Source organism: Salmo trutta, chromosome 40, assembly GCF_901001165.1.
Source record: "Salmo trutta chromosome 40, fSalTru1.1, whole genome shotgun sequence".
Classification (NCBI taxonomy): Eukaryota; Metazoa; Chordata; class Actinopteri; order Salmoniformes; family Salmonidae; genus Salmo; species Salmo trutta.
Genome location: NC_042996.1, coordinates 1730115 through 1874293, shown reverse-complemented (window position 1 = coordinate 1874293; position 144179 = coordinate 1730115). Strand labels below are relative to the sequence as shown.

The window sequence follows — 144179 nt, the reverse complement described above, 5'->3', positions numbered from 1 at the left end:
AGGTCTATATGGTTAATCATTAACCATATAGCCTACTGTAGGTCTATATGGTTAATCATTAACCATATAGCCTACTGTAGGTCTATATGGTTAATCATTAACCATATAGCCTACTGTAGGTCTATATGGTTAATCATTAACCATATAGCCTACTGTAGGTCTATATGGTTAATCATTAACCATATAGCCTACTGTAGGTCTATATGGTTAATCATTAACCATATAGCCTACTGTAGGTCTATATGGTTAATCATTAACCAAGTGTCCATATAGCCTACTGTAGGTCTATATGGTTAATCATTAACCAAGTGTCCATATAGCCTACTGTAGGTCTATATGGTTAATCATTAACCAAGTGTCCATATAGCCTACTGTAGGTCTATATGGTTAATCATTAACCAAGTGTCCATATAGCCTGCTGGAGGTCTATATGGTTAATCATTAACCAAGTGTCCATATAGCCTGCTGGAGGTCTATATGGTTAATCATTAACCAAGTGTCCATATAGCCTGCTGGAGGTCTACATCATTAACCCAGTATCCTTATAGCCTGCTGGAGGTCTATATGGTTAATCATTAACCAAGTGTCCATATAGCCTGCTGGAGGTCTATATCATTAACCCAGTATCCTTGTAGCCTGCTGGAGGTCTATATCATTAACCCAGTATCCTTGTAGCCTGCTGGAGGTCTATATCATTAACCCAGTATCCTTATAGCCTGCTGGAGGTCTATATCATTAACCCAGTATCCTTATAGCCTGCTGGAGGTCTATATCATTAACCCAGTATCCTTATAGCCTACTGTAGGTCTATATGGTTAATCATTAACCAAGTGTCCATATAGCCTGCTGGAGGTCAATATCATTAACCCAGTATCCTTATAGCCTGCTGGAGGTCTGTATCATTAACCCAGTATCCTTATAGCCTGCTGGAGGTCTATATCATTAACCCAGTATCCTTATAGCCTGCTGGAGGTCTATATCATTAACCCAGTATCCTTATAGCCTGCTGGAGGTCTATATCATTAACCCAGTATCCTTGTAGCCTGCTGGAGGTCTATATCATTAACCCAGTATCCTTGTAGCCTGCTGGAGGTCTATATCATTAACCCAGTATCCTTATAGCCTGCTGGAGATCTATATCATTAACCCAGTATCCTTATAGCCTGCTGGAGGTCTATATCATTAACCCAGTATCCTTATAGCCTGCTGGAGGTTTGTATGTACATTAGTATTGAAGGAATGTGTAGGTCCTATGGCTGTTAGATATGGAATGGCTGTCGGGCTGTAAAATTATACCTCACATTCTGTAGGAAGTGAGCCTTGGACAAGTGAGCCTTGGACAAGTGAGCCTTGGACAAGTGAGCCTTGGACAAGTGAGCCTTGGACAAGTGAGCCTTGGACAAGTGAGCCTTGGACAAGTGAGCCTTGGACAGGTGAGCCTTGGACAGGTGGGCCTTGGACAGGTGAGCCTTGGACAGGTGAGCCTTGGACAATCCATAGTGGCCAATAGGGCAGGAGCCCATATCCTGAGTCTGTAGCGTGGGGCAGCTTGACGTACAAGCACACCCCCTGGACAGGATGCTAGTCTGTCACAGGTCCTTTCATAGGAAAATAGATTTAGTAGGAATCTATATATTGGCCTGTTATGGTTGTTTTACAGTCAGTACTGTACATGTGAACCAAGTTTCATGCTTTTCTGAAAACCCAAACTGCATTCTCCTGGACCAATAGTGTTGTTCAGTAAAGGTTATAGAGACTGAGCGAGAACTGGGGTGTGATTTGTATTTACCAGTCACCAAGGCAGCAGTACAGCAGTCCTACCGGGGTGAGGGGGGAGGTTAAATGACGTTGCCATGGCGTTGCCATGGAGGCTAATAGAATGTGAAGGGCCTATGTGGGCGGCCCCGGCTCACTGTTGCCCACCATCAGAACACGACACAGCCTCCTCCAACTCTCTGTCGCTCATTCAATTGCTCTCGTGAGATGGCGCTGTGCCGTCTGGGCAGGCCCACTGGGTCCAGGCAAGGCATGGATTGATGAAACTCATGGCTGTTTTTTTTTTCTCTCCCAACAGGAACTCAAGCCCCAGAGTCACTATAACCATGGCTACAGTGAGAATGTGGGGCGCAAGAGCCACGTGGATGACTACAGTACCTGGGACATCGTGAAAGCCACGCAGTGAGTACCCACGTACCGCCGGGCTCGCGTGCATGCATGCGTGTGTGTGTGCGTGTGTGTGTCTGCGCGCAAAGCTTGGCCAGTGTGGTTAAAGGTATACAAGCAATGTGAGCTGGAGAGACTTTTTCCTCGTTCTGTAACTGGTTTTAACTGTACCGCAACAGGAAGTGTTTTTATCTTACTTGTGTAGCAGGGAAAAGGTTATTTGCAGGCTCCACGTTGTTCTCCAGCATATAGGCCTAACTGCTTGAAAAAGTACTGCAGCAACCAAGCAGCTCCCCAGACATGTGTGACCAAGCAGCTCCCCAGACATGTGCGTCCAAGCAGCTCCCCAGACATGTGCGTCCAAGCAGCTCCCCAGACATGTGCGTCCAAGCAGCTCCCCAGACATGTGCGTCCAAGCAGCTCCCCAGACATGTGCGTCCAAGCAGCTCCCCAGACATGTGCGTCCAAGCAGCTCCCCAGACATGTGGCTAAGAGAAGCTGGCATTTCATCAATCTACACACACTACCTCATAATAAAGGGAAAAACAGCTTTTTCGGAATGTTTGCACATTTATAAAAAAACAGAACCTATTTATTCAGACCCTTTGCTATGAGTCTCGAAATTGAGTTCAGGTGAATCCTGTTTCCATTGATCATCCTTGATGTTTCTACAACTTGTTTGGAGTCCACCTTTGTTAAATTCAATTGATTGGACATAATTTGGAAAGGCACACACCTGTCTACAAGGTCCCACAGATGACAGTGCATGTCAGAGCAAAAACCAAGCCATGAAGTCGAAGGAATTGTCCGTAGATCTCCGAGACAGTATTATGTCGAGGCACAGATCTGGAGAAGGGTACCAAAAGATGTCTGCAGAATTGAAGGTCCCCTAGAACGTCTTAAATGGAAGAAGTTTGGAACCACCAAGACTCTTCCTAGTGCTGGCTGCCTGCCTAATGGAGCAATCAGGGGAGAAGGGCCTTGGTCAGGGAGGTGACCAAGAACCTGATGGTCACTCTGACAGAGCTCCAGAGTTTCTCTGTGGAGATGGGAGAACCTGTAGACTAGTGTCTATCGATCCCTGCTCCAGGTCATACCACTGCTCTAGACTAGTGGCTAACGATCCCTGCTACGGGGTGAATCTGTACCCCTAGGTACAGATCTAGGATCAGTTACCCCTCCCCCAGTCTTAACCTTTAGTGGGGAAAATGCAAAACTGGCTCAAGATCAGTATCTAGGAGCAACTTCACACTACACCGCTATCGATACCTCCTCTAGTTCGTTTTCATATAGGGTAACAGACAGGCCCCTAGTATGGAAGCTAGCAGGAAACCACTAACAGAACATTTATTTCCTGTGTGATTTACTACTAGCCTCCATGGACTTGTTTCCTTGTTCTGGCATCGTCAGGACCAGATATGTATCAGCTAGTCTGCATTACCTGTGATTTCCCTTCCCCCATGAATGTGTTCACATGGTATTATGAAACGATCCAGACCAGTGGTGTATGAACATAGTGCCTTCAAAGTATTCACACCCCTTGACTTTTTACACATGTTGTTACAGCCTGAATTTAAAATTGATTCAATTGAGTTTTGTCACGCACAATACCCCATAATGTCAAAGTGGAATTTTGTTATCAGACATTTTACAAACTAGTAAAAAATGAAAATCTGAATTGTCTTGAACCAATTTGTTATGGCAAGCCTAAATAGGTTCAGGAGTCAACATGTGCTCAACAAGTCCCATAATAAGTTGCATGGACTCACTCTGGGGACAATAATAGTGTTTAACCTACTTTTTAAATGACTACCTCCTCACTGTACCCCACACACAATTATCTATAAGGTTCCTCAGTCGAGCAGTGAATATCAAAAATCGATTCAAACACAAAGACCGGGGAGGTTTTACAATACTTGGCAAAGAAGGGCACCTAAAACGCAGGCATTGAATATCCCTTTGAGCATGGTGAAGTTATTACACTTTGGATGGGGTATCTACACCCAGTCACCTCAAAGGTACAGGCGTCCTTCCTAACTCAGTTGCCGGAGAAGAAAACCGCTCAGGGATTTCACGATGACACCGTACCCAAACCGGCCATCGTGCGCCAATTGATTTTGTCCCCCCCACACCAAACGCGATCACGACACGCAGGTTAAAATATCAAAAACTCTGAACCAATTATTTTAATTCGGGGACAGGTCGAAAAGCATTAAACATTTATGGCAATTTAGCTAGCTAGCTTGCTGTTGCTAGCTAATTTGTCCTGGGATATAAACATTGAGTTGTTACTTTACCTGAAATGCACAAGGTCCTCTTCTCCGACAATTAATCCACACATAAAACAGTCAACCGAATCGTTTCTAAATCAAATTTTATTGGTCACATACACATGGTTTGCAGATGTTAATGCGAGTGTAGCGAAATGCTTGTGCTTCTAGTTCTGACCGTGCAGTAATATCTAACAAGTAATCTAACAATTTCACAACAACTACCTTATACACACAAGTGTAAAGGAATTAATAAGAATATATACATATAAATCTATGGATGAGCGATGGCTGATCGACATAGGCAAGATGCAGTATATACATATGAGATGAGTAATGTAGGGTATGTAAGTTTTATATAAAGTGGCATTGTTTAAAGTGACTAGTGATACATTTTTTTACATCCAATTTTTCATTATTAAAGTGGCTAGAGATTTGAGTCAGTATGTTGGCAGCAGCCACTCAATGTTAGTGATGGCTGTTTAACAGTCTGATGGCCTTGAGATGGAAGCTGTTTTTCAGTCTCTCAGTCCCAGCTTTGATGCACCTGTTCTGACCTCGCCTTCTGGATGATAGCGGGGTGACCAGGCAGTGGCTCGGGTGGTTGTTGTCCTTGATGATCTTTTTGGCCTTCCTGTGACATCGGGTGGTGGAGCACCCCCTTATCCACATCGACGGGACAGTAGTGAAGGTGGAAAGTTTTAAGTTCCTCTTCTAGTCATCTCTCCTCCTTCCGGCTTTTTCTTCTTTGGACTTTATATGGCGATCGGCATCTAAATTTTCATAGTTTTACCACGACGACCGACGAACTCAGTTGTCTTTCAATCGCCCACGTGGGTATAACCAATGAGGAGATGGCACGTGGGTATCTGCTTCTATAAACCGATGAGAGAGGCAGGACTTGCACCCCGATCAGTATCACAAATAGAACTGACTTGAAAGGAATTTTATCATATCTGTACATTATAGGAACACCTGTAATTACAAAGTACAATGATTCATGTTTTGCTTTAGCTTGAGATTTATAGTCAGTGGTAGAGACTTTGTAAGTGCATGAAGAGGTCAACTGTACATAAGTCATATGCCTGTTTTGTTGAAGCTATACTTTCAGTTCCTATTGATACTATGTTCCAGTCTTACTTCTGCTAGCACATGATAGCAATAGGAGGAAGAAGGATTGGGAAACTAACTGCAAATAACAATAAGCTGATCTCCTTCTAGCAGAAACATCTTTGTATTAGCAACTATTAATTATGAGCTTATTTGGTATTGAAGTTAAGGGACATCACCATGGGCGGGGTGAACCTCATTAGGGGATAAAAAGGGAAAACACCATATTTTGTACTGAGTGTGTTACTTGCAAATTACTAAGTGTATACTCCGGGTTGCTATCCTTATTAAACAAACTAACCTCTGATCAAAGAAGTTTCCTGTGGTCACTTGTATAACAGGGCAGAATTCTCTTCCAATGCTCATTGGCACCTGCAAGCAGTGTGGGTGCAATAATTGAATAACACATATGTTTATGTCCTGAGGTGCTGACCTGTTGCACCCTCTACAACCACTGTGATTATTATTATTTGACCATGCTGGTCATTTATGAACCTTTGAACATCTTGGCCATGTTCTGTCATAATCTCCACCCGGCACAGCCAGAAGAGGACTGGTCACCCCTCATAGCCTGGTTCCTCTCTAGGTTTCTTCCTAGGTTTTGGCCTTTCTAGGGAGTTTTTCCAAGCCACTGTGCTTCTACACCTGCATTGCTTGCTGTTTGGGGTTTTAGGCTGGGTTTCTGTACAGCACTTTGAGATATCAGCTGATGTAAGAAGGGCTATATAAATACATTTGATTTACATTTATTTTGCAGTGTAGTCAGCATGTGAGGCCAATGGTGACTTTATAACAGAGTTTAATGGCTGTGATAAGAGAACTGAGGATGGATCAACAACATTGTAGTTAATCTACAATACTAACCTAATTGACAGAGTAAAAAGAAGGAAGCCTGTACAGAATAACAATATTCCAAAACATGCGTCCTGTTTTGCAACAAGGCACTAAAGTAATACTGCAACAACAAAAAAATGACAAAGGAATTAACTTTTTGGCCTGAAATATAAAGTGTTGTGTTTGGGGCAAATCCAATACAACACATTACAAAGTACAACTCTCCACATGTTCAAGCATAGTGGTGGCTGCATCATGTTATGGGTATGCTTCTAATCGTTAAGGACTGGGGAGTTTTTCAGGATAAAAAAATAAATGGAATGGAGCTAAGCACAGGAAAAATCCTAGACGAAAACCTGGTCTGCTTTCACACCAGACACTGAGAGATGAATTCACCTTTCAGCAGGACAATAACCTAGAACATAAGGCCAAATCTACACTGGAGTTGTTTACCAAGAAGACCGTGGATGTTCCTGAGATGTCGAGTTACAGTTTTGACTTAAATTTACTTGAAAATTGATGGCAAGACCTGAAAATGGTTGTCTAGTAATGATCAACAACCAATTTGACAGAGCTTGAACAATTTTTTTTAAAGAATAATATGTAAATGTTGCAAATGTAGGTGTGGAAAGCTCTTAGGGACTTACCCAGAAGACTCACCGCTGTAATCGCTGTCAAATGTAATTCTAACATGTATTGACTCGGGTGTGAATACTTATGTAAATGAGATATTTCTGTATTTCATATCTAATAAATTTGCATGCATTTATAAAAACATGTTTTCACTTTGTGTTAATGTGTGAGAAATCTATTTAATCCATTTTGAATTGTCTAACACAAGTCAAGGAATATGAATACTTTCTGAAGGCACTGTATAAATATGTTGTCATGAATGTGAATATAGTGCAAGGTGCAGACATAGGTCTAGGTTTCCCTCTGGAGTAGAATAGTCTGACAAAGGCCTTGTGTTTCTTTTATTGAAGAAGAACCTAAATCCAGATGCTTCATCCTCCTGATATGAGGGTTCATTTATGTGCTCTGTTAAGGACAGAAAGGGCTTTTGGCAAGGGATACTGTTATGGGGTGGGTGTAGGGTGTGTGTTCACCCTATTCTAACCTTGTCTACCTACATTCTCCAGGTATGGGATCATTGAGCGCTGCAGAGAGCTGGTGGAGGCAGGCTATGACGTTCAGCAGCCGGACAAAGAGAACGTCACACTCCTGCACTGGGCCGCCATCAACAATAGAATAGACTTGGTCAAGTGAGTGACACACACACCTCACACACTCACATTCACACACAGACCTCACACACCTCACACACACACACACACACACACACACACGCCTCACACCGAATAACCCAACACCTCCTCTCGCTATTCAGCTGTCTTACATGTGATTTGTGAGTTGCAGTAAGCCTACATGTACACGTGAAATGCTACTCCCAACACCCTCCTGTGGAATGTTTCTTATCAGAGGGATTTCCCAGTCAGACTGGAACTCATGCAAGAATCCTGTCCTAGAACCCTGAACTCACATACTCACACAGGACGTAGTCCTAGAACCCTGAACTCACATACTCACACAGGACGCAGTCCTAGAACCCTAAACACACACACACTCACACAGGACGCAGTCCTAGAACCCTAAACACACACACACTCACACAGGACGCAGTCCTAGAACCCTAAACACACACACACTCACACAGGACGCAGTCCTAGAACCCTAAACACACACACTCACACAGGACGCAGTCCTCGAACCCTGAACTGACATACTCACACAGGACGTAGTCCTCGAATCCTGAACTCACATACTCACACAGGACGTAGTCCTCAAACCCTGAACTCACATACTCACACAGGACGTAGTCCTAGAACCCTGAACTCACATACTCACACAGGACGTAGTCCTAGAACCCTGAACTCACATACTCACACAGGACGCAGTCCTAGAACCCTAAACACACACACACTCACACAGGACGCAGTCCTAGAACCCTAAACACACACACTCACACAGGACGCAGTCCTCGAACCCTGAACTGACATACTCACACAGGACGTAGTCCTCGAATCCTGAACTCACATACTCACACAGGACGTAGTCCTCGAACCCTGAACTCACATACTCACACAGGACGTAGTCCTAGAACCCTGAACTCACATACTCACACAGGACATAGTCCTAGAACCCTGAACTCACATACTCACACAGGACGTAGTCCTAGAACCCTGAACTCACATACTCACACAGGACGTAGTCCTAGAACCCTGAACTCACATACTCACACAGGACGTAGTCCTAGAACCCTGAACTCACATACTCACACAGGACGTAGTCCTAGAACCCTGAACTCACATACTCACACAGGACGTAGTCCTAGAACCCTGAACTCACATACTCACACAGGACGTAGTCCTAGAACCCTGAACTCACATACTCACACAGGACGTAGTCCTAGAACCCTGAACTCACATACTCACACAGGACGTAGTCCTAGAACCCTGAACTCACATACTCACACAGGACGTAGTCCTAGAACCCTGAACTCACATACTCACACAGGACGTAGTCCTCGAACCCGGAACTCACATACTCACACAGGACGTAGTCCTCGAACCCGGAACTCACATACTCACACAGGACGTAGTCCTCGTACCCTGAACTCACATACTCACACAGGACGTAGTCCTAGAACCCTGAACTCACATACTCACACAGGACGTAGTCCTAGAACCCTGAACTCACATACTCACACAGGACGTAGTCCTAGAACCCTGAACTCACACACTCACACGGGACGTAGTCCTAGAACCCTGAACTCACACACTCACACGGGACGTAGTCCTAGAACCCTGAACTCACACACTCACACGGGACGTAGTCCTAGAACCCTGAACTCACACACTCACACGGGACGTAGTCCTAGAACCCTAAACACACACACTCACACGGGACGTAGTCCTAGAACCCTGAACTCACACACTCACACGGGACGTAGTCCTAGAACCCTGAACTCACACACTCACACGGGACGTAGTCCTAGAACCCTGAACTCACACACTCACACGGGACGTAGTCCTAGAACCCTGAACTCACACACTCACACGGGACGTAGTCCTAGAACCCTGAACTCACACACTCACACGGGACGTAGTCCTAGAACCCTGAACTCACACACTCACACGGGACGTAGTCCTAGAACCCTGAACTCACACACTCACACGGGACGTAGTCCTAGAACCCTGAACTCACACACTCACACGGGACGTAGTCCTAGAACCCTGAACTCACACACTCACACGGGACGTAGTCCTAGAACCCTGAACTCACACACTCACACGGGACGTAGTCCTAGAACCCTGAACTCACACACTCACACGGGACGCAGTCCTAGAACCCTGAACTCACACACTCACACGGGACGCAGTCCTGGAACCCTAATCACACTCACACGGGACGCAGTCCTGGAACCCTACACACACACACACTCACACTCACACAGGACGCAGTCCTGGAACCCTAAACACACACACACTCACACAGGACGCAGTCCTGGAACCCTAAACACACACTCACACGGGACGCAGTCCTGGAACCCTAAACACACACTCACACGGGACGCAGTCCTGGAACCCTAAACACACACACACTCACACTCACACAGGACGCAGTCCTGGAACCCTAAACACACACACACTCACACTCACACAGGACGCAGTCCTGGAACCCTAAACACACACACACTCACACAGGACGCAGTCCTGGAACCCTAAACACACACACACACAGGACGCAGTCCTGGAACCCTAAACACACTCACACACACACAGGACGCAGTCCTGGAACCCTAAACACACACACACACACACACACACACACACAGGACGCAGTCCTGGAACCCTAAACACACACACACACTCACACAGGACACAGTCCTGGAACCCTAAACACACACACTCACACAGGACACAGTCCTGGAACCCTAAACACACACACTCACACAGAACGCAGTCCTGGAACCCTAAACACACACACACTCACACAGGACGCAGTCCTGGAACCCTAAACACACACACACACACACAGGACGCAGTCCTGGAACCCTAAACACACACACACACACAGGACGCAGTCCTGGAACCCTAAACACACACACACACACAGGACGCAGTCCTGGAACCCTAAACACACACACACACACAGGACGCAGTCCTGGAACCCTAAACACACACACACTCACACACAGGACGCAGTCCTGGAACCCTAAACACACACACTCACACAGAACGCAGTCCTGGAACCCTAAACACACACACACACACACACACACACACAGGACGCAGTCCTGGAACCCTAAACACACACACACTCACACAGGACACAGTCCTGGAACCCTAAACACACACACACTCACACAGGACGCAGTCCTGGAACCCTAAACACACACACACTCACACAGGACGCAGTCCTGGAACCCTAAACACACACACACACACACACACAGGACGCAGTCCTGGAACCCTAAACACACACACACACACACACACAGGACGCAGTCCTGGAACCCTAAACACACACACACACACAGGACGCAGTCCTGGAACCCTAAACACACACACACTCACACACAGGACGCAGTCCTGGAACCCTAAACACACACACACTCACACACAGGACGCAGTCCTGGAACCCTAAACACACACACACTCACACACAGGACGCAGTCCTGGAACCCTAAACACACACACACACTCACACAGGACGCAGTCCTGGAACCCTAAACACACACACACACACACACACTCACACAGGACGCAGTCCTGGAACCCTAAACACACACACACACAGGACGCAGTCCTGGAACCCTAAACACACTCACACACACACAGGACGCAGTCCTGGAACCCTAAACACACACACACACACACACAGGACGCAGTCCTGGAACCCTAAACACACACACACAGGACGCAGTCCTGGAACCCTAAACACACTCACACAGGACGCAGTCCTGGAACCCTAAACACACTCACACAGGACGCAGTCCTGGAACCCTAAACACACTCACACAGGACGCAGTCCTGGAACCCTAAACACACACACACTCACACAGGACGCAGTCCTGGAACCCTAAACACACACACTCACACAGAACGCAGTCCTGGAACCCTAAACACACACACACTCACACAGAACGCAGTCCTGGAACCCTAAACACACACACACACTCACACAGGACGCAGTCCTGGAACCCTAAACACACACACACACTCACACAGGACGCAGTCCTGGAACCCTAAACACACACACACACTCACACAGGACGCAGTCCTGGAACCCTAAACACACACACTCACACAGGACGCAGTCCTGGAACCCTAAACACACACACACTCACACAGGACGCAGTCCTGGAACCCTAAACACACACTCACACAGGACGCAGTCCTGGAACCCTAAACACACACACACTCACACAGGACGCTGTCCTGGAACCCTAAACACACACACACACTCACACAAGACGCAGTCCTGGAACCCTAAACACACACACACACTCACACAGGACGCAGTCCTGGAACCCTAAACACACACACACACTCACACAGGACGCAGTCCTGGAACCCTAAACACACACACACTCACACAGGACGCAGTCCTGGAACCCTAAACACACACACACTCACACAGGACGCAGTCCTGGAACCCTAAACACACACACACACTCACACAGGACGCAGTCCTGGAACCCTAAACACACACACACACTCACACAGGACGCAGTCCTGGAACCCTAAACACACACACACACTCACACAGGACGCAGTCCTGGAACCCTAAACACACACGCACTCACACAGGACGCAGTCCTAAAACCCTAAACACACACGCACTCACACAGGACGCAGTCCTAAAACCCTAAACACACTCGCACTCACACAGGACGCAGTCCTAAAACCCTAAACACACGCGCACTCACACAGGACGCAGTCCTGGAACCCTAAACACACTCACACAGGACGCAGTCCTGGAACCCTAAACACACTCACACAGGACGCAGTCCTGGAACCCTAAACACACTCACACAGGATGCAGTCCTAGAACCCTAAACACACTCACACAGGACGCAGTCCTAGAACCCTAAACACACTCACACAGGACGCAGTCCTAGAACCCTAAACACACACACAGGACGCAGTCCTAGAACCCTAACCCTGCGGTTGCAGTGTGTTCTGTGTGGTGCATACGTTGGATTTCTAAAGGTATGGATCACATTGTATGTGTAGAGACGGCGTGACAGAAACGGTAGCAGAAGGTGAATGTTGAACCTTTGTTGCACACACATCCATATGATGCTGTGTACCATTTTGCGCCATGACACTGTCGGTGTGATGGAGACTCTCATACTCACACAGGACAAAGGCTGGCATTGGTCCTATACATTAGTGCACACCTACCGTGCTGTCTTTACCATTGTGGTGCAGAGGGATGTTCTGCTGCAGACTGATGTCCTGCAGTACACACACTGTACAGTACAGAAACACTGCCAGAACCTTGGTCCCTCTGTATAAGAATATAATCTCAAACCATTCTAATACAGCATAGCAGGAGGGGAGAGAACAAGTTCCTGGATGTCTACTAAGGTCTGAGCCATCGGTTCCATTGGAAGGGCAGACACCCTCTTAATACATCATATTCCTGGAGATCCGGAGGCAACAGAACTGAATGAGTTCATCTGTTTTATCTCACTGCATTAACAATCTAACCTTTTCACCACCTGTAGTGGAGTGAGTGCTAAATGTATTTCTGACTCTGTCGCTGTGTGTAGGTACTACATATCAAAGGGGGCGATGGTGGACCAGTTGGGAGGTGACCTCAACTCCACACCACTGCATTGGGCCACAAGGTAAGAGTGACAACTATAGATGAGGCATTAACAGACTCTGGTTCAGTCTGCTTTCCAGGACCAAGCTTGTCCAGCAGTCCCAAAACATTAGGTCCAGTTGGATATGTTTATCTGTGGACATGACCATCTAGAGAGATAGGTGAAAGGTTATATACTGTATGCAGTAGTGGTATTATTTCCAGTGGACTCTCCTTTCCCCTGTGTGGGTGTCATAGGGCGTGTTTCTGCTAAAGTCCTTTTCCCCCCCGAGTCACACGAGACCTTCAGAGTTGTATGAAGACCCAGTACTGCCTGTCCTCCTCACCCCTGTCAGAGAGCTCTCTACTGCATTATTCATATGATCAGCAGGGGGCCACCATTCCTAGCCGGGGGCCCCATACCTAGCCAGGCCTCACGGCTTTGTCAGCAGCCCTCCCCTCCCTGCTAGTAACCTTTCACAGTAGATAGGAGTGTAGCCCATCTGTCGCATCACTGACACTTTCTATATGCGGTTTATGTGTAGTATTATGAATATAAGGACTTAATTACAATGTTGAGGATTGTGTTTGGTTAAGTATCTAGTGCATCAATATTCTTATTAAACCATCTCTCAATTGGATGTGGTGTCTACGTTTCATTTATATTATGTCATTTAACAGACACTCTTATCCAGAGCGACTTACAGGCGCATTTAGGGTTAAGTGCCTTGCTCAAGGGCACATCGACAGACTTCACCTAGTCAGCTCGGGGATTCAAACCATTTCCTATCTACAAAACCCCCAGAGACTTTACATTTAGTTATTATTGGTGCAATCTGTCATGTCTGTTCCTGCTGTTAATAATGGAGTGTTATTAAGGGGGTTGGCTAGTTTCTTCTGTGCTGCAGATGAATGTTACAGATTGATCCTTTAAACAAAACAAAACCCAGAAACATGTCTAAATGCTAATATCACGCAATACCAGTTAGTTCTTGTGCTCATCAACATAATCATATTGTGTGTGTCCACAGACAGGGCCACCTCACCATGGTGGTGCAGCTGCTGAAATATGGGTCCGACCCCTCGCTCATCGACGGAGAGGGCTGCAGCTGTGTCCACCTGGCTGCCCAGTTCGGACACACCTCCATCGTGGCCTACCTCATCGCCAAGGGACAGGTACGTCCCAATTGCAAATTAGCCCCTAACCCCTACTTCCTGTGTACTTGTGTAGATCTGAGAGGCTTTGATAAGTGTAAGCAATATTGTGAAAATTCTGCTTAGCCTATTAGAGGGCATTGTGGAGATATTACCATATTTCTTAAACCTCTGAAATCCTCTTAGATCTCCACAAGTGGTTAGGGGTTATGCAGCGTGCGTCAGTTAGATTTACTGTGACGTCACCCCTGTGTTATATTTATTCTGATCGCAGCAGAACTGAAACAGTTTTTTACTTTAAAGCTTTTCTCGCTTATTCAAATCACAGGAGTTGTTGTTGTCGGCCACCAGGGGGCGTTGTTTCATTAGTTTTCCACCGCCTGCATTCCGCATTGTCAGCCCTGCAAGGTTTTTCCTGGATCTGTTCAGTAGCTCAAACATCTTCAAAGAAGCACAGTGTCTGTCTTCTCTGTGTTTATTGGGGGTTTGTGACCATGTTCTCTTTCTCCCTCTCCTCCTATAGGATGTGGACATGATGGATCAGAATGGAATGACTCCCTTGATGTGGGCAGCTTACAGGACACACAGGTGTGTGTGTGTGTGTGTGTGTGTGTGTGTGTGTGTGTGTGTGTGTGTGTGTGTGTGTGTGTGTGTGTGTGTGTGTGTGTGTGTGTGTGTGTGTCTGTCTGTCTGTGTGCGCCATGCGTTCACCCATATCCTACTTACGTCCTAGCCTTGCCCCATCTAGCACTAATACACCAAGTTAATTTAAACACGCACAGCAGTCACACAAACTGAAATCCATGCCGATTTAGAAATGGAATGCCCATCTAGATGCTCAACATTTAGAAATGGAATGCCCATCTAGATGCTCAACATTTAGAAATGGAATGCCCATCTAGATGCTCAACATTTAGAAATGGAATGCCCATCTAGATGCTCAACATTTAGAAATAGAATGCCCATCTAGATACGCAACATTTAGAAATGGAATGCCCATCTAGATGCTCAACATTTAGAAATAGAATGCCCATCTAGATGCTCAACATTTAGAAATGGAATGCCCATCTAGATGATCAACATTTAGAAATGGAATGCCCATCTAGATACGCAACATTTAGAAATGGAATGCCCATCTAGATACGCAACATTTAGAAATGGAATGCCCATCTAGATACGCAACATTTAGAAATGGAATGCCCATCTAGATACGCAACATTTAGAAATGGAATGCCCATCTAGATACGCAACATTTAGAAATGGAATGCCCATCTAGATACGCAACATTTAGAAATGGAATGCCCATCTAGATACGCAACATTTAGAAATGGAATGCCCATCTAGATGATCAACATTTAGAAATGGAATGCCCATCTAGATGCTCAACATTTAGAAATGGAATGCCCATCTAGATACGCAACATTTAGAAATGGAATGCCCATCTAGATACGCAACATTTAGAAATAGAATGCCCATCTAGATGATCAACATTTAGAAATGGAATGCCCATCTAGATGCTCAACATTTAGAAATGGAATGCCCATCTAGATGCTCAACATTTAGAAATGGATAAAAGGCATAAGAGACTGAAACTAAAAGCACAAAGAAGAATATTACTTAAATAGCCACTTAACTTCAACTGTGTCGTTAATTAAAGCACATTAAACTATGACCCGGTGACTTTCATAAATAGACCATAAAGGCTTTGCACATGAACTTTGAACTTTGTCCCGTCCTAACAGCGTGGACCCCACCCGGCTACTGCTGACCTTCAACGTGTCGGTCAACCTGGGTGACAAGTACCACAAAAACACGGCTCTGCACTGGGCCGTGCTGGCCGGTAACACTACAGTCATCACCCTGCTGCTGGACTCCAACTCCAATGTGGATGCACAGAACATCAAGGTAAAGGGGCTGTGCAGCTGATCTTGGGCCAGCTTTGTATCTCCCCCCTAATGGTTAAGGTTAGGATTGAGGGAGGAGAAGCTGATCCTAGATCTGTACCTACTAGGAAATGTCCCTCTCGAGCCAGGCTATGTTACGGAAGGCCCAAATGTCTCCTACTAACCTCTGACCTGTAGAACATGCTTGTATCTGGTTACCCTTTTAATAGCTGTCCTGTATCTGGTTACCCTTTTTTTTAATAGCTGTCCTGTAACTGGTTACCCTTTTTTTTAATAGCTGTCCTGTAACTGGTTACCCTTTTTTTTAATAGCTGTCCTGTAACTGGTTACCCTTTTTTTTAATAGCTGTCCTGTATCTGGTTACCCTTTTTTTTAATAGCTGTCCTGTAACTGGTTACCCTTTTTTTAATAGTATTGCAAAGTTTGATTTCCCAGTAAGGTTATTTTTAAATCTGGCAAGTCGATTGCGTTCAAGAGATGTAAATCTATAATTCTTTGAATGACAATATAATATTTTACCAATGTTTTCTAATATTAATTAATTATTTTGTTGTGATGACTTGACTGCCGGTATTGGAGGGAAACGATTTCCTGAACATCAACGCCATAGTAAAACGCTGTTTTTAGATATAAATATGAACTTGATAGAACTAAAAATGCATGCATTGTCTAACATAATGTCCCAGGAGTGTCATCTGATGGCGATTGTAAAAGGTTAGTGCATAATTTTAGCTGATTTTTATGGTTTTGGTGACGCCTGTCTTTGAATTGACAATACAATACACACAGCTATTGTCAATGTACTCTCCTAACATAACCTAACTTTATGCTTTCGCCGTAAAACCTATTTGAAATCGGAAAATGTGGTTAGATTAAGGAGATGTTTATCTTTCAAAGGGTGTCAGATAGTTGTATGTTTGAAAAACTTGAATTTTGACATTTATTTGGTTTCAAATTTGCCGCTCTTGAAATGCACCTGCTGTTGATAGGGTGCGCCACGGGTGGCACGCTAACGTCCCACATAGACCAAAGAAGTTAATAGCTGTCCTGTAACTGGTTACCCTTTTAATGGCTGTCCTGTATCTGGTTACCCTTTTTTTTAATAGCTGTCCTGTAACTGGTTAGCCTTTTTTTTAATAGCTGTCCTGTAACTGGTTACCCTTTTAATAGCTGTCCTGTATCTGGTTAGCCTTTTAATAGCTGTCCTGTAACTGGTTACCCTTTTAATAGCTGTCCTGTATCTGGTTACCCTTTTTTTTAATAGCTGTCCTGTAACTGGTTAGCCTTTTTTTAATAGCTGTCCTGTAACTGGTTACCCTTTTAATAGCTGTCCTGTAACTGGTTAGCCTTTTAATAGCTGTCCTGTAACTGGTTAGCCTTTTAATAGCTGTCCTGTAACTGGTTACCCTTTTAATAGCTGTCCTGTATCTGGTTACCCTTTTAATAGCTGTCCTGTAACTGGTTAGCCTTTTAATAGCTGTCCTGTAACTGGTTAGCCTTTTAATAGCTGTCCTGTAACTGGTTAGCCTTTTAATAGCTGTCCTGTAACTGGTTAGCCTTTTAATAGCTGTCCTGTAACTGGTTAGCCTTTTAATAGCTGTCCTGTAACTGGTTAGCCTTTTAATAGCTGTCCTGTAACTGGTTAGCCTTTTAATAGCTGTCCTGTATCTGGTTACCCTTTTAATAGCTGTCCTGTATCTGGTTACCCTTTTAATAGCTGTCCTGTAACTGGTTAGCCTTTTAATAGCTGTCCTGTAACTGGTTACCCTTTTAATAGCTGTCCTGTATCTGGTTACCCTTTTAATAGCTGTCCTGTAACTAGTTAGCCTTTTAATAGCTGTCCTGTAACTGGTTAGCCTTTTAATAGCTGTCCTGTAACTGGTTACCCTTTTTAATAGCTGTCCTGTATCTGGTTACCCTTTTAATAGCTGTCCTGTAACTGGTTAGCCTTTTAATAGCTGTCCTGTATCTGGTTAGCCTTTTAATAGCTGTCCTGTAACTGGTTAGCCTTTTAATAGCTGTCCTGTAACTGGTTAGCCTTTTAATAGCTGTCCTGTAACTGGTTAGCCTTTTAATAGCTGTCCTGTATCTGGTTACCCTTTTAATAGCTGTCCTGTATCTGGTTAGCCTTTTAATAGCTGTCCTGTATCTGGTTAGCCTTTTAATAGCTGTCCTGTAACTGGTTAGCCTTTTAATAGCTGTCCTGTATCTGGTTAGCCTTTTAATAGCTGTCCTGTATCTGGTTAGCCTTTTAATAGCTGTCCTGTAACTGGTTAGCCTTTTAATAGCTGTCCTGTATCTGGTTAGCCTTTTAATAGCTGTCCTGTATCTGGTTAGCCTTTTAATAGCTGTCCTGTATCTGGTTAGCCTTTTAATAGCTGTCCTGTATCTGGTTACCCTTTTAATAGCTGTCCTGTATCTGGTTACCCTTTTAATAGCTGTCCTGTATCTGGTTACCCTTTTAATAGCTGTCCTGTATCTGGTTAGCCTTTTAATAGCTGTCCTGTATCTGGTTAGCCTTTTAATAGCTGTCCTGTATCTGGTTACCCTTTTAATAGCTGTCCTGTATCTGGTTACCCTTTTAATAGCTGTCCTGTATCTGGTTAGCCTTTTAATAGCTGTCCTGTATCTGGTTAGCCTTTTAATAGCTGTCCTGTATCTGGTTACCCTTTTTAATAGCTGTCCTGTATCTGGTTACCCTTTTAATAGCTGTCCTGTAACTGGTTACCCTTTTAATAGCTGTCCTGGATCTGGTTACCCTTTTAATAGCTGTCCTGTATCTGGTTAGCCTTTTAATAGCTGTCCTGTATCTGGTTAGCCTTTTAATAGCTGTCCTGTATCTGGTTACCCTTTTAATAGCTGTCCTGTATCTGGTTACCCTTTTAATAGCTGTCCTGTATCTGGTTACCCTTTTAATAGCTGTCCTGTATCTGGTTACCCTTTTAATAGCTGTCCTGTATCTGGTTAGCCTTTTAATAGCTGTCCTGTATCTGGTTAGCCTTTTAATAGCTGTCCTGTATCTGGTTAGCCTTTTAATAGCTGTCCTGTATCTGGTTAGCCTTTTAATAGCTGTCCTGTATCTGGTTAGCCTTTTAATAGCTGTCCTGTATCTGGTTAGCCTTTTAATAGCTGTCCTGTATCTGGTTAGCCTTTTAATAGCTGTCCTGTATCTGGTTAGCCTTTTAATAGCTGTCCTGTATCTGGTTAGCCTTTAATAGCTGTCCTGTATCTGGTTAGCCTTTTAATAGCTGTCCTGTAACTGGTTAGCCTTTTAATAGCTGTCCTGTATCTGGTTAGCCTTTTAATAGCTGTCCTGTATCTGGTTAGCCTTTTAATAGCTGTCCTGTATCTGGTTAGCCTTTTAATAGCTGTCCTGTATCTGGTTAGCCTTTTAATAGCTGTCCTGTATCTGGTTAGCCTTTTAATAGCTGTCCTGTAACTGGTTAGCCTTTTAATAGCTGTCCTGTATCTGGTTAGCCTTTTAATAGCTGTCCTGTATCTGGTTAGCCTTTAATAGCTGTCCTGTATCTGGTTAGCCTTTTAATAGCTGTCCTGTATCTGGTTAGCCTTTTAATAGCTGTCCTGTATCTGGTTAGCCTTTTAATAGCTGTCCTGTATCTGGTTAGCCTTTTAATAGCTGTCCTGTATCTGGTTAGCCCTTTTAATAGCTGTCCTGTATCTGGTTAGCCTTTTAATAGCTGTCCTGTATCTGGTTAGCCTTTTAATAGCTGTCCTGTATCTGGTTAGCCTTTTAATAGCTGTCCTGTATCTGGTTAGCCTTTTAATAGCTGTCCTGTATCTGGTTAGCCTTTTAATAGCTGTCCTGTATCTGGTTACCCTTTTTAATAGCTGTCCTGTATCTGGTTACCCTTTTAATAGCTGTCCTGTATCTGGTTAGCCTTTTAATAGCTGTCCTGTATCTGGTTAGCCTTTTAATAGCTGTCCTGTATCTGGTTACCCTTTTTAATAGCTGTCCTGTATCTGGTTAGCCTTTTAATAGCTGTCCTGTATCTGGTTAGCCTTTTAATAGCTGTCCTGTATCTGGTTAGCCTTTTAATAGCTGTCCTGTATCTGGTTAGCCTTTTAATAGCTGTCCTGTATCTGGTTACCCTTTTAATAGCTGTCCTGTATCTGGTTAGCCTTTTAATAGCTGTCCTGTAACTGGTTACCCTTTTAATAGCTGTCCTGTATCTGGTTACCCTTTTAATAGCTGTCCTGTATCTGGTTACCCTTTTAATAGCTGTCCTGACATAACTTGAAAGGTGGAGCATTATAATCCAGTGTGGCCAATTAGAATACCTGGAGCACCACCAGTGTTTAGTGTCCATCCTATGGTCTTTCTCCTATCCTACTGTTTAGTGTCCATCCTATGGTCTTTCTCCTATCCTACTGTTTAGTGTCCATCCTTTGTTCCTGTGTCCTCAGACGTCCTATGATCTGGTACTACCTATCTGTCTGTGAATCAGGCTCTCTCTGTGAATCAGGCTCTCTCTGTGAATCAGGCTCTCTCTGTGAATCAGGCTCTCTCTGTGAATCAGGCTCTCTCTGTGAATCAGGCTCTCTCTGTGAATCAGGCTCTCTCTGTGAATCAGGCTCTCTCTGTGAATCAGGCTCTCTCTGTGAATCAGGCTCTCTCTGTGAATCAGGCTCTCTCTGTGAATCAGGCTCTCTCTGTGAATCAGGCTCTCTCTGTGTTGGATTGTTACCGTGGTGATCCTCTGGATGTATTCCTCTGTGTTCCTCCAGGGTGAGACGCCGCTGGACCTGGCCAAGCAGAGGAAAAACGTCTGGATGGTCAACCATTTACAGGAGGCTCGGCAGGCCAAGGGTTACGACAGTCCTGGCTACCTGAAGAAGCTGAAGATGGACAAGGTAGAGACCATGGAGGAGACTGAGTGGACATACACAAGCATGCAGGCTCACAAACACACTCAGGCTCATACACGTATTCGCGTAAGCATGCAAGGCTATGTGTAACGCCACCATTGTCCCTCTGTGTCTAAAAACCTTCCGCCACCTGTCTTTCTGGCCAGCAATCCCAGACCCTAAGAAGAGCACCTTCAGGCCTAGTTGCTGCCCTCTTGTTGACGTGAGACAGACAGACCAAAGCTAACACTCTATTCAGACCTTCCCTGGCCTCTCTGTCTTGAAGTAATTGCCCATCCAAGGTAGTGATTTCTTGGAGTCTGAGGAATCCAGCTGTTTGTCTGCATGGACAGATCTGAGGATTGTGTCAAGGCCCTAATCAAGGCGGAAGGTGAATTTGCCCCAAGACGTTGATCTTGGGTCAGATCAGTTTTTTCTCCACTAATAGTTAAGGTTGGGTTTGGGGGAATGGTCCTAGATCTGTACTTCACCTCAGAGCCATTACATTACATTTTTACATTTTAGTCATTTAGCAGATGCTCTTATCCAGAGCGACTTACAGTGGTGAATGCATACATTTCATACAATTTCATACATTTTTTTTTTTTTTTCCTGTGCTGGCCCCCCGTGGGAATCGAACCCACAACCCTGGTGTTGCAAACACCATGCTCTACCAACTGAGCTACAGGGAAGAGCCCTAATCAGTCTCTCCAAGTCAAGTGATCCAACCACCCCTGCTCGTTGGGACAGGAATAGCACATAGCACCAATTAGTTACGCTTGCATCTTGTCTTTTTCAAAGTTTTGCTTCTTGACTTTGCATTTCTGTTGTCTTTCAAATTCATACGCTGTCGCACTGGATGATGTAGGTTGTCAAGGTACATCTTTAGATAGCACTCCATAGGGAGGCCCCATTAGCTACTGTCACGCTATGACGCTAGTCGCCCAGCCGAGCTATGACGCTAGTCGCCCAGCCGAGCTATGACGCTAGTCGCCCAGCCGAGCTATGACGCTAGTCGCCCAGCCGAGCTATGACGCTAGTCGCCGAGCTATGACGCTAGTCGCCCAGCCGAGTTATGACGCTAGTCGCCCAGCCGAGCTATACTAGCTGCCACCGATCTGTGTTTCAGTGTCTGTTAGTTATGTCTGTTTTTTGATTGCACCTGTTTTGTGTTTGTCATTAGTGGGGGGGTATTTAGTCTGTCTCTGTTTAGCTAGGATTTGTGCGGGATTGTTCTTTGTTACGTGTGGTGTTACTTCTATTGTATAGGCATTAGGGTTGCCGGGCTGCGCCCCGTCTGCCTTTTGAGCGGAGCTTCTTTTAGTAATTTTTGACTGTTATGCTCCCAGCCGTATATGGATCTTGCCCGTGGATTTATTAAATTAAGTTTGTTCCAACGGACCTCAGTCTCCTGCACTTGACTCACTCCGTAAACTGTTCATTCCACTCGTGACACAAATAAATAATGAAACATGTTCAATTTGGTTTAAATAATGCAAAAACAAAGTGTTGGAGAAGAAAGTAAAAGTGCAATATGTGCCATGTAAGAAAGCTAACGTTTAAGTTCCTTGCTCAGAACATGGGAACATATGAAAGCTGGTGGTTCCTTTTAACATGAGTCTTCCATATTCCCAGGTAAGAAGTTTTAGGTTGTAGTTATTATAGGAATTATAGGATTATTTCTCTCTCTACCGTTTGTATTTCATATACCTTTGACTATTGGATGTTCTTATAGGTACTTTAGTATTGCCAGTGTAACAGTATAGCTTCCGACCCTCTCCTCGCTCCTACCTGGGCTCAAACCAGGAACACATCGACAACAGCCACCCTCGAAGCAGCGTTACCCATGTAGAGCAAGGGGAACAACTACTCCAAGTCTCAGAGCGAGTGACGTTTGAAACGCTATTAGCGCGCACCCCGCTAACTAGCTAGCCATTTCACATCGGTTACACCAGCCTAATCTTGGGAGTTGATGGGCTTGAAGTCATAAACAGCTCAATGCTTGAAGCACAGTGAACAGCTGCTGGCAAACGCACGAAAGTGCTGTTTGAATGAATGCTTACGAGCCTGCTGCTTCCTACCACCGCTCAGTCAGACTGCTCTATCAAATATCAAATCATAGACTTAATTATAGCATAATAACACACAGATATACGAGCCTTTGGTCATTAATATGGTCGAATCCGGAAACTATCATTTCAAAAACAAAACGTTTATTCTTTCAGTGAAATACGGAACCGTTCCGCATTTTATCTAACGGGTGGCATCCCTAAGTGTAAATATTGCTGTTACATTGCACAACCTTCACTGTTATGTCATAATTATGTACAATTCTGGCAAATTAATTACATTCTTTGTTAGGAATAAATGGACTTCACACAGTTCGCAACGAGCCAGGCGGCCCAAACTGCTGCATATACCCTGACAGCTTGCACGGAACGCAAGAGAAGTGACACAATTTCCCTAGTTATAAGAAATTCATGTTAGCAGGCAATATTAACTAAATATGCAGGTCACCCGTTTGGCGAAGTAGGCTGTGATTCAATGAGAAATTAACAGGCACCGCATCAATTATATGCAACGCAGGACACACTAGATAAACTAGTAATATCATCAACCATGTGTAGTTAACTAGTGATTATGTTAAGATTGATTGTTTTTTATAAGATAAGTTAAATGCTAGCTAGCAACTTACCTTGGCTTCTAGTCAGCCTGCCACGCAGGCTCCTCGTGGAGTGCAATGTTAGGCAGGTGGTTAGAGCGTTGGACTAGTAACCGGAAGGTTGCAAAAACGAATCCCCGAGCTGACAAGGTAAAAATCTGTCGTTCTGCCCCTGAACAAGGCAGTTAATCCACCGTTCCTAGGCCGTCATTGAAAATAAGAATGTGTTCTTAACTGACTTGCCTAGTTAAATAAAGGTGTAAAAAAATATATATATATATATTCGGTGTCCAAAAATACCGATTGTTATGAAAACTTGAAATCGGCCCTAATTAATCAGCCATTCCGATTAATCGGTCGACCTCTTCTAGTTACCTGTTGTATTCGGCACGTGACAAATAAAATGTGATTTGAGTTGACACTATCGTTTATGTAGTAAGGTTACACAGTCTACAGTGCATCCCTGCCTTCCTGTTTAACCTCTCCTCCTTCCCTCCCTCTATCTCTTGTCCTCTCCCAGGAGTTCAGACAGAAGATCATGTTGGGGACCCCCTTCCTGGTGATCTGGCTGGTGGGCTTCATCGCAGACCTGGACATCGACTCCTGGCTCCTCAAGGGCCTCATGTACTGTGGCGTGTGGGTCACTGTGCAGTTCCTCTCCAAGTACGTCACACACACACACACCTTTGACAGTATCTGTTGCTGTCAATGTAGCCCTGTTGAGCTGTCAGCCGGTTAGAGCTGGGTTTATTTCTCTCTAAACCTGAGATATGTCAGCAGGTTAGAGCTGGGTTTATTTCTCTCTAAACCTGAGACATCCCAGCCGGTTAGAGCTGGGTTTATTTCTCTCTAAACCTGAGACATGTCAGCAGGTTAGAGCTGGGTTTATTTCTCTCTAAACCTGAGACATCCCAGCCGGTTAGAGCTGGGTTTATTTCTCTCTAAACCTGAGACATCCCAGCAGGTTAGGGCTGGGTTTATTTCTCTCTAAACCTGAGACATCCCAGCAGGTTAGGGCTGGGTTTATTTATCTCTAAACCTGAGACATCCCAGCAGGTTAGGGCTGGGTTTATTGATCTCTAAACCTGAGACATCCCAGCAGGTTAGAGCTGGGTTTATTTCTCTCTAAACCTGAGACATCCCAGCAGGTTAGGGCTGGGTTTATCTCTCTATGTGGTTGACTTTGATATGTAGTTCTAAGGGTTTTGTGGACTGTGAGATTTGAGTTTTTTTACCGCTGAGTTCTAACAGTGATTGCCCCTCCCTCTTTCTTTCTCCCCTCCCCCCTCTCTCCTTTCTTCTCCCTCCTCCTCAGGTCTTTCTTTGACCACTCCATGCACAGCGCCCTGCCCCTGGGAATCTACCTGGCAACCAAGTTCTGGATGTACGTGACCTGGTTCTACTGGTTCTGGATTGATATCCTTTACAATAAGAGTCTCCTGGTTTCCTCTGACTTTTCTCCTTCCAACCATGATACATCAGTAAGCTGCTGTGCTGTACAAGGGCCTTTCGTTCACAGCGCCACCTGGCAAGACAGCTGTGTGTGTGTCAATATTCACCTCCTAACAATCAATTCTTTCATCAAGGAGGGAGGTGACTTCTGGGAATTGATGGGTTTTGACTGAGAGCAAAAGTGTATGAATATCTCCCCTGCGGCTATTGGTCCATTAGAGTGTCAGTCAAACTGCAGCTTATTCCAAACAGACAGATGAGCTTTCCCTTCTTCCATCTGGAACCCCTCTCGTCATGATTACCCACAGTGCACTGGAGTGTGAGGCCAGCTAAAGTGCTTTGGCCTGCCTCTCAGTCTACAGTGCAGAGAGCATCATAACACCCTCAAGGGCTCTTTACTATTGCGTAAACATTTGGCCCACAAGACATGTTTCAGTTGGCGGCAGACTCATTATTTCTATATGCTACCCACCATTGCATTTGCGTCACAGTTTACATCAGAGGCACTTGTGATGCAACCATACTGGTTGATTTGAGTTTGTTGATTATGACAAGAGGCCGGACAATTTCTGTAGTAACTTCGTATAAAGTCGTATAATCCCCCCCCCCCCGGATCCTTTTCAGAGGCTTGTGAAGTAACATTGCGGTCTAATTTCTCAGACAAGACACGAGCTCCTCTAGAACTATTCCCATATAGTTCACTTCCCCTGCAAACCGCACTGAATCTCTCACGGACGGACGGACGGACGGTGAGAGGCGAGGGAAACTATTGTCCTAGGTGTTCTGGGTTGCTGAAGTTTCAAGCATCCTGTATAAAGCTAGGCTCGCTCTTTGCCATATGAATAGTCCCGTGTCCAGATAAGAACTCGGTGTGCTTTCAGCTCTGTGTGGATACAGTCTTTAATGAATACTGTGTGTTAAGATGTGCTAAACACTGTATTGAGTGTGCAACACAGCTGACTGGGTCAGACCCGATGAAGCGACTCGTGGGCTCAATGTGTTTCTGTAGCTCCAAGATGGCTCCTCCAGTTGCTTTTTGGTAATGGAAAATTCCCTTACTGGTTCTGAAACTGCTAAATGCCCAATTGAAAGTCAGGAGAATAAAAGAATATCCAAAGAATATCTACGTCCACATAGTCACTGTTAACAGTAGCCTGTACCTCATCGTGTAGTGAAAACTGGCAGTTCAGAACAGTAGACGGCTACAGCAAGGGATGACTGGATTCCTAAACGGAGTAGGGTGAAGTTGACGCTAGACGCTGATCTTGGGTCAGTTTAGCATTTTCCCCACTAATGGTTAAGGTTGGGGGAGGGGGAGCTGATCCTACCTAGTTGATCATCTGTACCTAGGGGAAACTACACCCCGGAGCGTTCACAAACTCCAGCAGTCCCTCCTCACTCCATTCCAACTGTGCCTCTTTGGGAAGTGGATGTTATGTGACTGAGGGGGTAACCTTGCCTGAGACCTGAAGACTCGCGTTAGCTCCCCGAGTTAACCTCTCTGGGCCAGTGGGACGCTTGCCTACTCAACAGCCAGTGTAATCCCGTGGCGCGATATTCAAATACCTTAGAAATGCTATTACTTCACTTTCTCAAACATGTGACTATTTTACACCATTTTAAAGACAAGACTCTCGTTAATCTAACCACACTGTCCGATTTCAAAAAGGCTTTACAACGAAAGCAAAACATTAGATTATGTCAGCAGAGTACCCAGCCAGAAATAATCTGACACCCATTTTTCAAGCTAGCATATAATGTCACATAAACCCAAACCACAGCTAAATGCAGCACTAACCTTTGATCTTCATCAGATGACAATCCTAGGACATTATGTTATATAATACATGCATGTTTTGTTCAATCAAGTTCATATTTATATCAAAAACCAGCTTTTTACATGTGACTAGCATTCCCACCGAACACTTCCGGTGAATTTACTAAATTACTCACAATAAACGTTCACAAAAAACATAATTATTTTAAGAATTATAGATACAGAACTCCTTTATGCACTCGCTATGTCCGATTTTAAAATAGCTTTTCGGTGAAAGCACATTTTGCAATATTCTAAGTAGATAGCCCGGCCATCACGGCTAGCTATTTTGACACCCACCAAGTGTGGTACTCACCAAACTCCGATTTACTATTAGAGAAGTTTGATTACCTTTGCTGTTCTTCGTCAGAATGCACTCCCAGGACTTCTACTTCAATAACAAATGTTGGTTTGGTTCAAAATAATCCATAGTTATATCCAAATAGCGGTGTTTTGTTCGTGCGTTCAAGACAATATCCGATGGGTAAACAAGGGTGACGCGCCCGACGCGTTTCGTGACAAAAAAAATCAAAATATTCCATTACCGTACTTCGAAGCATGTCAACCGCTGTTTAAAATCAATTTTTATGCTATTTTTCTCGTAAAAAAGCGATAATATTCCGACCGGGAGTCGTTGTTTTCGTTCAAAGAGAGAGAAAGTAAACATGGTGTCGGCTCATGCACGCGCCTCCAGTCTCATTGTCCTCAGATCGACCACTTACAAAATGCGCTAATGTTTTTCAGCCATGGCCTGCAAAGCCACCATTCATCTTTCTGGCGCCTTCTGAGAGCCTATGGGAGCGTTTAGAAAATGTCACGTCATGCCAGAGATCCCCTGTTTTGGTTAGAGATGATCAAGAAGGCCATGAAATGGTCAGAGAGAGCGCTTCCAAAATCTTCTCAGGTTTTGGCCTGCCAAATGAGTTCTGTTATACTCAGACACCATTCAAACAGTTTTAGAAACTTTAGGGTGTTTTCTATCCATATCAAACAATTATATGCATATTCTAGTTACTGGGCAGGAGTAGTAACCAGATTAAATCGGGTACGTTTTTTATCCGGCCGTGCAAATACTGCCCCCTATCCCCAACAGGTTAATGCCTTGGCTGTAGCTCAGCGGGCTAACACAGTCTTGGCTCGCGCAGTAGACCGAGGTCCGTACCCAGTTGGTCACATGTAGTCTATGATTGTTGTGATCTGGGTTGAATCTGATACAGCCACGGTTGTACGGTAGCTTTGTGGTGGTTGTACGGTAGCTTTGTGGTGGTTGTACGGTAGCTTTGTGGTGGTTGTACGGTAGCTTTGTGGTGGTTGTACGGTAGCTTTGTGGTGGTTGTACGGTAGCTTTGTGGTGGTTGTACGGTGGTTGTGACCAGCCATGTAATGTCTCTGCAATAGTAATCAGTGGAGGCGGCTTGGCCTTTGTCTAGGCTTTGTGTCTGCATTGACTTCCAGTTGTGGGCTTGGTATCTCTGGCTCTGTCTCTGCCTGGTTTTCAAAGTCTGCTACTGCAGACTGGTTATCCTTTAAAGCCTGCAGTTGAAATCAGATCAAGTGTCATTGGCGGAGCCCCAAGCGGTTGCCTTTTCATCCCCAGCAAGCATTTTATTCTACATGGGACTCAAAGGAGAAAGCTTTTCTCCTTAAAGTAGTTACAAGTACTGGGTCACCTCCACAGTTTTATTGTTACTGAAATGGTAGGAGACTGGGGGAGGAGGAGAGAGTAGAAGTCTCTATTAGTAGGAGACTGGGGGAGGAGGAGAGAGTAGAAGTCTCTATTAGTAGGAGACTGGGGGAGGAGGAGAGAGTAGAAGTCTCTATTAGTAGGAGACTGGGGGAGGAGGAGAGAGTAGATGTCTCTATTAGTAGGAGACTGGGGGAGGGGGAGAGACTAGAAGTCTCTATTAGTAGGAGACTGGGGAGGAGGAGAGAGTAGATGTCTATTAGTAGGAGACTGGGGGAGGGGAGAGAGTAGAAGTCTCTATTAGTAGGAGACTGGGGGAGGGGGAGAGAGTAGAAGTCTCTATTAGTAGGAGACTGGGGGAGGGGGAGAGAGTAGAAGTCTCTATTAGTAGGAGACTGGGGGAGGGGGAGAGACTAGAAGTCTCTATTAGTAGGAGACTGGGGGAGGGGGAGAGACTAGAAGTCTCTATTAGTAGGAGACTGGGGGAGGGGAGAGAGTAGAAGTCTCTATTAGTAGGAGACTGGGGGAGGAGGAGAGAGTAGATGTCTCTATTAGTAGGAGACTGGGGGAGGAGGAGAGAGTAGAAGTCTCTATTAGTAGGAGACTGGGGGAGGAGGAGAGAGTAGAAGTCTCTATTAGTAGGAGACTGGGGGAGGAGGAGAGAGTAGAAGTCTCTATTAGTAGGAGACTGGGGGAGGAGGAGAGAGTAGAAGTCTCTATTAGTAGGAGACTGGGGGAGGAGGAGAGAGTAGAAGTCTCTATTAGTAGGAGACTGGGGGAGGAGGAGAGAGTAGAAGTCTCTATTAGTAGGAGACTGGGGGAGGAGGAGAGAGTAGAAGTCTCTATTAGTAGGAGACTGGGGGAGGAGGAGAGAGTAGAAGTCAAGCATGAATCTAGTCATTGTTGTCTCTAGTGGTCTGACAAGATGGATTCCTCCAATGAGCTGGTCCTGTAATGTGCTCTTTTAGGGGGACATTCAGTCTTCAGGCAGACCAGGATGACTTGCAGTCAGAGGAGAGGCGGTGAGGAAAAACAGACATTTCAGTGACACCCTGACTACCCCACCCTGCACCACACTGTATAGAGGTGTAGGGGGAAGTTGCCACTAGATGCTGATCTCGAGTCAGTTTTGAATTTTCCCTATTAATTGTTAAGATTAGGATTGTGGGAGGGACAGCTGATCCTAGATCTGTACCTAGGAGAAATTTCACCCCGGAGCTGTATGGACACTGTCAACACCATTAATCTCCTTAAATCAGCATGCTTCATAAATGCTTGGCCCTTTTGTTTGACCCATCTTGTGTAATACCCCTTCTCCTAAGCCATTCCAAAGACTAATAGCTGCTACGGGGAGGGCCTACACAGCAAGGCCTCAAGGGAAACATTGAAGCGTCGTCCATATGAGAATCTCCATCGATCACTGTAACAATTACCGGCTCCATGCCGACAGTATCACGGCCCATTGATTTAGTGAGACGATAAGGACTTCCATGCATGGATCCCAAGTGTCACCCTGGTCCCTTTGTTGTGCACTACTTTATATGGAAATTCACTATGTTCCTCTACACTATATGGGGAATAATAGGGTTCCATTTGGGATGCAGCCCCACGTAGTTAATTTGGAGTGTTTATCTTATGAAGTAGCTAGATAGACCTACAGAGGAAGAGGTAATTAAAGCGCCCAGACTTCTTTTGGTGATAATTATACAGATTTATGACCTCATTCAGCCTGTAGCGACTGAAAGCGCTGTGGAGTATGGCCGAGAACCAAATGGCACCCTACTTCCTATGTAGGGCTCTGGGGGGACATATGGCTCTGGGGGGGGCCATATGGCTCTGAGTTCTCTTCCTGGAATCTAGTTGTTTGTCATGCTGTGACTTCACTCCACCCCCACTATAATTGAGGAAATCCTTCTTTATGTTACCAGCCCACAGATGTCCTTGTGTCCCACAAACTCCCGTCGACCCCCCCCCCCCCCCCCCCCACGGACTATTAAGCGCACCTGAATATAAGCCGCACCCACTGAATTTTGAAAAAAATTATTATTTTGAACATAAGCCGCACATGTCTATAAGCCGCAGGTGCCTACTGGTACATTGAAACAAATTAACTTTACACAGGCTTTAACGAAACACGGCTTGTAACAAAAATAAATAGTAGGGTGACCATATTTTAGTTTTCAAAAAAGAGGTCCGGGAAAAAGAGGACGTATGGTCACCCTAGTATCAGCTGTCTCATTTGGAGTGTTTTTAACTTCGACTAATTTACTTTGCACGCCACCATTCTTCCAATCAAAATACTGAATAAGCAGAGGGAATATTTTCACAGCACCGTGATTGCTCCCATCGGTAGAAACACCACAGTAAGGTGTGTCTTCTAGTGCTTTCTGAGCTATGTCGACAGAATGGGGTTCTGTCACAGCTTCGGTCTTAGTACGAGTGCTTGAAACTTTTCGCGCAGTCTCGGAATCAGGGAAAGCCTTTTTTAACAAGGCAGACGTGCAGTCCGTTGATCTGTAGCTATTGTGATGCTTTGTGTTGTGGAATGCAAAAACTCCCTCCGCAGCAGTAACAGCATCTTCTGTTTTACCTGCTCTCACAAAATAGTCAGTTAATTTACCTGAGGAACTCTCTCCTTTAGCTGCAATTTTGTGTTTTGCGGAGCTTATGTGGGCTTGTAGGTCGCTGGCACCTTTATTTGACACTGACACGTACGTGCCAGCTTTGCAGGTCATGCATTCTGCTTCACACGGATCCCGACCAAGACGAAAACACAGGAATTTTCTCTGTAAATCGTCTGTGAATTTACATTTGCGTTTGGGCATTTTTACGCTGTTCTGGAGCCATGTGCCACTGTTGACAAGCAAGCTGCTGCTCTCTCTCTTGGCTGTTGCCATGGTGAGGGTAATGATGATTGAGATGCAGTTTGACCAATGTTTGCGTAGGCCTACATGACCCACCAATGGTGGCGTGTGACAAGGCGGGACCTGAAGAGAACGGTCAAAGCAATGCAAAACCCCAAAAACGCACACAATGAATGGGACTGTAGAAAGCAAAAGCCGAATCCCGGACATTTTGGGCGATTTAGAAATCCCAGCCGGACGCATTTTTTTAGGTCCAAAAAGAGGACATGTCCGGGAAAAAGAGGACGTATGGTCACCCTATAAATGGGCTTTAACGAAACACGGCTTGTAACAAAAATAAATAGGCTTTAACGAAACACGGCTTGTAACAAAAAATTAAAAATTAGCAGTAAACAGTAGCCTACCAAGAAAGTCATTGGTCACTATCTTCCTCCTCCTGTGCACTGAAACCATCTCCTTCGGTGTCGGAGTTGAATAGCCTCAGAATTGCTTCATCCGATATTGGATCGTTTTCATTGTCGCTCTCGTCACTTTCATCCGGAGGCAAATCCCCCGCTGAGCCCTCTTCAACACGCAGCAGTCCAGCCTTTCGAAACCCGTTGATGATAGTGGATTTTTTGACAATGCTCCACGCTGTCAGGACCCACTGGCAGACTTGACCATAAGTTGCTCTTCGCATGCGGCCCGTTTTAGTGAAGGATTTTTTTTTAAAGGATTTAAAAATAAATAAATTTGAAAGCGGGAAAAATCCATATATTAGCCGCGTCATTGTTTAAGCCGCGAGGTTCAAAGCGTGGGAAAAAGTTGCGGCTTATAGTCCGGAAATTACGGTACATGGCCATACAGACTTGAAACAGCTCTTGTGGACACTAATTAATGACGTCAAGCGAACTCCATAATCTAAAGTTTATTTAGTCAGTCAATCAGATATGTTTCTCTCATGTATGGAATCAACATTCTAACTCCACACTGTGGGAGTTGTGTTAATGTGTGGTTAAAATGCACAAAGAAATGCCAGTATACCTTGGGTGTAGGCATTTCCTAAATACAGGAATACATTCTATGCAATTACAATTCTGAAGCTGTAATTCCTAAGTAGGTTTATGGGATTTTTTTCATTTGTAGTTCCTAATTAAATGACTACAGGCCCTGTGAAAACTAAACTTGGGTTCTAGATACAAGAGATTGTATGGATCAACATTGGCATTTTAGGGTTAAGCCTAACCACTCCCTTTGGTTAGACTCACTCCGTTGCTTCTGTTGTATTTCCTGTGCAAATGATGACGCGTGTGTGAGAGACTCGGGACTCTGGTTGGGTGAGAGTATGAGTCAAGCTTCCACTGAGCTGCTTTCCTCATAGGCTGGAGTGGGCGGAGGGCGAGTCTTATTGCGTCCCTAATGGCACCCTATTCCCTTTTATAGTGCACTACTTTAGACCAGGACCCATAGGACTCCTATAGGACTCTGGTTGAAGTAGTGCACTACATAGAGAATAGGGTGCCATTTGGGGGACACCCTCTGTCTGGATGATGTCACTATGGCTAGTCAGAGCCGGCACATCCGTCTAGGTCCAATGCAGCTGTTTTTAACTTTGTATCAAATCATTTCTGTGTAACAATGAAGTACCTTACTGTGATTGTTTTTCCCCAAAAAAAATCCAAAAGAATGGACAGCATCATAACAAATAGTAATTTCTCAAGCAAGAATTTTGTTAGGACTGTCTGGGAGCAATCTGAGTAGGGAAAACTGAAAACTAGCTGTTATTGGCAGAGAGGTGTGGAACTCTTTTTCTTATTGGTCTATTGCCCAAGTTACCACCTTTTGATGTTACCAGGCAGGCCAAAACGCCATCCCACCAAAGCAGGCTGAAGTTTCAGGCGGTCTTTTCATACAGCTCTTACACTATAAGGGCATTATCATAATTTTTACAATTTCACAGTATTATTCAACCTCATAGTGTGGAAGTATATAAAAAGCATTTTCTGTCTGACCTTGTCCAGACTCCTGACAGGATGTGAAACCAATATATCATTGTGTTATTTGGGTGAACTATCCCTTAACTCCTCTGTACATCTCCCGTTTGCCACCGTCCACCTGCCTTTCCTCCTAAACAGTGTCTGTCTGTTCTACAACTTCGGCAAGTCCTGGAAATCAGACCCCGGGATCATCAAAGCCTCAGAGGAGCAGAAGAAAAAGGTAAACGCTGGCACTACCCATGACGCTGGCACTACCCATGACGCTGGCACTACCCATGACGCTGGCACTACCCATGACGCTGGCACTACCCATCATGCCGATACTACTACCCAACACACCACCATTTTGTTTTGAAATGGCAAGTAGAGTAGGGTGAGGTGTTGCCCATAGACACTGATCTTGGGTCAGTTTAACCTTTTTCCAACTGATGGTTGATGTTAGGGTTGGAGAAGCTGATCCTAGATCTGTACCTAAGGGAAACTTCACCCCTGGAGCATGGAAGTGCATGAGTTGAGAATTTGATTAGAGAGCTAGGCACATTGCACCATAATTTCTTTTTACGAATCAAAAGTAGTACACTATATAGGGAATAGGATGCAATTTGTGACTCTCAATGTTCAGCTAGAGGCATCCAATCTCTCTCCCCACAGCTCTGGGAGTTGTCTCTCATTTGCACACACTAATGGAGTATAGTAGGGTCTCCAGCTCTTTTCTGACCTCAGCTCAATCCTCATTGTGTGGGATTGATGAGAGGGCTAAAAATAGCCCCCATCGTTAGTGCTCTGTAGTGTTAACCAGAGCCTGGTCCACTGGTCTGGGCATTGACCCCATCGTTAGTGCTCTGTAGTGTTAACCAGAGCCTGGTCCACTGGGCTGGGCATTGCCCCCATCGTTAGTGCTCTGTAGTGTTAACCAGAGCCTGGTCCACTGGTCTGGGCATTGACCCCATTGTTAGTGCTCTGTAGTGTTAACCAGAGCCTGGTCCACTGGGCTGGGCATTGCCCCCATCGTTAGTGCTCTGTAGTGTTAACCAGAGCCTGGTCCACTGGTCTGGGCATTGACCCCATCGTTAGTGCTCTGTAGTGTTAACCAGAGCCTGGTCCACTGGGCTGGGCATTGACCCCATCGTTAGTGCTCTGTAGTGTTAACCAGAGCCTGGTCCACTGGGCTGGGCATTGACCCCATCGTTAGTGCTCTGTAGTGTTAACCAGAGCCTGGTCCACTGGTCTGGGCTGGGCTGCCGCCTCAGAAGCCTGCTGGTTCACTCGTAGTTCATACAGCCAGCTCTCCTTCCTTGCTCTCAAGAGGGTAGCTAGCTAGTCGTGTTCCCTCTGCAGTCTTCTCATTCCCTCTGCATCCATGGCTCAGCAAGGTTCCTTCTGCTCCCATGACCCCACTCTCTATCAGATACACATTTCAAAGTGAAACGTTTTTTTGCCAATCTCAATTTCGCTCACAGATAGCATTCGCCTGGTTCCAGATCCGTTTGTTCTCTTGCCAATTCCATTGCTGTCCTTGTTTGGCATGACAATGAATGACAGGGAGTTATAGCACAAACCGAGACTGGCACTCGGGCTAAGATGCTCTTGTTCTTTAACTGGCCCTTGCGCTGCAGCTGCCATACAAATAGAATTTGATTTGATATATTGCAAATCCAATTCTTTCTTTCCACCTCTCTCTCCTCTCTCTCTCTCACCTCTCTCTCTCACCTCTCTCTCTCTCACCTCTCTCTCTCACCTCTCTCTCTCACCTCTCTCTCTCACCTCTCTCTCTCACCTCTCTCTCTCACCTCTCTCTCTCACCTCTCTCTCTCACCTCTCTCTCACCTCTCTCTCTCACGTCTCTCTCTCACGTCTCCAGACTATTGTTGAACTGGCGGAGACGGGCAGCCTGGATCTCAGCATATTCTGCAGTACTTGTTTGGTAAAGAAATTACTTAATTGTATTATGTCCTGAAGTGTTTTGCATGATTTGGGTTTGACATTGTCATTCTCTCAAGCCTCAATACATTTGTATTCGTCCACACAGATACGGAAGCCCATCCGGTCCAAACACTGTGCCGTGTGCAACCGCTGTATCGCCAAGTTCGACCACCACTGCCCTTGGGTGGGCAACTGTGTCGGTATGTGTAACACCAGCGGCAATATTTAGCTTAGCAACAACCCATTGCCCAGCAACCGGAGTTAGTGCAGTTGATTGTCATTTATGTCCACAGAATTCCAGCCTAAGAAGCAGCACATGGTTCTGTAAGAAAAATAAACAAGCTGACACCCATATGAATTCATTAGCTGTTCTGGCAGAGTATAGAAAGGCTGGAGGTGGGAGGTGTGTGTGTGTGTGTGTGTGTGTGTGTGTGTGTGTGTGTGTGTGTGTGTGTGTGCGCGCACGCTGCCCAGCTCTGTTAGCCGTGAAGCAGCAGCTGCCTGTTTTTCCCTCGACTGTTTGAACTTCCAGACAGATGGGCTCATGAACAGCTGACAGGTGCCCAGACATGTCTGCCTGTAAACTTTGAGATGGAAGGAAGGGGGGGTAGGAGGAAAGGAAGGGGGTCCTAAAGCATCCATGCTGTCCCCTAAGAGCCAGACAGGATGGAGCTTGCCTTTTAGACAGGCAGCGACGTAGACACGCTACAAGTTACTCCCTAGAGGTCCTCAGTGTGTTGGCCAGGTCCCCCCCCCCCCTTCACATCCTTTAGTCCAAACAGTGACTGGCAGCAGCCCCACACACCTGCTCATGTATCTGAGTATGACCCAACGAGCTGACTGACAGATCTGACAACTACTTGGCCTCCTTCAATCCTACTGTACTCTTTCTGTCTTTCTCCTTCTCTCTCTCTACGTCTCTCATTTGTCTTGACCTGGAGAGGAGCCAGGAGGACAGTTAGGGAGCCAGGAGGACAGTTAGGGAGCCAGGAGGACAGTGCGGGAGGGACGAGGAGAATGAGGGACCAGACAGATGAGGCTTAACTCCCCCTCTCACTTTTCTGTGTGCTGTCAACAGGAAGTGGGAATCACCGCTACTTCATGGGTTACCTGTTCTTCCTGCTCTGCATGATCAGCTGGATGATCTACGGCTGTATCTGCTGTGAGTGGAACACCCCAACCCACCACACCTCATTCTATTACCCCAACCCACCACACCTCGTTCTATTACACCACCCCACCACACCTCGTTCTATTACCCCAACCCACCACACCTCATTCTATTACCCCAACCCACCACACCTCATTCTATTACCCCAACCCACCACACCTCGTTCTATTACCCCAACCCACCACACCTCGTTCTATTAAATAAATTTGATTTGATTTGATATTACACCACCCCACCACACCTCGTTCTATTACCCCAACCCACCACACCTCGTTCTATTACCCCAACCCACCACACCTCGTTCTATTACACCACCCCACCACACCTCGTTCTATTACCCCAACCCACCACACCTCGTTCTATTACACCACCCCACCACACCTCCTTCTATTACCCCACCCCACCACACCTCCTTCTATTACCCCACCCCACCACACCTCCTTCTATTACCCCACCCCACCACACCTCCTTCTATTACCCCACCCCACCACACCTCCTTCTATTACCCCACCCCACCACACCTCCTTCTATTACACCACCCCACCACACCTCGTTCTATTACACCACCCCACCACACCTCGTTCTATTACACCACCCCACCACACCTCCTTCTATTACCCCAACCCACCACACCTCGTTCTATTACACCACCCCACCACACCTCGTTCTATTACCCCAACCCACCACACCTCGTTCTATTACACCACCCCACCACACCTCCTTCTATTACCCCAACCCACCACACCTCCTTCTATTACACCACCCCACCACACCTCGTTCTATTACACCACCCCACCACACCTCTCGTTCTAGTTACACCACCCCACCACACCTCGTTCTATTACACCACCCCACCACACCTCTCGTTCTAGTTACACCACCCCACCACACCTCTCGTTCTAGTTACACCACCCCACCACACCTCTCGTTCTAGTTACACCACCCACCACACCTCGTTCTATTACACCACCCCACCACACCTCGTTCTATTACACCACCCCACCACACCTCCTATTACCCCAACCCACCACACCTCCTTCTATTACCCCACCCCACCACACCTCCTTCTATTACCCCACCACACCTCCTTCTATTACCCCACCCCACCACACCTCCTTCTATTACACCACCCCACCACACCTCCTTCTATTACACCACCCCACCACACCTCGTTCTATTACACCACCCCACCACACCTCCTTCTATTACCCCAACCCACCACACCTCGTTCTATTACCCCAACCCACCACACCTCGTTCTATTACACCACCCCACCACACCTCGTTCTATTACCCCAACCCACCACACCTCGTTCTATTACACCACCCCACCACACCTCCTTCTATTACCCCACCCCACCACACCTCCTTCTATTACCCCAACCCACCACACCTCGTTCTATTACCCCACCCCACCACACCTCCTTCTATTACACCACCCCACCACACCTCCTTCTATTACACCACCCCACCACACCTCGTTCTATTACACCACCCCACCACACCTCCTTCTATTACCCCAACCCACCACACCTCGTTCTATTACCCCAACCCACCACACCTCCTTCTATTACCCCAACCCACCACACCTCCTTCTATTACCCCAACCCACCACACCTCGTTCTATTACACCACCCCACCACACCTCGTTCTATTACACCACCCCACCACACCTCCTTCTATTACACCACCCCACCACACCTCCTTCTATTACACCACCCCACCACACCTCTCGTTCTAGTTACACCACCCCACCACACCTCGTTCTATTACACCACCCCACCACACCTCCTATTACCCCAACCCACCACACCTCCTTCTATTACCCCAACCCACCACACCTCCTTCTATTACCCCACCCCACCACACCTCCTTCTATTACCCCACCCCACCACACCTCGTTCTATTACCCCAACCCACCACACCTCCTTCTATTACCCCAACCCACCACACCTCCTTCTATTACCCCAACCCACCACACCTCCTTCTATTACCCCACCCCACCACACCTCCTTCTATTACCCCACCCCACCACACCTCCTTCTATTACACCCCCCCACCACACCTCGTTCTATTACCCCACCCCACCACACCTCCTTCTATTACACCCCCCCACCACACCTCCTTCTATTACACCACCCCACCACACCTCCTTCTATTACCCCACCCCACCACACCTCGTTCTATTACACCACCCCACCACACCTCGTTCTATTACACCACCCCACCACACCTCGTTCTATTACACCACCCCACCACACCTCGTTCTATTACACCACCCCACCACACCTCGTTCTATTACACCACCCCACCACACCTCGTTCTATTACACCACCCCACCACACCTCGTTCTATTACACCACCCCACCACACCTCGTTCTATTACACCACCCCACCACACCTCGTTCTATTACACCACCCCACCACACCTCGTTCTATTACACCACCCCACCACACCTCCTTCTATTACACCACCCCACCACACCTCGTTCTATTACCCCAACCCACCACACCTCGTTCTATTACACCACCCCACCACACCTCCTTCTATTACCCCACCCCACCACACCTCCTTCTATTACCCCAACCCACCACACCTCGTTCTATTACACCACCCCACCACACCTCTCGTTCTAGTTACACCACCCCACCACACCTCGTTCTATTACACCACCCCACCACACCTCTCGTTCTAGTTACACCACCCCACCACACCTCGTTCTATTACACCACCCCACCACACCTCTCGTTCTAGTTACACCACCCCACCACACCTCGTTCTATTACACCACCCCACCACACCTCTCGTTCTAGTTACACCACCCCACCACACCTCTCGTTCTAGTTACACCACCCCACCACACCTCGTTCTATTACACCACCCCACCACAGCTCTCGTTCTAGTTACACCACCTCACCACAGCTCTCGTTCTAGTTACACACCATGATTTCTTTATGCAATTCTACAGCTGTAAACAACCTAGCTTTATACAGGATGTTTGGCTGCACCCCTGCCCAGTCATGTGAAATCCATAGATTAGGCCTTTAATGAATTTATTTCAATTGACTGATTTGCTTCTCTGAACTGTAACTCAGTAAAATCTTAGATATTATTTTGCTATCTAACAATTTCAATCTCTCTATTGGTTATGGTACACCACATTTTGGTTAATACTTTAATTTGTCCATTAATCCAATTATTTGTGCTGTTATTTCATTTCTATAAACTTGTAATATAACCCTTTCAATCATAGACAACCTATGTAATCACTCATACACTTGGCAATCATAGACTGCAGGATCAGGTTTAGCTAGATGGTTTAATCGTCAGTCCTACTCGATCACCCTAGGGTTGTTCCCTAACCTCTCTGCCTCTCTACCCAGACTGGAGGATCCACTGCGCCACCAACTACACCAAGGATGGTTTCTGGCTGTACCTGACGCAGATCGCCTCCTGCTCTCCCTGGATGTTCTGGATGTTCCTCAACAGTGTGTTCCACTTCATGTGGGTGGCTGTGCTGATCATGTGCCAGCTCTACCAGGTTAGAGACCATTGGTTGGTTGTATGTTTAACCTGCATTTAGCCAGGTGAGATAAGTAAAGTAAGCCTGGTCTCAGCTGGAACCACCCATAGGACAGGAGCCTATATCCTGTTTAGAATCAGAATTGTCCATGGGATGCATTTACATCCTTGACCCTCATCTTGACCCTTCGTTGTGATGCCATAGACAGGTCCATTTTTATTACATTTATTTTGTACAACTATTTGTGACATTGTGTTCTACGTGTGTCCGCCCCTCTTCCAGATTGCTGGTCTGGGAATCACCACAAACGAGAGGATGAACGCCAGGAGATACAAGCACTTTAAAGTAACGGCCACTTCCATCGAGAGCCCCTTCAAGTGAGTACCAGCCCTCCCTTCAGGGGCCTCTGCCAATCTGTGTCCTCCTACCCAGAAATACTGACCTGATCCTGGGTCAGTACGGGACAATGTTGCCTTTTAATGGTTTTTATTCCCTCAATTTTGACTGTTTCAGTAATGGTAACAATGGGTACATTCTGGTGCTTACTTAAAGGGATAGTTCATCCAATCTACGGGCCTGTTTCCCAGGCACAGATGAAGCCTAGTCCAGCACTAGGCCTAATTTGTGTCTGGGAAACGGGCCCTATATAACGGGTCCTAAACGACATCGTAACCGCCATCGATAAGAAACATTACTGTGCTGCCGTATTCATTGACCTGGCCAAAGCTTTTGACTCTGTTAATCACCACTTCCTCATCGGCAGACTTAGTAGCCTTGGTTTCTCAAACGATTGCGTCACCTGGTTCACCAACTACTTCTCTGACAGAGTTCAGTGTGTCAAATCGGAGGGCCTACTGTCTGGACCTCTGGCAGTCTCTATGGGGGTACCACAGGGTTCAATTCTTGGGCCAACTCTTTTCTCTGTATACATAAATGATGTCGCTCTTGCTGCTGGTGAATCTCTGATCCACCTCTACGCAGACGACACCATTCTGTATACTTCTGGCCCTTCTTTGGACACTGTGTTAACAACCCTCCAGACGAGCTTCAATGCCATTCAACTCTCCTTCCGTGGTCTCCAACTGCTCCTAAACACAAGTAAAACTAAATGCATGCTCTTCAACCGATCGCTGCCTGCACCTGCCCGCCCATCCAGCATAACTTCTCTGGACGGTTCTAACTTAGAATTTGTGGACAACTACAAATACCTAGGTGTCTGGTTAGACTGTAAACTCTCCTTCCAGACTCACATCAATCATCTCCAATCCAAAGTGAAATCTAGAATTGGCTTCCTATTTCGCAACAAAGCATCCTTCACTCATGCTGCCAAACATACCCTCGTAAAACTGACCATCCTACCAATCCTCGACTTCGGCGATGTCATTTACAAAATAGCCTCCAATACCCTACTCAACAAGCTGGATGCAGTCTATCACAGTGCCATCCGTTTTGTCACCAAAGCCCCATATACAACCCACCACTGCGACCTGTATGCTCTCATTGGCTGGCCTTCACTTCATAATCGTCGCCAAACACATTGGCTCCAGGTCATCTACAAGACCCTGCTAGGTAAAGTCCCCCCTTATCTCCGCTCACTGGTCACCATAGCAGCACCCACCTGTAGCACGCGCTCCAGCAGGTATATCTCTCTGGTCACCCCTAAAGCCAACTCCTCCTTTGGTCGTCTCTCCTTCCAGTTCTCAGCTGCCAATGACTGGAATGAACTACAAAAATCTCTAAAACTGGAAACACTTATCTCCCTCACTAGCTTTAAGCACCAGCTGTCAGAGCAGCTCACAGATCTCTGCACCTGTACATAGCCCATCTTTAATTGAGCCCAAACTACTACCTTTTCAACCTACTGTATTTATTTATTTTATTTATTTTGCTCCTTTGCACCATATTATTTATATTTTAACTTTTAACTTTCTTCAAACTACAAATCTACCATTCCAGTGTTTTTCTTGCCATACTTTATTTACTTTGCCACCATGGCATTTTTTTGCCTTTACCTCCCTTATCTCACATCATTTGCTCACATTGTATATAGTCTTATTTTTTTCTACTGCATCATTGATTGTATGTTGTTTTACTCCATGTGTAACTCTGTGTTTTTGTATGTTGTCGAACTGCTTTGCTTTATCTTGGCCAGGTCGCAATTGTAAATGAGAACTTGTTCTCAACTTGCCTACCTGGTTAAATAAAGGTGAAATAAATAAAAAAAATAAAAAATGTTTGGGTGAAATGAATGTTACCTTGAGTTGTCTATGTAGGCCAGTACTGACATAATCCACGATAATCCGTTGTTTACTTTTGCTACAGGCAGTAGCTAGCATGATTTAGCATCGTCCCCCGAATTCCTGTTTGCTAATATTCCCCTGATATTAGCAAAGCTGCACTACCTACCAAAACTTAACCTGATACACAATGTGTAGTACTTGTATCAGTGGATCCGATCCCTAACACATGTAGAAGTAGTTATTAGGTCAAGATGTCAACATTTTAATTTCTCTCCCTCTCTGCAGTCACGGGTGTGTACGGAACCTCATAGACTTCTTTGAGATTCGCTGCTGTGGCCTGATCCGGCCCAAGGCGATAGACTGGACCACACAGTACACAATCGAGTACGACCAGACGTCCGGGTCGGGCTACCAGCTGGTGTAGAGGAGAGGTGGAGCGACGGTGTCTAGAGGGGGAGGGGGTTCCCCAGGGTTCAATATCGGAGCCAGGCTGTTCTCTGGAGCACTCCCCTCAGACCTCCTTCCTCACCGATTCAGACTGAGAGAACCAGCCAGGAACTAGCATGCTGTTACGGGACACCACCATAAGACCAACACCTACTACTAGTCTATATGAAACCACCTCCATTACTGTACCCACCATGACCTCCGAGCCCCTCCTGGGGGGGCCTTCTCCTCTGCTGGTCCCCCCTCGTCTCTCCTGCCCATGGACGGTGCACCGCTGCCAGACGCGGCAGGGAGAGAGGCAGAGGAGAATATAAAAATAAGGAATATTTGTTTGCTGTACTAGTCATTAAGCTGTGGTGAAGGCAGTACGGTTGACGGCAGTATCATTTTTCTCCCTTTTTGGTTTATTTTCCCATTTCATTTTTAGATACATTTTTCACATCAATTTTTTTTTATCAGCCATCTTATTGCCCTGCAGATTTTTCTTTTGTCTTTCAGTTTTTTATTGTTGCTCAAAACTCTATTGTTCCTTTTAGAACTGTGGTGGCTAGGGAGACTGAGGAAGGAAGGCCTTTTAAGGAAGAAGTTGGTTCTTAATAAGCAGGATTTGATAAGAGATGGTTACTATTGCATGGTCATGTACTGTCGTTCAAGTCTTTGAGCAAGTTACCCTAAGGATTGCTTAGAATTGCCAAAGTTGTTAAACTTGTCAGTATGTCATAAAATGGCATTTGCAATCATTGGGGGGGTCTATTCCCAGTGGTCTCTTTCACAAGGTATTGAAGGTGCAGACAGGAGCGACATCCTACTTATAATGTGATGCAAGCATATTTATTTTAACTCTATTTATAGATCAAATGATGTTATTGTACCATCTTATTTTAAATTTGTTTTTTTTATCAAGAAAACATTAGCTAATAAATCGTATATGGATGTCTGACATGGTGCCCTGAGACCTTCACTAGAAAAGTAGGCACACACACACACTAATATAAGAGTAGTGTTAATGAGAGATCAACTAGAGTCAGGGGAAGATGAGGCCATTCCATCCCAGACTGAATGGATGGTTCTGGGAGTTTACAACAAAGGTTCATTCCATGTGTGTATTCTTATTTTATTTTTGGAGGGGGGTCCTTTTGTTTGTTTGCCTGCCTATGGCAATGCACTGATCACCTTTTTTGTTTCCGGTCTCGCCGTTACTGAAGAAATACAGGCGTACTCCCCCCGCACACTTCAATGTTTACCGATTGAAGGAGCTTGGGCCCAATGAGAAAAAGGTGTATATAGCCCGAGACCTGCCCCTTCCTCTGGGTTCTCATCTGTTATTGGTCATTACATTTCCCGCTAGTTGTCTCTACGCAGCACAAGGACGGACTGAAATGTAAAATATGTCCATCTGTACATAAACCATGTAGTTTTCTTGGTGAGTGATTTTATTTTGTCAGTTGAAGCTGCTCCTTTTAAAACGTTGATTTCATCCAATCAGATGGAAGAGAGAACTCCCCGATCATAATCCAATTGTATGACTGTAGCTTTTAGTGATGTCCGACACTGCTGTCTAAAGGCATTTTAACCCTGCAAACTACACTGCATGTGTGGTGCTTGGACATTGGGATGTCGCCATACTGTTGCCTCACACACACACCCCCCCCCTCGCCATCCAAGCTGCCCAGTGATAGCCATGTGTCTGTATATAGTGAATGTTCAGTATTTACAAGTACTTTCTTCGGTATGTTCGCTTTTGTTTTTTAAATCCAGTGTGTTTATCTTTAGTGCAAGTCCTCTTTCTCGGTCTGCAGGCACCAGATATCAAGTCTGGTCCAGCCTGCTGAAGTGTAATATTTTAATGTTCCATGCTGGCGGTTGGATTATACTCGAAGTAAAGGTTTTTTCTATGTCATAATGCTGGGTTTGTTACACCACTGGATGTACAAGCTGTAAAGCAAGAGAAATAATGACAGTATTTTTTTCTAAACTGAAATCCAGCATAACATTGAGAGGTATGAAGCATGGATTTAGACATCACATCGTTGTTTGTATCCCCTTATGACGTCAGAGCACGGGACGCACCATTGAGGCAATCTCAATTTTTGAAGTACATTTTCTATTTTAACAGTTGGCAAACTGCCACCTGGAGTGTGTTGTTTGAATAGGTACAGTATAAACGCCACGGTTGGCGATTTACCACCACCTGCAGGTATGGGGTGTTTGCCCACGAGTATAATTCATTGGTGGTGACCTGGATGGAATTATGCGACCCTTCCTTAAACTATAGGAAGTCACACCCAGTTGACTACTTCAAAATGGTGAAAGTCCTCAATGGCGCTGCCTGTGCTAAAACAGGCTTTTGGTCACTAGAGTCCTCTATGGTATTAAAAGGTCTACCATCTTGTGGGGTCATGTCAACATCAGTGAGGGACACAGTGGGTCATTTTGCAGGCTCACCTACTGCTGCGTATATCTAAAAGGAGCTCAGCGATCATCATAAACAACCTACAGGTGTAGAGCTCATCCAGGTTCTGTTCCAGAGAAATATTCACACTAGCCTGAGTGCCACTGTTTGTACACATGCCAATTCCTTGTCACTCATTGTCATGCCAAACATGTTTGACTTGACAATGAGGAATGGAGTTGTCAAGAGCACAGATGGATCTGGGATCAGGCTTTTCACACCGGCTCTTCCAACAAATGTCATTTTCCCCCAGCTGCCACCATGTGAAAAGCACATGATCATCTACAGTGCCTCTCCGCCTTCTTCAGGACATCACCGTAACCCTGCTTCAGATGTTAATATATTGGGCATGGTTCAATTTTAATGGCTTTAATAATAAAATACATTCAAATGTGAAAATACACATTTGTGTTGCTCTCCTGTGTTTTCTTTTAAGGCTAAATGTGTTCTGATTATAGCTATCAAAACATGTCGGTTTTGAAGTTCAGCTCTTCCCCCATGTATCTGCAAGGAATATTTCATACTAAAGTTGTTTTTTGGAATAGCTTTTTATTTATTATATAATGTATATTTGTAAATCCTCTCTTATGGCCCTCCCCCCAGCCTTTAAACAACGAAGCATAGGCACAGCGGTTTTCACTGTCAGAAATGCATCGTCTTGAGGGTGGTCATCATTGGGCATGCACCAGAGCTCCAGCTCCCTGGCCATAACCAAATCCTTTGGGACCAAAGTTCTTTGCGTAACATTCTGGGGACAAAGAAAACAATGAGTATGGAAATGCTGATGCATCCTAAAACATGTCACTTTACGTCGGTCAAAGGGTGATTGCAATGGAGAAAGCTGTGTTAAATACAACACTGGTGAAAAGTAACCTTGCAATGGACTATGTTTCCCTGTGAGCTCTCTTTCTGATCCAATGAGGAGTGAATACTTAAGTTATCAAACGGCACAAAACGAGCCTGATCTCAATGCTGCGTGGGCGCTACATTAAAAGCCAACTGATCAATCTGCCAGTTGGCTCTGGGTCCCTGTACATACTCGGGTTTGACAAAACGTTTGTGATACAAGTTGATCTGCACTCATGATTACACAGCTGTTGTGGATATAACGGCTCAATGGTTTTGTATGACAGTTCTTACATGGTATTACAACTGAGTCAGATTAGCTGGATAAGTTGGGTGTTTACAGGGTCTAAGATTTCCCCTTTAAGCTTCAATAAAAGAAACCCTAAGTGCTGTGTGTGTGTGTGTGTGTGTGTGTGTGTGTGTGTATGGGACTGTGTGCGTGGTGGATTTGGAATGTTTAGGGCATCGTGACTTGAATTCTAGCGGTCAGATTTCCAGGTGACATGGAAAGGGTAACAAACACTTAAACAGGCTTAAAGTCCGGAGCCTTCTATCCTAACCCCAGGCACACAAACACAGCTAGAATACATGGCCTCCAATACCCTCTGCTAATAGTATAATGCTCCTGGTTTTGTTTTGCAGTGCTTTTATGTAACATCTAGTTCTTGTGCCTCAGGTATAATCATGTAATCTGCCTATGGTGGGTGGGGTTCCTTCGCTCTGGTGACTGCCCCGGGGTGAAGTGTCATCTAGGTACAGATCTACGGTCAGCTTTCCCTCCCCCAATCCTAAACCTGAACCAAGATCAGCTTCACCCTACACTGGTGACCATGCAGGCCCAAGCCTGAAAGGGAATCTAGAAACCCGATGTCTCACCTTTGCAGTAGATCTCTCCATCTTTCTCTGTCTGGGTGGTAGACTCCAGGCTCTTCCCACACTTGGCACACCGAAAGCAGTTCTTATGCCATGGCTGTTAAGATGAGATAATACTTTATTCATTACTGGGGAATGATATAATTGACAGGAATGTGTGCATTGAGGACAGATTCCAAAGCTTTTCATTCTCCAGCAGTATACTACACATGTACAAATCATTCAGGCATTGTTCTAACATCTGGACACCAGATCTGATTATCAAAGGATTCCTATTGTGTTGCCATAATCCTTCACATACTGTACATTTCCTCTCACTGTGAGCCGCAGAATGCAGCGTAACACTAGTTAAAGTCAAGCTAAAATTACATCAGCCTGCCATGACGTGATGGCCTACATCTGCCTGAATTCCCCCCAGTCAGTCAGTCAGCACTGCAGACTTCTACACCAGCTGCCTGGAAACCAGGCCTCCAAATCCAGAGTTTATGAAAAAGCTTAAGCCAGAAACATTTCTGATTTCTGTCTTATGAATTTCCTGCCGTGAATCCATCCAATTGGCCCCTTGCAATAGTAAACTCACCTGTTTTCAATCAATGGTGGTCACTACAGTTGGCTCAACCTTAACTCCCTGCTCCACTTACTCTACGTCCCCCCCCCGCTCACCTTGCCTGCCCCCACGATCTTCTCCGCAGCGTACACGGACTCCCCACACCGGCCACACTTATCCGAGCCCCCGAACTTCTGGGCGAATTTGGAGGGGTTGGTGTTGGGTTTGTGACACTGGGTCCTGAAGGTGTACACAAACAAACAGCATTAGAGAAGTTAGGGGAACAGATCCCCTCTGGTTCTTTATAGAACGCACCAGGCCCCTCTCGTCCCCAGGACCAAGGAGTCAGGCTTGGGTAGGCGCTGGGTAAACTCTGGGACCCTGGAGCGCTCCCTAACGAAGGGGAACCGCCTGCCCCAAAGTCCCTGAATAGGAGGCTTTGTGTCGGGGACAGTGTGGAGAGAAGAGGGTCAGCAGGGCTGCCCAGGAGCCGGTGGTTAGGTTACATAAATGGGGCCCTTTCATAACAACAACCACCTGACGCCAGACTGGGTAAACAGCCCTGTGTGTACAGTAGATGAGTTTACTGGCCATTACCACGGCTCTGACTGACTGACTGACTGGGAGGTTACTGGCCATTACCACGGCTCTGACTGACTGACTGGGAGAATACTGGCCATTACCACGGCTCTGACTGACTGGGAGGTTACTGGCCATTACCACGGCTCTGACTGACTGACTGGGAGGTTACTGGCCATTACCATGGCTCTGACTGACTGACTGGGAGGTTACTGGCCATTACCACGGCTCTGACTGACTGGGAGGTTACTGGCCATTACCACGGCTCTGACTGACTGACTGGGAGGTTACTGGCCATTACCACGGCTCTGACTGACTGGGAGGTTACTGGCCATTACCACGACTCTGACTGACTGACTGGGAGGTTACTGGCCATTACCACGGCTCTGACTGACTGACTGGGAGGTTACTGGCCATTACCACGGCTCTGACTGACTGACTGGGAGGTTACTGGCCATTACCACGACTCTGACTGACTGACTGGGAGGCTACTGGCCATTACCACGGCTCTGACTGACTTACTGACTGGGAGGTTACTGGCCATTACCACGGCTCTGACTGACTGGGAGGTTACTGGCCATTACCACGACTCTGACTGACTGACTGGGAGGTTACTGGCCATTACCACGGCTCTGACTGACTGACTGGGAGGTTATTGGCCATTACCACGGCTCTGACTGACTGACTGGGAGGTTATTGGCCATTACCACGGCTCTGACTGACTGACTGGGAGGTTACTGGCCATTACCACGGCTCTGACTGACTGGGAGGTTATTGGCCATTACCACGGCTCTGACTGACTGACTGGGAGGTTATTGGCCATTACCACGGCTCTGACTGACTGACTGGGAGGTTACTGGCCATTACCACGACTCTGACTGACTGACTGGGAGGTTACTGGCCATTACCACGGCTCTGACTGACTGACTGGGAGGTTACTGGCCATTACCACGGCTCTGACTGACTGGGAGGTTACTGGCCATTACCACGACTCTGACTGACTGACTGGGAGGCTACTGGCCATTACCACGGCTCTGACTGACTTACTGACTGGGAGGTTACTGGCCATTACCACGGCTCTGACTGACTGGGAGGTTACTGGCCATTACCACGACTCTGACTGACTGACTGGGAGGTTACTGGCCATTACCACGGCTCTGACTGACTGACTGGGAGGTTATTGGCCATTACCACGGCTCTGACTGACTGACTGGGAGGTTACTGGCCATTACCACGGCTCTGACTGGGAGGTTACTGGCCATTACCACGGCTCTGACTGACTGACTGGGAGGTTACCGGCCATTACCACGGCTCTGACTGACTGACTGGGAGGTTACCGGCCATTACCACGGCTCTGACTGACTGACTGGGAGGTTACCGGCCATTACCACGGCTCTGACTGACTGACTGGTAGGTTACCGGCCATTACCACGGCTCTGACTGACTGACTGGTAGGTTACCGGCCATTACCACGGCTCTGACTGACTGGTAGGTTACTGGCCATTACCACGACTCTGACTGACTGACTGGGAGGATACTGGCCATTACCACGGCTCTGACTGACTGGGAGGTTACTGGCCATTACCACAGCTCTGACTGACTGACTGGTAGGTTACTGGCCATTACCATGGCTCTGACTGACTGACTGGGAGGTTACCGGCCATTACCACGGCTCTGACTGACTGACTGGGAGGTTACTGGCCATTACCACGGCTCTGACTGACTGACTGGGAGTTTACTGGCCATTACCACGGCTCTGACTATCAGGTTATTCCCAGGTCTCGTAGAAAGAGTGTCATGCTGCAATATGAGTCTGGGCCCATATTCAAAAAGCATTTCAGATTAGGAGTGCTGATCTAGGATCACGTCCTCTCTGTCCATGTCATCTTGTTCATTATGATCTAAAAGGGAAATCTGATCCTAGCTCAGTACACCTATGTTTATGTGTTCTAAATACAAACCCTGATTACAGTACTCTAAGTGTCTATATACGTTTATAGTTGTTTGTTTATAGTTTATTTTGACAGATGTGTATGCGCTCTAGTCTAATGTATCCTAGGCTGAACTCTGGAAGTTTACACAGTATTCCTCAGATGATCAGGGAACCATTTGGATAACTGTTGAGCAATTGTGTGTCAGTGAAAATGCACATCAGAACCAATGATTAATAATAAAAGAACAATCGCATCAGGTCTAATCCGACGGCTGGGTTTCCCTTTGTAGTCATTTAGCAGATGCTCTTAGCCAGAGCGACTTACAGGAGCAATTAGGGTTAAGTGCCTTGCTCAAGGACACATTTACCTAGTCGGCTCGGGTATTTGAACCAGCAACCTTTCGGTTAATGGCCCAGTGCTCTTAACCGCTAGGCTTTCGCCGCCCACATAATCCGTGACAGAATACAATTTCATTGTAACTTGATTTACCATACAACCACACAGTAACCAATAAACAGAAGAGAGGAATATGGTGTAGGGCGAAGTTGCCCCTAGATGCTGATCTTGGGTCAGTTTTGCATTTCCCCCACTAATGGTTAAGGTTAGGATTGGGGGAGGGGAAGCTGATCCTAGATCTGTACCAAGGGGAAACTCCACCCCCAGAGCTTTGTATATACTACACACGTACTCCTCTGGTTTGATCCCCAGTCTCTCTCCACGGTCCATGCTGAGTGTCCCAGCTCCCTGACCGTAGCCGTAGCCCTTGGGGCCGTACTTCTTGCCATAGCAGGACTTGCAGTAGATCTCAGTGTCGTGGATGGCCACATTGTTGCTGTCTAAACCCTTTCTGCAGACCACTGGATAGGAAGGAAAAATAAAGCTGTCTGAACAACACATTGCATTGTAACTGGAGGGATACTGAATTGTCACAAGTTTCCCTAAAAATATGTTAATTCCTCAATGGTGGATTTAGTTTCTAAATGGGATATTATCCCTCATTCCAGGAAGGAGGAGGGGGAGAAAAGAGAGCGCCACAGTGTGCATCACAGCAGCAAGATCAGTGACCTGTTGCCACAACAAAATGCAACCAGTGAAGAACAAACACCATTGTAAATACAACCCATATTTTTTATTTTGCACTTTGTGCAAATAGTTCTAGTTACATCATGTGACATCTGAAATGTCTATTCATATGGAACTTTGAGTAATGTTTACTATTTGATTATTTCACTTTTGTTTATCTAACTTGGTTTAGTAATGTAAACATGTTTCTCATCCCAATAAAGCCTGTTGAATTGAAATGAAATAAGAGAGAGTGAGAAAGGGACAGAGAGCATTTTAACTAAGAGCATTCATTCAGATTGTGTCCTACTTTAATCCAATTAACTGCATCAGGTGCAATCTGAATCAACACAGTCCTTTTGTCCCCACTACCATCCCCCTCAGGCCAGGGTCAGGGTTCTCAAAGCATCCTGTATGAATTGACTACAGGTGAAATAGTATGGGGGCTTCCGGTTTGAGTATGTAGGAGAAAGGTGTTCCCGCACACATTTACCTGAAACTACAATTCACCTTTAACTCCAGATTAAATCATTTTCATTTACAATGTTTAAGACAGTATATTATTTTATCTCTCACAACTTAGACTTCCTGTACAAGCAAGAGCAATGTATAACTACCATTGCTACCTAAACTACCACTGTATAACTACCATTGCTACCTAAACTACCACTGTATAACTACCATTGCTACCTAAACTACCACTGTATAACTACCATTGCTACCTAAACTACCACTGTATAACTACCATTGCTACCTAAACTACCACTGTATAACTACCATTGCTACCTAAATTACCACTGTATAACTACCATTACTACCTAAACTACCACTGTATAACTACCATTTGATAAATGGCATCTAAATAGTGTGGTTCATTTACTATGATAAGGAGTTCAGCAAAACTGGAGGTAGGTGCATTATTAATGCATATATAGTGCACTACCCTATGACCCCTGGTCAGAAGTAATGCACTATGTAGGGAATATGGTGCCATTTGGGACACACATATTGGCTCCCACTGCTCATTAACTCATCTATAGGTCTGCCTGCTCTAAACAAAGCCAGTTTTGTAAGGACCCCACAAAAATACTTCATTTCTGGGACAGATTGTTTTTGCGCTTGCTTTGATGGCAGAGTGCTCATCCACAGCATGCGCTCTGTGTGTACACTCCAGTTAAGGTCCCCAAAACGTCTTCTTTACTGAGAAGGAGGGGCACACACACCATCTCAGATGGCTAGCAGGACCATGTCCACTTACTATTTACTGAGCTATGGGATGAGATGAGAAACACAATGCATTGTGCATGATACATTGCATAGATTGGTGAACTTCAGTTTGACCCCTATCATAACTTCCTCAAAGTATAGTTCCTTTCTCATGGTTCCCATTCATATTAAAGTGACAGAAAAGACCATTCAAGATGGAGGTTGACTCCGTGGGTTCACATGCCCTGTCCAGACACCATCTAGTCCCTTCAAATTCTAATCTGGACCTCGAAGCCAGTTCCACTACTTTTGTTCATTATTTCCTCTAATCAAGGACTGATTTAGACCTGGGAAAGCAGGGCTGTGTTCACACAGGCACTCCAATTCTATTTTTTTTTACCAATCAGATCAGCTCAGAAAAATAACTGATGCGATTGGTCAAAAGACCAATTACTGGAAAAAACATCAGAATTGAGCTGCCTGTGTAAACGCAGCCCAGGTGGGCGCAATTCATTGTCAGGTAGAACAGAAAAGCAGCAGGAGTCTGGACCTCGTAGGGTCAGATTGTAATACCCCTGCTCTAGTCTAACCACTACACACTTGTAGATCTGATCTGAAATTATTGATTGGGATAGGTTTAAGCAATAAGGTGAAACTTCCACCTGGCCTATCTGGAAGAAAGGTAGAATGACAACCATATTTCTGCGGCTGCTTAAATCTGTCCAATCCTTTCAGAGCTCCACAATTGTCTGGGGCTTGTTTCTTGACAGGGACAAAGTGGACTAACAGGGCCACCACGTTCAGTAGCCAAACATTGTCGAATATTGCAGATAGAACGTTCCAAAATGTTGCATCCTACTGAACGCACCCCAGTTAGGCTGATCCAACACTGAGGAGAGAAAATGAGGTCGCACTCACTGCACAGGAAGCAGCATTTGTGGAAGCTCTTCCCATCACACTGCACCTCCTCGGCATGGTACACCGTCCCCTGGCATGCACCACACTTGTTACCTCCTCCCCAGTTTGGCATGTTGGTGCTGTTGGAGAGAAACATGTGCAGAGGGGATGAGAGACATGATGTGAGACTTAAAAGAAGTTTCCCCTAGGTACAGAACTAGGATCAGTTTCCCCTCCCCCAATCCTAACCTTAACCATTAGTGGGGAAATTGACCCAAGATCACAGTCTAGGGGCAACTTCAGCCTACTCCGAAAGGAGAAACAGAGGAAAACAAACATAAGCAAGGTTTGAAATGTTTTAGTCAAATGTTATCCGTTTGGGCTTCTAGCGGTCAATTTGCTGTCTACAAATGATTTGTAATTATGTTCCGGCTCCCTGACCATCTGCTCAAGAAAATAAATTGGACCGCGACTGAATTTAGTTGAATATCCCTGGCCTACAGGGAGAAGGTCTGTGACCTGGCAGTGTGGTACCAGGACAACAACCTCTCCCTCAATATCAGCAAGACAAAGTAGCTGATCGTGGACTACAGGAAATGGAGGGCGAGCACGCCCCCATCCACAGGGCTGTAGTGGAGCGGGTCGACACAGGACAACACACCTCTTCCCCCCAGGAGGCTGAAAAGATTCGTCATGGGCCCTCAGATACTCAAAAGGTTCTACAGCTGCACCATTTAGAGCATCTTGACTGGCTGCATCACCGCTCCGTATGGCAACGGCTTAGCATCCGACTGCAAGGCGCTACAGAGGGTAGTGCGTTCGAGCTGCCTGCCACCCAGGACATCTATACCAGGCGGTGTCAGTGGAAGGCCCTAAAGATTGTCAAAGAGTCCAGCCACCCAAGTCATAGAATGTTCTCTTTTCTACCGCACAGCAAGCGGTACCAATGCACCAATTCTGGAACCAACAGGACCCTGAACAGCTTCTACCCCAAAGCCATAGAACTGCTATATAGTTAGTCCGGGTGGGTATTAGTTAACTATTTAACTATCTGCATTGACCCATTTGCACCAACTGTTTTGACTAATCACATACGCTGCTGTTATTGTTTATTATCTACCCTATAGTCACTTTATCTCACCTATATGAACATATCTACCTCAATTACCTCATACCCCTGCACATCGACTCGGTACTGGTACCGCGTGTAACGTTATATAGCCAAGTTATCGTTACTCATTGTGTATTTATTCCTTATTATTTAGTTATTCATTCTCTTTTCTCTCTGCATTGTTGGGGAAGGCCCGTAAGTAAACATTTCACTGTTAGTCTACACATGTTTACGAAGCATGTGGCAAATACTATTTCATTTGATTTAACCATTTGTATTTCTGTTGATAAATCTCATCAGATGTTGCCTAACCCAAGATCCTGAAAGACAGACAGTACAGGAAACTGCTACAGTATAGATCATTTACCAGGCTAAACAGGTGTCAATTTATTTGGAAAAGTTTAATCAATGGTCCAACTGAAATATGCACCAGCCACTTGTCTGAGCCAAGACTATAGTAAAACTCTATGCAACAAACTAGTTATTTCACCTGATCGACATATCGTCGACCCAATCTATCTGGAGAATCCAACTGTTTCACCTAAATAAATCCCCCTCGTGCCACCAATATGGATTCAGCTCTGCTGTATAGATAAACAATGTACCGACCTGTATTTGTTGTGGGAGAATCCTTCAATTTTATCCCAGCGTATCGACGTCGTGTCCTTTGCGGACTCAACAAACTACTCTGTTCAGTTGTTTTGGAGGGGGGAGTGGTTTAGCCAGGCAGTGGAGGAGAGTTTTACTCTTTCATTGCTTTTAACAAAACATGTCAGAAATATAGCATATAAAGAATACCAGTCATTAGACCTGTCTGAGTTAAGCCAGATATATGTTTTAATTGGAATGCATGCAGGAAACCATAAGGGTTAGAGGTGGTGTGTTGCAGTGTCCTAGTCATAGTCTGCAGAAATTACAGCTCTAATTAAGTATACCACGGGTATGAAAAAACATGTCTTTTACTGCAATAATCACCTTGCTAACCAGTTTATAACAGCAATAAGGCACCTCGGGGTTTTGTGGTTTATCCAGGCACTCAGCGTTGGCCTTAAGAACATCCCTTAGCCATGGTATATTGGCCATATATCACACCCCGTCGAGTCTTATTGCTATTATAAACTGGTTAGCAACGTAATTATTGCAGTAAAAATGAATGTTTTGTCATATCTGTGGTATATGGCTCTCACATAAAAAACACCATATTCAGTGACATAGCCTCATCAGTTTCATTTGGAAATGGTGTCCTATGATTGGTTGAAAATGTCATCCAATAGAATAGTAAGTCACATGAGTAGATCATGCATTGTAAAGATGTGATCATCTGCATAGACCTGTGCAGAATGTATATATCTGCAATATACCACTACACTGTTGTGTACTGTAGCTGAGTTTGAATGGACGGGAAACTGTCAGAATCCTACATGGATATCTATGGTGGCAAGGCTGAATGTCGGAATGTTAGAAGCCACCGATGTTCAAATATCAAGTTTCCCACATCATTATGGAAGCTTCATCATGGGAACAGAAAAGTGACAGGCACAGAGGCATCTCACAGGGAGTATGCTCTTCAGATAAGGAGGATCCTACAGACAGCCTAGATAGAAACACACAGGCCTTTCAAACAGATACCAGTCTGCACACACTCACAGGCAGACAGTCCCTCCCTCTCTGCACCCACAACAAGGCTATAACTCAACTTTTGTTTTAGGGACTCTGTACTTTAAATGTTCCTGCAGCAACCAAGTAGTACTGGGTCGTGCCTCTGTGGATGAGTTCACATGGTATTGGGTGAAGTTGCCTGTAGACACTGATCTTTGTTCAGTGTGTAATTTCCCATAAACTTCACCCTACTCCATTAGTTAACACTGTTGTGTAAAAATTAACCATAATGCTGAGCAAAGCCTTTTCTGAGATTTTCCACTTCATCAAGATGTGGGTTGGCTTGGTGTGGGTGATATTTAACTTGTCTCAGGGGTTACGTCCATTATGTAATCCCCCGCTCGGTGATTGTGACACACACACACACATTCGCTGCTAATGTTATGCCCTGACCGTGCAGAGCTCTCGGGGTTCTCTCTGGTGTTTTAGGTCAGGGCGTGACTAGGGGAATTTCTAGTTAGTTTATTTCTATGTTATTTATTTCTAATCACCACATCCTCATCGGCAGACTCAATAGCCTTGGTTTCTCAAATGATTGCCTCGCCTGGTTCACCAACTACTTCTCTGATAGAGTTCAGTGTGTCAAATCGGCGGCCTGTTGTCCGGACCCCTGACAGTCTCTATGGGGGTGCCACAGGGTTCAATTCTTGGGCCGACTCTCTTCTCTGTATACATCAATGATGTCGCTCTTGCTGCTGGTGATTCTCTGGTCCACCTCATCGCAGACGACACCATTCTGTATACTTCTGGCCCCTCTTTGGACACTGTGTTAACTACCCTCCAGACAAGCTTCAATGCCATACAACTCTCCTTCCGTGGCCTCCAACTGCTCTTAAATACAAGTAAAACTAAATGCATGCTCTTCAACCGATCGCTGCCTGCACCTGCCTGCCCATCCAGCATCACTACTCTGGACGGTTCTGACTTAGAATATGTGGACAACTACAAATACCTAGGTGTCTGGTTAGACTGTAAACTCTCCTTCCAGACTCACATCAAACATCTCCAATCCAAAGTTAAATCTAGAATTGGCTTCATACCCTCGTAAAACTGACCATCCTACCGATCCTCGACGTCGGCGACGTCATTTACAAAATAGCCTCCAATACCCTACTCAATAAATTGGATGCAGTCTATCACAGTGCCATCCGTTTTGTCACCAAAGCCCCATATACTACCCACCACTGCGACCTGTACGCTCTCGTTGGCTGGCCCTCGCTTCATACTCGTCGCCAAACCCACTGGCTCCAGGTCATCTACAAAACCCTGCTAGGTAAAGTTCCCCCTTATCTCAGCTCGCTGGTCACCATAGCAGCACTCCCTTCAGCAGGTATATCTCTCTGGTCACCCCCAAAGCGAATTCCTCCTTCAGCCGCCTCTCCTTCCAGTTCTCTGCTGCCAATGACTGGAACGAACTACAAAATTCCCTAAAACTGGAAACACTTATCTCCCTCACTAGCTTTAAGCACCAGCTGTCAGAGCAGCTCCCAGATTACTGCACCTGTACATAGCCCATCTATAATTTAGCCCAAACAACTACCTCTTCCCCTACTGTATTTATTTATTTATTTATTTATTTATTTTGCTCCTTTGCACCCCATTACTTCTATTTCTACTTTGCACTTTCTTCCACTGCAAATCTACCATTCCAGTGTTTTACTTGCTATATTGTATTTACTTTGCCACCATGGCCTTTTTTGCCTTTACCTCCCTTATCTCACCTCATTTGCTCGCTTTGTATATAGACTTATTTTTCTACTATATTATTGATTGACTGTAGGTTTGTTTTACTCCATGTGTAACTCTGTGTTGTTGTATGTTTCAAACTGCTTTGCTTTATCTTGGCCAGGTCGCAATTGTAAATGAGAACTTGTTCTCAACTTGCCTACCTGGTTAAATAAAGGTGAAGTTATGGTGTTCACTCACATATAACAAAAATATTTACCCCTCTGTCTGTCTCAGTTGTCCCAAACCTCAGTGTCCTGGATGATAGATTTCTGCGTCCTAAATTTGCACCCTATCCCCAATATAGTGCACTACTTTTGACCAGTGCCCATAGGGAAAAAGTAGTGGACTATGTAAGAAATAGGGTGCCATTTGGAGCACAAACCATTGTGTTATGGTTGGAATGTGCCACGTATCTGAGGTAGCGCCCAAGGTCTGTCATGTTGCTGTGTGAAGACCACAGCTGGCTGGGATTTGCATGGGTTGTGCACTTCGTTTTCTCAGCTGGCACTGAGACTATGCTAGACAGCGTATGGAAAAAGGAGTGCAGTATAGAAAGGACCAGAGGAAATGAGTTTAGGAAACACACATGTCAAGGCTGTTTGATGGCGGATATGTGGAGATTGGGAGCCATATGAGTTAGTGCAACCTGCGTTCTTGTTTTTCTTCACTCCAACCATCTGGCTCAGACTCTGTCGTGCAGTACTTGGTCAATGTATTATCAGAGATGGAAAACTTTGAATTCGAAGGCAAACCAAATCTACAGAAAGATAAGACGTTTAGTCAGAGGGACAGTTCACGTCAAGGGTTTTCTTGGAATTATTTATATATATATACACCACCGGCCAAAACTTTTAGAACACCTACTCATTAAAGGGTTTTTCTTTCTTTTTGCTATTTTCTACATTGTAGAATAATAGTGAAGACATAAACAATGAAATAACACATATGGAATCAAAATATATTTTATATTTGAGATTCTTCAAATAGCCACCCTTTGCCTTGATGACAGATTTGCACACTTTTGGTATTCTCTTAACCAGCTTCACCTAGAATGCTTTTCCAACAGTCTTGAAGGAGTTCCCACATATGCTGAGCACTTGTTGGCTGCTTTTCCTTCACTCTGCAGTCCGACTCATCCAAAACCATCTCAATTTGGTTGAGGTCGGGGGATTGTGAAGGCCAGGTCATCTGATGCAGCATTCAATCACTCTCCTTCTTGGTAAAATAGCGTTTACATAGCCAGATTATTATTATTTGACCCTGCTGGTCATCTATGAACATTTGAACATCAGGGCTTTATAAATAAATTTGATTTGATTGATTGGAGGTATGTTGGGTCATTGTCCTGTTGAAAAACAAATTATAGTCCCACTAAGCCCAAACCAGATGGTCGCTGCAGAATGCTGTGGTAGCCATGCTGGTTAAGTGTGCCTTGAATTCTAAATAAGTCACAGATAGTGTTACCAGCAAAGCACCCCGACACCATAACTCCTCCTCCTCCATGCTTCACGGTGGGAAATACACATGAGGAGATCATCCGTTCACCCACAAAACGTGTCTCACAAAGACATGGCGGTTGGAACCAAAAATCTCAAATTTGGACCTCAGACCAAAGGACAAATTTCCACCGGTCTAATGTCCATTGCTCGTGTTTCTTGGTCCAAGCAAGTCTCTTCTTCTTATTGGTGTCCTTTAGTAGTGGTTTCTTTGCAGCAATACAACCATGAAGGCCTGATTCACAGTCTCCTCTGACCAGTTGATGTGTCTGTTACTTATTTATTTGGGCTGCAATTCCTGAGGCTGGTAACTATAATGAACTTATCAACTGCAGTAGAGGTAACTCTGGGTCTTCCATTCCTGTGGCGGTCCTCATGGGAGCCAGTTTCATCATAGCGCTTGATGGTTTTTGAGACTGCACTTGAAGAAACTACACTTTAAGTTCTTGAAATGTTCTGTATTGACTGTCTTAAAGTAACGATGGACTGTATTTTCTCTTTGCTTATTTGAGCTGTTCTTGCCATAATATGGACTTGGTCTTTTACCAAATAGAGCTATCTTCTGTAACCCCCCTACCTTGTCACAACACAACTGATTGTCTCAAACGCATGAAGAAGGAAAGAAATTCCACAAATTAACTTTTAAGAAGGCACACCTGTTTATTTAAATGCATTCCAGGTGACTACCTCATGAAGCTGGTTGAGAGAATGCCAAGAGCTGTCATCAAGGCAAAGGGTGGCTACTTTGAAGAAAGTCAAATCTAAAATATGTTTTGATTTGTTGAACACTTTTTTTGGTTACTAGAGGATTCCATATGTGTTATTTCGTAGTTATGATGTCTTCACTATTATTCTACAATGTAGAAAATAGTAAAAATTAAGAAAAAACGTTGAATGAGTAGGTGTTCTAAAACTTTTGACCGGTAGTGTATATATTTTTTAAAATGTGTTTTTTATTTATTTCTCTCTCTCCTCTCTGCTGACTGAGAAAGGACATCAGAGTTCTGAACGGCTCTCCATGAAAGTCGTCACTGAACGCCAAGGACACCAACTGGTAACACAATACTGTAATGAACAGGTGAAAACCTCACAGACTATAACGTTGAATGGGTCTGTTACCATAGTGAAGCACAAGCTAGGAATGGTCCAGGGCAATGCTTGGCGAATTGTCCTGTTCACTGCTATGGTTGAACTGCAATGAATTCTCAACTGAAGGGTAGAACCAATGAAGATACATGTGTTGTTGCGGGTGTAAGTAAGCTTGAGGAATAGGAGATCAAAGCCTCTGAGAAGCAGTAATGTGTTTCCGTTGAATACACCTCTGAGAAGCAGTAACGTGTTTCCATTGAAAACACCTCTGAGAAGCAGTAACGTGTTTCCATTGAATACACCTCTGAGAAGCAGTAACGTGTTTCCATTGAAAACACCTCTGAGAAGCAGTAATGTGTTTCCATTGAAAACACCTCTGAGAAGCAGTAACGTGTTTCCATTGAATACACCTCTGAGAAGCAGTAACGTGTTTCCATTGAATACACCTCTGAGAAGCAGTAACGTGTTTCCATTGAATACACCTCTGAGAAGCATTAATGTGTTTCCATTGAAAACACCTCTGAGAAGCAGTAACGTGTTTCCATTGAATACACCTCTGAGAAGCAGTAACGTGTATTCCTCTGAGGAGCAGTAACGTGTTTCCATTGAATACACTTCTGAGAAGCAGTAACGTGTTTCCATTGAATACACCTCTGAGAAGCAGTAACGTGTTTCCATTGAATACACCTCTGAGAAGCAGTAACATGTATTCCTCTGAGAAGCAGTAACGTGTTTCCATTGAATACACCTCTGAGAAGCAGTAACATGTTTCCATTGAATACACCTCTGAGAAGCAGTAATGTGTTACCATTGAATACACCTCTGACAGCTATAGATCATATCTTAAACTCTCTTTGTTCTATGTATTGAATGTTTACATCCTCTGTTCACTTTAAATACAATTAATTAATTAATGAAATGTGAGGTACTGTATGAAGACATGTCCCAAAAACACACACTTATTATAGCTCACCTGAAATTCAAGTGCAGTATCACGCCCAGCCTGAACCAGATGTAATGTCCAGTATCATGCCCGAACCAGATGTAATGTCCAGTATCATGCCCAGCCCGAACCAGATGTAATGTCCAGTATCATGCCCAGCATGAACCAGATGTAATGTCCAGTATCACGCCCAGCCTGAACCAGATGTAATGTCCAGTATCATGCCCGAACCAGATGTAATGTCCAGTATCATGCCCAGCCCGAACCAGATGTAATGTCCAGTATCATGCCCAGCATGAACCAGATGTAATGTCCAGTATCATGCCCGAACCAGATGTAATGTTCAGTATCATGCCCGGCCCGAACCAGATGTAATGTTCAGTATCATGCCCAGCCCGAACCAGATGTAATGTCCAGTATCATGCCCAGCCCGAACCAGATGTAATGTCCAGTATCATGCCTGAACCAGATGTAATGTCCAGTATCATGCCCAGCCCGAACCAGATGTAATGTCCAGTATCATGCCTGAACCAGATGTAATGTCCAGTATCATGCCCAGCCTGAACCAGATGTAATGTCCAGTATCATGCCCGAACCAGATGTAATGTCCAATATCATGCCTGAACCAGATGTAATGTTCAGTATCATGCCCAGCCCGAACCAGATGTAATGTTCAGTATCATGCCCAGCCTGAACCAGATGTAATGTCCAGTGTCATGCCCAGCCTGAACCAGATGTAATGTCCAGTATCATGCCCAGCCTGAACCAGATGTAATGTCCAGTATCATGCCCAGCCTGAACCAGATGTAATGTCCAGTATCATGCCCAGCCCGAACCAGATGTAATGTCCAGTATCATGCCCAGCCTGAACCAGATGTAATGTCCAGTATCATGCCCAGCCCGAACCAGATGTAATGTCCAGTATCATGCCCAGCCCGAACCAGATGTAATGTCCAGTATCATGCCCAGCCCGAACCAGATGTAATGTCCAGTATCATGCCCAGCCTGAACCAGATGTAATGTCCAGTATCATGCCCGAACCAGATGTAATGTCCAGTATCATGCCCAGCCCGAACCAGATGTAATGTCCAGTATCATGCCTGAACCAGATGTAATGTCCAGTATCATGCCCAGCCTGAACCAGATGTAATTTCCAGTATCATGCCCAGCCCGAACCAGATGTAATGTCCAGTATCATGCCTGAACCAGATGTAATGTCCAGTATCATGCCCAGCCTGAACCAGATGTAATGTCCAGTATCATGCCCGAACCAGATGTAATGTTCAGTATCATGCCCAGCCCGAACCAGATGTAATGTTCAGTATCATGCCCAGCATGAACCAGATGTAATGTTCAGTGTCATGCCCAGCCTGAACCAGATGTAATGTCCAGTGTCATGCCCAGCCTGAACCAGATGTAATGTCCAGTATCATGCCCAGCATGAACCAGATGTAATGTCCAGTGTCATGCCTGAACCAGATGTAATGTCCAGTATCATGCCCAGCCCGAACCAGATGTAATGTCCAGTATCATGCCCAGCCCGAACCAGATGTAATGTTCAGTATCATGCCCAGCCCGAACCAGATGTAATGTTCAGTATCATGCCCAGCCCGAACCAGATGTAATGTCCAGTATCATGCCCAGCCCGAACCAGATTAAATGTCCAGTATCATGCCCAGCCCGAACCAGATGTAATGTTCAGTATCATGCCCAGCCTGAACCAGATGTAATGTCCAGTATCATGCCCAGCCTGAACCAGATGTAATGTCCAGTATCATGCCCAGCCTGAACCAGATGTAATGTCCAGTATCATGCCAAGCCAGAACCAGATGTAATGTCCAGTGTCATGCCCAGCCCGAACCAGATGTAATGTCCAGTGTCATGCCCAGCCCGAACCAGATGTAATGTCCAGTATCATGCCCAGCCTGAACCAGATGTAATGTCCAGTATCATGTCCAGCATGAACCAGATGTAATGTCCAGTGTCATGCCTGAACCAGATGTAATGTCCAGTATCATGCCCAGCCCGAACCAGATGTAATGTCCAGTATCATGCCTGAACCAGATGTAATGTCCAGTATCATGCCCAGCCTGAACCAGATGTAATGTCCAGTATCATGCCCAGCCCGAACCAGATGTAATGTCCAGTATCATGCCTGAACCAGATGTAATGTCCAGTATCATGCCCGAACCAGATGTAATGTTCAGTATCATGCCCAGCCCGAACCAGATGTAATGTTCAGTATCATGCCCAGCATGAACCAGATGTAATGTCCAGTGTCATGCCCAGCCTGAACCAGATGTAATGTCCAGTATCATGCCCAGCCCGAACCAGATTAAATGTCCAGTATCATGCCCAGCCCGAACCAGATGTAATGTTCAGTATCATGCCCAGCCTGAACCAGATGTAATGTCCAGAATCATGCCCGAACCAGATGTAATGTTCAGTATCATGCCCAGCCCGAACCAGATGTAATGTTCAGTATCATGCCCAGCATGAACCAGATGTAATGTTCAGTGTCATGCCCAGCCTGAACCAGATGTAATGTCCAGTGTCATGCCCAGCCTGAACCAGATGTAATGTCCAGTATCATGCCCAGCATGAACCAGATGTAATGTCCAGTGTCATGCCTGAACCAGATGTAATGTCCAGTATCATGCCCAGCCCGAACCAGATGTAATGTCCAGTATCATGCCCAGCCCGAACCAGATGTAATGTTCAGTATCATGCCCAGCCCGAACCAGATGTAATGTTCAGTATCATGCCCAGCCCGAACCAGATGTAATGTCCAGTATCATGCCCAGCCCGAACCAGATTAAATGTCCAGTATCATGCCCAGCCCGAACCAGATGTAATGTTCAGTATCATGCCCAGCCTGAACCAGATGTAATGTCCAGTATCATGCCCAGCCTGAACCAGATGTAATGTCCAGTATCATGCCCAGCCTGAACCAGATGTAATGTCCAGTGTCATGCCCAGCCCGAACCAGATGTAATGTCCAGTGTCATGCCCAGCCCGAACCAGATGTAATGTCCAGTATCATGTCCAGCATGAACCAGATGTAATGTCCAGTGTCATGCCTGAACCAGATGTAATGTCCAGTATCATGCCCAGCCCGAACCAGATGTAATGTCCAGTATCATGCCTGAACCAGATGTAATGTCCAGTATCATGCCCAGCCTGAACCAGATGTAATGTCCAGTATCATGCCCAGCCTGAACCAGATGTAATGTCCAGTATCATGCCCAGCCCGAACCAGATGTAATGTCCAGTATCATGCCTGAACCAGATGTAATGTCCAGTATCATGCCCGAACCAGATGTAATGTTCAGTATCATGCCCAGCCCGAACCAGATGTAATGTTCAGTATCATGCCCAGCATGAACCAGATGTAATGTCCAGTGTCATGCCCAGCCCGAACCAGATGTAATGTCCAGTATCCTGCCCAGCCCGAACCAGATGTAATGTCCAGTATCATGCCCAGCCCGAACCAGATTAAATGTCCAGTATCATGCCCAGCCCGAACCAGATGTAATGTTCAGTATCATGCCCGGCCTGAACCAGATGTAATGTCCAGTGTCATGCCCAGCCTGAACCAGATGTAATGTCCAGTATCATGCCCAGCCTGAACCAGATGTAATGTCCAGTATCATGCCTGAACCAGATGTAATGTCCAGTATCATGCCCGAACCAGATGTAATGTCCAGTATCATGTCCAGCCCGAACCACATGTAATGTCCAGTATCATGCCCAGCATGAACCAGATGTAATGTCCAGTATCATGCCCGAACCAGATGTAATGTTCAGTATCATGCCCGGCCCGAACCAGATGTAATGTTCAGTATCATGCCCAGCCCGAACCAGATGTAATGTCCAGTATCATGCCCAGCCCGAACCAGATGTAATGTCCAGTATCATGCCTGAACCAGATGTAATGTCCAGTATCATGCCCAGCCCGAACCAGATGTAATGTCCAGTATCATGCCTGAACCAGATGTAATGTCCAGTATCATGCCCAGCCTGAACCAGATGTAATGTCCAGTATCATGCCCGAACCAGATGTAATGTCCAATATCATGCCTGAACCAGATGTAATGTTCAGTATCATGCCCAGCCCGAACCAGATGTAATGTTCAGTATCATGCCCAGCCTGAACCAGATGTAATGTCCAGTGTCATGCCCAGCCTGAACCAGATGTAATGTCCAGTATCATGCCCAGCCTGAACCAGATGTAATGTCCAGTATCATGCCCAGCCTGAACCAGATGTAATGTCCAGTATCATGCCCAGCCCGAACCAGATGTAATGTCCAGTATCATGCCCAGCCTGAACCAGATGTAATGTCCAGTATCATGCCCAGCCCGAACCAGATGTAATGTCCAGTATCATGCCCAGCCCGAACCAGATGTAATGTCCAGTATCATGCCCAGCCCGAACCAGATGTAATGTCCAGTATCATGCCCAGCCTGAACCAGATGTAATGTCCAGTATCATGCCCGAACCAGATGTAATGTCCAGTATCATGCCCAGCCCGAACCAGATGTAATGTCCAGTATCATGCCTGAACCAGATGTAATGTCCAGTATCATGCCCAGCCTGAACCAGATGTAATGTCCAGTATCATGCCCAGCCCGAACCAGATGTAATGTCCAGTATCATGCCTGAACCAGATGTAATGTCCAGTATCATGCCCAGCCTGAACCAGATGTAATGTCCAGTATCATGCCCGAACCAGATGTAATGTTCAGTATCATGCCCAGCCCGAACCAGATGTAATGTTCAGTATCATGCCCAGCATGAACCAGATGTAATGTTCAGTGTCATGCCCAGCCTGAACCAGATGTAATGTCCAGTGTCATGCCCAGCCTGAACCAGATGTAATGTCCAGTATCATGCCCAGCATGAACCAGATGTAATGTCCAGTGTCATGCCTGAACCAGATGTAATGTCCAGTATCATGCCCAGCCCGAACCAGATGTAATGTCCAGTATCATGCCCAGCCCGAACCAGATGTAATGTTCAGTATCATGCCCAGCCCGAACCAGATGTAATGTTCAGTATCATGCCCAGCCCGAACCAGATGTAATGTCCAGTATCATGCCCAGCCCGAACCAGATGAAATGTCCAGTATCATGCCCAGCCCGAACCAGATGTAATGTTCAGTATCATGCCCAGCCTGAACCAGATGTAATGTCCAGTATCATGCCCAGCCTGAACCAGATGTAATGTCCAGTATCATGCCCAGCCTGAACCAGATGTAATGTCCAGTATCATGCCAAGCCAGAACCAGATGTAATGTCCAGTGTCATGCCCAGCCCGAACCAGATGTAATGTCCAGTGTCATGCCCAGCCCGAACCAGATGTAATGTCCAGTATCATGCCCAGCCTGAACCAGATGTAATGTCCAGTATCATGTCCAGCATGAACCAGATGTAATGTCCAGTGTCATGCCTGAACCAGATGTAATGTCCAGTATCATGCCCAGCCCGAACCAGATGTAATGTCCAGTATCATGCCTGAACCAGATGTAATGTCCAGTATCATGCCCAGCCTGAACCAGATGTAATGTCCAGTATCATGCCCAGCCCGAACCAGATGTAATGTCCAGTATCATGCCTGAACCAGATGTAATGTCCAGTATCATGCCCGAACCAGATGTAATGTTCAGTATCATGCCCAGCCCGAACCAGATGTAATGTTCAGTATCATGCCCAGCATGAACCAGATGTAATGTCCAGTGTCATGCCCAGCCTGAACCAGATGTAATGTTCAGTATCATGCCCAGCATGAACCAGATGTAATGTTCAGTGTCATGCCCAGCCTGAACCAGATGTAATGTCCAGTGTCATGCCCAGCCTGAACCAGATGTAATGTCCAGTATCATGCCCAGCATGAACCAGATGTAATGTCCAGTGTCATGCCTGAACCAGATGTAATGTCCAGTATCATGCCCAGCCCGAACCAGATGTAATGTCCAGTATCATGCCCAGCCCGAACCAGATGTAATGTTCAGTATCATGCCCAGCCCGAACCAGATGTAATGTTCAGTATCATGCCCAGCCCGAACCAGATGTAATGTCCAGTATCATGCCCAGCCCGAACCAGATTAAATGTCCAGTATCATGCCCAGCCCGAACCAGATGTAATGTTCAGTATCATGCCCAGCCTGAACCAGATGTAATGTCCAGTATCATGCCCAGCCTGAACCAGATGTAATGTCCAGTATCATGCCCAGCCTGAACCAGATGTAATGTCCAGTGTCATGCCCAGCCCGAACCAGATGTAATGTCCAGTGTCATGCCCAGCCCGAACCAGATGTAATGTCCAGTATCATGTCCAGCATGAACCAGATGTAATGTCCAGTGTCATGCCTGAACCAGATGTAATGTCCAGTGTCATGCCTGAACCAGATGTAATGTCCAGTATCATGCCCAGCCCGAACCAGATGTAATGTCCAGTATCATGCCTGAACCAGATGTAATGTCCAGTATCATGCCCAGCCTGAACCAGATGTAATGTCCAGTATCATGCCCAGCCTGAACCAGATGTAATGTCCAGTATCATGCCCAGCCCGAACCAGATGTAATGTCCAGTATCATGCCTGAACCAGATGTAATGTCCAGTATCATGCCCGAACCAGATGTAATGTTCAGTATCATGCCCAGCCCGAACCAGATGTAATGTTCAGTATCATGCCCAGCATGAACCAGATGTAATGTCCAGTGTCATGCCCAGCCCGAACCAGATGTAATGTCCAGTATCCTGCCCAGCCCGAACCAGATGTAATGTCCAGTATCATGCCCGGCCTGAACCAGATGTAATGTCCAGTGTCATGCCCAGCCTGAACCAGATGTAATGTCCAGTATCATGCCCAGCCTGAACCAGATGTAATGTCCAGTATCATGCCCGAACCAGATGTAATGTCCAGTATCATGCCTGAACCAGATGTAATGTTCAGTATCATGCCCAGCCCGAACCAGATGTAATGTCCAGTATCATGCCCAGCCCAAACCAGATGTAATGTCCAGTATCATGCCTGAACCAGATGTAATGTTCAGTATCATGCCCAGCCCAAACCAGATGTAATGTCCAGTATCATGCCTGAACCAGATGTAATGTCCAGTATCATGCCCAGCCCAAACCAGATGTAATGTCCATTATCATGCCTGAACAAGATGTAATGTCCAGTATCATGCCCGAACCAGATGTAATGTTTTGTATCATGCCCGAACCAGATGTAATGTCCAGTATCATGCCCATTACAGGCCAGAGGTGGATGAACGCAGTGCCCTTCTTTGGGTGTAGGGACTGATCAGAGCCTGAAGGTACGGAGGTGCCGTTCCCCTCACAGCTCCGTAGGCAAGCACCATGGTCTTGTAGCAGATGCGAGCTTCAACTGGAAGCCAGCGGAGTGTGCGGAGGAGCGGGGTGATGTGAGAGAACTTGGGAAGGTTGAACACCAGACGGGCTGCGGCATTCTGGATGAGTTATAGGGGTTTAATGGCACAGGCAGGGAGCCCCGCCAACAGCGAGTTGCAGTAATCCAGACGGGAGATGACAAGTGCCTGCATTAGGACCTGCACCGCTTCCTGTGTGAGGCAGGGTCGTACTCTGTGAATGTTGTAGAGCATGAACCTACAGGATCGGGTCACCGCCTTGATGTTAACGGAGAACGACAGGGTGTTGTACAGGGTCACGCCAAGGCTCTTAGCACTCTGGGAGGAGGACACAATGGAGTTGTCAACCGTGATGGCGAGATCATGGAACAGGCAGTCCTTCCCCGGGAGGAAGAGCAGCTCCGTCTTGCCGAGGTTCAGCTTGAGGTGGTGATCCGTCATCCACACTGATATGTCTGCCAGACATGCAGAGAGGCGATTCGCCACCTGGTTATCAGAAGGGGGAAAGGAGAAGATTAATTGTGTGTCGTCTGCGTAGCAATGATAGAAGAGACCATGTGAGGATATGACAGAGCCAAGTGACTTGGTGTATAGCGAGAATAGGAGAGGGCCTAGAACTGAGCCCTGGGGGACACCAGTGGTGAGAGCACGTGGTGCGGAGACGGATTCTCGCCACGCCACCTGGTAGGAGCGACCTGTCAGGTAGGACGCAATCCAAGAGTGAGCCGCGCCGGAGATGCCCAACTCGGAGAGGGTGGAGAGGAGGATCTGATCTTACTGTCCAGTATCATGCCCGAACCAGATGTAATGTCTATGGCACACCATTTGGTAAGCCCTCTGGTGGTGCTTTCTAGTGAATTAGTAGAAGAGTTTCACAAATCATTATGTGTAATGTGTATCATGTTAACCTATTGAATGGAACATAATGGAGCCTACAGTAGAGTCACATCACATCTGGGGCCATATGCATCAAACGTAGGAGTGCTGATTTAGGATCAGTTTTGCCTTTGAGATCATAATATTTAAAAGAACATCCTAGATTTTAACTTTTTTATTTTATTTCACCTTTATTTAACCAGGTAGGCAAGTTGAGGACAAGTTCTCATTTACAATTACGACCTGGCCAAGATAAAGCAAAGCAGTTCGACAACATACAAAAACACAGAGTTACACATGGAGTAAAACAACATACAATCAATGATACAGTAGAAAAAAAATAAGACTATATACAATGTGAGCAAATAATGTGAGATAAGGGAGGTAAAGGCAAAAAAGGCCATGGTGGCAAAGTAAATAAAGTATAGCAAGTAAAACACTGGAATGGTAGATTTGTTATTTGAAGAAAGTTCAAAGTTAAAATATAAATAAGATGGTGCAAAGGAGCAAAATAAATAAAATAAATAAATACAGTAGGGGAAGAGGTAGTAGTTTGGGCTAAATTATAGATGGGCTATGTACAGGTGCAGTGATCTGGGAGCTGCTCTGATAGCTGGTGCTTAAAGCTAGTGAGGGAGATAAGTGGTCTAAATTCAGAAATCGCACTCTAGCGATTTCTTGTGGCGGGCCTGGGCACATGCACACTGACTTCGGTGGCTAGCTGGACGGTGTTTCAACCGACACATTGGTGCGGCTGGCTTCCGGGTTAAGCGAGCATTGTGTCAAGAAGCAGTGCAGCTTGGCGGGGTCGTGTTGTGGAGGACGCATGGTTCTCGACCTTCACCTTAGACCGCTGACCCACTCGGGATTCCTGTCTGTAGGTGTTTTTGACCTCTCCCAAGGTAACCGTTGAGAAAAACAACACACTCACATGATTGGCATTAGTGTGCAATTATAATGACCCCCGGAGCTCTACTCATGTTTCTTACTGTCCACAGGGAGTCCTGCTTGTTTAACGTCTATGATGTTAACAACAGGTGATGTTGGGGAGCCTAAGTGGTGTTCAGCTGCAGCAGCTGCTTTGATGAGGAAACACCTGTTATCACCAGTAACACCTGCAGCCGCTAGCAGCCCACACCATAGAACTAGAATCCCATTACATCACCATAGAACTAGAATCCCATTACATCACCATAGAACTAGAATCCCATTACATCACCATAGAACTAGAATCACATTACATCACCATAGAACTAGAATCCCATTACATCACCATAGAACTAGAATCACATTACATCACCATAGAACTAGAATCCCATTACATCACCATAGAACTAGAATCACATTACATCACCATAGAACTAGAATCCCATTACATCACCATAGAACTAGAATCACATTACATCACCATAGAACTAGAATCCCATTACATCACCATAGATCTAGAATCCCATTACATCACCATAGAACTAGAATCCCATTACATCACCATAGAACTAGAATCCCATTACATCACCATAGAACTAGAATCCAATTACATCACCATAGAACTAGAATCACATTACATCACCATAGAACTAGAATCACATTACATCACCATAGAACTAGAATCCAATTACATCACCATAGAACTAGAATCCCATTACATCACCATAGAACTAGAATCACATTACATCACCATAGAACTAGAATCACATTACATCACCATAGAACTAGAATCCCATTACATCACCATAGAACTAGAATCCCATTACATCACCATAGAACTAGAATCCCATTACATCACCATAGAACTATAATCACATTACATCACCATAGAACTAGAATCCAATTACATCACCATAGAACTAGAATCCCATTACATCACCATAGAACTAGAATCCCATTACATCACCATAGAACTAGAATCCCATTACATCACCATAGAACTAGAATCCCATTACATCACCATAGAACTAGAATCCCATTACATCACCATAGAACTAGAATCCCATTACATCACCATAGAACTAGAATCCCATTACCATAGAACTAGAATCCCATTACCATAGAACTAGAATCCCATTACATCACCATAGAACTAGAATCCCATTACATCACCATAGAACTAGAATCACATTACATCACCATAGAACTAGAATCACATTACATCACCATAGAACTGGAATCACATTACATCACCATAGAACTAGAATCACATTACATCACCATGGAACTATAATCACATTACATCACCATGGAACTATAATCACATTACATCACCATAGAACTAGAATCACATTACATCACCATGGAACTATAATCACATTACATCACCATGGAACTATAATCACATTACATCACCATAGAACTAGAATCACATTACATCGCCATAGAACTAGAATCACATTACATCGCCATAGAACTAGAATCACATTACATCGCCATAGAACTAGAATCACATTACATCACCATAGAACTAGAATCACATTACATCACCATAGAACTAGAATCACATTACATCACCATAGAACTAGAATCACATTACATCACCATAGAACTAGAATCCCATTACATCACCATAGAACTAGAATCACATTACATCACCATAGAACTAGAATCACATTACATCACCATAGAACTAGAATCACATTACATCACCATAGAACTAGAATCACATCACCATAGAACTAGAATCCCATTACATCGCCATAGAACTAGAATCACATTACATCGCCATGGAACTAGAATCACATTACATCACCATAGAACTAGAATCACATTACATCACCATAGAACTAGATTCACATTACATCACCATAGAACTAGAATCACATTACATCACCATAGAACTAGAATCACATTACATCACCATAGAACTAGAATCACATTACATCACCATAGAACTAGAATCACATTACATCACCATAGAACTAGAATCCCATTACATCACCATAGAACTAGAATCACATTACATCACCATAGAACTAGAATCCCATTACATCACCATAGAACTAGAATCCCATTACATCACCATAGAACTAGAATCACATTACATCACCATAGAACTAGAATCACATTACATCACCATAGAACTAGAATCACATTACATCACCATAGAACTAGAATCCCATTACATCACCATAGAACTAGAATCCATTACATCACCATAGAACTAGAATCACATTACATCACCATAGAACTAGAATCCCATTACATCACCATAGAACTAGAATCCCATTACATCACCATAGAACTAGAATCCAATTACATCACCATAGAACTAGAATCACATTACATCACCATAGAACTAGAATCCCATTACATCACCATAGAACTAGAATCCCATTACATCACCATAGAACTAGAATCACATTACATCACCATAGAACTAGAATCCCATTACATCACCATAGAACTAGAATCCCATTACATCACCATAGAACTAGAATCCCATTACATCACCATAGAACTAGAATCCCATTACATCACCATAGAACTAGAATCCCATTACATCACCATAGAACTAGAATCCCATTACATCACCATAGAACTAGAATCCCATTACATCACATAGAACTAGAATCCCATTACATCACCATAGAACTAGAATCCCATTACATCACCATAGAACTAGAATCCCATTACATCACCATAGAACTAGAATCCCATTACATCACCATAGAACTAGAATCCCATTACATCACCATAGAACTAGAATCCCATTACATCACATAGAACTAGAATCCCATTACATCACCATAGAACTAGAATCCCATTACATCACCATAGAACTAGAATCCCATTACATCACCATAGAACTAGAATCCCATTACATCACCATAGAACTAGAATCCCATTACATCACCATAGAACTAGAATCCCATTACATCCACCATAGACCTAGATCCCATTACATCACCATAGAACTAGAATCCCATTACATCACCATAGAACTAGAATCCCATTACATCACCATAGAACTAGAATCACATTACATCACCATAGAACTAGAATCACATTACATCACCATAGAACTAGAATCCCATTACATCACCATAGAACTAGAATCCCATTACATCACCATAGAACTAGAATCCCATTACATCACCATAGAACTAGAATCCCATTACATCACCATAGAACTAGAATCACATTACATCACCATAGATCTAGAATCCCATTACATCACCATAGAACTAGAATCCCATTACATCACCATAGAACTAGAATCCCATTACATCACCATAGAACTAGAATCCCATTACATCACCATAGAACTAGAATCCCATTACATCACCATAGAACTAGAATCCCATTACATCACCATAGAATCTAGAATCCCATTACATCACCATAGAACTAGAATCCCATTACATCACCATAGAACTAGAATCCCATTACATCACCATAGAACTAGAATCACATTACATCACCATAGAACTAGAATCCCATTACATCACCATAGAACTAGAATCACATTACATCACCATAGAACTAGAATCCCATTACATCACCATAGAACTAGAATCCCATTACATCACCATAGAACTAGAATCCAATTACATCACCATAGAACTAGAATCCCATTACATCACCATAGAACTAGAATCCCATTACATCACCATAGATCTAGAATCCCATTACATCACCATAGAACTAGAATCACATTACATCACCATAGAACTAGAATCACATTACATCACCATAGAACTAGAATCCCATTACATCACCATAGAACTAGAATCACATTACATCACCATAGAACTAGAATCCCATTACATCACCATAGAACTAGAATCACATTACATCACCATGGAACTATAATCACATTACATCACCATAGAACTAGAATCCCATTACATCACCATAGAACTAGAATCCCATTACATCACCATAGAACTAGAATCCCATTACATCACCATAGAACTAGAATCACATTACATCACCATAGAAACTAGAATCCCATTACATCACCATAGAACTAGAATCCCATTACATCACCATAGAACTAGAATCCCATTACATCACCATAGAACTAGAATCCCATTACATCACCATAGAACTAGAATCACATTACATCACCATAGAACTAGAATCCCATTACATCACCATGGAACTAGAATCACATTACATCACCATAGAACTAGAATCACATTACATCACCATAGAACTAGAATCCCATTACATCACCATAGATCTAGAATCACATTACATCACCATAGAACTAGAATCCCATTACATCACCATAGAACTAGAATCCCATTACATCACCATAGAACTAGAATCACATTACATCACCATAGAACTAGAATCCCATTACATCACCATAGAACTAGAATCACATTACATCACCATAGAACTAGAATCCCATTACATCACCATAGAACTAGAATCCCATTACATCACCATAGAACTAGAATCACATTACATCACCATAGAACTAGAATCACATTACATCACCATAGAACTAGAATCACATTACATCACCATAGAACTAGAATCCCATTACCATAGAACTAGAATCCCATTACATCACCATGGAACTATAATCCCATTACATCACCATAGAACTAGAATCCCATTACCATAGAACTAGAATCACATTACATCACCATAGAACTAGAATCACATTACATCACCATAGAACTAGAATCCCATTACATCACCATAGAACTAGAATCCCATTACATCACCATAGAACTAGAATCACATTACATCACCATAGAACTAGAATCACATTACATCACCATAGAACTAGAATCCCATTACATCACCATAGAACTAGAATCCCATTACATCACCATAGAACTAGAATCACATTACATCACCATAGAACTAGAATCACATTACATCACCATAGAACTAGAATCCCATTACATCACCATAGAACTAGAATCCCATTACATCACCATAGAACTAGAATCACATTACATCACCATAGAACTAGAATCCCATTACATCACCATAGAACTAGAATCCCATTACATCACCATAGAACTAGAATCCCATTACATCACCATAGAACTAGAATCACATTACATCACCATAGAACTAGAATCCCATTACATCACCATAGAACTAGAATCACATTACATCACCATAGAACTAGAATCACATTACATCACCATAGAACTAGAATCACATTACATCACCATAGAACTAGAATCCAATTACATCACCATAGAACTAGAATCCCATTACATCACCATAGAACTAGAATCACATTACATCACCATAGAACTAGAATCCCATTACATCACCATAGAACTAGAATCACATTACATCACCATAGAACTAGAATCCCATTACATCACCATAGAACTAGAATCACATTACATCACCATAGAACTAGAATCCCATTACATCACCATGGAACTAGAATCCCATTACATCACCATAGAACTAGAATCACATTACATCACCATAGAACTAGAATCCCATTACATCACCATAGAACTAGAATCACATTACATCACCATAGAACTAGAATCCCATTACATCACCATAGAACTAGAATCCCATTACATCACCATAGAACTAGAATCCCATTACATCACCATAGAACTAGAATCACATTACATCACCATAGAACTAGAATCCCATTACATCACCATAGAACTAGAATCACATTACATCACCATAGAACTAGAATCCCATTACATCACCATAGAACTAGAATCACATTACATCACCATAGAACTAGAATCACATTACATCACCATAGAACTAGAATCCCATTACATCACCATAGAACTAGAATCACATTACATCACCATAGAACTAGAATCACATTACATCACCATAGAACTAGAATCACATTACATCACCATAGAACTAGAATCACATTACATCACCATAGAACTAGAATCCCATTACATCCCCATAGAACTAGAATCCCATTACATTACCATAGAACTAGAATCCCATTACATCACCATAGAACTAGAATCACATTACATCACCATAGAACTAGAATCCCATTACATCACCATGGAACTATAATCACTGATTCTTGTTTTTGTTCTTTGTTTCTTGTACAAGTTAACAAAATCAATGAAAACAAAATCAATAGTGCTCTTCCTTTTATATATCACAATCACCATTGTACCGTTTCTATTTTTACATTGCAAACAAAACAGAGAAAAAAAACAATTCTGTCCACAATCACTAGAACAAATTCATTCTTCTTGTCTTCCAAAGAACTGCATAATTGTTGGCCATGTAGTTGAAAATGTCCCAGTATGACTAAATAAAGTGTTAGCTGAGGCCCATGTAACTTGGCTAGAAGTCATGTATGTTGCTTGTTTCCTCCAGACAGATGCTGGCCTGCTACTCTTTTGCAGCTATTCCAACTATAGCAGAACACGTCATTGTGACGCAACCATGATCTTCTTGGATGGAGAAAGATGACTTCAGGACTGATATTGTAATACATTTTTCATATCAAACACCACAGATATCAATATGCTTATCTGAAGTCTAAACAGAGACTTTTGTTTCCTGTTTGTCTAAGGCTGAGCAATTCACTCAGCATTCTCTAATATCAATTCTGAATGAAATAAGAGCCCAGACATGACAGTCTACTCTGTTCTCCTAGTTGAAGAATTGTGTATTTGTGTATGGTTTAGTACCTTCAGGGGGAGAATACCAGTACGTTATACTTAACTGGACGTCATTGGCTGTTAAATATTTATTTTTGAATGCCTGGCCACTACCAGCTTATGCCGTTGATTCATCTACAGATGTTTGTGATGTCGTAAATACGTACAAGGCCTAAGCCCGAACCGAGCCCATGGGCAGCAACACACCAGGTTTATTACACCTGTAATAAAATACCGGATTGGTCTGCAGTCACACTGACAGCATGTGTTTGCCTGACCTCTGACCTCTATTATTAGGACTGCTTTGATTGGATTTAGAGAGGTCGTTGGCCCTGTTTGAATACTGTTAGAATAATTAACGTGATCTGATAGATGACCAGTCCAGGCATGTCCATGTCAGACTAGTGAATACTTCAGAGAAAGGAAGAAGGAAGGATGCAGGTATTCATTCAGGGCCTTTATAAGATACGGTAGCCCGCCATTTCTTTGAGTAATCTACTGCCATCTATTGGTCAGTTCCTTCAATGGCAGCCAAGTGCCAATGCCTTATTCACTATATTGTGTAGTACAACTACCTGTGGCTAAATATGATGTAATATGACAGAACGAAGTGTCATTGCTCAGAGCTAGATATACAATGCTAGATTTACCTGTGCAAAATCTATTTGTGAGAAATACAACGAGTTGCTCATATGACTTGCATTTCTATGAAGAAACACGAAACGCAGCTGAACATGTTCACTTTTTTATTACAAAGGTTGTGGATGTCTAGAGAAAGAAACTGTTTGTCCCATAACATACATACAGCTAGTAGTAAGCACCGTGAAAATAACAACGTGTTGTAATGTTACAAAAGGTTTCCTACAAAGCAGCGGACGCATAACTACAGAAACTAGCAGTGCAATTATTATTTTATGATAAGAAGCAGCATTAAATTAAACATTTCAAGGTTTTGAAGTAATAATTAAAAACATATGAATACAATATACAAAAATAATTACTGGTTAAAAAAAAGAAAGATTTCTGTACATGAACAACATCTACAGCAGCGGAGGCTGCTGAGGGGAGGACAGCTCATAATAATGGCCAGAACGGAGCAAAAGGAATGGCAACAAACACATGGAAACCATGTGTGATGTATTTGATACCATTCCACTGATTCCATTCGTCATTACCATGAGCCCGTCCTCCTTAATTAAGGTGCCACCAACCTCCGGTGTTCTACAGTTCAAGTAGATGATCAGCACCCTTTGGTGTAATGTAACTTTTCCTCAATTACTCCCCCCAAAATATTCCAGAGGCCAAACTCTAATGCACGTCATTTAATGCATTAAATACAGTACTTTGATATTTCACTCTAGTCTCCAGTATATACCGCTGGATAACTAAGTAATTCAAGTATCTCGTAACATCATCAAATCATTTCACATTTCGTTTTCACCTTGCATGCGGTGGCGTAAGCACATTGACAGAGAGCTATGCTGGTATTTGGTGTCATCCTTAAAGCCCAACAATTGGAAACCTGTAAACCACATTAGTGTTGTAAAAATACATAACCCTTTGGAGTGGCCAAGACGCCAGTCTTTGTACCAAAAACCCTGGCAGCCATTTTGTAGGCCTTAAGCTCACCAATGTGTTGCTGTGACTGCTTAAAGGAAAACTCCACCCAAAACATTTTTGGACTACATCAACAATGGACTAATGAAACACATAGCAAAAGATAGTTTTTGGGTGGAGTTTCCTTTAAGTTAAGACCTAATTTGCACAGTGAAAACCAGTGTTTTTTAAACCTCTCAGAGCCAGGTCAGTTACACGCTAGAAGTGCAACCGAGAAGCCGTAAACATATCGATATCTCTTCCACATCGTGACTTATTACCAACACCAGTTTCTGAAATGTGTCATCATGGGAAACCTTTCCACAGATATCATTCACCTGATCAACTGCTTTCCCTTTTCCTACGGATCCCTACGGAGCCAGCGAAACTCTCAAAAATCAGACGTATATCCTTAAATACTTAGTGCTAAAAGTAGAGTATCATCATCAGAATTGTTACTCAACAGTCCCAATACTCAACAGATATATTAACTAATATATAAATAACGTTGGGATATGATAAAGTCATGGGTGGAGCGATTACCAAGTAGCTCAATCTTTCTATGGAAGATGGACTACAAATATAAATATGAGTGGTACGTAACTCCCACCACAGGAGGGCACTAAAACAAAACAACACTGCTTCCCTGAGTCCTCTGATACTTATCGGTGTCCTACAGTCCAATCATGAGGAACTCGAGGGTGAAGTTTCCCCTACGATCAGCTTCCCCCAATCCTAACCTTAACCATTAGTGGGGAAAATGCAAACTGGCCCAAAATCAGAGTCTAGGGGCAACTTCACCCTACATGATGAGGCACTTAAAGGAGGTATCGTATAGACTAGCATTCATTCACTAGTAATAAGGCGAAGCACCAGTGGTATGAAAGCAACAGTTAGGTCATACAGAAAAGACACCCTGAGAGTCAATGCGTGGGGAGTAAAGCCAAAGCTAGCGCAGTCAGAGCACGTTTAGCCGGAGAGCAACATTTGTCCATTCCTCTCGGGCCACTAGGCAGCCTTTCAGGTTATAACTAACAGCTACGCCCACTTTAAAAGGTCCCCAGACTTCTAATTGGTCAGTGGTTGGCCGATGTCCAGCCTCCTCTGGGCGGAGCCTCGTCGGCGGGCCACGGGTTTTGTGGTGGCTGTTCCCAGGGTCCCCGGCGTCTGGAAGAAGGCCTTGGAGCCACCGCCAGCTGTCGCCTCCTTGGGAGTCTGTGGTGTCTGTGGAGGAGAGACAAGAGAGTGAGGCCCTGAAACCACACAGTTTAAGGAACGCTGCATCTGCCGAGCATCTCACTCCAGATGAATAATCAACTCTGGCAGTAGAGTATCACTGTGACAGTATTCCATCTACCCCTCACCCCTCTTCCAAATACCAGCCTTATAAAATACCACTCAATTCAATTCTAAGAAACAACGTTTTCCAGTGAAGGATACACTACAGCTTGAACGGGGCCACTGCGAAACACAGCTATGCATTTCTAAGCAGAGCAAGAGAACAACCTCAATTTGGAAACGGACCACTTGTATCAGTCTTCATTCCATCAATGTTAGGAGAGGGAGTGCATAGCAGGAATGGGAGACCGTGTACATGGCTGATTCATTTGTTACGGATGTACACGTTGGCTCGTCCAATGTCCCTTCATTTGGCCCCGAAAGTCTAAGGAGGGAGTCTGTGTCCCAAATGGTACCCTATTCCCTAGATAATGCACTACTTTAGACAACAGTCCTATGGGCTCTGGTCAAAAGTAGTGAGTTATAGTTATAGGGAATAGAGTCCAATTTGGGATACACCCGAAGTCTGAGAAGTGTCTTCTCGAGGCACAGAGTGACGACGTCATCAGAGCGACGACGTCATCAGAGCTATGTTGGGGAGTTTAATTGTCTTTTAACGACCAAAAGATTCATGAACTCTACCGAGGTGGAAAAAGCTATATTTTCATTTTCGGGGATAATCTTTTTAAAGCAAACAAAAGCTGAACTACTGTGGAGTAGTTAAACAGGATAAACGGAGCTTGACGGTGGCATTTCCAGTGTTTGTCTGCTACACAAAAGTTCATACATCATGTGACTGGATTTAACTGCTTTCCAACTATAATCTGATCCATGTGAAATGGTTAAGGCACTGTCTGTCTGTCTGTCTTCCTATCATCCTGCCCGTCTTCCTGCCTGTCTCACCTGTTTCTCTGTCTGGATGAAGGTCAGAGGCGGTCTGGACTCCAAGGGAAAATGTGGAGGTATGGGTCCCGACCCGAACAGCCTGTGCTGCTCTGGACATGAGAGGGCCGGCGCCACTGCCACCCCATTGAACTCCGGGGCTCCAGCCACTGCGTAGGGCCCGGCGGATCCCACCACGAAGCAGGCAGGGGACATCATGGCGGACATGTTGAAATTGAGATTGGCATCGCCCCTGTTGGCCATGAGCGGGTAGGGGGAGAGGGTGGAGGAGGACATGAGGACATAGGGCAGGGTGCCAGCAGGTAGAGTCAGGCCGCCTGTTGTCTGACCAGCAGAGAGGAGGAAGTTGAGACTGTTGAGACCTGGAGGGGAGAGGGGTGAGTGAGGACGAGTCATCTGTGAAAAATGGCACCCTATTCCCTATTTAGTGCACTACTTTGACCAGCACCCTATGGAACCATGAGGGGGAGTGGACATCACTTCAACCAACAGGAGACGAGGTGCAGCCAAAAATCACAAGAACATCTAGAAAAATAGGTGTGATCATCACTCACAATGCTTTTATCCTCGAAAGACTACAAATCCCTACATTAAGGACACTGCTCCTAAGTAGACTTTACAACAAGTCTATCAGCACTACCTGTACAGTCCAATATCCATCCTGGCACAGAGTCGAAGGTCATGTTTCAGACACGCATACAACAAAATGATGCTAGTGTGGATAATGAGAGACATTAACTGAGCAACACTGACTGACTGGCACCGAGTTGTTTTTAACATAGCATACCTGCAGAGTTAGGCACATAGAGGTAGTGTGAAGGCTGGACCAGGTTGTTGTGGGGGCTCTGTCTGCCCACCTCCCCGTCTCTGAGGACTCTCAATGGGGCCTCTTCCCTGGCTAGTCCCCCTGGGTGCCCTAGGGAGCTGGTCCTTAGGCTGGTGGTCATCTGCAAGCTGTTTCCCTCCATACTCCTTCCCTCCACACTCCTCTAGGAAAAGAAAAACAAGGGACATGTTGAGAGGTGTAGGGTGAAGTTTCCCCTAGACGCTGATCTTGGGTCAGTTTTGTATTTTCCCCACTAATAATTAAGGTTAGGATTGAGGGAGGGGAAGCTGATCCTAGAAATGTACCTACACTCGTAGAAAAAAGGGTTCCAAAAGGGTTCTTCAGCTGTCCCCATAGGAGAACCCTGTTTTGTTCCCGGTAGAACTCTCTGTACGGGTATAGCCCGAAGAACCCTATAAGGTTCTAGATGGCACCTTTTTTTCCTAAGAGTAGGGAAACTTCCCCCTGGAGCGTGTGAAAAGGAAGATCAAATCAAACTTTATTTGTCACATGCGTCGAGTACAACAAGTGTAGACCTTACTGTCAAATGCTTACTTACAAGCCCTTAACCAACAGTGCAGTTCAAGAAGAAGAATAAAATAACAATAACGAGGCTATATACAGGGGGTCCCGGTTCCCTAGTCAATGTCCGGGGGTACAGGTTAGTCCAGGTCATTTGTACATGTAGGTGGGGGTGAAGTGACTATGCATAGATAACAAACAGCAAGTAGCAGCAAGTAGCAGCAAGGGGGGGGGAGGGTAAATGTAAATAGTCCGGTGGCAATTTTATTAATTGTTGAGCAGTCTTATGGCTTGGGGGTAGAAGCTGTTAAGGAGCCTTTTGGTCCTATACTTGGTGCTGCGGTACCGCTTGCCGTGCGGTAGCAGAGAAAACAGTCTATGACTTGGTGACTGGAGTCTGACAATTTTTTGGGCCTTCCTCTGACACCGCCTAGTATATAGGTCCTGGATGTCAGGAAGCTTGGCCCCAGTGATGTACTGTACGCACTACCCTCTGTAGCGCCTTGTGGTCAGAGGCCGAGCAGTTTCCATACCAGGTGTTGATGCAACCCGTCAGGATGCTCTCGATGGTGCAGCTGTAGAACCTTTTGAAGATCTGGGGACCCATGCCAAATCTTTTCAGTCTCCTGAGGGAAAAGGTGTTCACGACTGTCTTGGTGTGTTCGGACCATGATAGTTTGTTGGTGATGTGGACACCAAGGCACTTGAAGCTCTTGACCCACTACACTACAGTTAATGGGGGCCTGTTCGGCCCGCCTTTTCCTGTAGTCCACGATCAGCTCCTATTCTTCAGTTTTTAATATGACCCTCCCACAGCCCAATGCTGCAGCGCTCCCTGGTGCATCCCATAATTCATTTACGATGAGCTTTGATCATATTTCCTTCTCAAATAATGAGCCATGAAATTGCATGGCTCATCTACAAAAATGATATCTCTGTTTTGCAAATTTTTCAAGCAGAAGTAATGTGAAATGCTATGCTTACTCTGCAGAGGATGTTGTGACTGCTTCAGGTGAATGTACTAGACTACTGGTAGGTAAGAAATACTGTGTGGATTTGAGCACACCTACCATGACTTCTCTAGCTCCTCAATTTGAATAGAAGTGAGAGGCTGAGATTAATAGTCTGGGGTTTTGTACAAATATCCCATACATCACCAAAACGATAATGCCATTGTGTTTAATTGCAACTTGGAATACTTTTATCCTAGTCAGTGAGCATGCAGTGACTCAGATTTTAATTTAATGCTTCGCTTTAGGGAATCATTAACAAGATTTTCTGCATTTTCTGAATTAAATCACAGAATGTATGATGATGAAATTTACTGAAATACATTTTGTCCTCTACTACTTCAATGTCTTCATACTGTCCTCTACTACTTCAATGTCTTCATACTGTCCTCTACTACTTCAATGTCTTCATATCATCATACTGTCCTCTACTACTTCAATGTCTTCATACTGTCCTCTATTACTTCAATGTCTTCATACTGTCCTCTACTACTTCAATGTCATCATACTGTCCTCTACTACTTCAATGTCTTCATACTGTCCTCTATTACTTCAATGTCTTCATACTGTCCACTACTACTTCAATGTCTTCATAATGTCCTCTACTACTTCAATGTCTTCATAATGTCCTCTACTACTTCAATGTCTTCATACTGTCCTCTACTACTTCAATGTCTTCATACTGTCCTCTACTACTTCAATGTCTTCATACTGTCCTCTACTACTTCAATGTCTTCATAATGTCCTCTACTACTTCAATGTCTTCATAATGTCCTCTACTACTTCAATGTCTTCATACTGTCCTCTACTACTTCAATGTCTTCATAATGTCCTCTACTACTTCAATGTCTTCATACTGTCCTCTACTACTTCAATGTCTTCATACTGTCCTTTATTACTTCAATGTCTTCATATCATAATAATGTCCTCTACTACTTCAATGTCTTCATACTGTCCTCTACTACTTCAATGTCTTCATAATGTCCTCTACTACTTCAATGTCTTCATACTGTCCTCTACTACTTCAATGTCTTCATAATGTCCTCTACTACTTCAATGTCTTCATACTGTCCTCTACTACTTCAATGTCTTCATAATGTCCTCTACTACTTCAATGTCTTCATATCATAATAATGTCCTCTACTACTTCAATGTCTTCATATCATAATAATGTCCTCTACTACTTCAATGTCTTCATACTGTCCTCTACTACTTCAATGTCTTCATACTGTCCTCTACTACTTCAATGTCTTCATATCATCATAATGTCCTCTACTACTTCAATGTCTTCATACTGTCCTCTACTACTTCAATGTCTTCATACTGTCCTCTATTACTTCAATGTCTTTATATCATCATAATGTCCTCTACAACTTCAATGTCTTCATACTGTCCTCTACTACTTCAATGTCTTCATAATGTCCTCTACTACTTCAATGTCTTCATACTGTCCTCTACTACTTCAATGTCTTCATACTGTCCTCTACTACTTCAATGTCTTCATATCATCATAATGTCCTCTACTACTTCAATGTCTTCATACTGTCCTCTACTACTTCAATGTCTTCATACTGTCCTCTATTACTTCAATGTCTTTATATCATCATAATGTCCTCTACAACTTCAATGTCTTCATACTGTCCTCTACTACTTCAATGTCTTCATAATGTCCTCTACTACTTCAATGTCTTCATAATGTCCTCTACTACTTCAATGTCTTCATACTGTCCTCTACTACTTCAATGTCTTCATATCATAATAATGTCCTCTACTACTTCAATGTCTTCATACTGTCCTCTACTACTTCAATGTCTTCATACTGTCCTCTATTACTTCAATGTCTTCATAATGTCCTCTACTACTTCAATGTCTTCATACTGTCCTCTACTACTTCAATGTCTTCATAATGTCCTCTACTACTTAAATGTCTTCATAATGTCCTCTACTACTTCAATGTCTTCATAATGTCCTCTACTACTTCAATGTCTTCATACTGCCCTCTACTACTTCAATGTCATCATACTGCCCTCTACTACTTCAATGTCTTCATACTGTCCTCTACTACTTCAATGTCTTCATACTGTCCTCTATTACTTCAATGTCTTCATACTGTCCTCTACTACTTCAATGTCTTCATACTGTCCTCTATTACTTCAATGTCTTCATATCATCATAATGTCCTCTACTACTTCAATGTCTTCATACTGTCCTCTACTACTTCAATGTCTTCATACTGTCCTCTATTACTTCAATGTCTTTATATCATCATAATGTCTTCTACAACTTCAATGTCTTCATACTGTCCTCTACTACTTCAATGTCTTCATAATGTCCTCTACTACTTCAATGTCTTCATAATGTCCTCTACTACTTAAATGTCTTCATACTGTCCTCTACTACTTCAATGTCTTCATATCATAATAATGTCCTCTACTACTTCAATGTCTTCATACTGTCCTCTATTACTTCAATGTCTTCATATCATCATAATGTCCTCTACAACTTCAATGTCTTCATACTGTCCTCTACTACTTCAATGTCTTCATATCATCATAATGTCCTCTACTACTTCAATGTCTTCATACTGTCCTCTACTACTTAAATGTCTTCATACTGTCCTCTACTACTTCAATGTCTTCATACTGTCCTCTACTACTTCAATGTCTTCATAATGTCCTCTACTACTTCAATGTCTTCATACTGTCCTCTACTACTTCAATGTCTTCATATCATAATAATGTCCTCTACTACTTCAATGTCTTCATACTGTCCTCTACTACTTCAATGTCTTCATATCATCATACGGTCCTCTATTACTTCAATGTCTTCATATCATCATAATGTCCTCTACTACTTCAATGTCTTCAATGTCTTCATACTGTCCTCTACTACTTCAATGTCTTCATACTGTCCTCTACTACTTCAATGTCTTCATACTGTCCTCTACTACTTCAATGTCTTCATACTGTCCTCTACTACTTCAATGTCTTCATACTGTCCTCTACTACTTCAATGTCTTCATAATGTCCTCTACTACTTCAATGTCTTCATACTGTCCTCTACTACTTCAATGTCTTCATATCATAATAATGTCCTCTACTACTTCAATGTCTTCATACTGTCCTCTACTACTTCAATGTCTTCATATCATCATACTGTCCTCTACTACTTCAATGTCTTCATATCATAATAATGTCCTCTACTACTTAAATGTCTTCATACTGTCCTCTACTACTTCAATGTCTTCATATCATCATAATGTCCTCTACTACTTCAATGTCTTCATACTGTCCTCTACTACTTCAATGTCTTCATACTGTCCTCTATTACTTCAATGTCTTTATATCATCATAATGTCCTCTACAACTTCAATGTCATCATACTGTCCTCTACTACTTCAATGTCTTCATACTGTCCTCTATTACTTCAATGTCTTCATACTGTCCTCTACTACTTCAATGTCTTCATACTGTCCTCTATTACTTCAATGTCTTCATATCATCATAATGTCCTCTACAACTTCAATGTCTTCATACTGTCCTCTACTACTTCAATGTCTTCATATCATCATAATGTCCTCTACTACTTCAATGTCTTCATACTGTCCTCTACTACTTAAATGTCTTCATACTGTCCTCTACTACTTCAATGTCTTCATACTGTCCTCTACTACTTCAATGTCTTCATAATGTCCTCTACTACTTCAATGTCTTCATACTGTCCTCTACTACTTCAATGTCTTCATATCATAATAATGTCCTCTACTACTTCAATGTCTTCATACTGTCCTCTACTACTTCAATGTCTTCATATCATCATACGGTCCTCTATTACTTCAATGTCTTCATATCATCATAATGTCCTCTACTACTTCAATGTCTTCAATGTCTTCATACTGTCCTCTACTACTTCAATGTCTTCATACTGTCCTCTACTACTTCAATGTCTTCATACTGTCCTCTACTACTTCAATGTCTTCATACTGTCCTCTACTACTTCAATGTCTTCATACTGTCCTCTACTACTTCAATGTCTTCATAATGTCCTCTACTACTTCAATGTCTTCATACTGTCCTCTACTACTTCAATGTCTTCATACTGTCCTCTACTACTTCAATGTCTTCATACTGTCCTCTACTACTTCAATGTCTTCATACTGTCCTCTACTACTTCAATGTCTTCATACTGTCCTCTACTACTTCAATGTCTTCATATCATAATAATGTCCTCTACTACTTCAATGTCTTCATACTGTCCTCTACTACTTCAATGTCTTCATATCATCATACTGTCCTCTACTACTTCAATGTCTTCATATCATAATAATGTCCTCTACTACTTAAATGTCTTCATACTGTCCTCTACTACTTCAATGTCTTCATATCATCATAATGTCCTCTACTACTTCAATGTCTTCATACTGTCCTCTACTACTTCAATGTCTTCATACTGTCCTCTATTACTTCAATGTCTTTATATCATCATAATGTCCTCTACAACTTCAATGTCTTCATACTGTCCTCTACTACTTCAATGTCTTCATAATGTCCTCTACTACTTCAATGTCTTCATAATGTCCTCTACTACTTCAATGTCTTCATACTGTCCTCTACTACTTCAATGTCTTCATACTGTCCTCTACTACTTCAATGTCTTCATATCATAATAATGTCCTCTACTACTTCAATGTCTTCATACTGTCCTCTACTACTTCAATGTCTTCATACTGTCCTCTACTACTTCAATGTCATCATACTGTCCTCTACTACTTCAATGTCTTCATATCATCATAATGTCCGCTACTACTTCAATGTCTTCATATCATAATAATGTCCTCTACTACTTCAATGTCTTCATAATGTCCTCTACTACTTCAATGTCTTCATATCATCATACTGTCCTCTACTACTTCAATGTCTTCATACTGTCCTCTACTACTTCAATGTCTTCATATCATCATACTGTCCTCTACTACTTCAATGTCTTCATATCATAATAATGTCCTCTACTACTTAAATGTCTTCATACTGTCCTCTACTACTTCAATGTCTTCATATCATCATAATGTCCCCTACTACTTCAATGTCTTCATACTGTCCTCTACTACTTCAATGTCTTCATAATGTCCTCTATTACTTCAATGTCTTTATATCATCATACTGTCCTCTACTACTTCAATGTCTTCATACTGTCCTCTACTACTTCAATGTCTTCATATCATCATACTGTCCTCTACTACTTCAATGTCTTCATATCATAATAATGTCCTCTACTACTTAAATGTCTTCATACTGTCCTCTACTACTTCAATGTCTTCATATCATCATAATGTCCTCTACTACTTCAATGTCTTCATACTGTCCTCTACAACTTCAATGTCTTCATACTGTCCTCTACTACTTCAATGTCTTCATAATGTCCTCTACTACTTCAATGTCTTCATAATGTCCTCTACTACTTCAATGTCTTCATACTGTCCTCTACTACTTCAATGTCTTCATACTGTCCTCTACTACTTCAATGTCTTCATATCATAATAATGTCCTCTACTACTTCAATGTCTTCATACTGTCCTCTACTACTTCAATGTCTTCATACTGTCCTCTACTACTTCAATGTCTTCATACTGTCCTCTACTACTTCAATGTCTTCATACTGTCCTCTACTACTTCAATGTCTTCATACTGTCCTCTATTACTTCAATGTCTTCATAATGTCCTCTACTACTTCAATGTCTTCATACTGTCCTCTACTACTTCAATGTCTTCATATCATCATACTGTCCTCTACTACTTCAATGTCTTCATAATGTCCTCTACTACTTCAATGTCTTCATACTGTCCTCTACTACTTCAATGTCTTCATACTGTCCTCTACTACTTCAATGTCTTCATACTGTCCTCTACTACTTCAACGTCTTCATATCATCATACTGTCCTCTACTACTTCAATGTCTTCATAATGTCCTCTACTACTTCAATGTCTTCATATCATAATAATGTCCTCTACTACTTAAATGTCTTCATACTGTCCTCTACTACTTCAATGTCTTCATATTGTCCTCTACTACTTCAATGTCTTCATACTGTCCTCTACTACTTCAATGTCTTCATACTGTCCTCTACTACTTCAATGTCTTCATACTGTCCTCTACTACTTCAACGTCTTCATATCATCATACTGTCCTCTACTACTTCAATGTCTTCATAATGTCCTCTACTACTTCAATGTCTTCATATCATAATACTGTCCTCTACTACTTCAATGTCTTCATACTGTCCTCTACTACTTCAATGTCTTCATACTGTCCTCTACTACTTCAATGTCTTCATACTGTCCTCTACTACTTCAATGTCTTCATACTGTCCTCTATTACTTCAATGTCTTCATAATGTCCTCTACTACTTCAATGTCTTCATACTGTCCTCTACTACTTCAATGTCTTCATATCATCATACTGTCCTCTACTACTTCAATGTCTTCATAATGTCCTCTACTACTTCAATGTCTTCATACTGTCCTCTACTACTTCAATGTCTTCATACTGTCCTCTACTACTTCAATGTCTTCATACTGTCCTCTACTACTTCAACGTCTTCATATCATCATACTGTCCTCTACTACTTCAATGTCTTCATAATGTCCTCTACTACTTCAATGTCTTCATATCATAATAATGTCCTCTACTACTTAAATGTCTTCATACTGTCCTCTACTACTTCAATGTCTTCATATCATCATACTGTCCTCTACTACTTCAATGTCTTCATAATGTCCTCTACTACTTCAATGTCTTCATACTGTCCTCTACTACTTCAATGTCTTCATACTGTCCTCTACTACTTCAATGTCTTCATACTGTCCTCTACTACTTCAACGTCTTCATATCATCATACTGTCCTCTACTACTTCAATGTCTTCATAATGTCCTCTACTACTTCAATGTCTTCATATCATAATAATGTCCTCTACTACTTAAATGTCTTCATACTGTCCTCTACTACTTCAATGTCTTCATATTGTCCTCTACTACTTCAATGTCTTCATAATGTCCTCTACTACTTCAATGTCTTCATACTGTCCTCTACTACTTCAATGTCTTCATACTGTCCTCTACTACTTCAATGTCTTCATACTGTCCTCTATTACTTCAATGTCTTCATACTGTCCTCTACTACTTCAATGTCTTCATACTGTCCTCTACTTCTTCAATGTCTTCATACTGTCCTCTACTACTTCAATGTCTTCATATCATAATAATGTCCTCTACTACTTCAATGTCTTCATAATGTCCTCTACTACTTCAATGTCATCATACTGTCCTCTACTACTTCAATGTCTTCATATCATAATAATGTCCTCTACTACTTCAATGTCTTCATATCATCATGTCCTCTACTACTTCAATGTCTTCATATCATCATACTGTCCTCTACTACTTCAATGTCTTCATACTGTCCTCTACTACTTCAATGTCTTCATACTGTCCTCTATTACTTCAATGTCTTCATATCATCATAATGTCCTCTACAACTTCAATGTCTTCATACTGTCCACTACTACTTCAATGTCTTCATAATGTCCTCTACTACTTCAATGTCTTCATACTGTCCTCTACTACTTCAATGTCTTCATACTGTCCTCTACTACTTCAATGTCTTCATATCATAATAATGTCCTCTACTACTTCAATGTCTTCATACTGTCCTCTACTACTTCAATGTCTTCATACTGTCCTCTACTACTTCAATGTCTTCATATCATACTGTCCCCTACTACTTCAATGTCTTCATATCATAATGTCCTCTATTACTTCAATGTCTTCATATCATCATAATGTCCTCTACTACTTCAATGTCTTCATACTGTCCTCTATTACTTCCATGTCTTCATATCATCATACTGTCCTCTACTACTTCAATGTCTTCATACTGTCCTCTACTACTTCAATGTCTTCATACTGTCCTCTACTACTTCAATGTCTTCATACTGTCCTCTACTACTTCAACGTCTTCATATCATCATACTGTCCTCTACTACTTCAATGTCTTCATAATGTCCTCTACTACTTCAATGTCTTCATATCATAATAATGTCCTCTACTACTTAAATGTCTTCATACTGTCCTCTACTACTTCAATGTCTTCATATTGTCCTCTACTACTTCAATGTCTTCATACTGTCCTCTACTACTTCAATGTCTTCATACTGTCCTCTACTACTTCAATGTCTTCATACTGTCCTCTACTACTTCAACGTCTTCATATCATCATACTGTCCTCTACTACTTCAATGTCTTCATAATGTCCTCTACTACTTCAATGTCTTCATATCATAATACTGTCCTCTACTACTTCAATGTCTTCATACTGTCCTCTACTACTTCAATGTCTTCATACTGTCCTCTACTACTTCAATGTCTTCATACTGTCCTCTACTACTTCAATGTCTTCATACTGTCCTCTATTACTTCAATGTCTTCATAATGTCCTCTACTACTTCAATGTCTTCATACTGTCCTCTACTACTTCAATGTCTTCATATCATCATACTGTCCTCTACTACTTCAATGTCTTCATAATGTCCTCTACTACTTCAATGTCTTCATACTGTCCTCTACTACTTCAATGTCTTCATACTGTCCTCTACTACTTCAATGTCTTCATACTGTCCTCTACTACTTCAACGTCTTCATATCATCATACTGTCCTCTACTACTTCAATGTCTTCATAATGTCCTCTACTACTTCAATGTCTTCATATCATAATAATGTCCTCTACTACTTAAATGTCTTCATACTGTCCTCTACTACTTCAATGTCTTCATATCATCATACTGTCCTCTACTACTTCAATGTCTTCATAATGTCCTCTACTACTTCAATGTCTTCATACTGTCCTCTACTACTTCAATGTCTTCATACTGTCCTCTACTACTTCAATGTCTTCATACTGTCCTCTACTACTTCAACGTCTTCATATCATCATACTGTCCTCTACTACTTCAATGTCTTCATAATGTCCTCTACTACTTCAATGTCTTCATATCATAATAATGTCCTCTACTACTTAAATGTCTTCATACTGTCCTCTACTACTTCAATGTCTTCATATTGTCCTCTACTACTTCAATGTCTTCATAATGTCCTCTACTACTTCAATGTCTTCATACTGTCCTCTACTACTTCAATGTCTTCATACTGTCCTCTACTACTTCAATGTCTTCATACTGTCCTCTATTACTTCAATGTCTTCATACTGTCCTCTACTACTTCAATGTCTTCATACTGTCCTCTACTTCTTCAATGTCTTCATACTGTCCTCTACTACTTCAATGTCTTCATATCATAATAATGTCCTCTACTACTTCAATGTCTTCATAATGTCCTCTACTACTTCAATGTCATCATACTGTCCTCTACTACTTCAATGTCTTCATATCATAATAATGTCCTCTACTACTTCAATGTCTTCATATCATCATGTCCTCTACTACTTCAATGTCTTCATATCATCATACTGTCCTCTACTACTTCAATGTCTTCATACTGTCCTCTACTACTTCAATGTCTTCATACTGTCCTCTATTACTTCAATGTCTTCATATCATCATAATGTCCTCTACAACTTCAATGTCTTCATACTGTCCACTACTACTTCAATGTCTTCATAATGTCCTCTACTACTTCAATGTCTTCATACTGTCCTCTACTACTTCAATGTCTTCATACTGTCCTCTACTACTTCAATGTCTTCATATCATAATAATGTCCTCTACTACTTCAATGTCTTCATACTGTCCTCTACTACTTCAATGTCTTCATACTGTCCTCTACTACTTCAATGTCTTCATATCATACTGTCCCCTACTACTTCAATGTCTTCATATCATAATGTCCTCTATTACTTCAATGTCTTCATATCATCATAATGTCCTCTACTACTTCAATGTCTTCATACTGTCCTCTATTACTTCCATGTCTTCATATCATCATACTGTCCTCTACTACTTCAATGTCTTCATACTGTCCTCTACTACTTCAATGTCTTCATATCATCATATTGTCCTCTACAACTTCAATGTCTTCATATCATAATAATGTCCTCTACTACTTCAATGTCTTCATACTGTCCTCTACTACTTCAATGTCTTCATACTGTCCTCTACTACTTCAATGTCTTCATATCATCATAATGTCCTCTACTACTTCAATGTCTTCATATCATCATAATGTCCTCTACTACTTCAATGTCTTCATACTGTCCTCTACTACTTCAATATCATCATACTGTCCTCTACTACTTCAATGTCTTCATATCATAATAATGTCCTCTACTACTTCAATGTCTTCATATCATCATCAGAAGCTCTCGAATCTAATCAATCAGTATAATGTTGCTACGCAACTTTGGAGGAAACCTCTTTTCATTATGAAGAGATCTCTGAACATAAACAGCACATTCTTCTGAGTTATGTCTTTCACCTTCACATGTAATGAACCTCACAAAATCATGGGCTGCCTCTCAAAATGGCACCCTATTCCCTATATAGTGCACTACTTTTGGTCAGGGCCCATAGGGAACAGGGTGTCATTTGGGACACAACCGTGGAGGAAAATGAAACTCCCCTCCTTGGAGAAAACATTCCCGTACATAGACAAACCATTTGTTTGTCTATTTCCCAAGATCAGGACTGAGTCCCAAGTGGCACCCTATTCCCTTCATAGTGCACTACCCTATAGACCCTGGTCTAAAGTAGTGCACTATATAGCAAATAGGGTTCCATATAGGAAGCGACACAGATACTTCCAGTACACATGTTGAATGAAACCAACAGAGGACAAGGTTATGTACTGTGACTGTGATCGTTAGAGTGGGTCTAACTGGAGTGTCCAGGCAGACAGGCAGTTCTGTGTGTGTGTGTGTGTGTGTGTGTGTGTGTGTGTGTGTGTGTGTGTCTTCCCAGCAGTCGTATCAGTGTGTGAGTCACTCTTATAAATAACAAAAGGGCATCATTGGGAAGCTCATTATTAACAATGCATAAAGAGTGTACTGGTCACCTTGGAAACCAAGCAGTGTTATTAAGACTGAGGGTTCTATTCAATCAGATCTGCTTTATGTGACATTGGCATAGAGATTGTTTTGGTGGTGTCTGAGGTGGAACTGCGTTAGAGCTGTCAAATCCACAAGCAGCTCACATCACTATACCTAAAGCGGACATTGCCATTGGCTGCACGGAGTCTCATTATGAGAATCCCATGAAGCCTCGTTTACAAGATTGAACACTGATAGAACTCCTCATTATGTCTATGTAGCCTACACTTTCTCCTTCTGAACTTTAACGTGAGTGGGACGGTGTGGCTCCGTGACAATGATCAAGAGCAGCGGCTCACCGATTTGCCAGCGCCAATGCAGTTCCACCTCCGACACCGCCAAAACATCAGCTATGAGGGTGTCCACTATCGCCGGTTAACGCTTGATCTGATGGAATCTGGGCCTGAGACGTTACAGTATGAAGCGTCGCTCTCCCTGACCTGTCTCGTCGGTTGTCAAATCACCACGCTTCTAATTAAAAGGGGAAGTTTCGTTTTTCTCAACTTTCAGGGTGATGAACCCTCTATCGTTAAGTAGTAAAACACTGAACTTCCCCTTTAAATATGGATCATACATTACTGTGATTGGTCTAGCAGGAGGATGATCGACAGTGATCTAAGGTCAGAGTTGATCCTAGGTACAGTGTGGAAATATGGACACCGACTACTTGAAGCGTGTCAGGCTTATGGTCAATCAGAGATCCACAGTACATCTGTGGATTTCACGTTTTCTCCACAAACTCACCTTTTCAGATAGCTCCGTCTCAGGCGACTCCCTCTTCTCTTCCACTCCTTCATCCTTCTTCCTCTTCCCCAGGATGCTCTCTCTGGACCCTGACCCGGGTGACCTTTGAACTTCCGTGGTCAAGCGATCAAGCCCATCCTGCGACGCCGGACCTCCGTACAGCATGACCACCGAGGCCTGGGACAGGCTGGGTAGATAGGCCATGTGGTGGGGACGGGGGGAGAATGCTGGGGGTTGTGGGGACAGGGGTCCCACGTATGAACCCTCTGGGTGGACGGGCACGGCCAGGGGGGCTAGGCCCGGGGAGCAGAGCAGGGAATTGCCGTCACTGTGGGTGGGGCTCTGAAGTCTGCCGCTGGGGTGGGAGACACTGCAAAGACAGAGAGGAACCAACTTAGACATATGTTTCTGTCATTCTCTCCAAGCAAATGCTCTGTAGCAGGGCTGTCAAATTCATTTCCTGGAGAGGCCGAGTATCTGCAGGTCTTCGCTCCAATGAATGATATGAATTAGTTAGGAACTCTCTAGGTCTTAATCGGACACGGTCCTCGAAGAACTGAGTTTCACACCCCTGCATTATACTGTTTATAAAAAAAGACGGGACATTAGAATGTAGAAACATATAGTAGTAAAATCCTTAAATCATATTTTTGCCAGAAACACAAGACAGTGGTGATGGTGCATTAGCCAGACAAGATTTCAATTGTAAAAAATACAACAAAAAACCTCCCTTTCAGCAGTTTGGAACCAGCGACCTTACTCGCCTCCTCCCCTCCTCCCCCCCACTCCAAAAACACTTAGAGCAGCAACAGCCTTGAGACGGCTGTGGCTTGGCCACCGGTGAAATAGCCACCACATTCCTAGTAGAAATGGTCAGAAACCGGGTAAGGGTAAGAGTAAAAACTCAAAGCCAACCATTACGAAAACCACCTTTTAGAAATGAAATGAACTGTGAGACGTGGACCAATAACAGTTTGCGGAGAGTTTCAGCCAGGCCTATTAACAACTCCAAGTCGGAGCCTCTGGGGCTGGTCATTTACACGCATCACTTCCTCTAAGGGCCCAGTTTCCTGTTCCTGAGCTCCAACTAAATCACCACATAGGACGTGTCTCAAATGGCCTCCTATTCACTATATAGTGCACTACTTTTGACCAGGGCACATAGGGCTCCCATAGGGCTCTGGTCAAAAGTATTTTATTCACATGGCAGCCCTGTAGTATACCAGTGGACCTGATGTGTCATTACATTCAACCAACAAGCTAGTCCTTGGCAACAGGCTGGCCATCAGTGTAATAGATCATGAAATGCAACACAGAAGTTGAAGATTGTTTACAGTAAATCTAAGGTTATTACCACTGGATGGCGTATGAAAAGTGATGGCGTGATTAGGAACAGGATTTGTAGCAGCCTGGGGGGTTTGGTGTGTGTCTGTGTGTGTGTGTGTGTGTGTGTGAGTGAGCCTCCTTCCGTGTGTGTTCTACTTACCCTGTAACAGTGGTTCCAAACTGCAGCCGGCACACCGCGCTGTTGCTCACACACCTTCTGGAATAGTCCACTGACTGGGGAAGCAGACCTGGACAGAACCGAGGGAGACGTGAGTTAATTACATTTATAAGTATTACTTTATTTGAATGGTCCCAAATAGACGGTTGGTAGATGTTCAGCTAACTAGCTGCTTGCCCTAACCTAACCTAAGTCTGAACCCTACCTGTAACCCTAACCTAAGTCTGAACCCGACCTGTAACCCTAACCTAACCTAAGTCTGAACCCTACCTGTAACCCTAACCTAACCTAAGTCTGAACCCTACCTGTAACCCTAACCTAACCTAAGTCTGAACCCGACCTGTAACCCTAACCTAACCTAAGTCTGAACCCTACCTGTAACCCTAACCTAAGTCTGAACCCTACCTGTAACCCTAACCTAAGTCTGAACCCTACCTGTAACCCTAACCTTATCCTAAGTCTGAACCCTACCTGTAACCCTAACCTAACCTAAGTCTGAACCCGACCTGTAACCCTAACCTTATCCTAAGTCTGAATCCGACCTGTAACCCTAACCTAACCTAAGTCTGAACCCGACCTGTAACCCTAACCTAAGTCTGAACCCGACCTGTAACCCTAACGTAAGTCTGAACCCGACCTGTAACCCTAACCTAAGTCTGAACCCTACCTGTAACCCTAACCTAAGTCTGAACCAGACCTGTAACCCTAACCTAACCTAAGTCTGAACCCGACCTGTAACCCTAACCTAAGTCTGAACCCGACCTGTAACCCTAACCTAAGTCTGAACCCGACCTGTAACCCTAACCTAAGTCTGAACCCTACCTGTAACCCTAACCTAAGTCTGAACCCGACCTGTAACCCTAACCTAAGTCTGAACCCGACCTGTAACCCTAACCTAAGTCTGAACCCTACCTGTAACCCTAACCTAACCTAAGTCTGAACCCGACCTGTAACCCTAGCATATCAACAGATTAGTAGTTGGTTGACAGTTGACAGCTATGTGCTCTAACCCACTGAGTCATTGGGAACCAGTTGTGATGTGAGCTGTCTGTCCTGACTCCTTACCCGTGACCTCTCTGCGTGGGCTGCTGGGCGCCGAGTTGACGCGGCGTTGGCTGGCCACGGAGGTGGGCACCACACTGAAGGAGGCATGGCGTGCCAGCTTCTGTTTCCTGCCGCCCGGAAGAGCGATGGCCTCCGGAAGAGCGATGGCCGCCACAGCCTCAGAGTCCTCTGTTGAAAAACAGAGTGGTCAGTGAGTTCTGTGTGTCAGTAGGAGTAGGGTGAAGTTTCCCCTAGACACTGATCTTGGGTCAGTTTAACATTTTCCACACTAATAGTTAAGGCTAGGATAGGAGGAGAGGAAGCTGATCCTAGATCTGTGCCTAGGAGAAATTCATCCCAGAGCCTGTTAGTCTTGGTCAGTAGACAGGTTTATGATTAGTTTTAGTAGTAGTGAAGAGTTCCATTATAAATGTATAATGAATCCATTTCCATTTACTGTAATATTGTTTAATAGATAGTCTCCCTATGAAGTACTGAGCTGATGCCCTTCTGAACCAATATGGGAGTGATGTTATTTGTTTTACCACCGAGGACCACTGTGAAAGGTGTTTTAATGAATGCTTTTAAGTGCTGTCCTCTGGGGATCCAAATCTGGCTGTATTGTTCACTACCCAAATCATTTCAATTCAATCTTACCACGGCTGCTGTGGAAGTCTGCTGGGCCGATCCATTTGAACGCAGGCTTCCTCCCCCTCTCCTCCCGGACGTGGACCTTCTTGATCAATCCCAGACTCGTCAGGACGTTGGCGATGTCATACAGCCTCCGAACCTTAGCTGAAGACAGATTCTAATCAGATGTATCATTTTGATCCAACACCACAGTAAAAAGGCCAATGGGAGGGATGTCTGGGGGTATCTGTGGTGTACAGTGACGTTGCCCCTAGACGCTGATCTTGGGTCAGTTTTGCATCTACCCCACTCATTTTTAAGGTTAGGATTATTAGAGGAGAAGCTGATCCTAGGCCTGTACTAGGGGAAACTCAACCTGCAGCTATTTGGTGGCTGGGTTGTGATCATTAGGCCCCAAAGGGAAGAAACTGACTGAAACAGGTAGGGGCTACCTGGACTTGATGTTGTGTCAGAGGCTCTTTGACTGCACGGCAAAACCTTCAAGATCCCTATGAGCTCTGGTCAAAAGTCGTGCACTATGTAGGTAAATAGGGTGCTTACTTTTGTACTTGCTGTGGCTGGCGGGGTCCTGGCTTTCCTCGATGAGGATTTTGGCGGCCACGTCCAGAGTGACCGTCTGGGTCCTGGACACCAGGAAGAGCATGACAAACTTCTGACTCATGATGCGTAGGGACTTGTCTTTCCTCGTGCTGGCGGCCGCTGCAAACAGACAAGCAGAACAAAGCTAAAGGGAATACTGGGTCCCATTCACTTAGTGGCAAACGGAAGAAAATGGACAGAAACAGGAAGGGAACTACCCAAACTTGTTTTTGCTTTTCCGTTGCAAAACGTTTTGCGATGGTGTGCACTAATGAATAGGACGTTGCAGTGGCTAGTATGGTCTAGTGCCTAGTGCTGCCGACAGCAGTTACATACCAGTGTCAGCATGGGTTTGAATCTGACCTACAGCATGTCACACGCTCCTCCTATAATAATAATACTTTATGGTCCATGTTACAGAGAGCGATGGAAATTTGATTCAAGACCTGAGTTACCTGTCAAACAGGTGGTCTTGTCAAACAGAACCATAAAACGAACGACAACGTTCCTTATTCAGAGAGAGAAAGTGACTCTGCCCTCCTCTCCCTGGGGGTGACACCAAAGGGACACTTTATGACGGGAAGTGGCAGGCCTAGTGTTCTGCAGGAGGGGACGCCAGATCCCTGGCAACCACTGCCTCTCTAGGGAACAGTAGCTTTGGATTCTGTTAGCTAGCTACATGCAGCTACCTAGTTAGCTAATTAGCCACGTTGAAACACAGCCCAGTGTCGTCCGGGTTTGGCCGGGGTAGCCATCATTGTAAATAATAATTTGTTCTTAACTGACTTGCCTAGTTAAATAAAGGTTAAATAAAAAAGAATTTGCCTTTAAGCCCAAGTCAATGAAAGCATTCCTCATCGTCATGGAGACGAGGGTAGGGGGCAGGGCCTCACGGGTTTATCAAGGCTGATGGGATTCTTTGTGTTACTGTGTGTGATGACCAAGCGCTCCTTGTCAATGTGATGGATCACTAATACAACTGGGAGATGACAGCAGAGGAACGGCGACAGAAGCGAAGCTTGGCGGCTGAGCTTCTGATGTGGCACATATTAACTAGTAATCTCCAAACACCCGCTGAAGTTAATTAACCAGACTGTTTGACTAATAACAACACAGGGTAGAAGTGATCCGTTACCTGTTGTGAGAAGCCCCCCCCCAATCCTAACCTTAACCATTAGTGGGGAAAATGCAACACTGACCCAAGATCAGTGTCTAGGGGCAACTTCACCCTTCTCCTATCATGGAGACGGTTGACCAGAATACATTGCGGTCTAGAAAGTATCTTGTTACAGTTTACCTAACCTTCAGTAATCAGATTTCCTGTATTTTAGACATAAAATCGGACAAAATAATTTTGTCAAACACACACCCTGCACATCCAAACAAATCCAAACTTAAGTTGCACACGGAGCATTGAAGGCACTCCAAATCTCCCATTGACATACATGCATGATTGACACCAAACTTCTAGCTTCAGTCACACATCCCAAATTATAATTCAACCCTGTGTCCATCAGCCGCCCCTGATGTAGCAATCGCAGATTGTCCCTTTAGGACTACGTAAAACTAACCCAAGGTCAGCGTCTAGGGGCAATTTCCCCCTACTCTGCTCTCACCACAGCTGGAGTCTCCTTCCCCTCCCTCCTCTGGGGTGTGTGTGGTGGCTCCCTCTCTGTGACCGCCCTCCCCGGCCTGCTCCATGTGCAGGTGGTAGCGCTGCTGCCTGCCCATCCCCTGCAGCTGGGCCAGGGTGGACCCCAGGCGGCGGCGCCCGTACCACACGTACTGGTTCTTAGCCACGCGCCCCACGATCATCAGAGACTCCAGGACGTTTACGATGTCGTAGATCCGCCGCCGCTCCACCCCTAAAGACAGACAGACACCGGGGACAGGTCAGACTGGGGTCAGCAACATGATTTCAGTGTTCTGTTATGTGAGCTGATTATAGAACAAAGCTCTAACTAAGGTACCTCAACAGGATTTAATGATGCAGTAGATCATGTCTGGCTGCATCTTGACTTTCCTCATAGTCTCAGACATGGCTTGGTTTATACTACAACCTGGTGCTATTCTGGAAGGTACAGTGGTTTATACTACAACCTGGTGCTATTCTGGAAGGTACAGTGGTTTATACTACAACCTGGTGCTATTCTGGAAGGTACAGTGGTTTATACTAAAACCTGGTGCTATTTTGGAAGGTACAGTGGTTGATACTACAACCTGGTGCTATTCTGGAAGGTACAGTGGTTTATACTACAACCTGGTGCTATTCTGGAAGGTACAGTGGTTTATACTACAACCTGGTGCTATTCTGGAAGGTACAGTGGTTTATACTACAACCTGGTGCTATTCTGGAAGGTACAGTGGTTTATACTACAACCTGGTGCTATTCTGGAAGGTACAGTGGTTTAGACTACAACCTGGTGCTATTCTGGAAGGTACAGTGGTTTAGACTACAACCTGGTGCTATTCTGGAAGGTACAGTGGTTTAGACTACAACCTGGTGCTATTCTGGAAGGTACAGTGGTTTATACTACAACCTGGTGCTATTCTGGAAGGTGCAGTGGTTTATACTACAACCTGGTGCTATTCTGGAAGGTGCAGTGGTTTATACTACAACCTGGTGCTATTCTGGAAGGTGCAGTGGTTTATACTACAACCTGGTGCTATTCTGGAAGGTGCAGTGGTTTATACTACAACCTGGTGCTATTCTGGAAGGTGCAGTGGTTTATACTACAACCTGGTGCTATTCTGGAAGGTGCAGTGGTTTATACTACAACCTGGTGCTATTCTGGAAGGTGCAGTGGTTTATACTACAACCTGGTGCTATTCTGGAAGGTGCAGTGGTTTTATACTAAACCTGGTGCTATTCTGGAAGGTGCAGTGGTTTATACTACAACCTGGTGCTATTCTGGAAGGTGCAGTGGTTTATACTACAACCTGGTGCTATTCTGGAAGGTGCAGTGGTTTATACTACAACCTGGTGCTATTCTGGAAGGTGCAGTGGTTGATACTACAACCTGGTGCTATTCTGGAAGGTGCAGTGGTTGATACTACAACCTGGTGCTATTCTGGAAGGTGCAGTGGTTTATACTACAACCTGGTGCTATTCTGGAAGGTGCAGTGGTTTATACTACAACCTGGTGCTATTCTGGAAGGTGCAGTGGTTTATACTACAACCTGGTGCTATTCTGGAAGGTGCAGTGGTTGATACTACAACCTGGTGCTATTCTGGAAGGTGCAGTGGTTGATACTACAACCTGGTGCTATTCTGGAAGGTGCAGTGGTTGATACTACAACCTGGTGCTATTCTGGAAGGTGCAGTGGTTGATACTACACCTGGTGCTATTCTGGAAGGTGCAGTGGTTGATACTACAACCTGGTGCTATTCTGGAAGGTGCAGTGGTTGATACTACAACCTGGTGCTATTCTGGAAGGTGCAGTGGTTGATACTACAACCTGGTGCTATTCTGGAAGGTGCAGTGGTTTATACTACAACCTGGTGCTATTCTGGAAGGTGCAGTGGTTGATACTACAACCTGGTGCTATTCTGGAAGGTGCAGTGGTTGATACTACAACCTGGTGCTATTCTGGAAGGTGCAGTGGTTGATACTACAACCTGGTGCTATTCTGGAAGGTGCAGTGGTTGATACTACAACCTGGTGCTATTCTGGAAGGTGCAGTGGTTGCTACTACAACCTGGTGCTATTATGGAAGGTGCAGTGTTTGATACTACAACCTGGTGCTATTCTGGAAGGTGCAGTGGTTGATACTACAACCTGGTGCTATTCTGGAAGGTGCAGTGGTTGATACTACAACCTGGTGCTATTCTGGAAGGTGCAGTGGTTGCTACTACAACCTGGTGCTATTATGGAAGGTTGCAGTGTTGATACTACAACCTGGTGCTATTCTGGAAGGTGCAGTGGTTGATACTACAACCTGGTGCTATTCTGGAAGGGTGCAGTGGTTGATACTACAACCTGGTGCTATTCTGGAAGGTGCAGTGGTTGATACTACCAACCTGGTGCTATTCTGGAAGGTGCAGTGGTTGATACTACAACCTGGTGCTATTCTGGAAGGTGCAGTGGTTGATTCTACAACCTGGTGCTATTCTGGAAGGTGCAGTGGTTGATACTACAACCTGGTGCTATTCTGGAAGGTGCAGTGGTTGATACTACAACTGGTGCTATTCTGAAGGTGCAGTGGTTGATACTACAACCTGGTGCTATTCTGAAGGTGCAGTGGTTGATACTACAACCTGGTGCTATTCTGGAAGGTGCAGTGGTTGATACTACAACCTGGTGCTATTCTGGAAGGTGCAGTGGTTGATACTACAACCTGGTGCTATTCTGGAAGGTGCAGTGGTTGATACTACAACCTGGTGCTATTCTGGAAGGTGCAGTGGTTGATACTACAACCTGGTGCTATTCTGGAAGGTGCAGTGGTTGATACTACAACCTGGTGCTATTCTGGAAGGTGCAGTGGTTGATACTACAACCTGGTGCTATTCTGGAAGGTGCAGTGTTGATACTACAACCTGGTGCTATTCTGGAAGGTGCAGTGGTTGATACTACAACCTGGTGCTATTCTGGAAGGTGCAGTGTTGATACTACAACTGGTGCTATTCTGGAAGGTGCAGTGGTTGATACTACAACCTGGTGCTATTCTGGAAGGTGCAGTGGTTGATACTACAACCTGGTGCTATTCTGGAAGGTGCAGTGGTTGATACTACAACCTGGTGCTATTCTGGAAGGTGCAGTGGTTGATACTACAACCTGGTGCTATTCTGGAGGTGCAGTGGTTGATACTACAACCTGGTGCTATTCTGGAAGGTGCAGTGGTTGATACTACAACCTGGTGCTATTCTGGAAGGTGCAGTGGTTGATACTACAACCTGGTGCTATTCTGGAAGGTGCAGTGGTTGATACTACAACCTGGTGCTATTCTGGAAGGTGCAGTGGTTGATACTACAACCTGGTGCTATTCTGGAAGGGTGCAGTGGTTGATACTACAACCTGGTGCTATTCTGGAAGGTGCAGTGGTTGATACTACAACCTGGTGCTTTCTGGAAGGTGCAGTGGTTGATACTACAACCTGGTGCTATTCTGGAAGGTGCAGTGGTTTATACTACAACCTGGTGCTATTCTGGAAGGTGCAGTGGTTTATACTACAACCTGGTGCTATTCTGGAAGGTGCAGTGGTTTATACTACAACCTGGTGCTATTCTGGAAGGTGCAGTGGTTTATACTACAACCTGGTGCTATTCTGGAAGGTGCAGTGGTTTATACTACAACCTGGTGCTATTCTGGAAGGTGCAGTGGTTTATACTACAACCTGGTGCTATTCTGGAAGGTGCAGTGGTTTATACTACAACCTGGTGCTATTCTGGAAGGTGCAGTGGTTTATACTACAACCTGGTGCTATTCTGGAAGGTGCAGTGGTTTATACTACAACCTGGTGCTATTCTGGAAGGTGCAGTGGTTTATACTACAACCTGGTGCTATTCTGGAAGGTGCAGTGGTTTATACTACAACCTGGTGCTATTCTGGAAGGTGCAGTGGTTTAGACTACAACCTGGTGCTATTCTGGAAGGTGCAGTGGTTTATACTACAACCTGGTGCTATTCTGGAAGGTGCAGTGGTTTATACTACAACCTGGTGCTATTCTGGAAGGTGCAGTGGTTTATACTACAACCTGGTGCTATTCTGGAAGGTGCAGTGGTTTATACTACAAACCTGGTGCTATTCTGGAAGGTGCAGTGGTTTATACTACAACCTGGTGCTATTCTGGAAGGTGCAGGTGGTTTATACTACAACCTGGTGCTATTCTGGAAGGTGCAGTGGTTTATACTACAACCTGGTGCTATTCTGGAAGGTGCAAGTGGTTATACTACAACCTGGTGCTATTCTGGAAGGTGCAGTGGTTTATACTACAACCTGGTGCTATTCTGGAAGGTGCAGTGGTTTATACTACAACCTGGTGCTATTCTGGAAGGTGCAGTGGTTGATACTACAACCTGGTGCTATTCTGGAAGGTGCAGTGGTTGATACTACAACCTGGTGCTATTCTGGAAGGTGCAGTGGTTGATACTACAACCTGGTGATATTCTGGAAGGTGCAGTGGTTGATACTACAACCTGGTGCTATTCTGGAAGGTGCAGTGGTTGATACTACAACCTGGTGCTATTCTGGAAGGTGCAGTGGTTGATACTACAACCTGGTGCTATTCTGGAAGGTGCAGTGGTTGATACTACAACCTGGTGCTATTCTGGAAGGTGCAGTGGTTGATACTACAACCTGGTGCTATTCTGGAAGGTGCAGTGGTTGATACTAAAACCTGTTGCTATTCTGGAAGGTACAGTGGTTTATACTACAACCTGGTGCTATTCTGGAAGGTACAGTGGTTTATACTACAACCTGGTGCTATTCTGGAAGGTGCAGTGGTTTATACTACAACCTGGTGCTATTCTGGAAGGTGCAGTGGTTTATACTACAACCTGGTGCTATTCTGGAAGGTGCAGTGGTTTATACTACAACCTGGTGCTATTCTGGAAGGTGCAGTGGTTTATACTACAACCTGGTGCTATTCTGGAAGGTGCAGTGGTTTAGACTACAACCTGGTGCTATTCTGGAAGGTGCAGTGGTTTAGACTACAACCTGGTGCTATTCTGGAAGGTGCAGTGGTTTAGACTACAACCTGGTGCTATTCTGGAAGGTGCAGTGGTTTATACTACAACCTGGTGCTATTCTGGAAGGTGCAGTGGTTTATACTACAACCTGGTGCTATTCTGGAAGGTGCAGTGGTTTATACTACAACCTGGTGCTATTCTGGAAGGTGCAGTGGTTTATACTACAACCTGGTGCTATTCTGGAAGGTGCAGTGGTTTATACTACAACCTGGTGCTATTCTGGAAGGTGCAGTGGTTTATACTACAACCTGGTGCTATTCTGGAAGGTGCAGTGGTTTATACTACAACCTGGTGCTATTCTGGAAGGTGCAGTGGTTTATACTACAACCTGGTGCTAGTATTCTGGAAGGTGCAGTGGTTTATACTACAACCTGGTGCTATTCTGGAAGGTGCAGTGGTTTATACTACAACCTGGTGCTATTCTGGAAGGTGCAGTGGTTTATACTACAACCTGGTGCTATTCTGGAAGGTGCAGTGGTTTATACTACAACCTGGTGCTATTCTGGAAGGTGCAGTGGTTGATACTACAACCTGGTGCTATTCTGGAAGGTGCAGTGGTTGATACTACAACCTGGTGCTATTCTGGAAGGTGCAGTGGTTGATACTACAACCTGGTGCTATTCTGGAAGGTGCAGTGGTTGATACTACAACCTGGTGCTATTCTGGAAGGTGCAGTGGTTGATACTACAACCTGGTGCTATTCTGGAAGGTGCAGTGGTTGATACTACAACCTGGTGCTATTATGGAAGGTGCAGTGGTTGATACTACAACCTGGTGCTATTCTGGAAGGTGCAGTGGTTGATACTACAACCTGGTGCTATTCTGGAAGGTGCAGTGGTTGATACTACAAACCTGGTGCTATTCTGGAAGGTGCGTGGTTGAATACTACAACCTGGTGCTATTCTGGAAGGTGCAGTGGTTGATACTACAACCTGGTGCTATTCTGGAAGGTGCAGTGTTGATACTACAACCTGGTGCTATTCTGGAAGGTGCAGTGGTGATACTACAAACCTGGTGCTATTCTGGAAGGTGCAGGTGGTTGATACTACAACCTGGTGCTATTCTGGAAGGTGCAGTGGGTTGATACTACAACCTGGTGCTATTCTGGAAGGTGCAGTGGTTGACTACAACCTGGTGCTATTCTGGAAGGTGCAGTGGGTTGATCTACAACCTGGTGCTATTCTGGAAGGTGCAGTGGTTGATACTACAACCTGGTGCTATTCTGGAAGGTGCAGTGGGTGATACTACAACCTGGTGCTATTCTGGAAGGTGCAGTGGTTGATACTACCACCTGGTGCTATTCTGGAAGGTGCAGTGGTTGATACTACAACCTGGTGCTATTCTGGAAGGTGCAGTGGTTGATACTACAACCTGGTGCTATTCTGGAAGGTGCAGTGGTTGATACTACAACCTGGTGCTATTCTGGAAGGTGCAGTGGTTGCTACTACAACCTGGTGCTATTCTGGAAGGTGCAGTGTTTGCTACTACAACCTGGTGCTATTCTGGAAGGTGCAGTGGTTGATACTACAACCTGGTGCTATTCTGGAAGGTGCAGTGGTTGATACTACAACCTGGTGCTATTCTGGAAGGTGCAGTGGTTGATACTACAACCTGGTGCTATTCTGGAAGGTGCAGTGGTTGATACTACAACCTGGTGCTATTCTGGAAGGTGCAGTGGTTGATACTACAACCTGGTGCTATTCTGGAAGGTGCAGTGGTTGATACTACAACCTGGTGCTATTCTGGAAGGTTGCAGTGGTTTATACTACAACCTGGTGCTATTCTGGAAGGTGCAGTGGTTTATACTACAACCTGGTGCTATTCTGGAAGGTGCAGTGGTTATACTACAACCTGGTGCTATTCTGGAAGGTGCAGTGGTTTATACTACAACCTGGTGCTATTCTGGAAGGTGCAGTGGTTTATACTACAACCTGGTGCTATTCTGGAAGGTGCAGTGGTTTATACTACAACCTGGTGCTATTCTGGAAGGTGCAGTGGTTGATACTACAACCTGGTGCTATTCTGGAAGGTTGCAGTGGTTGATACTACAACCTGGTGCTATTCTGGAAGGTGCAGTGGTTGATACTACAACCTGGTGCTATCTGGAAGGTGCAGTGGTTGATACTACAACCTGGTGCTATTCTGGAAGGTGCAGTGGTTGATACTACAACCTGGTGCTATTCTGGAAGGTGCAGTGGTTGATACTACAACCTGGTGCTATTCTGGAAGGTGCAGTGGTTGATACTACACCTGGTGCTATTCTGGAAGGTGCAGTGGTTATACTACAACCTGGTGCTTATTCTGGAAGGTGGCAGTGGTTGATACTACAACCTGGTGCTATTCTGGAAGGTGGCTAGTGGTGATACTACAACCTGGTGCTATTCTGGAAGGTGCAGTGGTTGATACTACAACCTGGTGCTATTCTGGAAGGTGCAGTGGTTGATACTACAACCTGGTGCTATTCTGGAAGGTGGCAGTGGTTGATACTACAACCTGGTGCTATTCTGGAAGGTGCAGTGGTTGCTACTACAACCTGGTGCTATTCTGGAAGGTGCAGTGTTTGCTACTACAACCTGGTGCTATTCTGGAAGGTGCAGTGGTTGATACTACCACCTGGTGCTATTCTGGAAGGTGCAGTGGTTGATACTCACAACCTGGTGCTATTCTGGAAGGTGCAGTGGTTGATACTACAAACCTGGTGCTATTCTGGAAGGTGCAGTGGTTGATACTACAACCTGGTGCTATTCTGGAAGGTGCAGTGGTTGATACTACAACCTGGTGCTTATTCTGGAAGGTGCAGTGGTTGATACTACAACCTGGTGCTATTCTGGAAGGGTGCAGTGGTGATACTACAACCTGGTGCTATTCTGGAAGGTGCAGTGGTTGATACTACAACCTGGTGCTATTCTGGAAGGTGCAGTGGTTGATACTACAACCTGGTGCTATTCTGGAAGGTGCAGTGGTTGATACTACAACCTGGTGCTATTCTGGAAGGTGCAGTGGTTGATACTACAAACCTGGTGCTATTCTGGAAGGGGGCAGTGGTTGATACTACAACCTGGTGCTATTCTGGAAGGTGCAGTGGTTGATACTACAACCTGGTGCTATTCTGGAAGGTGCAGTGGTTGATACTACAACCTGGTGCTATTCTGGAAGGTGCAGTGGTTGATACTACAACCTGGTGCTATTCTGGAAGGTGCAGTGGTTGATACTACAACCTGGTGCTATTCTGGAAGGTGCAGTGGTTGATACTACAACCTGGTGCTATTCTGGAAGGTGCAGTGGTTGATACTACAACCTGGTGCTATTCTGGAAGGTGCAGTGGTTGATACTACAACCTGGTGCTATTCTGGAAGGTGCAGTGGTTGATACTACAACCTGGTGCTATTCTGGAAGGTGCAGTGGTTGATACTACAACCTGGTGCTATTCTGGAAGGTGCAGTGGTTGATACTACAACCTGGTGCTATTCTGGAAGGTGCAGTGGTTGATACTACAACCTGGTGCTATTCTGGAAGGTGCAGTGGTTGATACTACAACCTGGTGCTATTCTGGAAGGTGCAGTGGTTGATACTACAACCTGGTGCTATTCTGGAAGGTGCAGTGGTTGATACTACAACCTGGTGCTATTCTGGAAGGTGCAGTGGTTGATACTACAACCTGGTGCTATTCTGGAAGGTGCAGTGGTTGATACTACAACCTGGTGCTATTCTGGAAGGTGCAGTGGTTGATACTACAACCTGGTGCTATTCTGGAAGGTGCAGTGGTTGATACTACAACCTGGTGCTATTCTGGAAGGTGCAGTGGTTTATACTACAACCTGGTGCTATTCTGGAAGGTGCAGTGGTTGATACTACAACCTGGTGCTATTCTGGAAGGTGCAGTGGTTGATACTACAACCTGGTGCTATTCTGGAAGGTGCAGTGGTTTATACTACAACCTGGTGCTATTCTGGAAGGTGCAGTGGTTGATACTACAACCTGGTGCTATTCTGGAAGGTGCAGTGGTTGATACTACAACCTGGTGCTATTCTGGAAGGGTGCAGTGGTTGATACTACAACCTGGTGCTATTCTGGAAGGTGCAGTGGTTTATACTACAACCTGGTGCTATTCTGGAAGGTGCAGTGGTTTATACTACAACCTGGTGCTATTCTGGAAGGTGCAGGGTTTATACTACAACCTGGTGCTATTCTGGAAGGTGCAGTGGTTTATACTACAACCTGGTGCTATTCTGGAAGGTGCAGTGGTTTATACTACAACCTGGTGCTATTCTGGAAGGTGCAGTGGTTATACTACAACCTGGTGGCTATTCTGGAAGGTGCAGTGGTTTATACTACAACCTGGTGCTATTCTGGAAAGGTGCAGTGGTTTATACTACAACCTGGTGCTATTCTGGAAGGTGCAGTGGTTTAGACTACAACCTGGTGCTATTCTGGAAGGGTGCAGTGGTTTATACTACAACCTGGTGCTATTCTGAAGGTGCAGTGGTTTATACTACAACCTGGTGCTATTCTGGAAGGTGCAGTGGTTTATACTACAACCTGGTGCTATTCTGGAAGGTGCAGTGGTTTATACTACTACAACCTGGTGCTATTCTGGAAGGTGCAGTGGTTGATACTACAACCTGTGCTATTCTGGAAGGTGCAGTGGGTGATAACTACAACCTGGTGCTATTCTGGAAGGTGCAGTGGTTGATACTACAACCTGGTGCTATTCTGGAAGGTGCAGTGGGTTGATACTACAACCTGGTGCTATTCTGGAAGGTGCAGTGGTTGATACTACAACCTGGTGCTATTCTGGAAGGTGCAGTGGTTGATACTACAACACCTGGTGCTATTCTGGAAGGTGCAGTGGTTTATACTACAACCTGGTGCTATTCTGGAAGGTGCAGTGGTTGATACTACAACCTGGTGCTATTCTGGAAGGTGCAGTGGTTGATACTACAACCTGGTGCTATTCTGGAAGGTGCAGTGGTTTATACTACAACCTGGTGCTATTCTGGAAGGTGCAGTGGTTTATACTACAACCTGGTGCTATTCTGGAAGGTGCAGTGGTTTATACTACAACCTGGTGCTATTCTGGAAGGTGCAGTGGTTTATACTACAACCTGGTGCTATTCTGGAAGGTGCAGTGGTTGATACTACAACCTGGTGCTATTCTGGAAGGTGCAGTGGTTGATACTACAACCTGGTGCTATTCTGGAAGGTGCAGTGGTTGATACTACAACCTGGTGCTATTCTGGAAGGTGCAGTGGTTGATACTACAACCTGGTGCTATTCTGGAAGGTGCAGTGGTTGATACTACAACCTGGTGCTATTCTGGAAGGTGCAGTGGTTGATACTACAACCTGGTGATATTCTGGAAGGTGCAGTGGTTGATACTACAACCTGGTGCTATTCTGGAAGGTGCAGTGGTTGATACTACAACCTGGTGCTATTCTGGAAGGTGCAGTGGTTGATACTACAACCTGGTGCTATTCTGGAAGGTGCAGTGGTTGATACTACAACCTGGTGCTATTCTGGAAGGTGCAGTGGTTGATACTACAACCTGGTGCTATTCTGGAAGGTGCAGTGGTTGATACTACAACCTGGTGCTATTCTGGAAGGTGCAGTGGTTGATACTACAACCTGGTGCTATTCTGGAAGGTGCAGTGGTTGATACTACAACCTGGTGCTATCTGGAAGGTGCAGTGGTTGATACTACAACCTGGTGCTATTCTGGAAGGTGCAGTGGTTGATACTACAACCTGGTGCTATTCTGGAAGGTGCAGTGGTTTGCTACTACAACCTGGTGCTATTCTGGAAGGTGCAGTGGTTTATACTACAACCTGGTGCTATTCTGGAAGGTGCAGTGGTTTATACTACAACCTGGTGCTATTCTGGAAGGTGCAGTGGTTTTATACTACAAACCTGGTGCTATTCTGGAAGGTGCAGTGGTTTATACTACAACCTGGTGCTATTCTGGAAGGTGCAGTGGTTTATACTACAACCTGGTGCATTCTGGAAGGTGCAGTGGTTTATACTACAACCTGGTGCTAAGGTGCAGTGGTTTATACTACAACCTGGTGCTATTCGGGAAGGTGCAGTGGTTATACTACAACCTGGTGCTATTCTGGAAGGTGCAGTGGTTTATACTACAACCTGGTGCTATTCTGGAAGGTGCAGTGGTTTATACTACAACCTGGTGCTATTCTGGAAGGGCAGTGGTTTATACTACAACCTGGTGCTATTCTGGAAGGTGCAGTGGTTTATACTACAACCTGGTGCTATTCTGGAAGGTGCAGTGGTTTATACTACAACCTGGTGCTATTCTGGAAGGTGCAGTGGTTTATACTACAACCTGGTGCTATTCTGGAAGGTGCAGTGGTTATACTACAACCTGGTGCTATTCTGGAAGGTGCAGTGGTTTATACTACAACCTGGTGCTATTCTGGAAGGTGCAGTGGTTTATACTACAACCTGGTGCTATTCTGGAAGGTGCAGTGGTTTATACTACAACCTGGTGCTATTCTGGAAGGTGCAGTGGTTTATACTACAACCTGGTGCTATTCTGGAAGGTGCAGTGGTTTATACTACAACCTGGTGCTATTCTGGAAGGTGCAGTGGTTTATACTACAACCTGGTGCTATTCTGGAAGGTGCAGTGGTTTATACTACAACCTGGTGCTATTCTGGAAGGTGCAGTGGTTGATACTACAACCTGGTGCTATTCTGGAAGGTGCAGTGGTTGATACTACAACCTGGTGCTATTCTGGAAGGTGCAGTGGTTGATACTACAACCTGGTGCTATTCTGGAAGGTGCAGTGGTTGATACTACAACCTGGTGCTATTCTGGAAGGTGCAGTGGTTGATACTACAACCTGGTGCTATTCTGGAAGGTGCAGTGGTTGATACTACAACCTGGTGCTATTCTGGAAGGTGCAGTGGTTTACACTACAACCTGGTGCTATTCTGGAAGGTGCAGTGGTTTATACTACAACCTGGTGCTATTCTGGAAGGTGCAGTGGTTTATACTACAACCTGGTGCTATTCTGGAAGGTGCAGTGGTTTATACTACAACCTGGTGCTATTCTGGAAGGTGCAGTGGTTTATACTACAACCTGGTGCTATTCTGGAAGGTGCAGTGGTTGATACTACAACCTGGTGCTATTCTGGAAGGTGCAGTGGTTGATACTACAACCTGGTGCTATTCTGGAAGGTGCAGTGGTTGATACTACAACCTGGTGCTATTCTGGAAGGTGCAGTGGTTGATACTACAACCTGGTGCTATTCTGGAAGGTGCAGTGGTTGATACTACAACCTGGTGCTATTCTGGAAGGTGCAGTGGTTGATACTACAACCTGGTGCTATTCTGGAAGGTGCAGTGGTTTATACTACAACCTGGTGCTATTCTGGAAGGTGCAATGGTGATACTACAACCTGGTGCTATTCTGGAAGGTGCAGTGGTTGATACTACAACCTGGTGCTATTCTGGAAGGTGCAGTGGTTTATACTACAACCTGGTGCTATTATGGAAGGTGCAGTGGTTTATACTACAACCTGGTGCTATTCTGGAAGGTGCAGTGGTTTATACTACAACCTGGTGCTATTCTGGAAGGTGCAGTGGTTTATACTACAACCTGGTGCTATTCTGGAAGGTGCAGTGGTTGATTACTACAACCTGGTGCTATTCTGGCAGGTGCAGTGGTTGATACTACAACCTGGTGCTATTCTGGAAGGTGCAGTGGTTGATACTACAACCTGGTGCTATTCTGGAAGGTGCAGTGGTTGATACTACAACCTGGTGCTATTCTGGAAGGTGCAGTGGTTGATACTACAACCTGGTGCTATTCTGGAAGGTGCAGTGGTGATACTACAACCTGGTGCTATTCTGGAAGGTGCAGTGGTTGATACTACAACCTGGTGCTATTCTGGAAGGTGCAGTGGTTGATACTACAACCTGGTGCTATTCTGGAAGGTGCAGTGGTTGATACTACAACCTGGTGCTATTCTGAAGGTGCAGTGGTTGATACTACAACCTGGTGCTATTCTGGAAGGTGCAGTGGTTTATACTACAACCTGGTGCTATTCTGGAAGGTGCAGTGGTTGATACTACAACCTGGTGCTATTCTGGAAGGTGCAGTGGTTGATACTACAACCTGGTGCTATTCTGGAAGGTGCAGTGGTTGATACTACAACCTGGTGCTATTCTGGAAGGTGCAGTGGTGATACTACAACCTGGTGCTATTCTGGAAGGTGCAGTGGTTGATACTACAACCTGGTGCTATTCTGGAAGGTGCAGTGGTTGATACTACAACCTGGTGCTATTCTGGAAGGTGCAGTGGTTGATACTACAACCTGGTGCTATTCTGGAAGGTGCAGTGGTTGATACTACAACCTGGTGCTATTCTGGAAGGTGCAGTGGTTGATACTACAACCTGGTGCTATTCTGGAAGGTGCAGTGGTTTATACTACAACCTGGTGCTATTCTGGAAGGTGCAGTGGTTTATACTACAACCTGGTGCTATTCTGGAAGGTGCAGTGGTTTATACTACAACCTGGTGCTATTCTGGAAGGTGCAGTGGTTTATACTACAACCTGGTGCTATTCTGGAAGGTGCAGTGGTTTATACTACAACCTGGTGCTATTCTGGAAGGTGCAGTGGTTGATACTACAACCTGGTGCTATTCTGGAAGGTGCAGTGGTTTATACTACAACCTGGTGCTATTCTGGAAGGTGCAGTGGTTTATACTACAACCTGGTGCTATTCTGGAAGGTGCAGTGGTTTATACTACAACCTGGTGCTATTCTGGAAGGTGCAGTGGTTTATACTACAACCTGGTGCTATTCTGGAAGGTGCAGTGGTTTATACTACAACCTGGTGCTATTCTGGAAGGTGCAGTGGTTTATACTACAACCTGGTGCTATTCTGGAAGGTGCAGTGGTTTATACTACAACCTGGTGCTATTCTGGAAGGTGCAGTGGTTTATACTACAACCTGGTGCTATTCTGGAAGGTGCAGTGGTTTATACTACAACCTGGTGCTATTCTGGAAGGTGCAGTGGTTTATACTACAACCTGGTGCTATTCTGGAAGGTGCAGTGGTTTATACTACAACCTGGTGCTATTCTGGAAGGTGCAGTGGTTTATACTACAACCTGGTGCTATTCTGGAAGGTGCAGTGGTTTATACTACAACCTGGTGCTATTCTGGAAGGTGCAGTGGTTGATACTACAACCTGGTGCTATTCTGGAAGGTGCAGTGGTTTATACTACAACCTGGTGCTATTCTGGAAGGTGCAGTGGTTTATACTACAACCTGGTGCTATTCTGGAAGGTGCAGTGGTTGATACTACAACCTGGTGCTATTCTGGAAGGTGCAGTGGTTGATACTACAACCTGGTGCTATTCTGGAAGGTGCAGTGGTTGATACTACAACCTGGTGCTATTCTGGAAGGTGCAGTGGTTGATACTACAACCTGGTGCTATTCTGGAAGGTGCAGTGGTTGATACTACAACCTGGTGCTATTCTGGAAGGTGCAGTGGTTTATACTACAACCTGGTGCTATTCTGGAAGGTGCAGTGGTTTATACTACAACCTGGTGCTATTCTGGAAGGTGCAGTGGTTTATACTACAACCTGGTGCTATTCTGGAAGGTGCAGTGGTTTATACTACAACCTGGTGCTATTCTGGAAGGTGCAGTGGTTTATACTACAACCTGGTGCTATTCTGGAAGGTACAGTGGTTTATACTACAACCTGGTGCTATTCTGGAAGGTACAGTGGTTTATACTACAACCTGGTGCTATTCTGGAAGGTAACAGTGGTTTATACTACAACCTGGTGCTATTCTGGAAGGTACAGTGGTTTAGACTACAACCTGGTGCTATTCTGGAAGGTACAGTGGTTTATACTACAACCTGGTGCTATTCTGGAAGGTGCAGTGGTTTATACTACAACCTGGTGCTATTCTGGAAGGTGCAGTGGTTTATACTACAACCTGGTGCTATTCTGGAAGGTGCAGTGGTTTATACTACAACCTGGTGCTATTCTGGAAGGTACAGTGGTTTATACTACAACCTGGTGCTATTCTGGAAGGTGCAGTGGTTTATACTACAACCTGGTGCTATTCTGGAAGGTACAGTGGTTTATACTACAACCTGGTGCTATTCTGGAAGATACAGTGGGATACGAGGGCTCTGTGTGAAGGTATCCATAGCAACCGTTTCCAAAATTCAATAGTGCGTGATATTTCACATAGCTAATGTAATTTCCGTTTTATGAGCTATTTCCATTATTGTCTTCCTTTCGGTGCGGTTACCAATTATGGCAGCCTCCCTGAGCCGGGTCGTGTTCATTAGTCATAAAACGGAAGACAGCGGGTCATTTGTAGCTGAGTTGAGAGAGCATGATGCTTATAACACAAGGGTAGTGGGATGGATTCTCGGTACTGCCCATATGTATAATGTCAGCATGCATGACTAAGTTGCTTCGGATAAAAGCGTCTGCCAAATGGCATTTATTATTGACGGACTGAAACAGGGAGGGACTGTTGAAACATTTTACATCGCTTGCCCTGATGAACATGGCCCAGGTGTAGCTGTAATCTCCCTCTCTGGATTCATTGGCTCTTACCCAGGCTGGTAGACACCTCATCCAATGAGATACTGATGGTGTCAGAGGTTGGATAGTCCGGATACAGGGCCAGGAACTTCTGGCACAGCAGGCCCAGGCTCTTCTGCTTCCTGCTGGGCTTCCTTTCCCCCTCTTCCTCCTCCTCGTCCACCACATCAAACTGATCAGAGAGACAAAGCATTGTCAAGAAAGTAATTGAGTCTAGAATTGTAAGAATTTACTACAGCATGATACTTTTAAGATTTCAGCATCTATAAATCCATTAGTTGGAAGATGATAATAAAATCCAACAGTATGATGACAATGTCACTGTATATTCAAGATAACATATCCTACCAGCAGTTTCTGGCATAACCTTTGCTAATCTCAATCCATACAAATTACCCATAACACAATACTAAATGCTTGCCCATCACCATCAATTCAGTATAGGAGGTCAGTGACAGTGTCCCAAATGGCATCCTATTCCCTATACAGGTGACTAGTGTTGACCAGAGCCCTGTAGGCCATGGTTAAAAGTGGTGCACTATAAAGGGAACAGGGTGCCATTTGGGGTGCAGTCGGTGAGTGGTCAAAGGGTACCTGGCACGGGCCATCCACCTCCTCCACTGCTCTCTCATTCTCAATGGGCCTAAACAGCACCTTCTTCATCTCTCTGTCGCGGATGTCAGGGCTGGCAGCACTGATGAGCATCCTGAGGTTGGCAGTGGGGGTCCAGGGGTCCGCATGGGGAGGTGCCCCCCGCTCAGAAGGCTTAACAGGGGTGCTATGGAGGTGTTCCGGGGTGGGAGGCTTACTGCCATACAGCAGCATGGTGGCAGTGGTGTCCATCTTGTGAGGGGTGGTTCTTCTTCGCTCTACACATCTGTTCTCCTGTGAAGGAGCACAATGTTATGAACTTTGATGAAGTGGGGTGGAGTGATATGAAATGTGGTGCATTTGTAGGCAGATCTACTTAATTTAAATAACGTTTTTACTATCTACAGTTTTTACTTTTTTATTACCGTTTATAACACACACACACACGCATATTCCCGCCCCCTTGCTCGACATTTTCATTCAACTTTTTCCACCCTGGACGCTTTATCTGGACATGGTTCTACAGGACCTCCACCAGCCGAAGCTAAGTAGTAACATTAACATGATGCCTTCTAATTGCAGTCACTGTACTCATAATATACAGGACAACAATCGCCTTATGGTGAGGATAGTCGTGCTGCAAGCCCAGCTTCAGACGCAATCGTTGGGCAAGGGTAATTTAAGTGTTGGAAAGGATGAAAGTGTCTGTCACCAGTAAGTACAGATAGTAATAAATCCCCTCGCACAGTCCCCGCAGCCGAACAATTTTCTCATGGCTTCTGGAAGGAAATGCTGTAGGAATGCTCAACCGGTGTCGCTCATTCAGCAGACAGAAACTTTCAACCGGTTCTCCCCATTAAGCAACGAGTCGGAGTCCGAGTCTTCTCTGGTCTCTCCTCAACCCGTTACGGGGTCTGAGACGCTGAAGCCTTCCATCATTAGCTCTGACAGATTGAACACCCTAGTCAATGGCAACTCAATTGTCTGTAGTATTAGACTTCCAGCGATCATACACTGTTTACCAGGGGGCAGGGCTACCGACGTTAAGGCTAATCTGAAGACGGTGCTGGCTAAAGCTAAAACTGGCGAGTGTAGAGAGTATAGAGATATTGTTATCCAGGTCGGCACCAACGATGTTAGGATGAAACAGTCAGAGGTCACCAAGCGCAGCATAGCTTCAGCGTGTAAATCAGCTAGAAAGATGTGTCAGCATCGAGTAATTGTCTCTGGCCTCCTCCCAGTTAGGGGGAGTGATGAGCTCTACAGCAGAGAGTCTCTGGCCCCCTCCCAGTTAGGGGGAGTGATGAGCTCTACAGCAGAGAGTCTCTGGCCCCCTCCCAGTTAGGGGGAGTGATGAGCTCTACAGCAGAGAGTCTCTGGCCCCCTCCCAGTTAGGGGGAGTGATGAGCTCTACAGCAGAGAGTCTCTGGCCTCCTCCCAGTTAGGGGGAGTGATGAGCTCTACAGCAGAGAGTCTCTGGCCTCCTCCCAGTTAGGGGGAGTGATGAGCTCTACAGCAGAGAGTCTCTGGCCTCCTCCCAGTTAGGGGGAGGGATGAGCTCTACAGCAGAGTCTCTGGCCTCCTCCCAGTTAGGGGGAGTGATGAGCTCTACAGCAGAGAGTCTCTGGCCTCCTCCCAGTTAGGGGGAGTGATGAGCTCTACAGCAGAGTCTCTGGCCTCCTCCCAGTTAGGAGGAGGGATGAGCTCTACAGCAGAGAGTCTCTGGCCCCCTCCCAGTTAGGGGGAGTGATGAGCTCTACAGCAGAGAGTATCTGGCCCCCTCCCAGTTAGGGGGAGTGATGAGCTCTACAGCAGAGAGTCTCTGGCCTCCTCCCAGTTAGGGGGAGTGATGAGCTCTACAGCAGAGTCTCTGGCCTCCTCCCAGTTAGAGGGAGTGATGAGCTCTACAGCAGAGAGTCTCTGGCCCCCTCCCAGTTAGGGGGAGTGATGAGCTCTACAGCAGAGAGTCTCTGGCCTCCTCCCAGTTAGGGGGAGTGATGAGCTCTACAGCAGAGAGTCTCTGCCTCCTCCCAGTTAGGGGGAGGGATGAGCTCTACAGCAGAGAGTCTCTGGTCACCTCCCAGTTAGGGGGAGTGATGAGCTCTACAGCAGAGAGTCTCTGGCCTCCTCCCCGTTAGGGGGAGTGATGAGCTCTACAGCAGAGTCTCTGGCCTCCTCCCAGTTAGGGGGAGTGATGAGCTCTACAGCAGAGTCTCTGGCCTCCTCCCAGTTAGGGGGAGTGATGAGCTCTATAGCAGAGTCTCTGGCCTCCTCCCAGTTAGGGGGAGTGATGAGCTCTACAGCAGAGTCTCTGGCCTCCTCCCAGTTAGGGGGAGTGATGAGCTCTACAGCAGTCTCTGGCCTCCTCCCAGTTAGGGGGAGGGATGAGCTCTACAGCATTCTCACAACTCAATCGCTGGTTGAAAACTGTTTTCTTCCCCTCCCAAAAGATAGAATTTGTAGATAATTGGCCCTCTTTCTGGGACTCACCCACAAACAGGACCAAGCCTGGCCTGGTAAGGAGTGATGGACTCCATCCTAGCTGGAGGGGTGCTCTCATCTCATCTATGAACATAGACAGGGCTCTAACTCCTGTAGCTCCACAATGAAATGGGGTGCAGGCCAGGCAGCAGGCTGTTAGCCAGCCTGCCAGCTTAGTGGAGTCTGCCACTAGCACAGTCAGCGTAGTCAGCTCAGCTATGCCCACTGAGACTGTGTCTGTGCCTTGATCTAGGTTGGGCAAAACTAAACATGGCGTTGTTCGCCTTAGTAATCTCACTAGAATAAAGACCTCCTCCGTTCCTGTCATTATTGAAAGAGATTTTGATATCTCACATCTCAAAATAGGGCTACTTAATGTTAGATCCCTCACTTCCAAGGCAGTTACAGTCAATGAACTAATCACTGATCATAATCTTGATGTGATTGGCCTGACTGAAACATGGCTTAAGCCTGATGAATTTACTGTGTTAAATGAGGCCTCACCTCCTGGTTACACTAGTAACCATATCCCTGCGCATCCTGCAAAGGCGGAGGTGTTGCTAACATTTACGATAGCAAATTTCAATTCACAAAAAAAAATAATGACTGAGTTTTCATCCTTTGAGCTTCTAGTCATGAAATCTATGCAGCCTACTCAATCACTTTTTACAGCTACTGTTTATAGGCCTCCTGGGCCATATACAGCGTTCCTTACTGTTCCTATCGGACCTTGTAATCACGGCAGATGATATTCAAATTTTTGGTGCCTTTAATATTCGCATGGAAAAGTCCACAGACCCACTCCAAAAGGCTTTCGGAGCCATCATCAACTCAATTGGTTTTGTCCAACATGTCTCTGGACCTACTCACTGCCACAGTCATACTCTGAACCTAGTTTTGTCCCGTGGAATAAATATTGTGGATCTTAATGTTTTTCCTCATAATCTTGGACTATCGGACCACCATTTGATTCCGTTTGCAATCGTAACAAATAATCTGCTCAGACCCCAACCAAGGATCATCAAAAGCCCTGCTATAAATTCTCAGACAACTCAAAGATTCCTAGATGCCCTTCCAGACTCCCTCCACCTACCCAAGGACGTCAGAGTATAAAAATCGGTTAACCACTTAACTGAGGGTCTAAATGTAATCTTGCGTAATACCCTAGATGCAGTCGCACCCCTAAAAACAAAAAACATTTGTCATAAGAAACTAGCTCCCTGGTATACTGAAAATACCTGAGCCCTGAAGCAAGCTTCCAGAAAATTGGAATGGAAATGGTGCTACACCAAACTGGAAGTCTTCCGACTAGCTTGGAAAAACAGTACCGAGCAGTATCGAAGAGCCCTCACTGCTGCTCGTTCATCGCATCTTTCCAACTTAATTGAGGAGAAGAACAATCCAAAATGTATTTTTTTAATACTGTCGCAAAGCTAACTAAAAAGCAGCATTCCCCAAGAGAGGATGGCTTTCACTTCAGGAGTGATAATTTCATTAACTTCTTCGACAAAAAGATAATGATCATTAGAAAGCAAATTATGGACTCCTCTTTAAATCAGCGTATTTCTCCAAAGCTCAGTTGTCCTGAGTCTGCGCAACACTGCCAAGACATAGGATCAAGGGAGACACTCAAGTTTTTTGATACTATATCTCTTGACACATTGATGAAAATAGTCTGAGCCGCTAAACCTTCAAGCTGCATACTGGACCCTATTCCAACTAAACTACTGAAAGAGCTGCTTCCTGTGCTTGGCCCTCCTATGTTGAACATAATAAACGGCTCCCTATCCACTGGATGTGTACCAAACTCCCTAAAAGTGGCAGTAATAAAGCCTCTCTTGAAAAAGCCGAACCTTGACCCGGGAAAAAAAATCAAAAAAAAATCAGCTTATATCGAATCTCCCATTCCTCCGAAAAAATGTTTAAGAAGCTGTTGCGCAGCAACTCACTGCCTTCCTGAAGACAATGTATACGAAACGCTTCAGTCTGATTCATACCCCATCATAGCACTGAGACTGCACTCGTGAAGGTGGTAAATGACCTTTTAATGGCGTCAGACCAAGGCTCTGCATCTGTCCTCGTGCTCCTAGACCTTAGTGCTGCTTTTGATACCATCGATCACCATTCTTTTGGAGATTTGGAAACCCAAATTGGTCTACAAGGACATGTTCTGGCCTGGTTTAGATCTTATTTGTTGGAAAGATATCAGTTTGCCTATGTGGATAAGAGGTCGGCCGATTAATTAGGGCCGATTTCAAGTTTTCATAACAATCAGTATCGGCATTTTTCGGCACCGATTTTGGCCGATTACATTGCACTCCACGAGGAGACTGCGTGGCAGGCTGACTACCTGTTATGCGAGTGCAGCAAGGAGCCAAGGTAAGGTGCTAGCTAGCATTAAGCTTATCTTATAAAAAACAATCAATCAATCTTAACATAATCACTAGTTAACTACACATGGTTGACGCTATTACTAGTTTATCTAGCTTGTCCTGCGTTGCATATAATCGATGCGATGCCTGTTCATTTATCATTGAATCACAGCCTACTACGCCAAACGGGTGATTTAACAAGCGCATTCGCGAAAAAAGCACTGTTGTTGCACCAATGTGTACCTAACCATAAACATCAACGCCTTTCTTAAAATCAATACACAAGTATATATTTTTAAACCTGCATATTTAGTTAATATTGCCTGCTAACATGAATTTCTTTTAACTAGGGAAATCGTGTCACTTCTCTTGTGTTCTGTGCAACTGAGTCAGGGTAATGTTATATGCAGCAGTTTGGGCCGCCTGGCTCGTTGCGAACAGTGTGAAGACCATTTCTTCCTAACAAAGACAGCCAACTTCGCCAAACGGGGGATGATTTAACAAAAGCACATTGCGCGGATGTGACTAACCATAAACATCAATGCCTTTCTTAAAATCAATACACAGAAGTATATATTTTTAAACCTGCATATTTAGTTAAAATACATTCATGTTAGCAGGCAATATTAACAAGGGAAATTGTGTCAGTTCTCTTGCGTTCATTGCACGCAGTCAGGGTATATGCAACAGTTTGGTCCGCCTTGCTCGTTGCGAACTAATTTGCCAGAATTGTACATAATTATGACATAACATGTGCAATGTAACAGTAATATTTAGACTTATGGATGCCACCTGTTAGATAAAATACGGAACGGTTCCGTATTTCACTGAAAGAATAAACGTTTTGTTTTCGAAATGATAGTTTCCGTATTTGTCCATATTAATGACCTGTGTTATTATATTATAATTAAGTCTATGATTTGATAGAGCAGTCTGTCTGAGCGGTGGTAGTCTGTCTGAGCGGTGGTAGTCTGTCTGAGCGGTGGTAGGCAGCAGCACGGTCGTAAGCATTCATTCAAACAGCACTTTCCTGCGTTTGCCAGCAGCTCTTCTGTTAATGACTTCAAGCCTATCAACTCCCGAGATTAGGCTGGCAATACTAAAGTACCTATTAGAACATCCAATAGTCAAAGATATATGAAATACAAATGGTATAGAGAGAAATAGTCCTATAATAACTACAACCTAAAACTTCTTACCTGGGAATATTGAAGACTCATGTTAAAAGGAACCACCAGCTTTCATATGTTCCCATGTTCTGAGCAAGGAACTTAAACGTTAGCTTTCTTACATGGCACATATTGCACTTTTACTTTCTTCTCCAACACTTTGTTTTTGCATTATTTAAACTAAATTGAACATGTTTCATTATTTATTTGAGACTAAATTGATTTTATTGATGTATTATATTAAGTTAAAATAAAAGTGTTCATTGTTCATTCAGTATTGTTGCAATTGTCATTATTACAATATATAAATATATATATAAAATTGGCAGATTAATCGGTATCTGCTTTTTTGGTCCTCCAATAATCGGTATCGGCGTTGGAAAATCATAAATCGGTCAACCTCTAATGTGGATGGTTTGTCTTCTGACAAATCAACTGTAAATTTCGGTGTTCCTCAAGGTTCACTATATATTTTACCTCTTGGTGATGTCATTTGGAAAACATAATGTTAACGTTCACTGCTATGCGGACGACACACAGCTGTACATTTCGATGAAACATGGTGAAGCCCCAAAATTGCCCTCAGTGGAAGCCTGTGTTTCAGACATAAGGAAGTGGATGGTGGCAAATGTTTTACTTTTAAACTCGGACAAAACAGAGATGCTAGTTCTAGGTCCCAATTAACAAATAGATCTTATGTTGGATCTGACAATTAATCTTGATGGTTGTACAGTCATCTCAAATAAAACTGTGAAGGACCTCAGTGTTAACCTGGACCCTGATCTCTATTTTGACGAACATATCAAGAATATTTCAAGGACAGCTTTCTTCCATCTACGTAACATTGCAAAAATCAGAAACTTCCTGTCCAAAAACGATGCAGAAAAATGTATCCATGCTTTTGTCACTTCTAGATTAAGACTACTGCAATGCTCTACTTTCCAGCTACCTGGATAAAGCACTACATAAACTTCAGTTAGTGCTAAACATGGCTGCTAGAATCTTGACTAGAACCACATTTTTTTTATCATATTACTCCAGTGCTAGCCTCTCTACACTGGCTTCCTGTTAAGGCTCGGGCTGATTTCAAGGTTTTACTGCTAACCTACAAAGCATTACATGGGCTTGCTCCTACCTATCTTTCCGATGTGGTCCTGCCGTACATACCTACACGTACGCTACGGTCACAAGAAGCAGGCCTCCTTACTGTCCCTAGAATTTCTAAGCAAACAGCTGGAGGCAGGGCTTTCTCCTATAGAGCTTCATTTTTATGGAATGGTCTGCCTATCCATGTGAGAGACACAGACTCAGTCTCGACCTTTAAGTCTTTATTGAAGACTCATCTGTTCAGTAGGTCCTATTATTGAGTGTAGTCTGGCCCAGGGGTGTGAAGGTGAACGGAAAGGCTCTGGAGCGATGAACCGCCCTTGGTGTCTCTGCCTGGCCGGTTCCCCTCTCTCCACTGTGATTCTCTGCCTTTAACCCTATTACGGGGGCTGAGTCACTGGCTTATTGGTGCTCTTCCATGCCGTCCCTAGGAAGGGTGCGTCACTTGAGTCACTGACGTGATCTTCCTGTCCGGGTTGGCGCCCCCCTCGGGTTCGTGCCGTGGGGGAGAGCTTCGTGGGCTATACTCGGCCTTGTCTCAGGGTAGTAGGTTGAAGATATCCCTCTAGTGGTGTGGGGGCTGTGCCTTGGCAAAGTGGGTGGGGTTATATCCTGCCTGTTTGGCCCTGTCCGGGAGTATCGTCGGACAGGGCCACAGTGTCTCCCGACCCCTCCTGTCTCAGCCTCCAGTATTTCTGCTGCAATAGTTTGTGTCGGGGGGCTAGGGTCAGTCTGTTATATCTGGAGTTTTCATGTCTTATCTGGTGTCCTGTGTGAATTTAAGTATGCTCCCTCTAATTCTGTCTCTCTCTCTCTCTTCTCTCGGAGGACCTGAGCCCTAGGACCATGCCTCAGGACTACCTGGCCTGATGACTCCTTGCTGTCCCCAGTCCACCTGGCCATGCTGCTGCTCCAGTTTCAACTGTTCTGCCTGCGGCTATGGAACCCAGACCTGTTCACTGGACGTGCTACCTTGTCCCAGACCTGCTGTTTTGGACTCAGCTTACCGCACCTGCTGTCTCTAACTCTGAATGATTGGCTATGAAAAGCCAACTGACATTTACTCCTGAGGTGCTGACCTGTTGCACCCTCTACAACCACTGTGAATATTATTATCTGACCCTGCTGGTCATCTATGAACATCTTGGCCATGTTCTGTTATAATCTCCACCTGGCACAGCCAGCAGAGGACTGGCCATCCCTCAGAGCCTGGTTCATCTCTAGGTTTCTTCCTAGGTTCTGGCCTAGGGAGTTTTTCCTAGCCACCGTGCTTCTACATTTGCATTCCTTGCTGTTTGGGGTTTTAGGCTGGGTTTCTGTACAGCACTTTGTGACATCGGCTGATGTAAAAAAAAGGGCTTTATAAATCAATTTGATTGATGGATTTAGTTCATGTGAGAAAGAATTTTATTTCAATACACTCCAGGCAGGTCATATAACAGTGCTACAAATTCACGAAGGGAGGAATTGACTCTGAAGATTGTTTCTGAGTGTCTCTTCAATAAGGAATAATAAATAATAAGGAATTGAAGGGTTCATTTGACTTGGAATCAAAACATACCTTCTGATCATTTCTGCCTCCAACTTCCTCCATGTCTACTTTGCTCTTTTTTGGACTTGTGAGATCTCTCAAAGCTAGACATTCAACTTCCATCTGAAAAACAATTAGCCATATCATATTCATTTGTCTCTGAACTGTGCAGAAAGGTCATTATTTAGTTTCATACAGTCATATTTCAGTCACTACTTTGCTATAGCCAAATGCAGCAAATAGATCGATCTATTACAGGGCCAAAAGATACCAGTGGTCAGAAGATTTTGGCGCAAAGACCTTAGCCCACCTAACGTTAGCTGATGACTCTGGCTAGCTAACTACCTAGCTATCTACTATCGCATCTAACTCTGACACGTTCAATACTGAATATTGCTACTGTAAAAGTCCTGATGGCAACACAATAAATAGCTAAATTGTAGCTATAGTAAACAAAGGAAACACTTTGCAAAAAAAGGATGCAATCTTGGGAAGAATTTTCTTTGGGCAAATTGAGTATTAATACTGATCCATTCAACGTGACACTTAGCTAGCTAAAAGCTAACAGGTTGCAAGACAAAAAGTATATATACACTGTTAATCAATAAACAAAACATATTTGTCTATTTACTTAATACATAAATACCTAGCTACATGATTTACCTGCTGGCTGTCATCTAACTTACTGTAGTTAGGCTAGCTAACGTTAGTGATTATTATTTACTCACCTTCTTCAGCGTTTCCTACGTAACGTAAGAATATAAAGTTGTCAATACCAACGTACAGTATCTGCAATTGCACAGACTTATTGGTGGTACGTTGTTTAACTCAAATCAACATAATTTTCATTTCTTAAATAAGCGGGCTTTCTTCTAATATCCAGCTGTAAAGCTTCTCCTGTCCCGCTACTTGTGTTGGAATTGCATTACTGAACAGGAATAGCTGCAACCAAAAACACCCGCTAAAGCATTTTTTTCTGGCGCTCTCATGCGTTTCACTCAGTCGAGCCAATCAGCATCCTGATCTTGTGACGCGTACAATTGATTTATCCAATAGGCAAGGGGCAACAACCACGCCTCTAAAGATTTATTGGCGGGGCAGTCCGCGCGGTCTTCACTGGGAGTCGTGCTGTTCAGTTTGACTGCTGCTGTTCATGGTGTTTGAGTGGCATAGCCGCGCACTTAGAAACCCTATTAATAACCTTAATCATAGAGGAGTTGTTGTTGCATGTATCGACTACGGACACACTGCGGTTCCCTCTAATTAGCTTGCGTGGCTCAGGGAAACAGATGGGACAGAAGTGGGTGGCGCTCACTCTACCTGTGACACCGCGCGAAAAGTTGTAACGTGAGGAGCCCAATACCCAGGGTCCCGCCCTCAGGCTTTCCCTCTCCCTCGAGCGGGTTATCACATCATCCCCGCCCAATATTTCAAGACAGTTTACTTAGAAAAATGTAGGTTTACAAAAATAATATAGATTTCATATTCTTGATTTATTTGCAAAAAACTAAATGTTTTTCAGATAGGCATATTTAATATATTAGCAATTATTGAATTGTAAACGTAAACTGCAAAATTAGCAATGGAGAACAATTGGCTATTGATTGGTCCTGGTTGCCTATGCTATATCTCTGCTTTCAGAGAGATAGCACCTTCCCAAAGCACCTGAAACCCTGCCTCTTCAAAGAGTATTTTAAATAATCCCTCACATCACCCCCGCCCCCCCAAAAAACTTTCCTGAAGAAAAACTTGCTCTTGAACCCCCCCCCCCCCCCCCACTTGCTCTTGAACCCCCCCTTCTAGCTCTGGCTTTGCTTATAGCTACTTTACTGAGGGAAAGTGTACTTACTATGACTGTGATATGTGGTTGTCCCACCTAGCTATCTTAAGATGAATGCACTAACTGTAAGTCACTCTGGATAAGAGTGTCTGCTGAAGCACTAATATGTCAAATGTGCAGTGTTGCATTCTCTACATGAACAGGATGGATGGCAATATGCTTTCAACAACAATGTGGATTTGAAACCTGACTGTTGTTCTCTCTCTCTGTGAAGCTCTGTCACTGGATCCATTACAGTAGATAGCCCATTCTTAGTAGTCACAAGTGTGTCTGTCTGTCTCACCAAGGCAGTGTTGTGACATTGCCTTTTGTTTAAAAGAAAAACCGTAGGATTACTTTGTGTGAAGCCTCATATTCAATGTCCTCTGTGAAGTCATCATTACTTTCATCTTATTATATGAAGCTTACTTAGGGAGAGAGTTTGTTTACTGGCAACAAGAGTTATTGCCCACCTCTTTGGGTATAGATCATTCAGATGCTCATAAATGTTATCCATTAAATGTCACATCAGATTTCCCCTCTGCACCAATATTAGAAGCCACAAATTGATCTAGCATCTTTGATACATTCTAAAATAACATTCAGATTGAACTCCAAAGGCATTAACACGGTGGAATAGTGAGCAGTTGCACTTCCGGCTGCATCCAGCCTCCCAATCTAATTGCCTCAGAATGCCACCCTGACATTTCCTTAACAGGTCCCTGGGAATTGTGGAAAATCAATGTGTATTAGTCTGAGGAGCGTTAGCCAATATTTGCAGTCCTTTAAACGACTCAAAATGTCTTCCAACTGCTGACATTTTGGATGGGCTCCATTTAAAAAAATATAAACTTTACTGTAACGTTTCGTATCTGGACTGCTGTTACTATGCATCTCTGCTCGTCAGCTTTTTTACGTTATTCCGGTATAGGTGGGAAATATTCCTAATAAACCACAGCACAATGGGCATTGTGCTGCTATAATAGGATGCTACTATCCAGTTTGCATACCATTGGTATGGAAACCCAGTAGTAGCCTCCTATTACAGGAGCACCATGCCCATGATAGAAATGAAGTCCTGAGCATAGAGGAGAAGCCTGGCAGAATGGCAGAGTACCGTGGCAGGACCCCAGGACCCCAGGGGCCATGGGAATAGGGTGTCATTTGGGCTGCAAGGGTGCCATTTGGACTGCAGACTGTCATTTTCTCTGGGCACAGCACTAGGATTTAAATGGAATCAGAAAAGGTGATTTTATTTCCCTGCTAACTATCATTGTGGCAACGTTGGGGTGCCCAGCTAGACATTCATTCAGCTTGCAGCTTCATCTGCCCTGTATGATAGCACTATAGGTCTTATACAGGAGGGAGTTGCATTCAGACACTTCCTCCAACACACAAAGACAGGAATATGAATGTTGTAGCACCTCTGGCTTGGGCCCTGTTGGAATACTCCAGAAATAATCCTGTCTGCCTCCTACCTTCACAGATGTAAATTGGTGGTTGGATTGGTGAAAGTAATTGAGTGGTAACCTTGTACACCAATCCTATCACTTATAGATCTGTGCTTCCCTCTCAAGGAGACGAGGAATGGTGAATTTTTTATGTATTCCTGAGTGTTCTTAACTCTGGGTTGATGTTGACTGACATGACCAAGGCAACTTATCAAAGTCGTCAATCGGGACCATAATTAGCTGAATCAGGTGTTCTACTGCAGGGCTGGAAGGACAGCCTGCACACCCAGTAGCTCTCCAAGCCCAGAGTTGGAGTACCCTGGACTATGGCTTAGCTGTCCCCTGGTGACAACGTTGGTTTTCATGTGTCCATGGCAACACAGATGGAACAAACATAGAGAAGGGGTTTCATGGACCACAACAGCTGTCTGCTAAACACAGCATGCTTGAGAGACAAACAAGTGTTCCATCTGCCATTGGCTCTGTGAATGATTACCTCTTAACCACCAATATACAGTCGCATATGTCTTGTCCAACAGTCTTAAATATTATACCTTTGTGTGTGTGTGTGTGTGTGTATGTGTGTGTGTGTGTGTGTGTACGTGTATGTGTGTGTGTATTATAAAATGCATTGGTTGATAGAAACTTTGGCTTGGGGTTGATATTAAAAACTGTATACTCCCTGAATAGCTGTTTAGTTGGTAAACACAAACCTTCACATGCATCAGAGTGATTCAGAAAAAGTACCTGTCTGATGTGAACAGGGAATAGATTCACCACATCTAATCACAGTAACTCATAATAAACAGCAAGCTTGAGTTCACCATCTCCATTTATAACATTGTTAGTGAACTGCTAAAAGCCCAGCGGCCTGGGACACAGATCGATCTTAACTGAAGGGATGGCATTTCATGATTCCGTGCATTAGCATGACGCTAAAAGTGTTTGGTCAGTGGGCTCTCTGGACAGCTTTTGAATGGGAGATCATCATAGGCCTGTTGAGAAACAGCATTATCAGCAGATTAGGATCAAACTGAAGGAAATGGACTGTCCAGTAAGAAACGTTCATTTTTATTTTCCGTTGCAAAACGTTTTATAACGTTGCCTGCCCCAATGAACACAACCCTGTTGTTGTTCTGGTTCCACTTTCATCTATTACCTTTTGTCATGTGACAACCTCAGGTTTCTTGTACTCCTCCTAAGGCATCAAGGCATTTCCAGGGTATGCTTCCCAAATAGCACCCTATTCCCTATATCAGGGAGGGCAACTCCAGTCCTTGGAATGGTGTCACACATTTTCCCCATCCCTAGCAAACACAGCTGATTAAACTAATTGCATTCTAAACTGAAGTTCAAGATTAGTTGATTATTGGAGTCCGGTGTGTTGGCTGAGGATGGGGCAAAAGTGTAACACCAATCAGGCCATCGAGGACTGGAGTTGCCCATCCCTGATGTAGGGAATAAAGTGGCTCCTCAGTCAGTCAAGCACTGTTGTTTGGGGAGCTGTCTATTGCCCTCACACATAACCCCCCAACAGGATCTTGTTGCCAGGGACAAGCTGAGACTTGCCCATCTTCCTGACAGATGCTCCACTGGACTTCTGTTTGGGTTTATAATCTACACGGTTGGCTGACTTCTCTGTATCTGTGGTTGAGGGAAGATCACCACCCACTGGCCAGCTAATGGCATAGCAGTGTACATTACTCCCGACAGGTCAAAAGGTCATCCACAGATGGGCGCAAGGTAACATTCCTAGACACTGATTTTGGGTCAGTTTAGCATTTTCCTTACTAATGGTTAAGGTTAGGTTTGGGGGAAACAAGCAGAGATGTTATGGTTAAAATAAAATCTCCCATGACGACAGATAAAACAATAGATGAGGTGGATCTGTACCTACAGGAAACTTCACCCCGGAGCAGACTTCACTCCCTGTTTTCTTATCTTGGTGTAGGGTACTAGGTGGGGTGACCCCAAGGCATGTGGTGAATAATCCCTCCTACCTCAGATTTAAAGACCTGAGTCATGTTCTTTAGGCACCATACATAAGAAAATGAACTGAAACAGGGAGGGACAACCTGGATTTAAGAAACGGTCATTTTCTTTTTCCATTGTGTGGCGTTATGAACACGATCCAGGTCACCTTCAACCTGCGAGTGGACAAACAACCTGACAGAGATAGATGCCTTGAGCCAGCATTCCATCTGTTTCACTATATCAGTACCAGCCATTCGGTCCACCATTTGAACAACACAGATAAAAATCACCCTGTCAGCCTTTCTCTTACAAAGTCCAAGAACCACAACCAATGTGTTGTTGACTAGTTCGTTGGAAATGACCAACGTCTCTTTCTTATCATTATTTGAGGGGTTTTATGACACTCAGTTCATCATTAGAATTCTTAACCAAATCAAATCATTGATGTCTTTTCAATTTGTCCAATTGCAACAATATTGCCAAATTGATGAGCTAATAAAATCAACCACCTGTTTTTCCGAGCCTTTAATAGAAACCTGCATAAATCCATTTAGGCACTTCAGTCCCTATCAACGTTACTTGGACATTTTGGCGAACCTCAGGTGAACGCTTCTCAGTTGTAATCCAACAGATGCTACGCAGGCTGCACATTATATAGGTTGAGTCCCAAATGGCACCCTATTCTCTTTGTAGTGCACTACTTTTGACCAGGCTCTGGCACACACACTGTAAAGGGGGACGTCTTTAATCACTGGGGCTGGCGCTAGGACCCTATCCAGTCAATTTATGCTCCTGGCTTACGTAGGAAACCTGTCTCCCTCTAACACAGCTACTCTGTCAGAGCACAGATCGTTAGGGTTATACACCGCCGCAAATACTCCATTGATTTAATCATTGAGCTTAGGTGAGGAGCCAAGCCGTATTTCACTGTTCATACTATTGAGAGTTGGGCGAGTTGGTCCCATTTGTTTGAGGACACCTAGTGCGTGTCCCAAATGGAACTCTTTTCCCTACATAGTGCACTACTTTAGTCCTATGAGCCCTGGTCAAAAGTAGTTGCACTATATACGGAATAGGGTACCATTTGGGTTGCAACCCTAGTGTGGGCGACAAAGTGCTGAGGTGAAGGAGTGCCCTTGGGACCCCGTTTGATCAGAGTCTTGGTAGTCCCAGCCCACTGATGATGAATGGCACACTTAATCGTTTGCCTCTCTCACTAGCACTTTCTCACCACACAAGAGATCAATATAGCTCTTAAGGGCTGGTGTGATGGTGTTTTGATATCCTCTCAACTACATTCCATCACTTTCTCTCCCCCTCTCTTATTCACTCCTCTTCTCTTTCTCTCCCCATCTCTTACTCCCTCCTCCTCTCTTTCTTCCCCCCTCTCTTACTCACTCCTCTTCTCTTTCTCTCCCCCACTCTTATTCACTCCTCTTCTCTTTCTCTCCCCATCTCTTACTCCCTCCCTCCCTCCTCCTCTCTTTCTCTCCCCCACTCTTACTCACTCCTCCTCTCTTTCTCTCCCCCACTCTTACTCACTCCTCTTCTCTTTCTCTCCCCCACTCTTACTCACTCCTCTTCTCTTTCTCTCCCCCTCTCTTACCCCTCCTCCTCTCTTTCTCTCTCTCTCCCTCTCTCACTCACTCCCTCCCTTTCTTTCTCTCTCTCTAACTCCCTCCCTCCTCTCGATCTCTCTCCCTCTCTCCTCCTCCTCTCTTTCTCTCCCCCCTCTTACTCCCTCCTCCTCTCTTTCTCCCTCCCTCCCTCCCTCCCTCCCTCCCTCCCTCCCTCCCTCCCTCCCTCCCTCCCTCCCTCCCTCCCTCCCTCTCTTTCTCTCTCTAACTCCCTCCCTCCTCTCTTTCTCTCTCCCTCTCTCCTCCCTCCTCCTCTCTTTCTCTCCCCCTCTCTTACTCCCTCCTCTCTTTCTCTCTCTCCCTCCCTCTCTCACTCCCTCCCTCTCTTTCTCTCTCCCTAACTTACTCCCTCCCTCTCTTTCTCTCTCCCTCTCTCCTCCTCCTCTCTTTCTCTCCCCCTCTCTTACTCCCTCCTCCTCTCTTTCTCTCCCCCTCTCACTCCCTCCCTCTCATTCTCTCTCCCTCTCTCCTCCTCTCTTTCTCTCTCCCTCTCTTACCCACTCCCCCCTCTTCTCTTTCTCTCTCTCTCTCCCCCTCAATCAACCAACCAATGGTGGCAATAGGATTTTGAAGTTATAACATTTGAGACCTAGATTTGGCCTGTATCGAATGTTAGGAGTACCAACGGCATGCATCCAGCAGAAAAGTATATCAAATCCAATCGAATTTAAATAAAAAGATGGTTGAATATGCTTCATATACTGTAGAATATATTTGATGGATGTTGTCAGGCAGCTGCTCAACATTATCATTATTTTACTAGGCAAGTCAGTTAAGAATAAATTCTTATTTGCAATGACAGCCTAGGAACAGTGGGTTAACTGCCTTGTCCAGTGGAAGAACAACAAGAGATTTTTATCTTGTCAGCTGAAGGATTCGATCTAGCAACCTTTCAGTTAGTGGCCCAATACCCTAACCACTAGGCTACCTGCCACTTCGTGAAGTGTTACCAAATATGAGGTATGAATAATTTTTATGACCCCATAGGGAGCAGGATTTATTTTAAGGAGTTATCAGACTGTAAGCATAAAATGAATGAAGTGTTACCATTTGTCCTTTTCAAATGAAAGAGGAATTGACTGAGATTTAGATCCTATCAAAGCTGTAGGACTGTATTAATTACGCTTCTCAGAGAGTTGTGCTGACCCAGGATCAGCCTCTCCCTGTTTATAATCTTATTAATTATGATCTCAAGGTAAAACTGATGATAGATCAGCACTCTTACTCCAAGACGTTTTATGAATAGTGGTTCATTGCAAACCATCTCAAGTGGAGTAGCAGATCTGTGTGTGGACTCTAACAAGTGTAGCAGTATGTTGAGCTGTGTACACATTATGCTGTTGGCTAATCTTAGCAAATAACTTGTGTAGCAGGTTATATGCTAAGGTTAGCCAACAGCATAATGTGTACACAGCTCAACATATTGCTACACTTGTTGGAGTCCACACACAGATCTGCTACTCCACTTGAGATGAAGTTGTGTAATGGACTAGTGTGATATGCTGTTGTGTGCAGTTGAAATAGCCATCATTATTAGTTATCTGAGATAAGGTTAGTTAAACAATCTTTGATTGATTAATACAAATGGTTTCTATGTACACTAGATGAGTCCCAGGGGGTGCTGTTTTGAAGCCCCCATGCCTCCATCTTGGAACTCCCCCACCATTGGAAGCTATAAAAATGCATTTATTAATATCTACATTTGTTTTTACCACTTTTATTATATTACAGACACCTTCATGCATTCTTTTAAATTATATTATGTGAGCTAAACATTCAAATATATACTGTCTATATAAACATTTTCCTTAAAGTACATTTTTTTGAAAGTACTAATGTTACTAAAAAATACTTAAATGCATGTAATTTTGTCCTTGAAACATTTAAATGAACAACTGTAGAATTCCATTAATTCCTATGGTGGACTGTTTCTTCTGTATTAGAAAAAAGGGTTCTAAAAGGGTTCTTCGGCTGTCCCCATAGGATAACTATTGTTGGTTCCAGGTAGAACCCTTTTGGGTTCCATGTAGAACCCTCTGTAGAAAGGGTTCTACATGGAACCCAAAGGGTTCTACCTGCAACCAAAAAATGTTATATAAAGGGTTCTCCTATGGGGACAGCCGAAGAATCAAATCAAATCAAATCAAATCAAATTTATTTATATAGCCCTTCGTATATCAGCTGAAATCTCAAAGTGCTGTACAGAAACCCAGCCTAAAACCCCAAACAGCAAGCAATGCATGTGAAAGAGGCACGGTGGCTAGGAAAAACTCCCTAGGAAAAACTCCCTAGAAAGGCCAAAAACCTAGGAAGAAACCTAGAGAGGAACCAGGCTATGAGGGGTGGCCAGTCCTCTTCTGGCTGTGCCGGGTGGATATTATAACAGAACATGGTCAAGATGTTAAAATGTTCATAAATGACCAGCATGGTCAAATAATAATAATCATTGTAGTTGTCGAGGGTGCAACAAGCACGTCCGGTGAACAGGTCAGGGTTCCGTAGCCGCAGGCAGAACAGTTGAAACTGGAGCAGCAGCATGGCCAGGTGGACTGGGGACAGCAAGGAGTCATCATGCCAGGTAGTCCCGAGGCATGGTCCTAGGGCTCAGGTCCTCCGAGAGAAAGAAAGAAAGAGAGAAAGAGAGAATTAGAGAGAGCATATTTAAATTCACACAGGACACCGGATAAGACAAGAGAATACTCCAGATGAAACAGACTGACCCTAGCCCCCCGGCACATAAACTACTGCAGCATAAATACTGGAGGCTGAGACAGGAGGGATCAGAAGACACTGTGGCCCCATCCGATGATACCCCCGGACAGGGCCAAACAGGCAGGATATAACCCCACCCACTTTGCCAAAGCACAGCCCCCACACCACTAGAGGGATGTCCACAACCACCAACTTACCGTCTGAAGACAAGGCCGAGTATAGCCCACAAAAATCTCCGCCATGGCACAACCCAAGGGGGGGCGCCAACCCAGACAGGAAGACCACGTCAGTGACTCAACCCACTCAAGTGACGCACCCCTCCCATGGACGGCATGGAAGAACACCAGTAAGTCAGTGACTCAGCCCCTGTAATAGGGTTAGAGGCAGAGAATCCTAGTGGAAAGATGGGAACCGGCAAGGCAGAGACAGCATTAAGATTCTAGAGAGCACCCATTAGGATTCTAGAGAGCACCTTTTTTCTAAGAGTGTGGGAAGTGCCAATATGGCAGACAGGTGGCTTCAAAGCCACTCATTGGCCAATACATATCATCAACAATCCAGGGTTTATATACATAATTCATTATATACTTTAGTATACTGTGCTTTGATATAAATTACAAAACTAATTTATGACACAACCATATCACTCTGTAGTCACAAAAATAATACTTTCCATGATCTCATTTAGTTGATGGAACAGTTTGAGAACCAGTACAATAACTGATCCATATCAACCACAATGGAAAACTGATGAGTATAGCTGAGTTGTTGTTATGGAGAGAATTAGTATTGATCCTATGGATTTCCTGCTACAGCGTACTCAAGGTTTTCATCTTACCCTGACTCCCATATGAAACATGTCCCCAGTTTCTATTAGTGCAGAAGAAAGGGAAAGGAAGTGGAGAGATGGAGAGAAAAAGAACAACCTCCCCTCTTCATCTTCATCTACCTCATTACTTTACCTAGGGCTGTTATTTTCCCTGACCGAGCCTTGGTGATTTCATCCCTTACAGCCAAATGTTATTATCTACAGAACACTGCCCCCTGTCCAATCCTAAGGCTGGGAATTCCACAAAATATCCTAGCAACATCCTTTGTTTACAATGTTGGACATTTTGTTCATTATTTATCATGTGTCTATGTCCTGATGGTATTCGGACAGAGATGGACTGGGCCCACAAATCACTTCGGGCATTTGAAACAGACAGGTCCATTTTTTTAACGTATTTTTCATTTTTTTCATCATTAGTCAAATAATTATAATTATAATTCTGCACAAAACCCCCAATTTAGACAGGACTTTAGACAGGACTTTAGACAGGACTTTAGACAGGATTGCATGGGCTAAAGATGGAGCAGCTCATCTGGCATTAGTCCGGACTGCCCTATCCATTTCTGTTTGGTCACCAATCTCCAGGTGCACTGCTAGTGCAGTAGTGTGGTTGGGGCCTGCTTCATTCACTGCTGCACATTTCCATGGCCACATCACTTTTCTTCCCTGACGTTCGTCGCTTCAGGCCATTCCTTCATACACTCAGGTACATATACACAATGTTTTTGTTTTCTCATAACGCCAGGTGAAGCAAAAACAAGAATGATACAATTTGCTGGAATTTGCAGTCACCCTGTGTAGGCTGTTAAGGTAAACATTTGTATTATGTATCAGAGCTTGCCTGTGGCAGGGCCTCTACTACTCCCACAGTCAGGGCACTTTAAAACCAGCGCTGCATGTAAGATAACACTACGATGTAATGGTCCATAAGGCCTGGGCTCCATTTCACCACTGATTTCCCCAACGCCAGACAGAGTTTCTGCACTGAATTCAAAATACTCTGAGAAACTATCAGTTCGCTCCTACAGCATACATATGTGCTGGCACCACTTTATGTGAATACTTATATATATATATACTGTATATATATATATATATATATATATATACAGATATCTCTTTCTCTCTCATCCACTGCCAGTGTCACAGCTAGGTCCCCTGCTAAGTTGACTGCAGTAAGTTGTGATTCAATCAAAGATCTTTCGCAGGTTTGGAGTCTGCTGAGACCACAGAATTAAACAGAACACCTACTGTATAATTAAGCAATAAGGCCCGAGGAGGTGTGGTATATGGCCAATATACCACGGCTAAGGGCTGTTCTTATGCACAATGTAACATAGAGCGCCTGTATACAGCCATTAGCTGGTAAATTGGGCATATTCCACAAACCCCCAAGGTGCTTTATTGCTGTTATAAATTGGTTACCAACATAATTAGAGCAGTGAAAAAGAAAGTGTTGTCATACCCATGGTATACGGTATGATATACCACAGTTCCAGCCAATCAGCATTCAGGCCTCAAACCACCAAGTTTATAATTGTAAGATTATAGGATCTCCATGGTAGGTACACTGTCTGTCTTTGAGACTGCTCTGCTGCAGTCCATAGGGTTGTTGTTACTGTAGACTGCTCTGCTCCGGTCCATAGGGTTGTTGTTACTGTAGACTGCTCTGCTGCAGTCCATAGGGTTGTTGTTCCTGTAGACTGCTCTGCTCCGGTCCATAGGGTTGTTATTACTGTAGACTGCTCTGCTCCGGTCCATAGGGTTGTTGTTACTGTAGACTGCTCTGCTCCGGTCCATAGGGTTGTTGTTCCTGTAGACTGCTCTGCTCCGGTCCATAGGGTTGTTGTTACTGTAGACTTCTCTGTTCCGGTCCATAGGGTTGTTGTTACTGTAGACTGCTCTGCTGCAGTCCATAGGGTTGTTGTTCCTGTAGACTGCTCTGCTCCGGTCCATAGGGTTGTTATTACTGTAGACTGCTCTGCTCCGGTCCATAGGGTTGTTGTTACTGTAGACTGCTCTGCTCCGGTCCATAGGGTTGTTGTTCCTGTAGACTGCTCATGCTCCGGTCCATAGGGTTGTTGTTACTGTAGACTTCTCTGTTCCGGTCCATAGGGTTGTTGTTACTGTAGACTGCTCTGCTCCGGTCCATAGGGTTGTTGTTACTGTAGACTGCTCTGCTCCGGTCCATAGGGTTGTTGTTACTGTAGACTGCTCTGCTCCGGTCCATAGGGTTGTTGTTACTGTAGACTGCTCTGTTCCGGTCCATAGGGTTGTTGTTACTGTAGACTGCTCTGCTCCGGTCCATAGGGTTGTTGTTACTGTAGACTGCTCTGCTCCGGTCCATAGGGTTGTTGTTCCTGTAGACTGCTCTGCTCCGGTCCATAGGGTTGTTGTTACTGTAGACTGCTCTGCTCCGGTCCATAGGGTTGTTGTTACTGTAGACTGCTCTGCTCTGGTCCATAGGGTTGTTGTTACTGTAGACTGCTCTGCTCCGGTCCATAGGGTTGTTGTTACTGTAGACTGCTCTGCTCTGGTCCATAGGGTTGTTGTTACTGTAGACTGCTCTGTTCCGGTCCATAGGGTTGTTGTTACTGTAGACTGCTCTGCTCCGGTCCATAGGGTTGTTATTACTGTAGACTGCTCTGCTCTGGTCCATAGGGTTGTTGTTACTGTAGACTGCTCTGCTCTGGTCCATAGGGTTGTTGTTACTGTAGACTGCTCTGCTCCGGTCCATAGGGTTGTTGTTACTGTAGACTGCTCTGCTCCGGTCCATAGGGTTGTTGTTACTGTAGACTGCTCTGCTCCGGTCCATAGGGTTGTTGTTACTGTAGACTGCTCTGCTCCGGTCCATAGGGTTGTTGTTACTGTAGACTGCTCTGCTCCGGTCCATAGGGTTGTTGTTACTGTAGACTGCTCTGCTCCGGTCCATAGGGTTGTTGTTACTGTAGACTGCTCTGTTCCGGTCCATAGGGTTGTTGTTGTTGTTGTGTTATGGATAAGAGAAGAACCCACAGAGCCCTGGTGCGTCATACAGCCAACATTCTAATGACTCTTCACACACAGCAAATGACAATAATAGCACCTCATCTTGTTCAGCAGCTATGGTGCAGGTTTGTAGTCTACCGTGTTGCGGGGAGGTTAATTAAAAAACAGTGACCCCGCTTTTGATATTTTGTGTGTATGACAGTAAGAACGGGGGACTCAGAATTCAACATACTACAGAAGGTTGTTCTGATGGAATCTGAATCAGAAAGGTGAAGGAAAAGGACATGGGTATATTTCGTAAACTAATATAGAGTTTATTAAGCTAATAACCAGAATGCATTTGCTGAGTGGCCAGAACCACATTGACATAGATGGTACTTGCCACACTCTCCAGAATGACTGGCATAATTCATATTAATCATGCCAGTATATCAACGGGCTATGGACGTGACCTCCCATGATGAAGTGAGACTCTTTGCAGGGATCTGAAGCAGTGTGTAATATCTGCAAATGAGGACAAGTTAGGTCTCTGGTGGGGTCCTCACTCATGGACAATGCTAGCTCCTTTAAGCTAAGTTTAGGCTTCAGTGATTTCCACACTGAGTACAGGCCTAGGGTTCAGAGAGTGGGACAGTTACTGGCATATGACATTTGATGGATGTGCTGAGAATGTTGACCACTAGGTGGCTCTCAGCCCTTATGCCTCTGCATATGCAGTGGTGTAAAGTATTTCAGTATATTTTAGCAATTACATTTACTTTTAATACTTAAGTATATTTAAAACCAAATAGTTTTAGACTTTTACTCAAGTGGTATTTTACTAGGTTACTCACTTTAATAGAAAACGACTCAAGTAAAAGTATCTTTACTTTTACTCAAGTATGACAATTGGGTACGTTTTCCACCACTGGGCATATAACATTTGATAGAGTTGCTGTACTGCAGCTGTATGTGCTGAGAGTGTTGACCACTAGGTGGCTCTCAGCCTTTATGCCTCTGCTGTCTGCTCCCTCAGTGTCTGTCTCAAACTGCACTGTACAACACAGCGATGCAATTATGTGCATGGTCAGTGGTGCAGTACTTTGATGCCATGGCATCAGGGACAACTGGTTTTTACCTCAGTCCTACCACAGTCTCAATCATTTGCACTCTGAATGTATGTTGGCTATATTACATTTAGCGCTTCTACAGTCATGTATCTATAACATATCTACTTCACATCAATGCTCCCCCACACAAATTCATATACTGTATATCTCAGAATTATAGTTTTTTTTTCTCACAAGGTTATAGCAAGAGAAAACCTATTCCGTTCTGTCGAATCAATTCCCTTGAGATAGTTCAAACACAGACAAAAAAAAGGCTTTTCCTCTCAACTCTTCAGACTGATACCGCCAGGGGAATTCTTTTAAAGGTCAACCCAAAACCCACAGATATAGTTTTTGCTCTGTTTTGGTAAGGCTTTTTCAGAGACGAATGTGTGCTGCCTCATCACCTCCCCTCCCCGAAGACCCCTCCCCTCCCTGTGATAACTAAGCAGCATCCTCCATCTCAGTTAACATCCTGTGTGAACGTGACGCCAGCACAGGCAGGAAATAGTGTCGGCCTAAATTATCCAATGCTACACAATGGCTCTGTCTCAATTCCTCTTTCCGTTATTCCTCGCCTCCTTCTCAACCATATTGGAGGAGGAGGTCCAAGGTCCCTCCTCTAAGCCCTTCTTCTCCAATGCGCTTTGAGGATGCAGTGAGGAAAGAGGACGCGAGGAACCGAGGAAAGATGAATTGTGAAAGAGCAGATGAATAGCGGATGGGCCTCGTCTCGTGTGCTGCTATACCTTCATGTTGTGTATGAAACCGTATAATACATGGTGTCCCTGTATTATTTATCCCACAAAACCAGACCTAAAGAGGCTTGTTTAGGTAGGAAGGATGTAACGGTGTTGGCAAGAGAAGCAAAGTCTTTTATCGAATCCCTCCCGTCTGCCGTGATCATGTGGCTGTGCCAAGCATCAGGTGAGGCGAGGTGAGATGAGAGAAGAGATGAAACAGCACATTGAGTCTGCGTCCCAAATGGCACACTATATTTTGTAGTGGACTACTTTTGACCAGGACCTATAGTCAAAAGTAGGCACTTTATAGGAAGTAGGTTGCCATCTGGGACACAGTCTGAATCACAGGGGAGATCGAGAGGAGTGGTTCTGCGCCCACTCCCAACCCAACAAGAGTAACCGTTTTCTGGATCGAGCAGGAGCAAACTGCAAAAATCCCTTTCTCTCAGGATCGATTGAGCTTTTCCCCAGCAACCCCATTATGCTACAGGCACCCATCAGCACGCACCCACCAGTACGCACCCACCAGCACGCACGCGCACACACACACACACACACACACACACACACACACACACACACACACACACACACACACACACACACACACACACACACACACACACACACACACACACAGATCCTGGACTCTCCTTGTCAGATAAAACTATACAAGATATATTCACGTCAGTAAATAATTGATTAAAACACACTGTTTTTAAATGAAGGTCTACAGTAGCCTCAGCAGCATTCTGTACGGTAGTACCATGGTGTAGCCGGAGGACAGCTAGCTTTCGTCCTCCTCTGTCACGTGCTGACCAGTAAAGGGGTTATTTGTTCTTATAGTTTGGTCAGGACGTGGCAGGGGGTATTTGTTTTATATGGTTCGGGGTGGTTGTGTTGTAGAGGGGTGTTAGATTTATGTATTCCGGGGTTTTTGGTTATTGTTCTATGTTAGTTTATTTCTACGTTCTGTCTAGTCGTTTGTATTTCTATGTTTTTCTAATTGGTGTTGGGGCCTTCAGTTGGAGGCAGCTGTCTATCGTTGCCTCTGATTGAAGGTCCTATAATTAGGAGTATGTTTGTTTTGGGGTTTGTGGGAGATTGTTTCTTGTTTTGCTGTGTGCCTGACAAGACTGTCTAGTTCGTTTTCTTGTTTTGTTAAGTGTTCATGTTCATAAAAATAAAAGTTAAATATGAGCATTCACGTACCTGCTGCGTTTTGGTCTACACCCTACGACACCCGTGACATCCTCTGGCTACATTGACTTCAATACAAAACCTAGGAGGCTCATTGTTCTCACCCCTTTCCACAGACTTACACAGTAATTATGATGACTTCCAGAGGACTTCCTCCAACCTATCAGAGCTCTTGCAGCATGAACTGAGATGTTGTCCACCCAATCAAAGGATCAGAGAATGAATCTCCGTGACAGAATCTCCCACCGACCACGGACCAAGCAGCGGAGGAAGGAGCAACAGGTGGACTATCGGGAGTCGTGGACCTGGGAGGAGATTAAAGCCGGAGTGGGCCCATGGAGGAAGGTGAAAGAGGACCGGGAATGTTACAGGGGTACACGGTTGGCGTTCAAACCTGAGAGGCAGCCCCAATCATTTTTTTGGGGGGGACACACGGGTAGTTTGGGTGGGCGAGGATTAAGCCCCAAGCCAAATCCCTGTGCTTTTTTGAGGAAACCTATGACTGGACAGGTCCCGTGCTTCGGGGTAATGTGTATTGTGGCGAGGCCAAGTATTTTCAGGCCGTTGTGCGCAGTGCCAGCGCCCCGCACTTGCCAGGGGGAAGTGGGCATCCAGCCAGTAAGGGTAGAGCCAGTACTGCGCTCGAGACCGCCAGTGCGCCTTCACGGTCCAGTGTATCCTGTTCCCACTCCTTGCACTAGCCGTGAGGTGCGTGTGTCCAGTCTGGCACATCCCAAGCCAGCACCACGCACCAGGCTTCCAGTGCATCAGCCCAGTCCAGTATGTCCTGTTCCCGCTCCTCGCACTAGCCTTGAAGTGCGTGTCTCCAGTCTGATACCTCCAGTACCAGCACCACGCACTAGGCTTCCAGTGCATCAGCCCAGTCCAGTATGTCCTGTTCCCGCTCCTCGCACTAGCCTTGAAGTGCGTGTCTCCAGTCTGATACCTCCAGTACCAGCCCCACGCACTAGGCTTCCAGTGCATCGGCCCAGTCCAACTCGTCCTGTTCCTGCTCCTCGCACTAGCCTTGAGGTGCGTGTCTCCAGTCTGGTACCTCCACTACCAGCACCACGCACCAGGCTTCCAGTGCGTCAGCCCAGTCCAACTCGGCCTGTTCCTGCTCCCCGCACTAGCCCTAAGGTGCGTGCCTCCAGGCTGGTACCTCCACTACCAGCCCCACGCATCAGGCTTCCAGTGCGTCAGCCCAGTCCCGAGCTTCCGAAGACAGTGCCCCGTCCAGAGTGTCCGGAAACAGTGCCCCGTCCAGAGTGTCCGGCAACAGTGCTCCGTCCAGGGTGTCCGGCAACAGTGCTCCGTCCAGAGTGTCCGGCAACAGTACCCCGTCCAGAGTATCCGGTAACAGTGTATAGTCCGGAACCGAGTGAGACGGCCTACAGTCCGGAATCGAGTGAGATGGCCTACAGTCCGGAACCGAGTGAGATGGCCTACAGTCCGGAACCGAGTGAGACGGCCTACAGTCCGGAACCGAGTGAGATGGCCTACAGTCCGGAACCGAGTGAGACGGCCTACAGTTCGGAACCGAGTGAGACGGCCTTCAGTCCGGAACCGAGTGAGATGGCCTACAGTCCGGAACCGAGTGAGACGGCCTACAGTCCGGAACCGAGTGAGTCGGCCTACAGTCTGGAGCTCCCAGAGTACAGTCCAGGGTCTGCAGTGAATGGCCTCAGGCAGAGGTATTCAGTGGGGGTGGATTGGTCAGGTAGGGGACTAAGGCCTGAGCCTGAGCCACCTCCACTGTAGGAGGTTTGGGGAGGGGGGGTGTAGCACAGCCACCCTCCCTTCCCTCCCTTTAGTAAGAGGTTTATTTTTGTAGTTTTTTTGTCAGGTGCATCCGGGGTATGCACCTTTGGGGGGGGTACTGTCACGTCCTGACCAGTAAAGGAGTTATATGTTCTTATAGTTTGGTCAGGACGTGGCAGGGGGTATTTGTTTTATATGGTTCGGGGTGGTTGTGTTGTAGAGGGGTGTTAGATTTATGTATTCCGGGGTTTTTGGTTATTGTTCTATGTTAGTTTATTTCTATGTTCTGTCTAGTTGTTTGTATTTCTATGTTTTTCTAATTGGTGTTGGGGCCTTCAGTTGGAGGCAGCTGTCTATCGTTGCCTCTGATTGAAGGTCCTATAATTAGGAGTATGTTTGTTTTGGGGTTTGTGGGAGATTGTTTCTTGTTTTGCTGTGTACCTGACAAGACTGTCTAGTTCGTTTTCTTGTTTT

At 44.5% G+C, this 144179-nt stretch overlaps 3 protein-coding genes across 4 annotated transcripts in view; 1 reads left to right on the top strand and 2 right to left on the bottom strand.

Annotated features, from left to right (window-relative positions):
* LOC115180389 (palmitoyltransferase ZDHHC17-like) overlaps positions 1 to 45791 on the top strand; it is a 58616-nt gene extending 12825 nt beyond the window's left edge. The window contains exons 2-17 of one of the 2 annotated variants that reach the window (XM_029742445.1): positions 2075 to 2178; positions 7517 to 7639; positions 13219 to 13296; positions 14285 to 14429; positions 14932 to 14996; positions 16151 to 16313; positions 21059 to 21184; positions 24364 to 24503; positions 25156 to 25256; positions 33728 to 33852; positions 35494 to 35556; positions 35662 to 35755; positions 36634 to 36717; positions 40110 to 40267; positions 40532 to 40626; positions 42775 to 45791. In XM_029742445.1, coding sequence (XP_029598305.1) covers positions 2075 to 2178; positions 7517 to 7639; positions 13219 to 13296; positions 14285 to 14429; positions 14932 to 14996; positions 16151 to 16313; positions 21059 to 21184; positions 24364 to 24503; positions 25156 to 25256; positions 33728 to 33852; positions 35494 to 35556; positions 35662 to 35755; positions 36634 to 36717; positions 40110 to 40267; positions 40532 to 40626; positions 42775 to 42913 — 1803 coding nt within the window. In that variant the 3' untranslated portion in view covers positions 42914 to 45791. Of the gene's footprint in view, positions 1 to 2074; positions 2179 to 7516; positions 7640 to 13218; positions 13297 to 14284; positions 14430 to 14931; positions 14997 to 16150; positions 16314 to 21058; positions 21185 to 24360; positions 24504 to 25155; positions 25257 to 33727; positions 33853 to 35493; positions 35557 to 35661; positions 35756 to 36633; positions 36718 to 40109; positions 40268 to 40531; positions 40627 to 42774 lie in introns of both variants that reach the window. The other variant, XM_029742444.1, reaches the window with a different exon arrangement.
* A 126-nt stretch (positions 45792 to 45917) lies between these two features.
* LOC115180390 (cysteine and glycine-rich protein 2-like) lies at positions 45918 to 55143 on the bottom strand. Its single transcript, XM_029742446.1, has 6 exons — positions 55053 to 55143; positions 53354 to 53472; positions 50856 to 51024; positions 47771 to 47894; positions 47111 to 47204; positions 45918 to 46136 (listed from the first exon to the last, which is right to left on the bottom strand). Exons 2-6 carry the CDS (start codon positions 53463 to 53465, stop codon positions 46060 to 46062), a joined length of 576 nt encoding a protein of 191 aa, XP_029598306.1. The 5' UTR covers positions 53466 to 53472; positions 55053 to 55143; the 3' UTR covers positions 45918 to 46059.
* Positions 55144 to 78652: 23509 nt separating this feature from the next.
* Positions 78653 to 126454, bottom strand: LOC115180341 (transcription factor E2F7). The gene is made up of 13 exons (XM_029742357.1): positions 126229 to 126454; positions 125531 to 125623; positions 116844 to 117134; positions 116262 to 116421; positions 100581 to 100829; positions 98926 to 99084; positions 98392 to 98529; positions 97756 to 97923; positions 96673 to 96760; positions 95187 to 95556; positions 81778 to 81979; positions 80991 to 81352; positions 78653 to 80033 (listed from the first exon to the last, which is right to left on the bottom strand). The coding sequence occupies exons 2-13, from the start codon at positions 125621 to 125623 to the stop codon at positions 79878 to 79880; spliced, it is 2436 nt and encodes an 811-aa protein (XP_029598217.1). The 5' UTR covers positions 126229 to 126454; the 3' UTR covers positions 78653 to 79877.
* Between the last annotated feature and the right edge of the window lie 17725 nt (positions 126455 to 144179).

Coding starts and splice junctions, on each gene's coding strand:
- LOC115180390 (XM_029742446.1), bottom strand. CDS start 53,465: ATGCCAAACTGGGGAGGAGGTAACAAGTGTGGTGCATGCCAGGGGACG. Junction 51,025..53,353: donor CAAATGCTGCTTCCTGTGCA/GTGAGTGCGACC, acceptor CTTCCTATCCAG/TGGTCTGCAGAAAGGGTTTA. Junction 47,205..47,770: donor AGATCGTGGGGGCAGGCAAG/GTGAGCGGGGGG, acceptor TCATCTTAACAG/CCATGGCATAAGAACTGCTT.
- LOC115180341 (XM_029742357.1), bottom strand. CDS start 125,623: ATGGAAGTTGAATGTCTAGCTTTGAGAGATCTCACAAGTCCAAAAAAG. Junction 117,135..125,530: donor GAGGCAGAAATGATCAGAAG/GTATGTTTTGAT, acceptor GCTCCTTCACAG/GAGAACAGATGTGTAGAGCG. Junction 81,980..95,186: donor AGACGGAGCTATCTGAAAAG/GTGAGTTTGTGG, acceptor TTCTTTTCCTAG/AGGAGTGTGGAGGGAAGGAG.